Genomic DNA, 112,536 nt, shown 5'->3' on the forward strand with positions numbered 1-112,536 from the left:
GCTGGCTGTCCCCTCTGGGGTAACCTGCTGTGTGTCTGGGTCGCCTACACCCATCTCTGATTGTCCGGTGGTGAGCTGAGTCCTGCACCAACCTAAACACACTTCTCCACTCTGCAGCTTGTAAAATCCAAGACGCCCTAAATTAGTTGCTCCCATAATCCTTTTTAGTAAAATGGAATCGCAAAATGGAACAATTTTGTAAAATGGTGTTCTGAGCTCAGACAGGCCCACAGTTGAGCTTGGCCCTCAAGGCCTGGCCGGCACTCTCTCGCTGTCACTTTAGCTGTTGCAGACAGCAGTGGCCGAAGTGACACTGGGCTGTCCCAGTGAAGAGGGGAGGCCCCTGCGCTCGCCAGCTGGGTTTCTGGCTTTGCACAGGAAGGAATTCAGGAGGAGCCAACTGGCTGCAGGAAGGTTTACTGAGACAGAGACAGGCAAGGGATCCTGCCCCACAGAGTAGGGTCCTCTCCCTGGCAGGAGGGAACCCCCTCATGCAGCAATGGCAACGTTTGTGTGTGTTCAAGAGCCCGTCTGGGAAACAGCCGTGTGTGACCAGCATTGTCTTGAGGTCACGCCCTGAAGGTTGATCCTCAGTTGCTGTCAAAGAAAGAGGAGCGCAGAGGGTTTGTAAGGCCTGCGGCTTAGTAATTCATCCATCTCCAGGTGGTCCCGGGGCCGGCACTGTGCTGGCAGCTTCCTTATTCAGGGTGGTCACCGTCTGGTATCAGCCAAAACAGCTGCCGTTGGGCTCCTGACCGTCCTTTCTGCTTCATCCCTGCGTTACAGGGATTAACTACTCCCTCCTTGTTGGTTTGCGTTTCCTTAGGCATCCAGTGAGCCGGCCTCCCAAGTGTCAGACCCACCCTAAATTCTGCCGGTGACTCCATGGTTCGGAGCTGAGCTCAGCACAGCCCAGGGGTCAGTGGCTCAGGAGTCAGAGGTTCCCCATTCTGTAGCCTTTTATCCTCCTTCTATCCAATTAGTTTTATCCGTATCATTTTATCCTTCATTTTGAAACAACCTTTAAGTGCCCTAAACTAGACAAAATTACTTTTCCTTCAGCGAAATCCATATCCTCATGTTTTCGTAACCACCTTTGCCTCCCTCACACATCTTCACACCCGTGTGTGGAGCCGGTTCTTTTATCCGGTAGTTCTGATTATGGATGTGAATTACAGTGTCAACTCTAAAGGACCCTAATTTCCAGTCGATAAGGAAAACCGCATCTGTTACTTGGCGCATCAGTCACCTGAGACCCCACCCCTCACGGGAGACACGCATCGGCTTAATACTAACCTATGACCTGGCCCATCAACTAACCCCACCCCTCGGGCCACCCCAACTTAATAAATGTGGGAAAAATTGGGTAGACGGGGCTCAGAATTTGGTGGTGAGATCTCTCTGAGCCCGCCGGCAAATAAACCTTGATTCTCCGACTCTCCGTGTGCCACTCGGTTTGTCCCCAGGACCACCCGCTGTATGTAACACAGTGAAAAAGCTAGGAAGTAAAAGTAATTTTGAATTGTTTTATATCCATCCCCAATTTTTTTATTAACAGCTCTAAATATATTTAGCTTTTTATACCATATAAAAATAATATGACAAAGTATATAAACTTAAGCTTAATGTCTAATAATTATTTCAGTATTTTAACTTACCTTAGAAATGACTCCAACATTTTATACTTATCTATTCCTTAATTTAACATAACATGGCTCTAAGATTTTAAATCACTGAAAAGGGTTTTGAAACTGTGACACAGGTAACCTCCCTGTCTTCCCGGGTACCCAAGTGGCACCCAAGGACAGCTCAGAAGGACCGGCCTGTCCAGGTCCTGACGTCTCGTACCACGTGGGGGGCTCAGGCCTGAGGACAGAGCTGGGAGGTAACCCTGGCCCTCCCCGCGCAGCCAGGGAGGACGTTTGTTTAGACCCTAGAATCCAGTGGCTCTGGGACATTAGCTCACAGACAAGTCAAACAATTACCAAAAATACCACAGAAGAAACTGTTTCATGACCTTAAAACACCTACCGGAGGCAGTGTAAGCCTGATGGACCAATAGACCCAGGCAAATAATGGCTGAATTATATTTAATTCTGAAGACACCAGTTTACCTTTTTTTTTTTTTTTTGGAGACAGTCTCATTCTGTTGTCCAGGCTAGCGTGCCCTGGTGTCAGCCTAGCTCACAGCAACCTCCAACTCCTGGGCTCAAGTGATCCTCCTGCCTCAGCCTCCTGGGTAGCTGGGACTACAGGCGTGCGCCACCATGCCCGGCTAATTTTTCTATTTTTAGTGGAGACAGGATCTTGCTCTTGCTCAGGCTGGTCTTGAATTCCTGAGCTCAAGTGATCCTTCCGCCTCAGCCTCCCAGAGTCCTGGGATTACAGGCGTGAGCCACCCCACCCGGCCCGGTTTCTAGTTTTCTGATAAAATATTTGATCGAAGTGCTTACTTTTTCTTTAAGCCAATTAATTAGAGCTATTTAATATCTTTTTGTAGGGAAATATCACATACACGTGACACATAAACACATAGACATACAGACACACAGACAGAAGCAGATCTTCTTTTATGTTTTTAGTGACAGGGTCTGTCTCTGTCACCCAGGCTGGAACACAGTGGCCAGATCATAGTTCACTGCAGCCTCCCACTCCTGGGCCTCCCAAAGTGTCGCACCCAGCCTCATTTGCCAGTTTTCAAATAGTTTCTCTCTCCTGTTTTACACTATGGATCATTTCCCTAGGACGAGACTCTTAAGTGAAAAATGGTAGAAAATTTATATCTCCAAGACACTGAACTGAGGTCTAAACACCATCTTCTGCTGAGCCCCTGGGCATGGGTAAAAGCCTAGTTAAGACAAGATTGGCAGAAAAGCATCTTAAATAAAGGTGAGGCTTGTCAAGTGAGCTCTAAGCCATTGTTTCCCACAACATGGAAGTGACCTAAATGCAGGGGGGGCGAGGGAGATGCACTCACAAATGGAGATTTCCTTTATAGATGCAGATGTCTTCCTTTTCTGTTTTCAAGAACCTTCCTATAGATATAAGTTTCTTTGACAAACAGCATAGGTGTTCTTTTTACCGTAGCTTATTTCTTAATTAGTTTACTGGCTTCCTGGCGGAGCCCTTTAATAAATATGGCAAAGAAAGTCTGCAGTCTTTAGAGCCTAATATTTAAACCTGTGAAAAGCAGGTGCCGCTGGAAGGCAGGACACCCAGACCCCCCCAAATCAAGGATCCCACATTTACACAGAATCCTGGGTCCCCAGGAGAGGCCAACTCCAGGGAGCCAGGCGGTGCGAGTCCCAGTGCCCGAGGCTGGCCGGCACCCTAACGCCGATCACCCCGCCCACCCGCGTGTGCTGAGCTCGTCCCGGGAGAGTAGCCCCCGTAGTGACAGCCAGTCACTGTGAACAACTGCCCTCAGCACCTCTAACACGCAGCTCTCACGGCGACCCACCAGCCAGTGCGCACACCACGGTCACGTCCTCACAGGACAAAGTGACTTCTGCTACCCCCCAAAGCCTGACAGATCAGGTAGCACACAATACAGGAGAGAGCCGTGCTTTAGACGGCTGAGGAATCTTTTCACAACTCCTGGGGTTCCTCCCAGAAAGAGGAGTCTGTGGCACCTTTTCTGGTTTCCTTAAGGGATCCCAGGCTGTTAGACATTTTCTTAGGTCCCCTCATGTGGCATCCAGGGTGGCAAGAGGAAGGAAGGACAGGCAGAAGCAAATGGAGAAAGAGACAGAATTTAGTCTACAGAGAAGGTTTCACCGAGAGAGGACAGAGGCCTTAGAGCAACACGGATGTCCACGCGCGTAGCCTGAGCAACCGTCCAGACTAAATCAGCTTTGGACTGCAGAGCTCTTTGCGATGATGACAGCAGCAGCAGTAACAGCAAGAGCAGCGCTTTCCTAACTGCAGTTCCTGTGCAAGCCCTGTCCCTTCTCCAGAAGTGGCCTTGCATGCAGCTGCCGGAGTGTGACAGATGGCCCTCGGTTAGCCGTCGCTCTGGGCTGGCCGGCCCTTTGGGGTGTCCTAGAAACACACGAGTCTGCAGGCTGAGCCACACCACTCCACGTAAGCGGCTGCCACCCTGGGACCCCCCACGGATGCCTCATTCCCTTTGTCCTTTTCTCACGTCTCAGCGCTTGGCTGACTCACCCAGTGTTCTGTGGTGGGCAGGGCGACGCAAACCCACCCCAAGGTCAGAGGAGGCTGAGAGCCTGAAGAAAGAGGCCGACAAATCCAGTTTCTCAGAAAGAAACATTTAATAGGGGCCAGGCGTGGTGGTGACTCAGGCCTGTGATCCCAGCACTTTGGGAGGCCGAGGTGGGAGGATTGCTTGAGGCTGGGAGTTCCAGACCAGCCTGGGCAACATAGCAAGACCCCATCTCTACAAAAATTAGAAAAATCAGCCCATGTGGTGGTGGCGCCTGTACTCCCAGCCACTCAGGAGGCTGAGGCAGGAGGATCGCTTGAGCTCAGGTGTTTGAGGTTGCAGTGAGCTGTGGTGACACCACGGCACTCCAGCCAGGACAACAGAGTGAGACCCCTGAGCTCTATCTCTAAAACAAAAGAGGTTCTGACGTGTACTACCGCACAGATGAACCCTGAGAACATTATGCTCCGTGAATCAAAGGACAGACACCGTGTGCTTCCACTGACAGGAGGAGCCTGGAGTCCTCAGACTCCTACGGACACACAGTGGGTGGCAGGTGCTGGGGGCTGGAGGAGGGAGAGGGGAACTGGTTTAATGGGGGCAGAGTTTCAGTTCGGGAAGATGAGAAATGTCTGGAGATGGACAGTGGTGATGGCTGCACGACATGAATGTCCTTAATGCCCCAGAACTGTGCACTTGGGAGCGGGTGAGACAGCGGCTTTAGTGTTATGTTCACCGCAGGGAAGCAAACAAGGTGTGGGTGCTGCACCCCCACATCCAGAAGCGACTTTCCAAGCATTTTCATTCCCGATTTGTTTAAAGTTGCAAACATTGTGGAACAATCTAAATGACCCTTAACGGATAAATAAAATGAGGTGGCCTTGTCGGTGGCACACCACAGCGTCAAAAGGCCACGTCCTTGTGGTTCGAGACAGCAGACCCCTCTTCAGTCAGCTCTGCTCCCTCCCACGTCCAGGAAAATGCCATGAAGGGAGTGTTTGTTTATTTCCTTTTAAGGTACAAGCCGCAGAGTGGAAAGAAGGGGAGAGGGCCTGGAGGGCAGCAGAGGGGTGGCCCTGGCACCTGTGGGGCAGGTGTGCGGAGCCGCAGGTGTGGGCAGGTCCCCGCAGCACTTCCCCTATGTGCAGCCGGGAGGGCGGTCTCGCCGGGCGCAGCAGGGGCCATCCCGGACGTCTACACCGCATGGGGCTGTCCATACTGGTCCAGGCCTGAGGGGTGTGTCTGACCCCGAACTGCAGCTCTGGGGTGGGGGTGGACGCGGGAGGGCTGTATCCCCCTGCCAGCTGGAAGGCTGGGGCTGAGGTCGGCGTGGAGCTCCTGCCTGCCAAGCTCAGCGGCCCCTGGGGTGGGCGGTCCAGGGCCCAGGATGACAGAGCCCGGAGGAGCACTTCTGGGACCCCCAGGCCTTGTCCCTCCCAGCCCCTCTCAACAACCTCACCCACGGCTCAGGGAGCGGCGGAAGAGAGGTGACCAGACAGCCTCTTCTGCACCCCTCCAAGAATGGGGGACTCAGTTCAGAGGGGACTGAGAAGGGCCCCTCCGCACTGGGGGGTCACGGAGGGAGCATCTTCTTTCAGCCCAGTCTGGGCTGCCCCTGCCTCCTGCACGGTGGCCAACAGCCCCGGCCTGGTGCTGGTCCTGCAGCCCCTGGGTGTCCATGCAGGGTCAGGGTGCCCAGGAAGGCCAGGGAGGGGCATCTGGGATGGGGCAGGCCCAGGGGGGCTGTGAGCAGAGACCACCAGGATCCAGGGCATGGAGGTGGCAGGGGGGCTGGCCAGGGGGACCTGGGCCCCTACCCCTCCCTCAAAAGCCTGGGGGTACAGATCTTGGACCCCCCATGCCCAGATGGGAAGCCCCTTCCTCTCCCCACCACGTGCCGGTGAGGACGCAAACCCAGCCTTTAGACAACAGAGTTTATTTCAGACTCAGCCTCCACTCAGGCCCAGGGGTCCTGCGGCCACTGGCCAGGTGAGGGCAGGTCCTGCTCCCACGGTGCCCACCACCACCAAGGGCCTGCCTGCTGCCCCCATGCCCAGGGCCAAGCTGGGACCAGATGCACTAAGGGGGGCTGGGCAGGGTCTCCCTACAGGCGCTATGGGGCAGTGGGCGGGTGAGGTGGTCACCCCCAAGCGGTTCTACTCTACCTGTTATTGCATTTATACGCTTGTTGGACTCAGAGGATGCTGGGGACAGGCAGGAGGGGACAATCTGGCGGCGCCGGGCAGGTACAGCCATGGGGTGGGGCCCTCAACTCCGCCCCCCCCCCCCGCCGCCTCCTCGCCAGGCCCTTAGACGCCCGCAGAATGGTTGTGGCTCTGGGAATGTGGTGGTCCCAGCCTCAGCTGCTGTCCTGGGGCACAAGTGGGAAAAGGAGAACTCTGGGGAGGCCCCAAGACCAGCCAGGGCAGGGCGGTGGGTGGAGGGGCACCAGGGCCCAGCCAAGGTGACCGCCCGCCTCCAGCCGGCCCCACTGCATTGGCCAGCAGACCCCCAGGGCCACAGAAAGAGCAGAAATGGGGAGAGTGGAGTGACCACGCCCTTTAATGTCCCACGGGGGTGGGGCTGAGGCAGAACGCATTTCCGCACCCTGTACCACACTTCAGAGACCAGTGGGAGGGGGGGCTCCTCTGGATGTTGCCACCAGGGAGCCCCCCAGGATCACTGGGGCCTCTCAGGACTGGCACACATGGGCACATCCACGTGGACACACACCCAACTGGGTGGGGGCCACACACAGGCCCTGCCCAATCCTGGAGCTCATCCCTGTCCTGCCCTGGAGCCCCGGGGTTTGGGAGGCAGAGGGGGGCTCAGTGTCCTGCTTGGTGGGCTGTGCGTCCCTCTCCGAGGTATGGGGGGCATATGTGTCTATATACGGGGTGTGCGTGTAGGTAGGTAGGTGTGAGCTCTGCATGCACTAGCTTCCCCAGGTCTGTACAGAAGTGGCTCCGTGCCCCCACCTGGCCACCTGGCATTATTTTTTCCGGGTCAGGAAGGCCACACCAAGAATCAGGGCCACGGCTGCCACAGCCACCCCCCCAGCCACCAGTAGGACGTTCAAGTTCTCACAGGGCCAGGGGCCTCGGCCCCCAGGCCCCCCAGGGCCCCTGTTGGCGGTCTCGTCCTGCTCCGCCCCGTCACCAGGGCCCTTGGGCTCTGCGGTGGCATCCGGACTGCGGGGGACCGCCGTGGGGGCCGTGGGGGCCGGCTTCAGGTTGCTGTGGTTGTTGAGAAGGGCAGGGTCTGCCTTGGCAGGGGTCTTCTTGGCAGGTGCCGGGTTCGGGGCTGCCGTCTGCTCCTGTTTCTCTGCTGGGGGCTCCTTTTTCCCAGGCTTGCTCGAGGGGGCTTTCCCATCAGCAGCCGGGGGGACCTTGGCCTCCGCGGTGGCCTGGGGCACCTTGGTGTCAGGCTTGGGGCTGCTGGCCGACTTCCCTCTGGACTCCATGGTGGGTGGTGCTGGCGGGCTGGGTGGGGTCGTGCAGGACGGGCTGGTGGCTGGACCACAGTGGTTCAGGACGACTCACCCCTGGGCATTATATGCACCTAGAGGGAGACGCAAGTGAGACTGTGGAACAGGCCGAGGTCCCCTACTGTCCAGCCCCAACCACCTTGTCCCCACAGAGACCCTCCCTGCCTAGTTCTCTGGACTCCCATGGGCCTCCTGTGGGCCTCAGAGCCTTCAGTCCCTGCATCAGGTAACCACTGCCTGGGACGCCCCTGCAGCCACAGAGGGGGGCTGTGGGCCGTGGGCATGCACGGGAGGGGGAGGGGAGGGGGAGGGGGCCGGAGGAGACCGGCCGGAAGCCTCCTTTCCTCCTCTGTGAGCCAGTCTTCCCCAGCGTGTGCTTGTCCAGGGCAGGGAGCCCTCATGGCCCTGAGGACTGGAGGGAGAGTGTTAGGTCACAGGGAGGTGACCAGAGCCATGATGGGCAGAACTGACCATGCACCCTTCTCAGGAGAGTTCCTGCTTCACAGAGGTGACACAGACTCCTGGGGCTGTGACCTGGCCAGGGTCCAAGTGGAGGACGAGCAGGGCAGGGCAGGGCAGGGTGGGAAGCCAGGGTAGGGGCTGTCAGGTGGCTTGTGGGGGTGAGCGTGGGTCCAAGGCCACCAGGACCACGAGGACCCAGATGTGATCAAATGGGTGTCTCCCAGGAGGCTGCAGCAGCCAGGCAGGTCTGGGCCACCTGGTGGGCTGTGTGCCCCTCCCCAGCCTCTGGCGCCCACCAGTCCCCAGCACGGGCCGCTGCTGTGTCCGGCACAAGGGCAGGCAGTCCTTGCAGAGCCCGGGCTGCGCTCGCCTCTGTGGGCCCAGACTGGGCACACACCGTGCCTGGCTGGGCCACATGCAGGAGAGGGTGTGCCTGACTCAGGACCTCCTGGGTGGGGGTGGGGAGATGCTGAGGAACGAACCCTGACCCTGAGTCCGTGGTGACCGAAGACCAGGACACCACCGGCTGCCTCTCCCAGGGAAGGATGAGAAATCCCCTCACCTCCCCCCAACAGGGAGAGGAAGCCAGTTTGGGAAGCTGCAGCCTAGGTCCCCCACCCCTGGCCAGGTGCACTGACCACCCTGAAGGTCACCTGAAGGTCACAGCAAGAGGAGGGTGTCCAGTGGGAGGCCCCGCTGCTGCCCCCATTCCTAGGGAACCGGAGGCCTCTTCACCCCTGCAGTTCTGGAGGGGTCTCAGCTGCGGGCCACGTTTGCAAAGCGCAGGTGGCCTGCTCCCCTCCTCTATTTCTGGCTGGCACTAGATCGACCTCCCCGCTCCCCGCGCCCCGCTCCTCCTCCATCTTCCCGGAGCCGGAGCCGCTGTGCACGGAGGGAGAGCCCGGCGGGCATCCCGGTGACCTTCAGGGCTGGGACCCTCCCTCTTCGCCCCCGCCCCCTGCCCCCCGCCGACAGGGCCTGCCGCCTTACACCGCCTTCGTCTGGGCCTCCCGCTCGGCGCTGCGCGCTCCCTCCGCCGGACGACAGCAGGCGGTGGCTGCGGACCGACGCGGAGCCTGGAGTTTCCCACAATGCACCGCCCTGGCGCAGGGAGCATCACGCCCCGCCCGGCCCCGCCCACCCGAGCTCTGGGCCCAGGGGAGCCGGGCGGGAGGAGAGGGCCGGTCCGCAGGGGGAGGGGAGCCGCTGATGGGAAGATGGGCTTGCCCCCCCACCCCCACACAGAGTCCCAGAGAGGAAGCATCTACTTAGAATATTTATTAATCCTCTTACATGACAAGACACAAAAAATTACAACTCTTAAAACTCTTCAAAAGAAAAAAATATAATTCTGTAAGCAGAGCAGCAGCTTCCAAGGTTCAGATGTGATGGGAGGGGCAGCTCCCAGGAACAACCGTGAACGGGGGGCCCAGCCTGAGCCCCAGGTAGTGTCACTGGGAAGGGGCCTCCGTGGGCGCCCAGTTTTGGAGACACAGCACCAGCACGTCAGGATCAGTCACCAACACAATCACATGGCCGGGGTGGGGCAGGGAGAGCCTGTCACTGACACGGATGGGGCCGGGCACTGGGGGCGCTGGTAGGACGGAGCTTTGGACTGTGGTCAGGGGCCTCGTGCAGAGGCTCAGAGAGTAGGGTGGGCCGTAGGGGGGCTGGGGAAAGTTCCTGCCCCCCCACAGCAGGGCAGGTACCCCCAGACTCCATATTGGTCCCTATGCCTGCTCTTCACCCCGGCCAACCCCAGACAAGGGGAAGGTGCAGCAAGAGGGGCCAGGCTGGAGAAATAAGTTCCTGGACGGGGTCAGCAGAGAGCCTGGGGGGACTCAGCACATGGGCACAGCACAGTGCCCCCTACGTGGGGAGGAGCAGAGCCCCCACAGCCCCCTTCCAGGGGGATAGGCCAGCGGAGGGCTGGGGGGCACACCCTGCTCCCTGTGACAAGCACACACACACAGACTCACACATCTGTGTGAGCCTTGGTCAACATGGGGGCAGGAGACCTCAGGTCTCCTGCAAGGCTGGCCAGGGATGCGGTCGTGTCCTGCATGGGAACAGTGGCTGTGAGGACGGACGGAAGGACTGGAGAGCCACTTGGGCTCACAGAATCAATAAATAGGTTTGTGCGGGGTCCCCTTTGTGGACCAGGACAGCCTCGGGGGACAGGAGCTGGTGGACTTGGGGGTAGGATCCAGCCTGCCCAGCCCAGGCCCTGGGGCCCCCAGCCCAGAGACCAGCTCTGTCCCTGGGGGTGTTCAGGCCCAGGCAGGAATGGGGCAAGGGCTGGCTTGAGGAATGTAAAGGTTTCTGCATTTTCTACATAAATAAGACATTGATCCCAATGGTGCAGGCAGGACCCCGCGGGGCCTGTGTGCACAACACCCACGTGGACCCTGCGGCCCCTCCCCTGCCGAGTGGGGAGGGCTGGGGAGGTCTCCCCTCACTAAGGCCTGGGCTGGCCGCCCTGCCGGGCCCCACGCTGGCCCTGCCCGGCTGGCCCTGCCTGGCTGGCCGGGGCGAGGCTGGAGCAGGCTCAGGCTCAGGCCCGGGGGCCCTGCAGCAGCCCCAGCAGGGACTCGGCGATGCCCAGGAAGTAGACCACCTGCGCGATGCCGAAGAGCGGCGCGATGACCAGGGCACGGCAGTAGGCGCCCTTGAGGAAGGCCGAGGGGCCCTCGTGCCGCAGGATCTTCCTGTGGAGGAGGGAGGGTCAGAACTGGGGCCCGGCCCGCCCCCACTCCCCACAGGGGACCTCGCCCACCTGGCGCAGTCCAGAACCCCCGAGTAGGTGTCCTCGTGGACGCCGCGCTGCAGTGACTGGAGCCGAGTCTTCACCACTGCGGGGCGCACAGGCCAACGTGTGAGCCCCACTCGCCGCCCGCCCCTCCGCCCCAGCCCCAACCCCAACCCGGGCCCGGGCCACGCACTGACCGTCACAGGGGTTCACGGCCACGGCAGCTGCACTCCCAGCCGCGCAGCCGGCCAGGAAGGACACGTAGAAGGGCGACTTCTCCTCGGACGCCGGGCGGCCCAGCTGGTTCAGGTTGGCGAAGAGCGGGAAGTAGACGATGGAGAAGGGCACATCCCTGCGGGAAGGAGGTGGCGGCGGTGACCCGGGGGCACCGGGGCGGGCAGGCAGGCCTCCTCCCACCCTCGCTGTCCCTCCCACCTGAGCAGCGTGGCCCCGAGTCCCTTGTAGAGGCCGGCAATGCCCCGGCTGCGCAGCAGCTCCCTGGTCAGCTGGGTGGCCGTGGGCCGGGGAGCAGCCGGAGCCTCCACGGAGGCCTGGGTGCCCCCCTGGGCAGCAAGGATCTTCCGCTGGGCAGCTACGGAGAAATGGGCGCTGTCTCTTCCTGCGGGCGGGGCAGGGCAGGGGGCAGGGTCCCGCCCCAGCCCCCTCTGGCCCGCACACGCCCTCACCAATGCGGCCTGCGTCCTGCAGCTGGATCTTCAGCATCTCCATGGGGGTGGTCACGATCACTTGGCAGGTGCCAGCCCCGCAGCCAGCCAGCATCTCCTTCAGCAGGGTCAGCTTCTGCCTGCGGTGGGGCGGGGGCCGCGGTGAGGACGGGGGAGAGACAGGAACTGCCTGCCGCACGGGGGCGCCGGCGCGGCTGGGTGCAGAGCGGGATGGGAAGGTGGAGGTAGACGCAGCCCTGCGGGGTGCAGCGGCCCCGGCTCAGGCCGGCCAGCATCAGGCAGCGACCGGCCCGACGGACAGATGGCCTGACGGGCAGGGGCCTGAGAAGGGCAGTGAGGCCATCTTCCCTCTAAGAAAAACGGGGAATTGTGGGGTCTTGAGTGCCCCACTCTCGAGTGATGAGGGAGCTGGAGGTGCCCCCCAAATCCTGGCCTACGAAGGCCGGCAGGAAGTGGATGGGGGCCGAGGACTGCTGGGACCAGAGCCCCCCCTCAGCACTGCCCTGCTCCTCTCTAGGAGAAGGGAGAAGGAAGCCCCTGCCAGGGGTCTGAAGGTGGGCAGAGCCCCTGGGAGCCCCGGGGTGGGGTCCACCTGGCCGGGCTCACCTCTGTCCTTGGTCTGGGGCCAAAGGCCCCCCCCCCCCGCCATGACCTGGGCCCCAGCCACTGGGCAGACCCAGGCCCTCACCCGTCCTTAGAGAGCTGATGGCGGAAGAAGTCATTGGCTGCCAGCTTGATGGCCTTCTCAGGGGTGACGAGGGTCAGGTTCACAGCGGCTCCTGTGGGGCACACGGGGGTCAGGGGGCGCCTGGGGGAACACAGGCAGGTCAGGTGGGGGCGCACGCACTCCGCGGCCTGGGCTGGGGAGGCTCCCAGCCAGGGCTTGCTTCTCGGCTGGCAAAGCCTCCCTGTCACTCTCTGGCCGCCGCCTCCTGCCCTCTCACCCACATTTGGGCCCTGGCTTGTGCCAGGCAGGCAGGGAGGGGGCAGAGATAGGGGACACGCCTCTGCCTCCTCCAGGCCCCCCCCCCCACAGTCCTCCCACTCTGCCTCCATCTGTTTCTGCTTCCAGGGACACAGGCCTTATGCTGCTGCCGCCGGGCAGGGGGGTCAGACCCCGGGGCCCATGGTGTCCTCCCTGGGGGATGGAAGGCACTTGCACGGGCAGGGGGCTGGGGGAGGGGACACAGGAGTGTGTGGCCCTGTGTGAGTCAGACTCGGGAGGCAGTGGAGAGCCCCCATCTCGGTCCTGAGGGCTCAGGGCTTCTGGCCAGATCCAGGCTGCGGATTGTTTCCTAAGCTGCTTTGCAGGGACACCCCCCCCACACCCTCCCATCTCCAGGCACAGATGGGTCCGCCTGTCCCAGAAGGCAGGGAAGGAGGCTGCAGCCACCAGCAGAGACACGGATGCTCTGCGGCGTCCTGCCACACCAAGCAGTGGCATCACATGGGGACTGGGGGAGGTGCCCAAGGAGGGCTGAGTACTGCCACCCACTGGAGAGCCAACCCCACCCCAGCACAAGTTCCGCCAGCCCCCGCAGACTGGCTGCCCTGCCCGCTGCACCCCCCATGTGCCGCCCCACCGAGGCTTCCGGAGGGTGCTACCCAGGCCTGCCTCGCCCCGAGCTCACCCCGGTACATGCCGAAGTAGCCCTCGGAGCGGATGGTCTTGATGAGACAGTCGGACCTGCAGCCAAGGGGATGGGGTGAGCTGGGGGCCAGCGTGGACGGTCCTACTCCTGAGTGCAGATGGAGGTCAGCTCCTTCCCTGCCCAGGGATTGGGGTCTCTGGGCTGCCCGGGGCTGACAGGAGAGGCCACGTCCTAAGCCCAGTAATGACCCCAGCTGTGACCAGGATGGGACCTCCCCCAGGCCTGCCCCACCTTCACCTTCTCCTTTTGCCACATGGTGGGGGGCACAGGAGTACAGCTCAGAGGTGTAAACTGCACCCTGCCCCCGGGGCACACTCACATGCTGGTGTACATGCGCTGGCCATTCTGCTGGTTCTGCAGCCTCGTCTTAGCCAGGTCGATGGGGAACACGCAGGTGACCCCGATCAACCCAGCGATGCCACCATTGATGAGCTTGGCTGGCAGGCTGTGTGGGCAGGTGGGGGAGTGGTCAAGATCTGCTTCCTGGACCACAGGCCAGGGGTGGGGGTGGGGCACGTGGCCAAGACTGAAGTCTGACCTGATCTGCTTATCAGCCATTTAACTTGATCGGATGAGCCAGGTAGGAGCCAGACAGAGGAGGACTTGGTGTTGGGGGAGGAGGCCACGCGGAGGGAGGCTGGGACTGAGGGGGAGGGGCGGTCCTCCACCTTTGGAGGAATTTCAAGGCTCAGCCCCCACTCTGTCCTGGAAGGAAGTGGGGACAGCGATCAGTGGAGGGTGGGACAAACCAGAGGAATAAGCCTCCCACCCTGGCTGGGATGGAGCCAGCACCAAGTCCTGGGGGTGCACAGGGGAGGCGCCCGCCACCCAGCCCTGTCCCTGGGACCACCCGGTTTCCCCTCAAGCGCCCCCCCCCTCCGGCTCCTCCCAGCTCACACTTGCTCATGCTCACATGCACCCAGCGAGCTCAGGCTTTTAAAGGGCCAGGCACCGCTGGGGGACAGCGGCAGGGGCCCCGCTTGCCTGCTGGAGCACTTGGACCCGGACTGGGCTGACCATGCCCCTTCCTTGGGCAGAGGCAGGACACTTGCCCTCTCCGGATGGGAGCTGGGGTCTCCTCACTGGCTCCTCCCTGGTGCTCCAAGTCCATACCCCCCCACCCCGTCCTGGGCTCCGCTCTCCGCTGCCCAGATGGACTCAGCCACCCCAGGTCCAGCCCCACTCTGGGCCCGCAGAGCCCCCTCCCCGAGAGAAGCACCCCCAGCGGCCCTCTGCCCACCTTCACCCTCTCCATCTCCCCGGAGCCTCACTCACAGAGACTCAGAGACCCAGCGGGAGCCTCAGGCATGTGTGGCGGAGGGGACAGCTGGGGAGCACGGCTGACCTTCTGAGGCCCCTGTGGTTGACACCCCCCCACTACAGGCTGAGAGGGGAGAAGGGGCCTCTCCCACCAGGGACAGCGCTGAGCAGCCAGAGGCAGCCCCCCCCCGGGGGCCTCCCATGGGCGCAGCCATACAAGCTGAGCTGTGGGGGGCCTCCCAGAGTCCCGGCGCCCACGTCCCCTGGGGCCCCCTCAGAGGCCAGCTGTCCCAGGCTCGCACCCGCAGCGCTGCTGCCCAGGGTCACACGGCTGGCTGACACCTGTGGTCTCTCAAAGGACCCGTGACCTTCACCTTGGTTTTTCAGGCCCCGACCCTCCCACTGCCCGCGCTGCTCCGCTCACTGGTCCTGCTCACCCCGCGGTTCTGAGGACCGGGCTCCCCCGCGACTCCAGCCGCCGGCTCACCGAGGAGGGGAAGCTGTCTCCCGAGGAGGCCAGGGCCGCCGGGGATTGGCCGCGGGGCGGGGCGAGGCGGGCGGGGCGGCCTGAGGGGCGGCCACTTTCTCTTTCTCTTTGGGCAAGCTGGGCTTCCTGCAGCTCTGCGAGAAGGGGTGAGACAACTTCAGGGGGGCAGCGGGGCACGGCCCAGGGAGGGGGCTGGGGGATGGGTCTGACCCAGCCACCCGGTGGATTCCCGTCTGCAGCCTGTGGGCCAGTCCAGCAGCCCGACGTCAGGGCGCTGGTGCCCAGCAGATGGGACTCTTTCCGTGCCCAGGCACCCTGTGTGCACCTGCACGGGGAATCCGGTGCTGTGGGGCAGGGATGGGCTGAGACTCACTGGTGTCTGCGGGACCTGTGTGTGCGTTATGGGCAGGTACTTATCAAAGGGACTTCAACCTGGGACGCAGAAAGGCACGGGACCTGTGTGTGCGTTATGGGCAGGTACTTATCAAAGGGACTTCAACCTGGGATGCAGAAAGGCACCTGTGTCCACTGGAAAGGGCTGGGACCCACAGGCCGCTGGTTACCACCCCCAGGCCCTGCTCACCTGGCAGGTCCAGAGGGCCCAGGAACTGCCAGAGCCCTATGCCCCCCACCCGCCACACACAGGGCTTTGCCTCTCTGTGCCCCAGGGGTGAAGGACTGACCTCTGAACTTCAACCTGACCTGTCCCTCACCACCCCCACAGCCCCACTCTCCAGCTCTCGCCAGCTCTCTCTGCTGCCCTGGGGTCTACCCCTGCCCTCCGGGAACCCCCTTCCTCCCTGTACAGGGTCAGAAACACATGGGTGATGGGGGGCGGCCCTGGCCTACCAGTCACACAGACCATCCAGAGTGGGGAGGGGTTGCTGGTCTCAGGGAGAGATGCAGCCCAGGCTGTGTGCGGCCCCCCCCCCCCCCGGCACAGGCCAGGGCTGAGAACAGACGGTGAGGCTCCACCTGGGGAACGGGCAGGGCCCTCCAAACCCTGAACCCCCTTTCTCTGTCCTCACTTGGCAGCGCCCACTCCTTGCTTATGAGACAGCTGGCCAGGGCCCTCCCCTGCACTGTTGTCCTAGAAACCTGCAGGCTCAGCTTGGCGCTCAGGCCCCAAGGCCATCAGCCCTCAGGGAAACTGAGGCCACAGGCTGGGGAGAGAGCAGGAGAGCCGGAAGAGACCACCCCACTGGGCCATACTGCTGCTTCTTGACCTGCAGGGCTAAAATCTCCCCCAAATGAAGCTGCCCAGCTCCCCCTACCTGCAAGAAAGGCGCTAGAGATGAGGCTCAGAGTCTGGGACTGGCTATCCACGCCCCACCCAATCCCCCCAATCCCTTCCTCTTGGAGAGATGCTTTCAGTCCTCGGGGTGGAGGGTCCCGGGGTCTCCAACTGCGCAGTGCGGCGACCCGCGGACAAAGGGGAAGCGGGTTGGGAGCCGCTCCCTCCGCTCCGAGGCCGGCTCAGGCCCCTGCGCTGCTGTTAGGGCTCAGCCAGCCTCGCTGTCCCCGCCCGGAGACCGCCACTCCGGTCACGCACGTGCCCACACATGTCCGGTGAGGCCCCACGTGTGCGCCCCCCAAGGCCTCTTCTCCTTGGGCTCCGGCCCCCAGCCCCCACCCCCGGGACACGTGTGCGTGGGGAGCGCGCCCGGCACCGCCGGGGCCGAGCACGGCCTCCCTCCCACACCCGGGCGGCGGCGGGTCGGAGCATCTGCCGGTTCAGGCCCCGCCGAAGCCACCGTCTCCGGGCAGCTGTCACCTCCCCCGGCCGCCGTGGCACCCCTCGGCCCCGCAGCCCGGCCGCTCGGGTGGGCGCAGCGTAAGGGAGTCGCCAGGCGGGCACTCACCGCGCTCTGCCGCCGCCGCCGCGCTCGCCTCCCCGCCGTGCCCGCCTCCCCGCCGTGCCGCGCGCCCAGCCAGCACCTAGGCGGGGAGACGCGTCGCTCGGCGCCGAGCGCGCTCCGCCCCCGGCCCAGGCCGGGCTCCGGCTCCCCCTCCCGGCCGCCGCGGCTACTGCGCCGGCCAGGCCACCGCCCCGCGCCCACCCGCACGGGGCACTGGGCGCACCGGGCGCCGGGACGGCCGGGCGGGTAGGGCGGCAGGTGGGGGGCTCGGCGCGCGGAGGGTCGGGCCTGCGTCCCCAGGGCTCTTCTTTGGTCTCCGGACCTCAGGCCCCTGTAGAGACCGGGGCCGAAGGGGGCGGGCGGGTGGCAGGGAGCCGGTGGATGCGGGTCTCCAGGGCAGACCGTAGGTGCTTAGTGGAAACTGCTCGCGCTAAGCGCTGGTGAGCAAGGCGGGTGCACGCTCCTGCCACACAGGGGACTTTGTATCCACCTGCGCTGCTACTTTGTAGCACCAGCTCCTCCCCGTCCATGGAGGGCCAGGACCAGCAGGAGGCGCAGGCATGGAGGGAAGAGCGCAGAGGCAAGGGCTGCAGGCAGTCTGTGTGCACGGGCCCTCCCGGCAGGGCTGGGCTTCCATCACCCGCCTCCCTCCAGCCTCTCCATCAGCAAATAAACAAGCTCTGAGACCACAGACGAAACAGACCATGTTTGTTGCCTATGGGAGACACTTCGAGAGGCTTGAAGGTGGCACATTCTGGCCAAGGCCAGGGCAGGTCAGGGGCCAGCCCAAAGTCTGTGGGGCCTAGGCCTGGACAGGCCCTTGGGACTGTGGAGCCGGTGGGCCGGGAGGCACAGCAGGGTCCTCGGGAGCCAAGCCTGTGCGCCGGATGCCGTCCTGGTACTTGTGGCGGCCGAGCTCCAAGACTGCCCGAACCTCTTCAGCCACGTCCCGCCGGTCACTCTGCTCCAGGGCCTGCACCAGGAGCCCCACGGCCCCTGGCTGCCCAGCCTGGCGCTCAGCCCAGGAGAAGAGCATGTGGCGTATCTGCCCATCCAGGTCGTCCCTGGGAGAGGAAGTGCGGATGGAGTGGTCCTGCCCACCTGCCCAGGACCACTCACCACACTCAGGGTCCCACTCCGCCTGGACCTTGGGCCTGCTTTTCCAGCCTGGTGTTTGCCCTGCTCCCACCTGCCCTGGAAGAAAACTCCTACCAGCATCAAGTGGAGCCCTCTGGGTAGCCAAGGCCCAGCCCTCAGGCTGGCACCAGGCGGCAGTGGGAGGCTCACCGGAACTCATGCCGGATGCGCTGCAGCTCACGGTAGGGCATGCCCAGGTGCAGGGCCACGGCCGGCCAGTCAGGACCCAGGCGCCCAGCCACACTCAGCAGGTTGCTCTGGGTCAGGAAGCCGGTCTCAGCATCACCCAGGTTCAGAGGTGCCAGGGAGAGGCTGGCCCCCCGCCCTTGCCCCTCAGACCCCCGTAGCCTCTGTCAGGAGGAGGAATGTAGTGAGCCCACGTAGTGAGCCCCAGACCCTGCCCAAGTCACCCCTTCACACTGCCCCCAGCCCCACCGGCAACTTGATGGGCAGAGTGGCCATCCAGAGGGCATCGGTGCCCTTCCTCCGCCGGGCAGCCTCCGCCTCCTCGGGCACCTGCACGGGCACCGTGCCCCGGTAGAAGGACACCTGAGGGTGATCAGGTAGGGTTCAGAGCTCTGGCCCCTGCCCAGGCAACCTGGGGGGCGGGCCCTGCCCCACTGGCCCACCTGGCCCCGCACAGCCTGAGTCTCCCGGTCCAGAGTGGTGGTCACATAAACCTCCTTCACATTCTTCAGGTGTGAGTAGAAGACAAAGCAGACTCTGCCGTCCACGCAGTCGGGGCGATCTGGGGGCAGGAAGGGTTCAGCAGGGAGGCGGGGGCAGGCTGCGAGCCCCCGCTCCAGGGCCGAGGGGGCCTACCAGCGTCCACGTCGATGCCCCGCTCGAAGGCCGCAAAGAACTTCTCACCCTCAAACATCTCCACGGTGTCAGAGGGCTCGGGGCCTCGGTACCTCTCTAGCAGCCGCCGAAGGGTACCATCCACCTACAAGGCACCCCCGCGGCTGAGAGCCCGCAGCTCCGAACCCCACCCCTGCTCGCCGCTCACCACCCTGCTGCCCCCAGCCCCCCACCTTGTTTCGGGGCAGGCACTGCAGCAGGACTTGCTCAGGGTCCCGCCGCCGCTGCAGGGCAATGAGGTTCACACGGTGCAGCCGCAGCCGCTCCCAGGCCTTCCGCGCCAGGCCCCCCACGCAGGTCTTGGTGGTGTACCAGAGCCAGTACCTGGGGGGGCTGGGGTGAGGGGAACGTACAGACTGGCGGGGGAGGGGACTGGGGAAGCCGGGTGGACACTGACCAGGAGAAGTGTGTGACCTGGAAGCGAGCGTACAGCTGGGAGAGCTCCAGGGCCACTTGAGCTGTGATGTCATCCCAGGTGGCCGCGGGAGGGGCCCAGTACAACAGGTGCAGGCAGGAGCGGTCCAGACTGAGGCCTGGGGACAGCAGGGGCCAGTAGGCTAAGCCCCCCAGCTGAGGCTCCCCTCCAAGCACTGCCCCCTCCGCACTATGGCCGCAGTTCTAGGCACAGCACGTGGCCACCTCTCACCTGTGATGCCAGAGGGCAGAGGCAGCTGCACGGTGACTGGTCGGAGGAAGCCAGGGGGGCCGCTCTGTGACAGGCACAGCAGGGGGCTCACCGCGGCCTCTGGCTCCCCCAGGAGGGCGCGCAGCTCCCGGCCGGCCATGTGCACCACCTGGGGCAGACAGGCCGTCTGAGCACCCAGCTGTGGGCTGCGGCTCCACCTGCCACCCTCGGTGCTGCCCTGGCCCTACCTGCATGGAGACTCGACGAGGCTCCTCAGTGGCCCCAGGGGGGAAAGTCACCTTGACCCCAGGATGACCGGAGGAGCACAGCAGTGTCCCTTCTGGTGTCACCAGACAGGCATTGGACACGGGGCGCGAAACCACAAGGAACCAGGAGAAGTGGGGCACCTGGCAGTGAGCCCAGAGCCGCTGGAACGGGTGCTGGGGGTCAGAGGGCAGAGAGGTCAGGGCAGAGCTGGGGGGTCAGAGGGGAGAGGGGTCAGGGCAGAGCTGGGGGGTCAGAGGGGAGAGGGGTCAGGGCAGAGCTGGGGGGTCAGAGGGGAGAGGGGTCAGGGCAGAGCTGCCAGACGGAGGGAGCAGGACCAAGCTAGAGACAGAGGCGGGGTGGGCAGCGGGGCAGGCAGGAGGGGAGGCAGGGGTGGACGGGGCGGGCCCCCTGCAGGCCTGGGCAGCCCTCACCGTGGGTGCCTCTTCTTCCAGGTGGGTCTCCAGGTCACCCCAGCTGTTGTCAGTGCGGGTCCTGACCACCACCTCACGACAACGCCGGGCCCGCGGGGGTACAAACAGCAGCCACAGGCCCACATCCTGCCAAGCAAGGGTGGTGTGAGGCTGGGGCCAGACCAGGGGCCTCCACCCCTGCCCCCCACCCCACGCTGGCCATGCCTGCTGGAAGGCCACACCGTGGGGCTGCAGCTCCAGGACACCGCTGAGCAGGGCGTCATGAGGGCCCAGGGGGACGAGGCCTGGCTCCGGCGGCAACAGCCGATAACGGATGGTGATGGGGGGTACCGGTGGCCCCTGCCGGGAACTGCAGGCGGGCACCACAGGCCAGGGTCACAGAGCAGCCTCGGGGGGTCACAGGGAAGCTGAGGGAGGAAAAGGGGGCATCGGATCAGACTCAGAGGGGCCCGTGTGGCAGAGCCTGGTGCCTCGAGGGCTCCAAAAGACCCCTGAGGCACGGGCCAGGGGGCTGGTACACAGCCACTCCTGCTCTCCCTCATCTCCCTCAATACCTGTCCAAATCTGAGGTCAGGAACAGCCTGGGCATTTCCAGAACTGGGGCTATCCCTGTGGAAGGGACGGACCTGTCGTCAGGGCGGTGGGGGTGCCCACATCCTGTCACGGTCTGCCCCTCCCTAGCACCAAGCCTACCTGGGGGACTCGGAGGGTCTGACAAGGCCTCACCCAGGGGGTTCCCCTGCAGGCGCACAAAGGGGGCGTCTAGTAGCTCAGGGGGCACGTCCCGGAGCTGGTTGTCCCTCAGGTCGAGCCGGGGAGAGCAGCGGGAGGCGGGCCAGGCCGGCGGGGACTGAGGCCAGGAGGTTGCTGTGCAGGACAAGGAGCCGCAAGGACCGAAGCCCCGCTGGAGGCAGGAGCTGGATTAGGGTCGGCAGAGGACCGCGAGGACGCTCGTGCTGCAGCCTCCCAGAGAAGCTGTCTCAGACTCGACTCTGCGCGCCGGCTCAGAGAGCCCCACAAAGCTGCACAGGGAGCCCTGAAGGCCAGGGAGGTGCAAGGGCCACCAAGGAGGCAGCCGTGGGCCAAGCCTGAGGTACAGGGGCCCAGGTGAGGGCGGAGCCCGGCCAGTGGCGGAGGGGTGCTGCCCATCAGGCCCAGTAAGCACGGGGGCTGCAGCTGCTACTCACCAAGAGAGGCTGGGAGGCTCTGCAGCCGGTTGGAGGCCAGATTGAGCTCACTGAGGCTGCTCAGACCGCCAATCTCTGGGGGTAGAGTGTCCAGAAGGTTCTTAGAGAGATCGAGGCGCTGTAGGGTGGACAGGGCCCCCAGAGCTGTGGGCAGCGTTTGCAGGCAGTTGTGTGTCACGGTGAGGAAGGTGAGGGCAGGGAGGGCCCCCAGGGCCTCTGGCAGCTCAGAGAGGCGGTTGTGAGAGAGCAGGAGAGCGTCCAGGCCACGCATCTGCAGGATACACCCCGGCAGCGTCTCCAGGCTGTTGAAGCTCAGGTCCAGGTGGGCCAGTCGGGCCAGGCCACTCAGGCCAGCAGGCAGAGTGGTCAGGGCGCCCCGGAGGCAGGCTCCCAGTGAGTCCCGGCACTGCCCTCCTGGGAAGAGGGGGAGGCGGATGTGGCCCTCAGAACCAGGGTCCCAGGTCCCAGCTTGGCCCTGCCAGCCAGAGAAAGAGCTGCTCGAGAGGCACAGACCTCCCACTCCCCCCCAGCCAGACAGGGACAGATGGCCGCTAGAGACGGAGGGAGGCAGGGACAGAGACCACTGGTCCATCTCAGCTGACAGCCATCACCCATGACCTACCCCAGGAGCAATATCCACACTGGGGTCTGCTGAGAGACCCCACGGGGCAGCTTCAGGGTCTGGGAGCTGGGACCCAGCGAGCCTCACCTTGGGGGAGGAGGGTGAAGGGGCTGAGGACAGGGACCAGGAATAGGAGTAGGACAGGAGTTCACACCTGGGGAGCAGGAGGTGAGGCCTGGAGCTGGGGCCGGGACTAGGGTTTGCCTTTGGGGATCAAGCAGTGGCAGGGCAGAGCTAGATATGGGGACAGGGTCAGGAATGGGTGGGGCTCACCTTTGAGGACCAGGGAGCGGAGGCGGGGCAGGCACCAAGGCACCCGGGCCAGGGTGGCCTCCAGCAGCTGAGGGTCCTCGTGGGTACTCAGCCGCAAGAACTCCACCTGGAGCAGCTGAGGGAGCTGCTGGGCGCACAGGTGCAGCAGCCGGTGGCAGTCCCCAGGGTGCAGGTCGAAGCTCAGCCGGTTCCCCCCAACCAGGAGAGGCGGCGCCCCGGGCCCCGCATCCACCGCCTGCACAGCCTCTCTGGCAGCGTCTTCTGCAGCAGCTGCCTCGGGCTCCAGCCCCTCCACCACTGCAGCCATCACCCACCAACTGTCCTCGGGGGCCAGGCATGTCCTGGCACGCAGGCAGGCCTGATCAGGCAGGGCCCAGGGAGGCTGCAGAGGAAGGGGGAAGAGTGGGCAGGAGTGGGGGCTGGTTCCCTCCTCCTGTCAGGGGAACAGGGACTCCAGCTGCAGCGGGGGAGCCCTTGAGCCAGGCCATCTGGTCCGCAGCGTGGGGGAGACCCTGTGGTCACTCCGCAGCCCTGGAGCCTGGATCATTGCTGGAAAGGGGGTTAGGGAATAGGATCCCCCCTGGCTGGGAGGGGCACCAGGCAGGGAGACCCTGTACACCGCAGAGCCTGGGGAACCCTGCTCCAGGCAGGGGCCAGGAGTGAGGCTTCAAGTTCTGGAAATCGGGGCAAGTGACTCCCAGACCTGTCAGGCCATCAGGCTGCTGCCGTGCTCTGGGGATGAGTCGACCTTCGACCTTCACAGCTATCAGCTCTGAGGCCGCGGGGGTGACATGTCAAGAGAAGCCAGTGTAAGAGGAGGCACCTGAGGCGTGAGCCCCTGGGCGGCTTCGGGGTCTTGGGGACGGGATCCCAATTCGTGACCCCTGGAGGAGGACTCGCCTTCCCTTTCCAGTTCACACCTCCGTCCGCTAGGGAGGGCTCAGACGGCGTGGGGGCGGGACCCAACCCGGACCGCGCGCCCTCACCCCTCCCCGCCGTCCGCGGCGGAGGCAGGCTGGGGATGCCCGGGCGCCGGCCACGGGGCAGCCCTGCCCTCTCGCAGCGAACGTCCCCGCCGTCCCCTCCGCGCCCGTGGCCGGCGCGTACCTGCCTCCAGGCGGGGCGCAGACGCCGGCCGCGGTCCCCGCGCTCCGCGCCCGCCTTCCCGCCGGCGCGGTTCCGGGCGGGCGGCCCCAGGCCCCGCCCCAGGCCCCGCCCCGTCGGGAGTGCCCAGCGCCGGGCTGCGGCCCCGCCCCGCCCCGCCCCGCCCGCGGCCCCCGGGACCCGGACGCCGGCAGGTCCGTCTGCGCTCCGCTTCCCGTCAGCCCTCGTAACTCTGTGCCGTCCAGCACCCGCGCCGGGAGGGCCGGCGGCGCGCCCCGAGTCCCGCCCTTTCGGAGAATCCCGCCCGGCTGCTTCGAGGCTGTGCAGTCCCGGCCCAGGTTCGATCCCAGGCCGTGGGGGCGGACTTTTCTGGCTGGTCGCAGCCGCCGCCCCCCGCCCCGGAAGCCAGAACTCTGAGAGTGCCTTCCCCCAGTCAACGCCAACGGTCTCCTTCCCTGGGAAGCCTCCCGGGGCCTCCCGGAGCCTCGTAGAGCTACACAACCTGCGCACGGCTCCAACGACCCTCCTTTATTGGCCATCGCCCTGGGCCCGGTGCCCAGGCAGTGAGCTCCCTGGCGCGACCTCCTTGAATCCTCGTCTGAATTTCCCAAAGGAGGCTCTGGGAGATCAGATTTTGCCCAAGAACCTCACCCTATCTGTGTGCTTTCCCCACCAACCGTGACCGACCTGTGCTTCATTCACCGGCCTCCTCATGCGGCAGAGTCCTGTTTGTTCTACTCCAGATCATATTGTGTACTCCCTCTTCCCGCCACCTGGGCAGGCAGGTCCCTGCCAGGCCTCCCCACTTCCATTTCCTCCAGCCCCTTCCTCTCATTCAGTCTTCACATAGCTGCCAGAGGAATCTTTTTAAAAGCCCGATCACAGGAATACTATTCAGCCGTAAAAAGTAAGGAAGCCAGGCATGGTGGCAAGCACCTGTAGGCTGAGCTATTAGGGAGGCTGAGGCAGGAGGATCACTTAAGTCCAGGAATTTGAGGCTGTAATACGTTATGATTGTGCCTGTAAGTAGCCACTGCACTCCAACCTATGCAACACATCCAGACCCATCTCTTAAAAAGAAAGAAAAAAAAAAATAAATCCTGATACATGCTACAAAATGGATGAGCCTTGAAAACTGAAACATGCTGAATGAACGAAGCCAGGCACAAAAGAACATATACTGTATGATTTCACTCCTATTAGGTCCTCAGAGTAGTCAAAATCATAGAAACACAAAGTAGAATGGTGGTTACCAGGGGCTGGGAGAGGCAGAATGGGAAATTTTATGGGTATAGTTTCACTTTGGGATGATGAAAAGGTTTCTGGGATGGCTTTGGTGATGGTTGCACAATGTGAATGCACTTAGTGCTATTGTACCTGTAAAAGTAGTTAAAATGGTAAATGCTGTTATGTGTTATTTTACCATTAAAGAAAATCACAACCTGGCACATCCCTGCTTAGCACATTGAGTGGCTTCACTCTGTGATTGCAATAAAGTCTCATCCTTGCCACTTTACCCCAGATGGGTGGCCTCGGGCAAAAAACCTGTCTGTACCCAACTGTTGCCTCATCTATAAACTGGGGGTAATGACGGGAGGTCACTGAGGGCGATTATAAAGTTTGAGTGCACACACCAGTGCTTGATGCACTAAACACAAGGGTTTGCAGTGTAGTTCAAGCCCCACGTGGGCTGGCGCTGGCCCTAGACTTTGCCACTCCTCAGCTTTCGGCTCAATGTCACTGCCTGAAAGAACTTTTCCCAGGCTGCCCAGACCAAGGCCTCCTCCTCGCTCTCTCTCGGATTGCCTCCTTTCTTTACTTTGTGTGTCCTTGCACAAGAGCGTAAGTCCTCCGAAGGCAGGGCTGAACCTGTGCCCTCTGGGGACCCAGAGTGCAGCAAGGTCCCTGACACGAAGCGGTAATTAGTGATATGCGATGTCCACGTGGGCACTGAGGTCAGTTGTGCGCCGACCCGGCCAGATCCTAAGCGGATCACTCGGGTCTCATCCCTCCCAAGGCTGCGGGGGTGAGCCGCTCCTCTGGGCGTGAGTGACGCTGCCGCACCACTTTGTCCCGGCCTCCTAGGCTGGGGCTCCTCTTCTGACTCACAGGCCACGGCACAACAAAGTCAGCCTCCCAGGTAGGGCCGCAGTCACTAAGCCTGAGGAGGCTCGCCCACCTAAGAGCCCGGCCGGACACGTGGGCCTCCCGACGTAGGCCCAGAAGCCACCAGCCCCGGGCAGAGGGCGGCCCAGCTGCCCGCAGTTTCCCCCAGGCCCACGTGCAGCCCAGCGCACGCCGCGGCGCACATGCACTTCCGGCAGCGGTGCACCATGGGACTTGCAGTACGCAGACAAAGGATGCGTCCCGGGCGTGGCGGCCGCGCTGCATGTTGGGAGCTATAGGCGCCGCGTGGCATGCTGGGGGCGCTAGGCGCTGAAGAGAGACGCAGTCCCCCGGGGTTCGCTTCGTCCGCCGCCCTACAGGTTCCCGGGGACATTCGCCCCGTGCTGTACGAGAAGCCGGGTCTCGGAACCGCCCTTCGCCTTTACTGGGCGACCTCTTGACTTAGACGGAAAAATGGTTTCCCCCCGTCGTCATTGGCTGAGCGCCCTGTTGCGTCACTCGGAGGCGCCCCCGTGCGTCGCCGCGTCCGAGGCCCAGAGGCTTCTGGGTAGCGGTTTACCCCCGCCCCCTGCGGCGGTGCTTTCCTTTCCCTCCCAGACGCCGCCGAGGTTGCACGCGTGAGGCCTCTCCGCCGCCGAGTGAGTGGGCCGGCCGGGCCGCGGGTGCCGGGGCCGTGGAGGTGGGAACGGTTCGCGGGGGTTGGGCCTCGCTGGGGCAGGGGCCTCCGGGGTGAGCCTCGTGCGGCCTCGCTTGGCCGGCGCGGCGGCCCCGGGGTCGGGAGGCGGGAGGCCGCCGGAGTAACGCCGTCGCCGCGCGCTCTCCGCCCGCCTCAGGATGCGCTACGTCGCTTCCTACCTGCTGGCTGCCCTCGGGGGCAACCCCTCCCCCAGCGCCAAGGACATCAAGAAGATCCTGGACAGCGTCGGCATCGAGGCGGACGACGACCGGCTCAACAAGGTAGCTGTCCCCGCGGGCCCGGGGTCTCACGCGGGCGGCCTCGCTGCTGCCTGATCCAGTTTTCCGCCGGGGCATCGCAGTTAACGTGCTGCAGAGTTTGGGAAGCGGTCTGTGCCCGTCCGGTTGGTGCTTTCGTGGGTGGAAGGGAGCAGAAGGGACTGGGAGGCAAAGCCCTGACCAGCGTAATTGAGAAGTTTAACGCAAGCGGGTTGTAGAACACAAAACAAGAAAGAGAAGGCAAAGTCTATTTCAGTTCTTCTGTATTTCATGCAACTTGTTTGAAACACCTTTTTGGTTTTTTTGATACAAGAGGTGGCTGGGTCTGCCAGGGTAGAGTGCAGTGGCGTCATCACATCTCACTGCAGCCTCAAACTCCTGGGATAGGGTGATCCTCCTGCCTCAGCTTCCCGAGTAGCTGGGACTACAAGGCCTATGCCACCATGCCCGGCTAATTTTTTGTTGTTGTTAGATATAGGGTCCAGCTATGTTGTCCATGCTGGTCACTAAAATGTTGTTTCAGTGCCTAGTCAACGTAAGCAAAAAAACATTCTGTATTTTTTTACTCAGTAGTGTGTCTTAGAATTTTAGTGTCTAGTTTGCACTTGGAGTGTATATCAGCTGAAAAGAGTCACATGTGGCTAATGGTTGCCTGTTGGTTTAAAAGCTCAGAGCATTTTTCCATGTACTACGCCTACCCTAATTCTAGAAGACAGGGTCAAGGCCAGAGATCAATTGCATATCTCCGGTAACTGCTGGTTCTGGTTGTGTATTCCAGGTCATCAGTGAGCTGAATGGAAAAAACATTGAAGATGTCATTGCCCAGGGTGAGTTTATGTGGAGAGGATGTTCATTTTCATGGTCCATCCTAATCCCTGCTGGCCTCCTGTGGCCTGCCAGGTTTCGCTTGTGGACTAGAGCACCCTAGAAGCCTCACCCAAAGAGTGAGCAGGGCTTCAGCTAGCTCATATCAAGGATGCTTCTAGACATTAGTAGGAGTAGGGCAGCAGGGGGTGCCCTGCACTTTCACTGGACCTGCTGGTGGCCCTGCCTCTTAGCCCTGACTGCTCCTAGCCCTGAGTCCTTCCCCCAGGATTTCTCTGAAACTTGGCGTCTGGACAACTGAGCTTTCGTCAAAACAATTCTCACCACGTTCTTTCCGTGAAGGGGTGGGACTAAGAGTGCCAGGGATGGCCACAGGCTTCTGACCCCTTCGCTGGGCAGATGGTTTTCTGTTGACATCAGGCTGGAGCTGATGGGACTTGTTTGGAAGTTGAGCTTTTGGGACAGCCACTCCTGTCCTGTGCATGTGACCTGACAAGGCCAGCTCAGCAAACAGCCCATTCCATGAGCTCATCACTGTGGCCAAAGCTCTCGGTGCTGGGGCAGCAGACTGGTTCCCTGCCCAGTTAGAGACATGTTTGTGTCAACTTACCTCCAGGGTGAGGGGGGCAGAATTCCTAGAGGGCAAATTCTAGGCAGAAAAATTGCCTTGGTTGGACAGGGTAGGGCAACAGGGAAGCGCCAGGTGGTGAACATCGAGTCTCTGGGTGTGGCGGGGGGGGGGGGGGGGGGGAGTGACATCCTGAGTTCTGGAAGAAGAGGGGAGCTTTGACACTGGCACTGTATGATGGGGCCCTGATGTGTTCGGTTCACTGTGCCGTGCCTGGTGCAGTCTGGTTTCCCCAGGTCTCTAAAGCCTTGTGGAACAACCTTCCAGACTGGGCACCTGCTCTGCTCTCACTCTCCGTCTCCTTATGTAGGTATTGGCAAGCTTGCCAGCGTACCTGCTGGTGGGGCTGTGGCTGTCTCTGCTGCCCCAGGTGCTGCAGCTCCTGCTGCTGGTTCTGCTCCCGCTGCAGGTGAGTGGAGGCCTGGGAACAGTCAGGCCGCTGAAGGGGCCTGAGGCTCAGACCAGATCCACTGGGAGTCTGGCCCTGGCAGTTGGGCTGTGCTCTGTGCTCACTACGCTGTCTGCTTTTCCACAGCAGAGGAAAAGAAGGAGGAGAAGAAGGAGGAGTCCGAAGAATCAGATGATGACATGGGATTTGGCCTATTTGATTAAATTCCTGCTCCCCTGCAAATAAAGCCTTTTTATGTATCCCTTGAGTGTCAGAGTCTGGCCTTTGCTGCTGCCACAGCCCAGGCTCCATCACAGGGACAGGTGTGGGGCTGCAAGGTGGGTGGGGAAGAGGTTATCTGCAAAATGAGAATGAATCAGGGAGTCTCGTCATCACAGCTGCTTGAGGCCACTTCCTTGGACCTTGAGCGGTTTCCTGGGTTTGGGGGACACTCAGGAAAACTTTAAAAGTGTGGACAGCAGAAAAGCTGATACGAAGTGGAGTGTCAGGATGATATCCAGGGCTCTGCTGTGGGGGTCTTGGTACCTGGCCAATGCCAGGGCTGGTGGGCTCTGGGTTTTGCAGATGGAGGGAGGCCGAGCCTAGCTTGGGGATTGGGGTGTGTCCCTGGGTTTCTCTGCCGTGGTCACAGCTCCATCTTAACACCCTGAGCTATGTGGGCAGTCACTTCTGGGCCTGTTTTCCTGCTATCTATGAGCCAGCCATTCCCTGTTGGGCAGATATGGATGGGGCTGGTGGGCCACGTGCTCAGCGTACTAAGTCCTGGGTGGACAGGCTCTGGCCTGGAATGTGGAACTGAGGGCCGAGGCTGCCTCCACCTGTGCTCCCCCATGCAGGCCTCCCCCATGCTCTGCCCCTCCCTCCCTCTGCTCAGCATCCTGCCAGCTGGCTGTGTGAGGTCTGTCTACGGTGTGCCCGGCCCTCTGGGAGGTGGGGTGCTGTGGTGCCTGCCTTAGTTGGGGGGGTGGTAAGGTGATGAGACAGCGCTGAAGACAGCTGAGGTGACTCCAGGCAGACCTCAGGCGGGAGCCAAGGCCTGGAGGGGGCAGAGGCCTTGGAGCAAAGTCCTCATGGGGTATGGGGAGAGGTGGGAAGGCAGTCCTGAGATGAGGGGCCTCTGGACTGTTTTAAGTCTTGGCTGGGCATAGTGGCTCATGCCTATAATCCTAGCTCTTTTGGAGGTTGAGGCAGGAGGATCGCTTGAGGCCAGGAGTTCCAGAGCAGCCTTAGTGAGAGCAAGATTAGCCCTTAGCCAGAGATGAGCCCGGTGTGGTGGCACCTGTAGTTAGGGGGATCACTTGAGCCCAGGAAGCCCAGAAATTTGAGATTGCAGTGAGCTATGACGCCACTGCACTCCAGCCCAGGTGACAGAGGGATACTCTGTCTCAATAAAAGTCCCCTCTGGTTGTCCAAAGGAGCAGAGACCAGGGTGGGAGGAAAGCCAGGTGAGGTGTGGAAGAGGCTGGAGCCAGGGTGTGTGTGTTGGGGGAAGGGTACTGGGGATGGGGGGTGAGAGAAAGAAAAGACCAAAGCAGGGGCCCCAGCTCTGCGTGCAGTGAGCAGTGTGCACCATGGGGCTGGGGTGAGGGTGGGGCTGTGGATACCCCAGGCTTGGGGAGGGGCCCTCAGAGGAGTGGACCCAGGCTTCAGGGTGCAGAGCTCACAATTCCAGGCTGAGACCCTAAAGGGAGGGGCCTGACACCACAGAGGAGGGGAGGACTTCTCACTGGGCTGCAGTGGCCTTCATGCTTCTGGGGGACGCCCAGCCCCAGCCAGGATTCTAGGAAGGACAGCTTTGTTCCTGGAACCCTAGCCTCCCAGGGGCCTGGAGGGAGGAATATGTACCGAAAACAGCTGTGGAAACGGGGGCAGAGGTTTCTTTGCACTGGGGGTCACCAGCCAAGGCACAACAGTCCCTCAGATGGGGGAAGGGCCTGCAACCTGGCCCTTGCTGGACCTCTCCTGGGAGCAGGTCGCGCAAGGACCTTCTTGAATCGCTTGCTTCCCCCTCCGTGGTCACTCTGATGAGCCCCTGGACTTCCCAGGGTGGCCTGGGGGGTCTGCCCCATCCCCGCTCTACAGCACCCAGGAGGCTAGTCACCAGGGCTCTCCTGGCACCCCGATCATGCCAGTCCAGCTGTACCCTCCACGCCCCTCCAGCCCTCCTTCCCTGCTCTCCAGTGAGTTTGCTGCACTGTACCTGCATCCAAAGCATTTGGGGGACGTCCCCCGGGCACAGAGAAGGCGTCTGAGTCAAATTCAGTCATATCGCCGAGCTCCACCCTCCCACTGACCTGGCCCCAGCTCCCCTCCCCTCGGTCCCCCACCCTGGGGACTTGCATGTGCTATTGGCTGCCTGGGCAGCCCTGTGACCTTGTCAGAGCTTGGTTCAGCGGCACTTCCCCAGGGAAGCCCCCCAGAATCTCTGGGGTGCCCACACACCCGGTTACCTCTTCTCACTCCTCATTTTGAGCTTGTGTAGACAATGCCCACTGGCCCCCAGTAGGGCAGGGCTGGGTCGACCTTCCTCCACTGTGGGATGGCTGGGAGCACGCGGGGAGGACTGGACAGCATGACCCCAGGAGGCCCTGTCCTGGGGAGGGCCTGCCCTGACTTCGTGGACTGAGCCTGGGTGGGGGAGAGCCCCAAGCCCCCGACCCTTCGCAGCCCTCACACCAGCTGGGGCCAGAGCTGAGCTCCCACCTGGGGAGCGAGTGTTCCTGGGGAGACAGGGGCACGCCGCCTCCCACCACCCCAACCTGGGCAGGCCCCTTATTTGGGGGGTGCAGTGAGGTGCTGGGCTAGATCCTGGATCCAAGCCAAGCCTGGCCTGCTTGGCCAGGCGAAAAATGAAGAAAAGGGGAGGAGGGTGACATCACCGAGCGCGCTCCACCTCCAGGGGCAATTAGCTGGGGCGGGGCGGCCCCAGTCGACCCAGATAGACCCCGCAGCGCGAGGGGCCAGGGTCCGACCCAGCGACAGACTCAGGTGACAGGCGGAGGTACCCAAGGGCTGCGGGGGGTGGGGGAGCGGGCCGACGCCTGGGACGTCAGGGCGTGGGTCGGTGGAGCTGGCGTCTCTCTGGGAAGGGTTTGTGTGACTCGCGTCGGCCTTGGGTGTTTACAGAGTCCGCAGGTGAACCAGTGGGTCCTGGTGGCCCCGAGACCAAGTGGCTGTTGTCGGGTCCTGAGCGGCGCTGTCGCTGGGTACCTGCCCCGGGCCAGCTCCTCCGTACCCCGGTGGGTGCGGGTGCGGCGGGCAGACCCCGGAGGGAGGGGCGGCGGCTGCCCCTCGCGGGCGCCCCTATCCGTACGAGGCGCCCCAGGCTCCGGGCCCGGCTCGGCCCTCCGCACCCCAGGCCCACGGTCGCGGGGAGGCCGGGAGGGGGAGCGCGCTTGGCCCGCGGTGGCTGCGGCTGCGGGGCGGCAGGTGTCGCGGCCCCGGGGCCAGAAGGGCGGGCGGGTGGGGGCGGGGCGGGGCCCAAAGGGCGCGGCCGTTCCCCGCGCGCTCCGATTGGTCCTCGCGGGCCGGCCCGGCCCCGCCCCGCCTCTCGCCCCACACTAAAGGCGCCACCTCCGCCGCCGCCCGCACAGCGTCTGCTCCCGGCCGGCGGCGACTCGGAGCTAGACTCGCAGCAGGACCGGCCGCTCGCGGAGCCGGAGCCCGGCGCCGCCGCGATGTTCCCCCGAGAGACGACGTGGAACATCTCGTTCGCGGGCTGCGGCTTCCTCGGCGTGTACCACATCGGCGTGGCCTCCTGCCTCCGCGAGCACGCGCCCTTCCTGGTGGCCAACGCCACGCACATCTACGGCGCCTCGGCCGGGGCGCTCACGGCCACGGCGCTGATCGCCGGGGCCTGCCTGGGTGAGCGGGCCGGGGGGCCGGGCAGGCGGGGCGGGGCTCCAGGCGAGTGCGGGGCGCCCACTGCCCGTCCCCGCGCACGGGAGCCGGGCCGAGGGTCCGGTCCGGCGCGCTGGCCCGGGGGCGGGACCAGTTTTGTTTTGCTTCGAGGGTGCCCAGGGATTGGGGTCGGGCCCGGCGCGCTGCAGAGGCCGCGGCTGCCGCCCAGGACCCGCCTCTTGAGCGCAAAGCTCGGGGGCGGGCAGGTGCGGCAGAAGCTGTTTCCTTGGAAAGCGAAAGTCGCTCATCGGCGGGACCATGAGAGTCGGAGGAGGGACCTGAGCTGCCCTTGTCGTCCTGGACATCCGACCCGGTGCCAGCGGTCACTGTGTCCTAGGGCTCCGCTTCCCAGGCGGCCATCCCAGGGGCCCTGGCATGGGGGTGGCCTCCGAGGGGCGCTTGGGCACTGTGGCCTAGTCCCTCCCGAGGGCCCCTGGAGAAGGGCCTGGCTCCCCAACTGTGGGCCACCATTTTGCCCACGTCATGGGGAAGGGAGCTGGGCTCTGCAGCTGGAGCGCCTGGGTCTGCGTGTGCTGGGCTGGGCTTCTCCCCTCACACTCCTCCGGCCGCCACCTGGGAGAGATGTTTACGGCACACAGTGAAGGCAGCCAGGGTGACAGAGGTGCCCTGCTCAGCAGGAGCCTGTCCAGGGTTCACCCCTGCCCTCTTCCCACAACCTTTGTTCTGGGTGGGGGTGGAATGAGCACAGCTCTAATTGTCAGGACCTGGGGGGCTCACGTCTGTGGCCCGGCCCCCTTCCCTCACAGACACCCTGGCCAGTGCCTCTCGCCCACCTGCTGGCCTTAGGACATACCTAGGTCCCTGGGACCTGAGTGGAAGGCACTATTCCCACGATGCCTCCCCCCCCCCAGCAAGGCTCCTTCTCACAAGTGGTCTCGGGCAGCTGGAGCGCCCAAGTTGGCAGGTGTTGGCTGAGGAGAGGCCCTGGCCCCACACTGCCCCACTCTGGACCAGGGTGGTGGTCCCAGAGGAGGGCATGGTCCTTAGCTCCTCTCCTGGGTGCCCTGACCACTCCTGGGGAATGGCTCTGCTCTGGTGTTGTCCTGGGGGCGCCCATGGGTCCCCAAGAGGAGTGCTGGGGGAGCTTGCTCTTGGCTGCAGTGGCACCCAGGTGTGCCATTGTGCCTTCCCAGGTGGGGGGGCCCCCACTACTTCCAGCTCAGTGCTCCCAACTCTGCTACCCCTGGGCTAGGCTGGGCTTTGTGGCTGTGGCCCCCCAGATCTCGCCAAGTGGGTGAAGGCTGAGGCCAGTCAGGACTGAGCCTCTGCCTCCCCCCTCCTCGGCTGGATGCCACGCCAGGCCCGATGACTCATGGGGACAGACAGTTGGGAAATACAGGGCAGAGGACAGGTCCTGGTCCCAGTTGGCCAGCCCCTGCTGTCTGCTACTCCAGAGGTGGTGGCCTGCCTCTCTTTCCCCAGGGACAGGTGGCAAGTCTCAACTGTGGGCCAGGCCCCATCGTGGGGACTGGGAGCCCTCTGGGTTCAAGGGACGTGTGCCATGGGACCCTGGGCGTGGAGCCACAGAAGGAAGGTGGGTCGAGAGCCAGGAGTGCTGCCCTCTGAGCTTGACCCTGCTATTCCAGGTGAGGCTGGTGCCAACATCATTGAGGTCTCTAAGGAGGCCCGGAAGCGGTTCCTGGGCCCCCTGCACCCCTCCTTCAACCTGGTGAAGACCATCCGTAGCTGCCTGCTGAAGACCCTGCCTGCTGACAGCCATGAGCACGCCAGTGGGCGCCTGGGCATCTCCCTGACCCGCGTCTCGGATGGTGAGAATGTCATTATATCCCACTTCAACTCCAAGGACGAGCTCATCCAGGTGAGGCCTGGTGGGGCCAGTGGGGGTGCAGCGTGTACGCCAAGGCCCCTGCTCACCACCTCCCTCTCTGTCCCTGTCCTGAAGGCCAACGTCTGCAGCACCTTCATCCCTGTGTACTGCGGCCTCATCCCTCCCTCCCTCCAGGGGGTGGTGAGTATTCCTGCCTGGCCCGGCCTTGGGCAGCTTTTGTGGGATGATGAGAGTCAGCTACTGTCTGGGCTGTGGGATCAGGGAGTAAAAGGAGGAAGCCATCAGAACTCTGTCCCCCACCCCTCACCTGCCACCGCCTGTTACCTCACTTCCCTGTGTTACCCAAGAGGCCAGCCCCGTGGAGACGTACACTTCCTGTGGCTGTCCGCCCCCTGCCCCCACCATCCGGCCATCTGCTCAGTGTCCAGGCTGGCCTGTGGCCAGTGCCCAGTGGGGAAAGGGCTCAAATGAAATAGCCACCGGGCAGGGCCCCTGTGGGCTCAGTGGGGTGGCCCGCATGCCCTGCAGGCCCCTCACTGTGTGACCCTGTGTCTGTGTCCTGCTGAAGCGCTATGTGGACGGTGGCATTTCAGACAACTTGCCACTCTATGAGCTGAAGAACACCATCACAGTGTCCCCCTTCTCGGGCGAGAGTGACATTTGCCCGCAGGACAGCTCTACCAATATCCACGAGCTCCGGGTCACCAATACCAGCATCCAGTTCAACCTACGCAACCTCTACCGCCTCTCCAAGGCCCTCTTCCCACCCGAGCCCATGGTGAGCCCGCCCTGGTGTGCCTGTGGCCTGCACAGCGTCTCACTGAGCTCCAGGGGAGAAAGCTGCCCCTTCGACTTCTCCCGAGTGCCTGGGGGTGGGGTGGGGTGGGGCTACGTGCAGCCCCTTCCACTGTGCTGTGGCCCGCACAGCCTCTCTAGGGGCAGTCTGTCCCGCCTCTGTTCAGCTTGGATCTTGTTCTGGGTCCAACATAGGTTGGTGGGGGGTGGAGGTGGCTGTTGCAGGGAGGCCAGGGACTCTAAGGGGCAGAACAGGGCATGTCTGACCCCCTCTGCTCCAAATCATCCACCCCCCGCCACAGGTGCTGCGAGAGATGTGCAAGCAGGGCTACAGGGACGGCCTGCGCTTCCTGCGGCGGAACGGTGCGTGGGCTCCCCGTGCAGGCCGGGCACGCCCGCTGTGGGCTGGCTGGGTGGGTGGGCCAGGCCCGCTCTGCAGTCCTGCCCTGTTCAGGCAGTAGAGGCTATGGCCACACCGATCGCCTCTCCCTTTGCCCTCCTACCCCCACCCAGGCCTCCTGAACCAGCCCAACCCCTTACTGGCACTGCCCCCTGCCCACCCCCATGCCCCTGAGGACAAGGCCGAGGAAGAGGCGGCAGAGGGGGCCCAAGTGGAGGATCACCTGCAGCCTCCTGGGGAAGATCACATCCTGGAGCACCTGCCCGCCCGGCTCAATGAGGGTGCGCACCAGGGGAGGGGGCAGAGTGGGGAGGGGGAGACTGTGGGAGAAGCCGAGGCCAGAGTGGTCCTGGGGCCCTCAACCAGCCGCCAACCTCCCATCCGTGTCCCACCTGCAGCCCTGCTGGAGGCCTGCATGGAGCCCAAGGACCTGCTGTCCACGCTCTCCAACATGCTGCCCGTGCGTCTGGCCACAGCCATGATGGTGCCCTACACTTTGCCTCTGGAGAGCGCCGTGTCCTTCACCATCCGGTGTGCGCCATGGTGGTCAGGAGAGGGGTGTTGGGGACTGAGCTTCGGGATTGTGCACTAGTGGTGGCCACTCGGGGAAGGTGGGGGCGCAGATGCCGCCTGAGGACGGCGGGTGGGCGCGAGGGCCTGGCCGTAGCCCTGAGGCTGTGCCCTTCACCCCGTCGGCAGCTTGCTGGAGTGGCTGCCCGACGTTCCTGAGGACATCCGGTGGGTGAAGGAGCAGACCGGCAGCATCTGCCAGTACCTGGTCATGCGCGCCAAGAGGAAGCTGCGCAGCAGCCGCCTGTCCGCCAGGTGAGCCCGCCCGCCCGCCTGCCCTGCCCACCCGCGGCTCTCGCGGGGGTGGGGGGGCGGCACTGAAGCCCTCCCTCCCGCGGTCCCGCCCCTCCCGCAGGCTGTCGGAGCAGGTGGAGCTGCGCCGTGCCCAGTCGCTGCCCTCGGTGCCGCTGTCCTGCGCCGCCTACAGCGAGGTGCTGCCCAGCTGGATGCGCTACAACCTCTCGCTGGGGGACGCGCTGACCAAGTGGGAGGAGTGCCAGCGCCAGCTGCTGCTGGGTCTCTTCTGCACCAACGTGGCCTTCCCGCCGGATGCCCTGCGCATGCGCGCGCCCGCCGGCCCCACCCCCGCGGACCCCGCACCCGGGCCGGGCCTGCCCCCTTGCTGAGCGGCTCTGCGGAGTCCCCCGGCCCCCTGGGATCCGCGGGCTGAGCACCTGGCCCCGCAACATTTCTGCCCTGTGAGTCGGGCGGGGGCTGGCCGAGACCCGATCCCAGCCCTCCCCCCCACCCTCTGCGGAGTGAGGAGATGGCCCCTCGCAGCTGCAAAGAGGGGGCTTTGCCTTGAGCCACTCACTCGCAGCGGGGGTTGGGAGGCTCGGAGTACCTTCGCCTCGGCCACGGAGGCCTCACCTGTGCCTTAACCAGTGCAGTGCTACTCCTGAGAACTTTGCACCTGCTCCTCCCTCCCCATTTTTCACGTTTTGCTGAAGACTGTGTGTTAAGATTTATTTATTTTCGCCAAAGCATATGTAATAAATGCCACAGCTCAGCCTCTGCCTACTTCACTTGCGTGTGACTCCCCTCCCCCACCAGCAGGCGTGGCAAAGAGGCTGCCCCCAACCCCCAGCTGACCAGGGTCTGCACGCACAGCCACATGGCAGGTCTTCTAGGTCAAACTCTCTGCTGGCATTGGGGGCCTGGGCCAGGCCCCTCTCCTACAGGCTTGGGAGACTGTGGGGTTCCCACCCGCCCCTCTGGCTAGGACCACATGCCCCAACACTCTGCCCTGAGGCCCACTGGCTGAGCTTTGGGCACAGCTTTGTGAGAACCAATAGAAATATTTGGGACCAAGATCCTTGCTAAATAAAAAGTAAAATGTTTGCAAAAAGTGGGGTCTGCACGTCCACTCCATGCAGTGATATGGCTGGGGTGTGCGGCTGCTTTTGGGGTTGGATGGCTGTGGAGGGTGAGCTTCCTGGAGCTGAATGCCAAGGTCCTGGGAATGTTGGGCCCCTGCTCCACCTTGGGAGTTTGGCCCAAAGCTGTGTTCCTCTGCCATCGTTGCAAGCCTCCCCGGCCAGGTGCACATGCCTTCTTGTTTCCCTGGCCCCACACACCGTCTCCTGCCAGTATATGGGAGGGATCTACAGTATCGAGGCAGGTCCTAGCTGAAGGGCGCTCAACCTTGCTCTGGAAGACACATGGTTCCCTGAAAGCATCCTCTGTGGGGAGTAGGGCAGAGGCCAAGAGAATAAGGCCAGCCCCCCACCCCCCAGGTAACCAAAAAGGACCCATGGTGAGGGGTGCTGGCGCAGGCTTGGCTGGCTACCCAGATCTCTTAGCACTGCCAGGCCCAGCCCCCACCTGCCCCTCCCAGAAGGCGTGGGGCAGCTGTGGCCACAGCCCCCAGCCAACAATAACGGTTGGTTGTGGGACCTGGGATCTGGGACCGGGCGAGCCGGCCAGGCAGGTCCCTGGTGAGCCTGTGCCAGGGGCCACCCCCCTCAGTCTCAAGGTCCTGTCCTATAGGCCCAACCTGCGGTGGTTCAGCTGTATGTAGGCCCCTTCCCTTGAGAAGCAGAGGCCTCACCGCTCGCCCAGCACTGCCGGGCAGGACAGCGAGGCAGGCCCTCCAGGTGGGTGCAGGTGCCAGGCTGGGGCTGGGAGGGGACCCTTGGGAAGTGGATGGGGCTTCCTCCCCCAGCAGGAGGGCGGCACTCAGGCTTCACCCAGCTCCCCTTCCAGTCCTCCCCCAAGGGGAACTCCAGTCAGGGCTGTGCCCCAAAAGAGTGCTGTGGGGCCTGGGGAGGTGGAACCTTCCTCTGCCCCCACACTCACCCTCATATGCACTCAGTGCTGGCAAGTTACATACCGTTTTCTAGCATATATGTATATTGTTTAAAAATAGGAGAAACCAAAATTGAGAAAGTATTGAGAAAAAGTAAAGCCTCCCCACCCCTAGAGATAACCCTTGAAAGCATTTGGTCCATTTCCTGCCCGGGTTTTCCTACAAACTTTTTTGGCGCCTTAGTTGGGCTCCTCTGGACAGGGCGGCCCCTGGCCGGACTCTGGTGTCAGCCCCCCGTCCCTGGCAGCCTTGACCCTGCTCCAGGAGGGTTCCCAGGTCTCCAGGGGACATTGCTGCCCCACTGCTCTGCTGGAACAGACGCTCTGGCCCGCTGGGGGTCGGGACTTAGTCCTTCCGAGAGGAGGGGACGCGGCGACAGCAGCACACGGCGGCTCCGCCCGGACCCAGCCCACGCAGGGGTCTCGGCGCCTGCAGGTGCCCCAGGCGCGCAGTCAGGGTCCCAGCGGGGCGGGGCGCGCCGCGCGTTTCCGGGAGGAGAGGTCGGGGCGCTCGGCAGGTGCGGCGGCGCAGCTCGCAGGTAGGAGCTCGCGGGTCCGGCCGCTGAGGTCCCATCGCCGCGCCTGCCCGGCACCCGGCCGCCCGCACCGCCCCTCTGGGCCGCCGTGGGGGGCGCGGACCCTGCGCGTGGCGGTCGGGGACTCTGGTTCCCTCTCGGGGCGCGCGGTGGCAGGGGCAGGGGCGGGCTTGGACCCCAGAGGTGCGGGGAGCGCGAGCTGCTCGTGGGCCCCACCCGGCCAGCCCTTCCTTCCCGCTCCCTGGGGCCCAGCTGCAGTGCAGCTTCCGGCTGGAGGGACCGCCGGTGCAGCCCTCGAGCCGCCGGCGGGGTGGCGACCATGTCCCGGTGAGGCGACTACGCGGCCTGGGGGGCAATGACCCTGATCCCTCGTGTCCCCTCCTCTCGCCCGCCACTTCCTCAGACCTGCCATCTTTGGAGATCTCCCCGCTCCAAGGAATATCGGTGCGGGAGGGTCCCAAGGTCCAGGTCTGGGGGGGCGGGAAGTGTCGCTGTGCTGGGGAGTAACTTTGGGAAATCCGGGGTCAGGACGTTATGGGAACAACAGGTGGCTGTGATTAGGGGGCGGAACATCCTTGCGAGGGGTTGGGGAGGGAAGCCCCAGGAGGTTCTGGGATGGGGAGGGGTGGGCCCTAGTGGGAGGGAAAAGGGGTGCTAGGCCCAGAATCTGGGGTGTTTCAGACAAGGGCTGCCAGGCACGGGAAACCCAACGTTGGGACCTTGAGTCTGCACCCACCTGGGCCGAGTGCGGGAGAAGGGAGGAGTTTCCTCTGCCTGCCAGCTGTCGGAGGACAGGGTACACAGGCCCGGGCCAGGCACTGAGGACACGGCTAGGGCTGGTGGAGTCCTCCTGCCCGGTCCCAGCTGGAGTTGTGGCAGGCTCCTCCCTCGCAGACCACTCCCCCCCATCACAGGGTCTCCTGCAGGCAGCGCCGGATGGAGACTGTCCCACTCTCCTGGGGCTCCAGCCCCCTGTGATGCCACAGCCCTGAGCCTGCATCTCCCCACCAGTGACCCCCCAGCTCTGCCTGGCCTTCCACCCACCTGGCTGAGCCTTCTGCCCCCTCCCCCCACTTAACAGCACAAGGTGGAGACCCTCTGCTCCCATGGCCAGCGCTGGGAACCCTGGGGCCCGAGAGGCCCAGGAGGAGGACGGGGAGAAGGCAGGGGGCTCTGCTGGGCCTCGAGGGCCGGTGCTCGAGCAGGCCCAGGAGCTGTTTTTGCTGTGTGACAAGGAGGCCAAGGGCTTCATCACCCGGCACGACCTGCAGGTGAGTCTCCAGCCCCAAGGGACTGGCCAGGCCCAGAGAGAGCTCACCTCGGCTGCTCACCTCTGCCATTCTCACCTGACCAGGGCCTGCAGAGCGACCTGCCCCTCACACCCGAGCAGCTGGAGGCCGTATTTGAGAGTCTAGACCAGGCCCACACCGGCTTCCTCACTGCCCGCGAGTTCTGCCTCGGCCTGGGTGAGTCCCAAGCCCTGCCCACCCCAGCTGCCCAGGAATCTGCCCTGGGATCCTGAGGCCCTAGGCCAGCGCCTATGGCCCTCTGTGAGGCAGCCTGTCCCTCTCCTGCACCTCCCTGCAGGGCACATGCAAGTGTCTGTACACACAGGTGCCACGGGAGCCCCCACTGCGGTGCAGCCTGCGGTGTGGTCTGTCCCGTCACTCCCTCTCCGGTGCCAATCCCTGTTGGGACTGGGAGCATGGCTGTCACCTCTCATTCCCAGGCCAGTAGGACTAGAGTAAGGAAGAAAAACAGGAAACTGGGCCCTGAGACAGGGCAGGATATGTGTTGGGGGAGAGTGGCACCGAGCCAGGGTGGTAACCGCATGGCTCCTTCCCGCCCGCAGGGAAGTTTGTGGGGGTGGAGTCGGCCCAGGGCGCTATGCCCTCCCGGACTCCTGAAGAAACCTTTGAGTCGGGCTGGTCGGCTGTGCAGGGCACCGGGGGCGCTCTGGAGGAGGAGGAGGAGGAGGAGGAGGAGCGATTCTACGCTGCGCTGGAGCAGCTGGGGGTGGCCCCGGTCCTGGGCGAGTGAGTCGGTGCTGGCCGCGCTGCCCGGCTCCCTCTGGCGCGCTCTCTCGGTCTGCACGCTCTGTCCCCGTCGCCCGCGTGTCTGTTCCTGCCCAGGTCCTGGGCCCGGTCCGGCCCAGCAGTTCTGTCAGCTGTGCCTGCCTGGGAGGGGCCTGGCGTGATTTCCCGCAGAATTTGCATTTCGGGAGGCGGCAGCTGCGGCTGCGGAGAGGAGGGGAGGCTCGGGGCACTGGGCAACGCACACGCTGGCACGGCCCGTGAACACACACCCTGCGCGGGCCACGCACAGATGCCGGGCAGGGGCGACGGCATTCGCGAGAGGGATGCCCTGCACGCGGCACGCACGTCGGGCTGTGCGGGGACGTAGGCGTCTCCTGGGGGATTGCCCTTGGCGGAGGGGACCCCGCCAGCTCCAGCTCAGTCCCCGCGACAGGCAGCGGGTTGTGAGGACGCTCTGGCTCCGGCTGCAGCGCGAGCGACCCGAGTTGCTGGGCTCTTTCGAGGACGTTCTGATGCGCGCGTCGGCCTGCCTGGAGGAGGCGGCCCGGGAGCGGGACGGCCTGGAGCAGGCGCTGCGGAGGTGAGGGCTGAGGGCCGGGCGGGGCTTGGGGGGCACTAGAGGCGGCGCTGGGCTGCAGTGCTAGCGAGTCTTCACCCACTGTCTGCCCTGTCCCTCGGAGGCGCGAGAGCGAGCACGAGAGGGAGGTGCGCTGCCTGTACGAGGACATGGAGCAGCAGCTCCGCGAGCAGCGGCAGCGCCTGCGGAGTCAGGTGGGCCCCAAGCCCCGCCCCCCGCCGGGCACCGCCCCCTTCGGGCCGGCCCTGGGTGACCGCCCCCAGCCCGGGGGGACAATGCCCGGCCTCTCGCGTCGCCCCCGTCCCGCCCCACCCCACCCCCGCCCCGCCGGGAGCCTCCTCTGCACGGTCGGCGGCCGGAGGAGGCTCAGGGGCCCGGTGCGTCCCAGAACCTCCCCCGGGAGGAGCGGAGAGGCCGCCTGGAGCTGGAGCTGCAAAGCCGCGAGCAGGAGCTGGAGCGCGCGGGCCTGCGGCAGCGGGAGGTGAGCGGCGGCGCCCGGCCCGCGCCCCATCCCTGGAGACACTCTCGCGCTCCTGGTGTCCTTGAAGCCCTCCGCGCCTCAGTGTCCCCGCCCTGGGATCGTCGGGAGCCGGGGAGAGGGGCGTTCCTCGCCAGCCTCCCCCGCCCCGCAGTTGGAACAGCAGCTGCAGGCCCGGGCCGCGGAGCAGCTGGAGGCGCAGGCTCAGCACGCCCAGCTGTGGCGGGCCCACGAGGCGCTGCGGGCGCAGCTGGAGGGGGCGCAGGAGCAGCTCCGCAGGCTGGAGGGCGACGCGCGGGGCCGCCAGGAGCAGACTCAACGGTGTGGGGGCGTGTCCCGGGGGGCGGGGCCGGGCCCTCCCTTGCTCGGACCCGGGACACTTCCAACTCCACCCAAGTCCCAGGCCCGCCCCCTGAAGCCTGCCTGCGTCTAGGTCACCACCCTCTCCCCGCAGGGACGTGGTCGCTGTCTCCCGGAACATGCAAAAGGAGAAACTGAGCCTCCTGAGGCAGCTGGAGCTGCTTAGGTGCGTTCCGGCCCAGGCCGCGCCGAGGGAAGGGGCTCAGCGGAGCTTAACACTCTTGGCCGCTGCCCTGTCCCACGGTGGAGGTCCCTTCCTGTGTCTGCCGTCTATCCCTCATGCTGAGGCCCCAACCGGACACCTCTCTTCTGGCCCGAGGGGAGCCAAGGCCCGCCTTCCGCACCCCAGATTGCTGCCTCCTCTAGACCTCGGCCTCTCAGGGCCCAAACTCCCTCCCTAGGGAGTTGAACACTCGGCTGCGAGACGACAGGGACGCCTGCGAGGCCAAGAGGCTGGGCGGCAGCCGCAGGAAGAGTCTAGCCACCGCTCGCCTGCCTGGGCCCACCTGCTGCTGCTGCTGCTGCTGCTGGGCCCGCCCCGCCAGACGCGGCTCCGGCCACCTTCCCAGTGCCCGGTGACCTGGCGACCACGAGTGTCACCTGGAAGCGCCCCTCGAAGGCGACCTGTCGTGGCGCGGGGTTGCCCATTCTGGGTGTGGGCTGCACTCGGTTGTCCCCGGGTCTTCCGACCGAAGACGGGAAGGACACAACCTCGATGGCCGGTGGCCCGCTCTCGTGGCCCCGCTGACCTCCACCCTGCCCCAATCCATCAACTCCCTTTCCGTTCAGCGGAAGAACTCCCCCCCCCAATAAAGTCCCCTGGCTGCACGGCGTCGTGCCTGCTTCTTCGAGTCTGGGACACGACCTGTGGCACATGGGGGACATGTGGCAGGCACTCGCCTGGCGCGGGCCCTGCGGGGCCGGGCGAGTCTCAGGTTAGGCCCAGTGCAGCCCGTGGACCGAACCCACACTTCACAGAACTGGGGGATCTGGAGCCACCAGTGGCCTCCGGGCTGCGGGTCCCCGAAGCCCCGCCCCTGTTCGTCCCTCGGCCCGCACTGCCGTCGGCGCCCGCGCAGGGGCTGCAGGCCACGCCAGAGAAGCTCAGTCCTCATCCGCCGCGCCGCCGACCCCCGCCCTGGCGGGCCCATGGGAGGGGCGGTGCGGTGGGGGCGGGCCCTGCGGCGAGGGAGGGCGGAGGGGCGGCCCTGGGATGTGGCGCGCTGGGACCGCGGTCCCAGGTCTACGCCCGCCTGTGCCGGCGAGGGCGGGGCGATGCAAGGGGCGGTACGGCACGGGCGGGGCCGTGGAAGGGAGGGGGCGCCCTGTGGGCGGGGCCTGCGGGGCGGGGCCATGGAACGGCGGGGGCGCCCTGTGGGCGGGGCCTGCGGGCCGGGGCGGGGCCGCGCGTCCCCTCGCAGGTCCCGGCGGCGCGTTCTCGGCGCGCCGAGCTGCCGCCCCCGCAGCTGCAGCTGCCCCCGCCCGGACTCCGACGCGTGGTGGGTGAGTTCGCCGCCAGGTCCGGCCGGCCGAGGGGACCTAGCGTCCCGAAGGCCCTGCGCGCCCCGGTCCCGGGGCTCGGTCGCAGGCGCCCGGAGGGCCGGAGAGGCCGCTCCAGCCGACCCGGCCCTTCCGGGAGGGAGACGGGCGCCCGGCCGGCGCCGGGTGGGGGGGCGCGAGGGAGAGGCGCCTCCCGGGTCCTCGGACAGGCCTGGCTGCCCCCTTCGGCCTGGGGCCCCACTGCGCAGCCTGAACGCCGCACTCGTTGTCCCCGGACACCAGCCGCCGCCCGCAGGCCGCCCGGGGCCCGGGTGCAAGTGGGCGGGGAACGGCGGCGGCGGGGATGCCATCGCGGGGACCCGGGATTCCTCACCGGGGCTGGCAAAAGCAGAGTCCCGGGTTTGGGGCGCGGGCCACCCAGGGGCCTGGGGGTGGGGCCGCGGGAGCTATTTTTGGCCGGCCCAGGCTCCCACGCCGGCCCTTTCCCAGGGGGTTCGCATCCACCAGGCATTCCTGGGAAGCGGGGCCACGCAGCGCGTCGCCTGCTTCCCGGCTGTGGGGGCTGGGCCCGTGCTCAGAACCGGCACCCCCGGAAGGCCTGGGATCTCAGAGCCAGGCCCGGACACATCCCTCCGGCTCAGTGGCGGGGGTCTGCCCGCGTTCCCCTCCGTGATGGACATGTTCAGGCCCCAGCTGAGTCATGGAGGGCGTGTGTCCCGCCCAGCTCAGGGGCTGAGGTCTGTGTCTTCTTTCACAGGCTGCAGCAGCTGCTGTTGGGAGCGGGGGGGGGGGGGGGGGGGGGGGGCTAGTGACAGGGCTGGAGCTAAGGCCAAGGGTGGGACACCTGGGGAAGGAGTGAGGTCCCTCCCAGGATCAGACTGTCCAGAATGTCCTCTGCCCTGCCCCGCCCCAAGCCAGACCAAAATACGGGGCCTGGCCGCTCCTCTTGCTGCCTCTGGAGTAAACCCTGCCTGCTCTGGAAGTGGCTGGGGCCCACAGGCCAGACTGGTGACCCGTGACCTGTCCTTGCTCCTCTAGCCAAGTGTCCTGGGAACGTCTGTCTGTCTACCTGTCCTACAGGAGTCGGGCCCAGCCAGCCTGGTGAGTGCTGGGTGGGGCAGCACCTCTGCGGTGAAAGTCCAGCCCCGTGGCAGCGGTGTCTGGAAACGTGGCCTGGGGCGCTCAGCTGCTGTCTGTGCTCCTCCTGCCCCGCCCAGAGGAGCTGCCTCTGACTGAGAGCAGCAGGGTGCACCTGGGGGCCTCTGGCTGGCATGGCTCCTGCCTTTCCAGGAAGAAGCTCTCCCCTGGGTCTGGAGGAGCGCGGGTCTGCCAGGCTCCACCTGCCAGGCCTTCCATTCTTCTCGGGCTGGGAGGAGGGGCTGCCCTTTAACAGACAGGACGCAGGCAGGCCCGGAGAGCCTCAGCAAGGGCTGGGCTGGGGCCTGGCCGAGCTCCCCGCCCCTCTGCTGCCTCTGGGGACATGTCTCTGAGTGGCCTCCTCCCCCTACCCCGTCTGCAGGCCTGTAGGGTCCTGCCTGTCTAATGTGGGGCCCAGGGAATGCTGCAGGGCGGGCGGGGCCCAGTGAGCTCACCCCGGGGTGTCCACTGCAGCTTCCTCCCCTGGCTGCCAGCAGGCTGAGTCAGCCGGTGACGGCTGGGGGTCCTCCATGACGCTTTCCTGTCTGTGGACACCAGGGGTCCGCCCTGGCTGCTGGAGGTCGGGGCTCCTGAGCAGGCCACTCCGGGAAGTGACTCATGTCCTGCTTCTGCCAGGACAGGTGGTCGGCTCAGCCCCCAGCCCCGGGCCGGCCTGGGCATCTGTGTCCCCCACTGTGTCCCCACTGGTGTCTAGGTCTAGCTGTCCTCCCGGTCAGGGCCCTGGTGCTGTGGGCTGTCTGACTCCCCAGCCCCCGGCCCCAGGATGGGTGAGTTCAGCGAGAAGAAGGAAACATGCGGCACCGTCTGCCTCAAGTACCTGCTCTTCACCTACAACTGCTGCTTCTGGGTGAGGAGGGGGCGCCCTGCCCACCCCCCACCCCCCGCCCGGGCCGTGCTGCAGGCCAGGCCAGCAGTGGTGACTGGCGTGCTCTGCTCGCAGCTGGCCGGCCTGGCCGTCATGGCCGTGGGCATCTGGACGGTGGCGCTCAAGAGTGACTACATCAGCCTGCTGGCCTCAGGCACCTACACGGCCACAGCCTACATCCTGGTGGTCGCTGGCGTTGTCGTCATGGTGACCGGTGTCCTGGGTTGCTGCGCCACCTTCAAGGAGCGGCGGAACCTGCTGCGCCTGGTCAGAGGCTGGGGTGGGGGGGGACGGGCTGGGCGCCCGGGCAGGGGTCCTCACTAGCTGCTGGGCGCCGATCTGGGCCCCGGCGGGGTCGAGTGTGCCCCTGCAGGCTGTGGACACGGGCCTCGCTGTGCGCACTTGGGGCAAGGTCCTTCCTGCCCAGTCCTGTGGGTCCCCACACCCCAGCGGCACCCGCCGACGGAAGACACCCGCTTTGTGAGAAAGGGTCAGGGAGTGTGGCAGCTCCCAGCCCCCCATGCTGCTTGGAGCCCTCAGGGGCGACTACTTGGGAGCTGGGGTCGGGGACTGTGCTCTGAAGTGCCGGGACACGGGGACTCCTCAAACAGACTGTCTCTGCCCCCCAGTACTTCATGCTGCTCCTGCTCATCTTCCTCCTGGAGGTCATTGCTGGGGTCTTGGCCTACGTGTACTACCAGCAGGTGAGGGGCCACCCACGTGCACACACCACCCCCCACCCCCACTGCTCTAGGGCCAGATGACCTGCCCACAGCCACCAAGCTGCCTTAGGACCCACGGAGGGTACAGGTGTCTGGAGACCCTGCCTGCCTCTCCCCATGGTCACCCTGGTGACACTCCTGGTCCCACTCTGCCTCCTCAAGCTGCTCCCTGACCCCAGCCCTTCCCCTCTGAGCCCTCCTTGGGCTGCTCTCCCACAATCCCGGGGCTCCCCCGCCCCACCGTGGAGGGCCTTGGCCTTTGAGGCTGAAGTTCCCTGCACCACCCCCAGCTGAACACGGAGCTCAAGGAGAGCCTGAAGGACATCATGACCAAGCGGTACCACCAGCCAGGCCACGGGGGTGTGACGAGTGCCGTAGACAAGCTGCAGCAAGAGGTGAGTGGGTGGCGTTGGGGGGCGCGTGCTGCCAAGGCCTCCCCACCGCTCGGCGGGGACACCGTGTGTGCGGGGGCACGGTGTGTGCGGGGGCACTGTGTGTGTGCGGGGGCACTGTGTGTGTGTGTGGGAGCACCGTGTGTGTGTGGGAGCACCGTGTGTGTGGGAGCACGTGTGTGTGTGGGGGAGCACTGTGTGTGGGAGCACTCTGTGTGGGAGCACTGTGTGTGTGGGAGCACTCTGTGTCGGAGCACGTGTGTGTGTGTGTGAGCACTCTGTGTGAGCACTGTGTGGGAGCACTCTGGGAGCACGGTGTGTGGGAACACTCTGGGAGCACTGTGTGTGCGGGAGCATTCTGTGTGGGAGCACTCTGTGTGGGAGCACGCTGTGTGTGGGAGCACGCTGTGTGTGGGAGCACTCTGTGTGGGAGCACGCTGTGTGTGGGAGCACGCTGTGTGTAGGGGCCTCTGGCCTCGGGGCTCACCCGCCGCTCCTGCTGCAGTTCCGTTGCTGTGGCAGCAACAACTCACAGGACTGGCGGGACAGCGAGTGGATCCGCTCTGGGGAGGCAGGTGGCCGAGTGGTCCCTGACAGCTGCTGCAAGACCGTGGTGGCTGGCTGTGGGCAGCGGGACCACGCCTCCAACATCTACAAGGTGGAGGTAGGTGGGCACCCCAGGGAGGGGCTGAGCTGGCTGGGGCCTGTGCCTGGTGCTAGGCGTGGGCATGGCCACACCCCAGATAGCTGAGACCAGGGGGGCCAGGTGCTGCCGTGTGGGAGGAGCCACCTGGGCCCCCTTTAGCATCCTACCTCCCACCCCCCCAGGGCGGCTGCATCACCAAGCTGGAGACCTTCATCCAGGAGCACCTGAGGGTCATCGGCGCCGTGGGCATCGGCGTGGCCTGCGTGCAGGTGCGGGCTCGTGGGGGACTCGGAGGGGCCGGGGGCCCCACAGTGCCCGCTCACCCTGTGCCCGGCTCCTCACGCAGGTCTTTGGCATGATCTTCACGTGCTGCCTGTACAGGAGCCTGAAGCTGGAGCACTACTGACTGCCTGGGGCTTGGCCCCGAGGCTCCCCACGTCCTGCCACGGCTTTGTACCCAACTACTGAGTTCCAGGTGGCTGGGGTCCTGGGATCCCACCTACCCACCCCTGTGCCATCACTCTGACCTCTGGTGACCCCAACCCCAGAGGTGGCTTCAAGTGCCTTTCTCTGCACTCCAACGTCCTGAGGCCTGAGGAAGGGGGAAGGGGTGGCCGTCCTGTCTGTTGGGGCCCAGGTGGGGTGGGTTTTGACAATAAAGCACCCTGTCCCACAGGCCACCTCTTTTGGGGTGGCCTCATGGGGTCTTAGGGGCACTGCATGCCTGTGTTCAGCCCAGGGGAGTGGTTTGAGCTGGGCTCCCTGGACACACTTCCTGCCCGGTGGTCACAGGCAGCCGGGAAAGGCCTTGCCAGGTGGGTGCTGGGCAGGGCCAGGCTCTTGGTGCCAGTGGCCACACTTGCCCAGGCCCTTCAGGTGCTGGCGCCTCTTCCTGGAGCCCCGTGGCCCCAGGGCACTCGGAGGAAGCAGAGTGCTCCCCGACCCTTGGGCCTGTGCCTCCCTCCTCCGCACAGGGCTCAGCCGCACCCCTAACAGCCAGAGCCCCCGCATCTTCCCGTTGCTGTCACTACCCTGTAAAGTGCCACGTGTCCACTTGTGCATTGCCGTGTCCCCGTGTGGGGGCAGGTGTTTACTGGTTTGTTCACTGCTGTATCCCAGGTGCCTAGAACTGCCTCTGCCACACGGCAGTGCTCAATAAAGCTGCTGCGGAGTGGATGGTGGCTTGCAGTGTTGCTGACAGACGTTTGTCCTCGGGGCAGGCATGGCAGTCAGGGAGGAAGCCAGGAGGGCCTATCCCAGGGTCCAGGTTGGCTAGTGTGCGCTGCAGGGAGGGGAGGTCCCATGGCAGGGACAGCACAAAGGTGGTGGTGTGGTCATAGCCCCTTGGGACAGGAAGTGGCCTTGGATCTGGCAAGGGACAGCAGAGTTGGGGGTGCATGGAGGAGGCCCCGGGCCTGGTGTCTGGCAGGATGTGGGGTGGAGGTGCCCTGGAGATGGGACCCAGGGCTCAGCCATGGTGCCCATCAGCCCTGGTTCCTGTCCCTCAGGCTGGCTTGGATTGTACACCCCCGGGCAGCCCCCATCCTCCCCCCAGAGAACCTCACATCTGGGCAGCCGACGGCCAGCACTGACGGTGCCCATGGAGGGGCTGCTGCCCCCACTCCCGACTGGCACCCTCCTGCCTCTGCCAGCGGGAGGGCAGTAGCGCCCATCGGTCCCCGAGCCTTGGGTCACAACTCCCACCTGTGGCTAAGCCCGAGTTGGAACAGGACAGCAGGGCCCTGGGGACATCGAGTGTTAGACCTGGCACACTGGGAGCCCAGCTATGGGGGTCTTGGGGCTGGCTGTGGAGGCTGGACACTGCCCGCGGCCCTCAGCAGGAATCTGGCCAGGGGTGGGGCCTGGAAGTGTTCTGGGAGTAGGACCTCAGGAGTGGCAGCAGCTGGGCAGGAAGCCAGCAGGCCGGGGCAGCCATGACTGCAGCAGACACTGTTCAGGCCCCAGATCTTAGATTCTGAGAGAAGACATGGGAGCCTCTGCTCGGCCTGAAGAGCACCCAGAGTGTGGGGGGGGGAGGCGGTGCAAGGGATGCCCCAAATAACCCTAACCCTCAAATGCGCCCGGCTGTCTGTGCCTTGGTTGGGCCACAGCGAGCTCGCTGCAAAGGGAGACTCCCCGCGGGCTTGGGGGTGGCTGGCAGGGATGGTGCTACCTCCTCCGGGGAGCAGCCATCCCCGGGTGCCCACCCGACGGCAGGCATGAGGAGCGGGTGTGGAGAGGCCTCAGAGAGCCGCAGGCGCAAGGCTCTCTGCGACGCCGCCCACAGGGCACCTGTGGGACAGACTAGCCCCAGAGCCTGGAGGTGCCAGGACCAGCCAGCTGACGTTCTGCCTACTGCCGCAGGCTCTGTGACAGTGCCAGGGCTGGGACCAGGGAAGCAGAAACGAAGTCCCCAAGACAGGCCAGGCAGGACCAGCCTTGGGGGAGGAGAAGCCAGGCGGCAGAGGAACGTGGACACAGGGAGCACCCCAAAGCCAGGCCAACCCGGGGGACCTTGTGGTGGTTCTGAAAGACTTTACTGGGTGTTCCTTCCAGAGTGGGGGGTACACGCCCCCGTGCTGTGGTGAGGCATCGCTCCCAGCTCCTGACACCTGGGTTTAATGAGCTCTGGGCAGGACGCTGGCTGCCCAGGGTCAGCACCGCAGGCGGGGTGGGGCTCCAGCGCAGTCACTTCTCCAGGGGCGCGTAGTTGAGCAGCTTCTCGATCAGGTCCACGTGGGCCAGCAGCATGCGGCGGCAGCAGTAGCGCTTCAGGCCCAGGGCGTCCAGGGCGTCCCTGCATCAAGGGGTGACACAGGCCAGCTGCGGTGTCAGGTCTGCGCAGGCCTGGAGCTCACGTCCAGGCCACCTCGGGGCACTACTGCCTGCTCACGGCAGCCCCTTTGCTCGGGCAGGGTGGACACATCCACGGGGACCTGGGACTGAGGCCCAGCAGCACAGTCCCAGCTGGAGTAACCTGGAAACACCCGAGAAGTGCACCCAGACACCTGGGGTGGGGCCTGGTGACCCCCACTCTGGCCATACTTGTGTGTGTGTACACACATAGACACATAAACATATATAATGAATCCATGTAAAATAAAAACAAAAAGTCATCCGAGGGAACTTAGAAGACCAGGGCCACCAAGCTGCCAATTCCCTGAGCCCCTCATTCAACGCAGGCCACCCACGGGTGGCTCTCCAACGGCTGTACCTCAGTTTCCCCTGGCAGTCACCACCAGATGCAGGCACCGTGCCCTGGCCGGAGCCAGCCCCGCTCAGCTGCTATCGGCTCTCCCCTTACCTCTGCTCCCCAAACCATGGCAAGCGACTGTCTCTCCAGGGAGCCATTGCTCCCACGTCCCAAGCCCATCGGAAGCCTCCATTTCCCTGGGACCCGGTCCCTGTCACCCTGAAGGCCTTCAGAACATTCCCACACCGATGCTTTCACTGTGGAGACGGCAGCTTGGGAAAGGGAAGGCCAGATGGGGGCCCCCTGCCCATGTGTCCCTGGGAGAAGGGCTGGGACTGGCTGCCAGCCACTCACTCCTAACCTGGTCACTCCTGCAGCCTGCCCGCCCACCCATTTGCTTCCCTTGCTCATGTGACACACTCACAGTGAAAGCCTACGGTGCCCTGGCACACATGAGCCTCAGGGCTTCAAATGTGATCAAGACACACAGCCATTCACAGGGGGCAGAGGCTCAGACAGGCATGATGGTTAACTGCAGTACTCAGGGACAAGAACAGGAAAAGCCCGATGATGATAGCCAGGTGGTCAGGAAGTTTGTCCTGCATCTTAAAGGACTAGCAAGGTTTGCAGGACATGGGGATAGGCCCTGTAGCAGGGACAAAAAGTTAGGGAGGGCTGGGCGAGGTGGCTCACGCCTATAATCCTAGCACTCTGAGAGGCCGAGGTGGGAGGATCGCTCAAGGTCAGGAGTTTGAGACCAGCCTGAGCAAGAGCCAGACCCCCGTCTCTAATAAAAATAGAAAGAAATTAGCTAGACAACTAAAAATATGGAGAAAAACTTAGCCGGGCATGGTGGCGCATTCCTGTAGTCCCAGCTACTCGGGAGGCTGAGGCAGGAGGATCGCTTAAGCCCAGGAGTTTGAGGTTGCTGTGAGCTAGGCTGACGCCACGGCACTCTAGCCCGGGCAACAGAATGACACTCTGTCTCAAAAAAAAAAAAAGTTAGGGAGCAAGTGGAGGAGGCTGAGGGCTATACTGTCGGTCAAGTGGTGCCTGTAACCCGATAGGACACCTGTCTTGGGTGACACCAGTGGTTTCATGCCCACTCCCCTCATCTCTCTAGACTTTGGGGAACAATGCTCTCCTGAACAGGTTGGAGCTTGGATGGAGGAGACCTCGGGCCTGAAAATCCTGACATGAGCGCCCCAGCCCGAGTCGGGACCCTCCCCACAACCCCGGCCCACCCCGCAGGCTGGGACACCCACCCCAGGACCCGGGCCCACCCCACAGACCGGGTCTCCCCCTCCCCACAACCCCAGCCTGCCCCGTGGACGGGACCTCCCCCTCCCCACGACCCCAGCTCACCCAGCAGGCCAGGACCCCCACCCCACGACCCCAGCCCACCCCGCAGGCTGGGACCCCCCACCCCACGACCCCAGCCCACCCCGCAGGCCGGGACCCCCCACCCCACGACCCCGGTCCGCCCCGCAGGCCGGGTCTCCCCGCCGCGCTCAGAGCCTCACCCCTCGGTGTACTCGGCCTGCAGCAGCCCCAGGTAGGCTTCCCACTTGTTGCCGACGATCTTGCCGCAGGTGAAACAGCGCACGGGGATGATCATGGCGGCAGCTGGGCGACCCGTCTCCGCACTGCGACCCCGGCGCGACGGCGCGGCAGGCCCCGCCCGGGCGCGTCCACCGGCGCGGGGGTCCTACTCTGCCCGGCCCGCCAGGCTCGCCCCGAGCCCCGGCCTCGGCGCCGCGGACGTTCGGGCCCCGCCGGGACCGGCCTGCTTCGCGCGGACGGGCTCCCGGGGCCCGCGCGCCGCGGGGGGAGCAGACGGCGCCCCCCGCCCGCCGCTTTGGTACGTCCCGGCGCGACGGCGTCCGAGCGGGGCCGTAAGAGTGCGGCGCCGGCGGTTCGCGATTCTCGTGTCCGCTTGACTGACAGCTGCGCGGCGGGAGCGCACTGGGGAGCGGACGGCGCGGGCGGCGGGCAGCGCCCAGGTAGGTGCCGCGCTGGGGTGCGGCCCGGGTCCCTCCGCCCGCCGCCCGCGCCCCGCCCGGCCGCGCCAGGACGCGAGGTGGGGCGCGCGAGTTCGAGCCCCGAGACAGACGCAGCAACAAGTGGGGGGCCGGGCGGGGGGCGCGGCGATGCGCGCGGGGCCGGGACGGAGGGGCTGTCGGAGGTCCGGCGGCCGCGGCCGGGCTTCCCGCCGCCCCTGCTGGCCCTGCCGGGAACGCGCTGTCTCCGCCTGGAGCCCCCGATCGCGGGGTGCCGGGGGCTCTGCCGCCGAGTTTGGGGCGTTTCATGCTCGCCGCGGGCCCGGACCCTCGGGGCGCCGCCCCGGCCCCCGCCGCGCTCGGGCCGCGCAGGAACGGCCCCCGCCGGGTACTTACCTGTAGCCCCGACGGCAGGGGACGGATGGGGGCGGCGGCTGCTCGCCCTGTACCGCCTCTCTGCGCCCCTGTCCGCGATCTTCCGGCTCCTTCCAGGAAGGGGAAGGGGGTCCGCGCCATCCCGGCCCGCGATCGGGGCATCGGCGCTCAAATGCACCTCCGGGCACGGGCACAAGGGCCCGGGAGGGAGGTCCCGGAGGACGTGGTTTGTGATCTTGGCAAAGGGCACCCTTGGGGAGAGTCCTGAAGGCTGTGCCTGCAGGACCAGATGACCCCTGGAGGTGATGGGACCTCCGGGGACTTCAGGGACGGGGTGCTTGTGTCTCTGGGATGGGGTGTGGGGCGGCTGGCACCGGCGCCCTTCTTACTGTGCTGGTGGGTGACCCTGGAGATGGGAGGGGTGGGGTCAGTGCACGGAGAGGCAGGGAAGGCTCCTTGGAGGAGGTGAGCTGTGGGCTGTGAGGGCTGGGGTGTTGCAAAGTGGCATCTGTGAGGGCTCAGGGCAGGTTGGGGCTGTGGGCCATCTGGTAGGAGCCGGCCTGTGTTGGGTCCTGGGCATCAGCTAACTGCTCTCTCTGGGAAAATGCTGGAATTTTGCCCTAGTTGCAGGGGAGGAGGATGAAGGGTCTCGTGGGGCTGGCCAGAGCCACTGTCCATCTGGGGTTTTTGGTCCCACCCTGGCCCGGGCCCTGGACAGCTTCCTCGTGGGCATTAGCCGTCCCCCACCCAGCCACGTGCAGAGCCACGAGACACCAGGCCACTTCCCTTCCCTGCCCCCTCCCCTCAGGCTGAGTGGACACACAGCCTGCCCTGGCCTGGCCAGGGGCCTGGGGTCAGACCTGGCTTGGCTGCCCAGGCTGCTGGTGGCTGTGGAGGTGAGGGGGCGGGGGCGTGGGATCCAGGATGTCAGGAGGGTGGGCCCTTGGGAGCGGGTGGGGGCTGAAGGCTTCCTGGAGGAGGGACCCTGGGCCTGTCCCCCCCTGTTCCTGCCAGGAGGAGTTGTTTACTCTGGGAGACTTGGGGCAGTGAGCCTCCCTCCCAAAACCTGGCCGAGCCAAGTTGACATTCCTGGAATTCCGAGCGTGTGTGCTCCCTGATTTCCCGGGAGGGCCCTGGGAACTCAAGCCTACCCCTGTGGACTTCCACCCCCCTGGCATGTCCACAGAGCCCCCCACATGTGCACGGAGGCCCCTGGGCTCCTCCCTGGCTCTGCTGTGGCTCAGGCCTGTCCTTTGCCCTGAGCAGGCTAGACCTGAGGACTTTGGGCAGCCTCAGAGGTCAGCCCTGCCTCAGCCCTGGGTGGCCTGTCCCCCCTGCACGCGTGTTTGCTGAGCAGGGGTAGGTGGGTGTGCAGTGACTGTGGGGCCTGGCTTGGGGCTCTGGGAGCGTCGGGTGGGGTTTCACAAGAATGGGACGTCCAGTCCCCTATGGTTGGGGTCGAGGAGCACAAAGAGAGGGATAGTTTTCTTACATGTGGTTTGGAACCCGCTTGAAGGGGTCACTTCAGGGAAGGGGACAGGGGAAACTCGTGACTGGAGTTTCAGTTGCCCAGCCCCTCCCACCCTGGGTGTTGCCATGGAAATAGGCCAGCCACGGGGGAGGGGAGGGCGCTGGGCAGCTGGGTGGAGCACTGGGCTGGGGTTGAGCAGACCTTGCACCCTGGTCTTGGATCACAGCCTCAGTTTCCCCATCTGTAAAACTCTGGTGGGACCAGAAGCTGCCCACCAGGAGGGTCTGCATCCCCAGGGGGTGTGGTGACGGCCCCTCTCCCCAGCCTCCCCCCACTCCTGTGCCTCTGGCTGGGCAGGCGCAGATGTGTGTTCACCCGGAGGGCATGCCGTGGAGGGCTGCGGACACGTGTGCCGGACACCTCCCTGGTGCACACACACCCCCAGCGCCTGCCGCGCCCCGGACAACACGCGTTCAGCACTGTCCGAGTGGCCCTCGAGACCTGGCAGTGTGGGCAGTGGTGTTTGCCCGAAACTAGTGACCCACACCTCTGGTGGCATTTGGGAAGGCCACCACCTGCCTGCCATCCCACTGCCTGGGCTGACGTGCCCCTGAGACTGTTCTGTAGGGTCCAGGTGACAGGGGTTAGGGCCAGGGCTGCGGTGGGGTGGACACCTGAGGCTGGGCTGCTCCTGGAGCCTGGGCGGGTGGAAGGGCCCCTCCGCCCCCACAGCCCCCGCAGAGAAAGGCCTGAGGGTGCTGCCGAGGGACAGGGGAGGACACCAGCCTGGCCTTCATTGGCCCAGGAGAGGTGGGGGGGGCCCTTGGTTGCCTCCCCTGGAGTGGGAGGGAGGCTCAGGCTTGGGAGGGAGGGGGCCAACCCGCCCAGGCTGTGTGTTGGGGCTGGGGGTGCCGGCTGCCGGGGGCCTGGGTGTCTGCGGTGCCCCTCCCCCATGGTGAACGGGCGGGGCCTGTTTGTGTTGGCCGGCCTCCCTGCCTCAGATCCCCGCCCAGCCTCGGCCTGGGGGACCATGGTGGGCCGTCTCCAAGCTGCTCGCCACCCCGGCTGCCCCTGCCTGGCGGTGCACACAGGCTGCGATGGCAGCCGCAAGTGGCCGTGGGCAAGCTGCTGCAGCGTCTGGGGAGGTCCCTTTTTGAGTGGGACCTTGGCCCGGCCAGGTGGGTGTCCGTGGCCTCCTTGTGGCTCACATTTCCCCAGCAGCCCACGTGTCTTGGAGCCCTCAGTCAGCCAGGGTGGGGTGTGCAGCCTCCAGGTCCCCTCCTGCCCTGGGGCTGCCAGAGGGCCACTTGCCCCACCCCCAGGCTTGGTCTCAGAGGCCAGGCAGTTGGGCGGCGTTGGGGGTTGAGCTGGTGGGGCGAGAGGGTGGTGCCCCCTTCGGCCCCCAGTTCAGCTCCCCCCCAGGTGAGCTTCCCCCGCCCCCCGCTACAATTCCCGGGTGGTGAGACAGGACAGATGGGTGGGCCTTGTGGGTCAGCACCTATGGCCCCCTGCGGAGGGCATGAGGCCACTTTCTGAGCTTGGGCCGAAGGGAGGGGTGAGGTGGGGCTGCAGGGCACCCTGTGGGAAGTGGACACCCAGGCTGGTCTCAGGGTCGGGGGCCCCTGCGGGAGACACGACTGGGTGTCTCTGTGTGTGCCACATGTCTGCATGTCTGTGTGTCTCTGTGTGTCCCTGTGCTGTGAGTATATATCTCTGAACATACGTGTTCTCCACCCCCGCTGCCCCTTCTGCCCTGTAGGGACCTGGCCCCGTGGGAGTTCCCTGTCCCCTGGACGCCAGCCCCCACACCTCTCCCTGAGCAGCTGTGTGGCTGAGGGTGGAAACCAGGGCTCTGTCTTTCCCACCGCAGAGCTCAGCCCTGCCTTGGACACGTCGACCACTCGCCCAGTCCCTGCCAGCCTGCAGGGGCACCGAGCACCACGTGGCCTCCTTCCCGTGGCAAGCGCAGGTATGTCATGGCCTGGTTGGGCAGTGCGGTGGGGATGGCACTGGGCCTGCCTCTGGGTCTCACCTGTGCCCGGCCCAGGGGCCGTGCCAACTGGACGCTGAGCATGTCTCGTTGGGGCCCCACCTGGGGGGGCACTGGGACTCCTGTGGGTGAGGAGCTGGACTTTGGGGCCACGGTGTTGGGGAAAGACCCTCCCCATGCCAAGCTCTGCCAGCCCGGCCTTGCCTGGCCCCTCTTTGGGTCTGGACAGCCTGGTGTGAATTCTGGACTTGCGAAGTCCAGACTCAGAGTGAGCCCAGTCCTCACCCTGACCGGCCCTGTTCCCTTGGACGAGTTTTCTGATTCATCCCAGTAGGCTCATCTGCTCATGGGGTGATGTGTGCAGGCTTTTGTAGACAGGAGAGGTGCAGGGGTTTTGGGGACACAGACTGCATCTGGGCGCTGGGCTCAGCGCAGGATCCCAGACCTGCCTTGAGACCCATGAGCAACTCCAGGGGAGCCCTGGGCTGCCCCTGCCCCTCCCAGCCTCATCCGCCTGGGCTGCAGGAGAGATGGGGCTCCGGATGCATCCCTGCCCCGGGCAGCGTGACCCCACTGCCGCCCTGGGAGCCCCCACCTAGGGGAGCCTCCTCTAGCCACGGCCCAGCAAATCTGCTCCCGGCAGGAGCACCCCCAGCCCAGCATGTCTTCAGGGAGGGCAAGGACGAGCAGTGGGCAGCAGGCTTATTTAGGCACCCCTGGAGGCCCACCTCCCCCGGTGGAGTCTGCCTGACGCTGACCTCTGACCCCACCAATGGCGTGAGGTGGCAGGGTGCTGTTTTCGGTTCCAGGTCTGGCCTCTCTGAGGGAAGGCAGGGTGGGACTTCTGCCATCAGCCCTGGTCCTCCCTGGGCCCCTGTGGCTCCTGCCCTGCCCGTGTCCGGAGTGCCTGCTCCCCGCTCTCGCCCTCTCGTGAGCACGCCCCGAAGGAAGGGGCGCCTGAGGGTCTGCCGTCGGCTTGGGCACGCCAGGTGGCTCAGTCAGCCCAGGGGCTTTTGGGGGGGTGCCAGAAGTTTCCGGGGGCCGCCGGTGCCACAGGCTCTCTTGGCAGAGCTGTGGGGTGGTCTCTGCTGGGCCCCTGGTGCGCAGTCACTGTTTTGACTCTTCCCTGGGGCCCAGACCCGCCAAAGAGCCCTCAGGGGAAGCACAAGGTGGGGGACCACGGGAAGCCCCAGGCTGGTCTCGAGTGGCAGGGGGCCTCCAAGCAGGCTTGCTGCACTGGGGGGCTCAGGCAAGCTGCACCCCACCCAGAGAAGGCCGTGGCTGCAGTTCTCCTCGGCGCCACCAGGGACAGCAGAGGGCTGCCGCCCTGAGCCCGGGTCTCAGGCCCGGGACCTGCCACCTCCGGGCTCCCAGCCTGGCCCTAGGGAGGGCCCGGACCCGCAGCGCGGGGCAGCCTGCCGGTGGCACCCCTACCCCTCCTGCCCTCCTCTGGCCCTTCCCCATCCGTCTTCCTCCCCCCTTCCTCTCCCTTCCTCTTCCTCCCCCTTCCTCTCCCCTCCATTACCCCACCTCCTCTTCCTTTGGACTTCAGTTCCTGGGACTATCCCATGGGACGTCCACTTGATGGCTCTGGTGACCAGGGAGGTTTTGGCACAGCCCCGAGCCCAGGGTGCAGGGCATGTGTGTGCCTGCCAAGGCCCTTCACCCCAGGCCTGGGGCTCCCCTCCGCCTCTGGGCTGCAGATCAGGTGGGGGGATCTGGACCACCTGCCGCTGCCCCCCACTCTGGGGGCCCTTCTACCCCTAGCCCTTTGGGAGGGATGGTGCTTCAGAGAATCGGGGTGGGCTGTGGGGGTACTGGCGGGGCATCTGTCCCTCGGCTTTGATTGTGGGCGTCTTGTGCACACCCAGGGTGATGGGCTAGTGTGTGTCTGCTAGTGTCTGTGTGCACAGCCCTGAGTGCAAGGTGCATTGGTGCGTTTGGATGTGTTTGGGAGGGAGGTGAGGTCTCTCAAAGGTTGACTTCCAGTGTGGGCTGGACCACAATGAAATTCTAGGCCTCTTGTTGAAGAATTGCCAAAAATTTGGCTGGGCGTGTTGGCTCACACTTATAATCCCAGCACTCTGGGAGGCTGAGACAGGAGGATCACTTGAGCTCAGGAGTTTGAGACCAGCCTGAGCAAGAGTGAGACCCCGTCTTTACTTAAAATAGAAAAATTAGCCTGACGTGGTGTGCACCTGTAGTCCCATCTACTCTGGAGGCTGAGGCAGGGGGATCGATTGAGCCCAGGAGATGGAGGCTGCAGTGAGCTATGATCACGCCACTATACTCTAGCCTGGGTGACAGAACAAGACTCTGTCTCAAGAAAAAAAAAAAAATTACTGAGAAGTTCAAGAGGGTGACAGTAGAGCATCTAACCAGCGGGGTGCATGTGACTGCCCTTGGCCTGCTCCAGGGAGGCCACACAGGGGCAGGAGGCCAACTTGGGCCCTGGGAGCCCTGTGTGCCCCAGTGGGGCTGCCAGCCTCCCACCGGGCTCTGGGGGTCGCTTGGGACCACTCTCGCACTCCTGTGTCTGTTCTGGATCCTCCTGTAAAGTCAGGAAACCTTGCGGACACCCCCTCCATGTCCTGCAGAGTGACCCAACATCCCGGGGACCTAGGGTTCCCCAAAGCGCCCCAAGCCAGAACCTCCCCAAGTTGCCACCAGACAGCAACTGGGTCACCCCTTCCTTTGCATAGTGCTTTGCATATCGTTTGCGTGGTCGGAGGTCCAGGCTCCCCGGATGGCTGGGTCCAGGCCAGGCACCGTGGGCGCAGGTCCCCTGGCTGGGAGCTGCCCGGGCCTCAGCCCCGGCGCTGGCCCCAGCCCCTGCCCTCCGCCAGCGTCTTCCCTCGCAGCCGGCGACAGTGGAGGGGGGCGGGCCAGCGCCGGCGGAGGGGCCGGGGCGGGGCGGGGGCGTCGCTGCGGGGCTGCGATTGGTCGGCCGGGGCAGAGCGGAGCCATTGGCGGGGGTCCGCGCGGGGGCGGGGCCTCCTCGCATTGGTCGGGCAGCGGTGGGCGGGGCGGGGGCAGCCGCGGGTCCGCGGGCAGGTGTCCGGGGCCCGCGGCCGGGTCCGAGCGGAGCCGCGCCCGCTGCCACTGCGGGGCGGGAACGGGCGGGCGCGGGGCCGGAGGGAACCGGCGGGATGGCGCGGGCCGGGGCGGCGGGCGCGGGGCGCTGAGCGGCGGGCGCGATGCGGCGCTCGAGCACCGACGAGTCCACGTACCGGCGCAGCCCGTCGCCGGAGGGCAGGGGCTCGGGCTTCGCGCGCGGCGGCCCGTTCCGCCGCTGCAGCAGCCTGTGCGGGCGCGCGGGCGCGGGCGACGGCGGGGGTCCCTCCTGCGGCCTGCACGCGACCCCCGGCCCCAAGGCGGCCCAGGCACGCTACACGTCGCCCAAGGGCAACAAGTACGTGGTCTTCTACCTGGACCTCTCCTTCATCTTCCTCCTAGAGCTGAAGCGCTGCAGCATGGCGCGCGGCTGCCTCCAGGGCGTCAAGTACCTCATGTTCGCCTTCAACCTGCTCTTCTGGGTGAGTCGCGGCGGGGCCGGCAGCGGGGTCTGGGGGCGCCGGTGTCGCCGCTCTGGCTGGGCGTTGGGTCGACGGGGCCGCGGAGAACCCAGGGTCGCTGCTCGGGCCCGGGCTGGCGGCGGAGGTTTCCGCTACTGCGGGTGCCCGCCCGGGCCTCTGCCCCGGGGCTGCCCGGCCCGCACGCTCCCCTCTCTTGCGCATGTGCGCTCGGGACAGGGCCGCCCAGGACAGGGCCACCCCCGGCGCTGCGCCTGTCCCGCGCTTGGGGTCGAGCCGCGGGGGTGGCCCCCGCCCCCCGCCGCGCCCCTGCGAGCGCTGACCCAGGGACCCACCTCCGGGGCTCGGCGGGGAGCCGGCTGCAGGGCCCCTGTGGGAATGGGGTGGGGCCCCGACACTCGGGGCATGAGTGCCTGCAGGGAGGCGCCTGGCTTCCCGCCTCCTGGTCCTACCAGAGCTCCCCTAACTTCTGCGGAGGTGGGCGGGGTGGCTCGGGTTTGCTCGGCCTTGGGGCGGGGGTGTCCGGTGCGGCTTGTGTGCTGGGCGGAGCAGAGCTGAGGGGCGGCGAGGACAGTGTCCACCCCACCGCCCCCACCCCGCCCCGTAACAGGTCTCACACCTGGCCAAGGTGGAGCAAGCCTGGTGCGACCTGGACCCTGTCCGTCCCTGGACCCTCAGGGGGGCCGGGCTGGAGTTGGGGGCGACCTCTGATTACCTGGGCCGGGCTGGGCTTCACTGGCTGGGCCAGGGGAGGCTTGGTGGAGAAATGATGCCAAGGTCATTCTGTCTCTGGTCTTGATTCCCGAGCCAACTCTCCTGCAACTGGGCGCACAGGGGCGCGGCTTCAGCTCCTGCCTGGGCAGTGGACTTCAGAGGGATGCTCACTTGCCTGTGACCTAGTCAAGGCCAAAAGCCCAGAAACCCTGGGCCACCTTCCTGCTCTTTCCTTCGCTGCTGGTCCCTGGCTTTTCTCTCTGCACCTTGGGTAGGGCTGGAGGTCCCTGGGAGGGACAGACAGCCTGGGCTGCCTGTGGGGGATGACCCAAGGAGGTTCCTGCCCCAGGTGTCCGCCTCCAGAAGAGGCCGCCCCAAGGGTCTGTTCTCTGCTAGAGGTTCCGGGGAGGGCCGAGGCCCAGGACCAGGCCTCGAGGGTGCCCTGGAGGCTGGGGGCGGGCAGCGGAGGTGGATGCGGGCTGGAGCCATGGCCGGGGCATGGGAAGAGGTGAATGTCCGCTTGGGTGGCTGGCCAGCGGCAGCAGGCACCAGGGCAGTTAGTGCTAAGCATTGGCAGTGTGTGGGTGGATGTCGCTGTGATGGTGGGGGTGTGGTAGGTGACAGAATGACGGGGGGGGGACACTGCACATAGGGGCAGTTCCTGGGAGGTGGGCAGGTCCTGCTTCTCTGTCCACCTGCTCTCTTCTATGACCTGGACACCTGCCTTCAGGGAAGAGGAGGCGGGGCCTCCAGGGGGCCTGTCTGCCCTGAGAGCAGCCCAGCCTCACGGGTCCCCAGGCAGAACTCGCTCTGCCCCAAGGGCCCTGAAGAAGCTGCCCTGCCCACTGCGGGGCAGACACACTCCATGACCCCTGTGGCGGATGGCGGCGGATGGTGGCGGCTGACCCCCTCAACCGGAAAAGAACAATTCAGGAAGCCTTGGGACCCCCTCCTAGGCTGGAAAATTCACGTGCTTTTTATTATCTAATTACACTCCCAGCCCAGCAAACTGCAGCCCCCGCTGCCAGCACCCCCCAACCCCAGCCTGGTGTCTGATGGGGGTCTGAGACCGGAGGGCTAGAGCAGGGGGCCCAGCCCTGCCCAGGTGCCTGCTGGGGCTTGAAGCCACCATGCAGAGCACATGGCAGGGGTGTGGATGGGTGGGGGCTTTGTGGAGGTGACAGGTACCCTCACCTTGTCCCTGAGTCCCTGCTGGTGACAAGGCTGGGGCTAGAAGGGCAGGGCCAGTGTACCCCTCCCCCAGCCCCAGCTGCTTTGCTGAGGGGGTGTCTGCCCCACCGTAGGAGGGATTTTTTTCTGTCCATTTCCGGGTTACATTGGGGGACCAGAGGACAGAACTTTCCGTGGTGCCTCAGTCTCCCCACTGGAGCCAACCGTGGGGGCTGAGGCTGTGGGAGAGGGTCCCCACTGGCTGGACCTCAAGACCCCCGTGTGTCTGTCCTGACCTCACCCTACAGGGCCAGGTGCTGGACCTCCAGGGGTGCCCTGGCCAGTGGGGAGGGCAGTGGTGGGAGCTGGGCGGGGGGCTGTGCCCGTCCTGGTGTGGCTCCCGGAGACGGGTTGGGTATGGTTGGCCCAGGGAGTAGGTGGGCAGGACGTGAGCCTGCAGGCAGGTGGAGAAGTTGGGGGTGTGGGAATCGGGGGCCCATGCTGTGCACCTGCTCAGAGGTGGGTGCAGTGGTCTTTCTGTAGCTCCCTTCTGCCCACTTGCCTGATCAGGCTGCCCCTCGGTTTCACTCTCCTGTCCCCCAGCTCACCCTGGCACCCCTCCTGCCTGTGCCTCAGGACTCCCCTCAGAGCCCCCTTTCTCTGAAAGGCAGACCCTCCCCAAGGCCTCCCCTGACACCTGGCTTCCTGAGACCTCTTTCTGGGCCGAGACCAGAGCCCCCCAGCACCCCTCACTGTAGGGTTGGGCCCCTGGTGGAGACCACGGTCCCTGACCGGGCCTAGGGTGGCCTCAGGGTCCTACTTGGGGGAAGGGGGAGGGAGGGGTGGGGAGCTCCAGAGGTCAGCTGACTCTTGTTTATGTGCTGAATTTGCGGGCCCCTGGACGGGGGCACTGCCAGTGAGGGTCTGCACGGAGCCTCCAGCCTGGGGTCGAGTGGGAGGGGTCCTGAGGCAGCCAGGACGGGTAGGTGGCACGTGCCCTGGTCCCGGTGGTGGGGAACCCAGACGGACGTGCAGACCTGGCGGGGCCGCAATCCCAAGACCCCGATACCCCTGCCCTCCTTCGGCAAGCGGCGTCCTTGCTAGGTGGCCACAGCTCCCCTGGGCAGCTGCTGATGCCCAGGTGGGGTGGCCAGGTTAGGGCCAGGGTCCCTGTGGTGGGGCTGGGTGTCCCTTGGGAGCCCTGTCCTCGTGGCAGAGGGCCGCGTAGGGCCCGTGAGAGGACCGCCAGAGGTGGGGAGGGGTAAGGGGTCCCCACCCCCTTGCTCTCAGCCTCTGCCAGCAAAGCTCTTCCCATAATGGAATCGAGGTCCCGGGGGTGGATGGAGAGGACAGGCCTGCTCTTCCTGCCCTCCTGTCCCCTGCCGGACGGGCATCTGGGTGGAGGCTGTTTCTGCGGCTCCCTCGTGGCCACTGTCCCACCTGGGCCCCAGCCAGCAGCCTGTCTCCTCCCAGGCCGGGCCCTGGCCCGGCGAGCCCTCCACGCTGCCCCGTCTCCTTCCCACCCCACACCAGGCGCTCAGTGCTTGGGGCCTGTCCGGGCAGCGGGGGTGGGACCCAGGGCAAGTCCTGCCCTCCCCAGGCCTCAGTTTCCTTGTCTGCACCACAAGGCACTGTGCTGGGTCAGGGTCCCCTGACATTGGGCTGGCACAGGAGGTGAGCAGTCCCCCTCAGCTCCCACCCAGCCTGCTGACCCCAGCTGGGCAGAGGCCTGGCTGGAGGAGGTGTGGGGTCAGAGTCAGGTGTCCAGGGCCCAAACCCTGCCTCCCCCTGCCCTGCCAGGAGGGGACTGAGGGGCTGTCCTGGCCCTGCCCAGCGGGTGTGGGGGTGCTGCAGCCTCAGCGCCCCCTCCCTCACCCCCAGGGCAGGTCCTGGCAGTGCTCCGGCCTCTGCTCCGGCATTGCTGGCGACTTGCTGGGAGAGGTGCAGGTTAGGCCCTTGGCTTTCTTTCCCTTTGATGAGCTACGACGACGTCCGACGGCCATGCCCAGGCTGCCTGCCACTGGTCTCCGGGCAGGGCGCTCTGATATGGCAGAGGAGGAGGGGACCCCGAGGGTGGCCAAGGGCCATGCATCCAGCTCCCGGGGCCTCCTTTGGTGACTTTAGCATCCTGGGTGTTCTTGGTGGGGACGGCAGCAAACACACAAGTCCATTTCTGCATAAGCCACCGTGCGTCTGCTCCTTGGGGAATTCATGGCTCCTCTGATGGGTTGGGGGTGGCAGCGGTTGGTCCGGGGACCCTGCCTGCCCAGCTGTGGGCCCCAGGCGGCTCTGTCCACCTGGTGACCCAGACGGGGCTCCATGGGGCCTCTGTGCATTCCCAGAGTCCAGTGTGGTGGCAGGGCAGGCGAGCCTCTGTGTGGAGAGAACTTTCTAGATACAGAACAAAAGTAGAGGGCTCTGTCTGGGACAGAGACATGGCCTCAGCTGCTAAGGGCTGCAGGGGACAGGCGGAGAGGCCAGGAGGCCTGTGCTCGGGAAGGGGGAGTGAGTGCATGTGGTAGGTGTGGGGTCCCAGCTGCACCTGCCCAAAGTGAGGCCCTGGCCCTGGCCCTCCGCCTCCTCCACTGTCTCTCCTCTGGATGCCCCTCGCCCCTCCCACAAACTCCTACTCACCCTGCAAGACCCAGCTCTCCTGCCCTGGGAGGGGTGAACTGCTGGTGAGGGCCACTCTGCTCTCCCTGCCGTGGACTCTGGCTTCAGTGGGTCCTTGGTCAGTGGGCGTGGCCAGTCTCCTCATCTGTGAGCCTGGGGGCACCTGGAGAGCCCCAGGGTCGGGGCGAGTGGACAAGGAGGGTGATGTAAGGATCTGGTGTCTTGACCACTTCCCGCAAGTGCAGTTGCTCAGGGCTGGCTAAGAAAACAAGTCAGGGCCGGCACGGTGGCGCATGCCTGTAATCCTAGCACTTGGGGAGGCTGAGGCGGGAGGGTCACTTAAGGCCAGGAGTGTAAGACCAGCCTGAGCAACACAGTGAGACCCAATTCTACAAAAAGTAAGAAGAAAATTAGCCAGGTGTGGTGGCGTGCACCTGTAGTCCCTGCTACTCGGGAAGCTGAGGCAGGAGGATCGCTTGAGCCCAGGAGTCGAGGCTGCAGTGAGCTGATTGTGCCACTGCAGTCCAGCCTAGACGACAGAGTGAGACCCTGTCTCTTAAAAAAAGAAAAAAAAAAGAAAAAGAAAAAGAAAAATGACAGCCAATTACACAGATTTTAAGTGACAGGCTCTTCATACCTGGTAACCAACATCCCAGCCAAGATGGGGACATTTCCTCCACGCACAGCCTTGGCCTGAGCGGGAACCCAGCCCTCCACCCTGTTCCAAGGACTGGGCCAGCTGCCTGGCCATCTGCCACTAGCCTGTGACTGGAGGGGCAGTGGGCAGAGGGCCAGCCAGCACTGCCCCCCTGGCCGGGAGGGGAGCACACGCCACAGTCAACCCCAAAACCCACAGACAAGAACAGCAAGGGCAGAGGAGGGGGAGGTAAAAGGGCGTCAGCAGCACCTGCCACATGGCAGGGCTGGGTGCCAGGGGTGACTGAGCCTCTTGGCCATCGTTGGCTCAGTCTTGGGTAGAGCCCACAGTCGCTGCTGAAGGTCAAGGTGGGCGGGTGCCGAGTAGGGCTGGGCTGACACCAGCCAGAAGACGGTCCCACACGGTGCTGGGCTGGGGCCCACCCCAGCCCCCCAGGTGTTGCCGCCTGGGCTGAGTTTGACTGGGGAGGGACCTGGTGCTCCTGCCCTCCCGGGGCCTCAGCCCTGCTTACCCTGCCTTTGGATGTTTTGGCTAATGGGGCCCATTTTCTCTTGCACTTTGAGGCTGTAATTTTCCTGCCAAAATGTTTCAAAAGCTGCATACATAGAAACATTTTCAAAATTACGGGTCATTTTATTAACAACGTGCATGCGTTCTTTAGTGCTGGTGTGTCTGAGCGTGTGCAGGGACGGGCCCATGGGGTCTGCAGGCACGGGGCAGCCTTAGGGCTGGAGGGGAGTGCCGGGTCTCGAGGCGAGCCCGTGACCGTGGGCTTGCCTGTGACGGTGCAGGGCGTCTGTGATGGCGTGGGCTGGTGGAGTCTGTCTCAGTGCTTGTGATGGTGCCCGCCTGGTGGCAGTGAGCAGGTGGGGGAGGAGGTGAGGATGTTTCCTGGAGTGTTCTTTAGGGAAGTAAGTTCCCACCAGGCTGGGGCAGTTGTGGAAGGGGATGGGGCTTGGGGTTGGGGTGCAGGGCTCCTTCCCCCAGGGTGTTCGTCCCCTAGCCCAGGCCTGGCGCCAGCCACTTCGCGTGGCATCCTCCCCGAGTCCTTCACGGGTCCCTGTGGGGCGAGGGGAACTCAGAACGGCTCATTTTCCTGCTGACTTGAGCAGTCCGCTGTCCTTGGAAGGCAGAGGTGGACAGCTCGGGCAGTCTGGCTTTTAAATGATAATTTTCCCTGTTGAACCGGCACCTCCTCTCTGCTGAGGGACCTGCCATCACCTGGCCTGGTCGCTCAGCCCCGAGGTATGACCCGCAAGGGGCTGCTTGGTTCCTCAAGGGCAGGACATGCTGTTAGCGGGGCATTGTGCCTGGGGTCACTCCGGCAGGCGGCCATTTCCTGGGGCCTCTTATGTGGGGCAGACACAGAGCTGGGAGGGAGCCCCCCCTCGGTGATTGTGACCCAGGGCCCCACGTCCCCAGTCCTAGGGGCAGCAACAGGGCAGGGCCATGTGTGTGTCCTGTCTGCTCCTCCACTTCCCCCGAGCCACCCCCCGGGTTCTGGAAGGTTCCCTGAGACCTGGGAACTGCCAGAGGCCATGGGGAGCCCCTCAGCTCCTCCTAGCGGCCCTGGCTGGGGTCAGCACTGTGTACGTCCCATGGCAGGGGCCCTGGTCCCACAGGAAGGCGTCTCTAGCGCTGGCAGACCCCTGCCCTGCCCTGCCCTGCAGCTGTGCTCCAAGCCCAGCTCTCCCAGGGGGACAGACCCTGGTTCTGCACACTCAGGCACACCACGCTCCAGCTCGCCATACCCCGGGTGCACCCCTGCCCTGGCGAGTCCCAGGCCGCCCTCCTCGGGCTGTGCCCACTCCCACCTCCACGCCCTTGCCAGGTCTCCTGGGTGTGCCCCTTGCCTCTGGGCCGGGGTTGCTCAGAAGCCACCCCAGGCTGGGCGCTGTGCTGAGGCCCCTGTCAGCTCCAGGGCAGCCCCTCGGGGAGCCACAGGGCCGTGCGGTCAGAGTGGGGGCAAGTCAGCCCTGCATCAGGGTGCCCCCCATCCTGGTGCCCAGAGCACAGGGGCTGACCCCTCTGTGCCCAATCTGTCCATTTCTCCCCAGCCCCCATTCCCTGTGCCCTGGGAGAGGCCCTGGGCTCTGGGTGTCTCGGCTCGGCAAAGCTTCCCAGGGCGGGCCGTGAGCCCCAAGCTCCAGAAATGTCTTGTTTCTAGCTGTTAAGCAGAGATGCTGGCCTTCCGTGGGAAGCCCCGGCAGGACAGAGCCTGCATTCACCCCAGGAGGGACTGGGCAGGTGGGGGCTCTCAGGTGTGCTGGGTGGGGGGATTTTCCTGCTCTGCAGGGCTTGGCCCTGAGGGGCCTTGAAGGACCCCCAACACCAGCAGAGGCCCGAGCCTGCACCCCTGGGCGCCTGTGGCTGCTCCTGGCCTTGGGCTGGGCGCCTGCCATGGCAGTCCTGCTGGCTGGCTCTCCCCGGCCAGTGCCCTGGGCTGGGGAGGGGTGTGCGCGCGTGCACCTGGGAGTGTCACCAGGCCTCCTGGGGCAGGCTCTTGGGCCTGCCTGAGTCTGGGGGGGTCCCTGTGTGGGCTGAGGCCTTGGGCCTGGTCTAGCCAGGCCCGGGGTGGTGGGATGGGGGCTACCGGCGGCCCATCTCCCAGCCCTAGTTTCTCTGGAAAATGGGTGTGAGTTTGGCCACTGGGGCTCAGGAAGCTTTTGTGGGGTGATGTGGGCGGACGCCATTTCCTCAAGTCCGGGAGCTCCACAGAGTAGAGGGGCCACTTTACCAGTCCACACTCATGTCCTGTCCACTCCTCCTGAGTGGGGCAGAGGCCCCCAGGGGCTGCCTGTCCCCCACCCCGGGGCAGGAACACACCCTCCCATGTCATCCCGGAGTGACCTGGAGCTCACAGCCTCGGAGTCTGAGGAATGAGGGGCCAGAGCCACAACCCCCACCAGCCAGCTGGGCTGAGCCCTGCTCCCCGAGACTAGATAGACGTCCACCACGAGAGGCCGTGAGCCCTCAGATCCACTGCCCCTTCCCTTCCCCCCCACTCCCGTTCCCACTGATTTTCACTACGATGAGCAGCTGTGAAATGCAGCGAAGGCCACGTCCTGGAAGGCCCCGTGGGGAGGGGGCTCTGAGCAGGTGCTCCCTCGAGACCCTCCTGTCCCACCAGTGCCAACGTGGTTGAGATGAACCCTGATTAATTACGAGCACAGGTGTGAGGGCATCAGGGCTCCCTTGCCTGGGGCGACGGGGGTGCAGGCAGGGATGCCGCAGCGTGGAAGGCAGACACCTGGGGTCTGGTGTTTGGGATCCCCAGGACCACCTGCCAAGAAGCCCGGCTTGGGAATGAGGGGGCAGGGGCAGCAGACGGCACGGTCCGGGGCATCTGTCCAGTGGGCAGACCTGGGGGGCAGTGTCGGGGGGGTACAGGCTGCGCCCTGGGGGCTAGAGGAGACCCAGGCCCTCTGCTCCAGGCAAGGGGGTGGGCGGACACTTCCTGGGGGGGGTGGCATTCTGGGGAGGCACTGGCCCCCCGTGGGCTGCCTCAACATCAGGGTCATCTCAGGCAGGGGCCGGCACCCCAGCACTGTGGGTCGGGGGTACCTGCCCAGGGTGGGGCGCCCAGCCCTGGTGACCCCATAGGATTCCTGTCCTGGGAGGCTGGCAGGGCAGGTGAGGATGGGCCGGGGGCCCGCCCTGGACAGCCGCGCGCTGCTGCGGGCATTTAGTGGGGCTCTGGGTGGCTGGGGCTCGGCTGAGGACGGCACAGCCTTGGGGTGGGCTGGGCTGTGCCAGGGGCGGAGCCTGTGACCCTGCCTCACGCGGCCTCTCTCCTGCTGTGCTTCCAGCTGGGAGGCTGCGGTGTGCTGGGCGTTGGCATCTGGCTGGCCGCCACGCAGGGGAACTTCGCCACCCTGTCCTCCTCCTTCCCCTCCCTGTCGGCCGCCAACCTGCTCATTGTCACCGGCGCCTTCGTCATGGCCATAGGCTTTGTGGGCTGCATTGGGGCCATCAAGGAGAACAAGTGCCTCCTGCTCACGGTGAGTGCCGGCGGGGCCTGTGCGGGCATCGCGGGGCAGCGCCAGGTGGGGGCTCCAGTGGCTCCCCAGGCCTTGGCCGCTGAGGTCCCCCTGACACGGGGGGCCCCACCTCGGGGGCCTGGCCTGGAGGGACAGGAGGACCACGCTGGGGCAGAGGGTCCGAGGGCCTGGAGCAGCCCTGGGGGGCCTTGCTGGGTCCTTCAGGCCAGGTTGGGCTCGGGGGCTACTCACCCAAGAGAACATGCTGCAGCTTGATGGGGGCCTCCCTTGACAGGCCGTGGCCGCACGTGAACAGAGGCACACCCCATACATGTGTGCACACACGTGTGCAGCCACTACTGGGCTTGTTCTCTCCAAGCCTCATCCCTGACCACCTCCAGCCCCGCCATGGGCCTGACCTCTCAGCCCCCCAGGACCCTCTGCTGAGAGCCTGGCAGCCCAGCCACGCCTCAGGGATGGATCTGTGGGCAGGGAAGTTTCCCCTCCTGAGAAACGCTAATCACGTGTAATTAAAAAGGGGAAGGATTCCTGAGTGAGCCCAGCTGAGGCCTGGGGTGGGCTGGACACCTGCTCACATCCTAAGTCCTGAGGCTGTAAGGGGTCCCCTTGTCTGAGGGGCCTTCCTCAGGTCCCGGCCCTGGTGGAGCCAACCCACGCCCCTCCACGCCCCCATCTGTCAGCCTTCGTGGAGTCCAGCACGTTCAGGAAGATGTTCCCGGCTGGGGCTGGGCACCCCGTGGAGGCAGTGGGGGGAACGCAGGGCACAGTGGGGTCTGTAGAAGCCCTGCTGGGCTCAGGGCTCCTGGGACAGTGGAGGAGGCTGCAGTGTGGCCCCCACAGGAGCCCAGCACCCTCTGCCCAAGGGCTGGCTCAGCATCCGGAGCCCAGTCTCAACAGAGACGAGGTCGGGGCGAGGGATGATGCCTGCCCCTGGGCCCGCCCCACTCATGCCCACCCTGTCCACGCCTCCCTGCCTCTTTGGGGGTGTCAGTGACCACGTGGAAGGACAGGCTAGGAAGGCTGCCTCTCCCCCTCAGCTGGCCAGGGGCACCCAGGGTGGGTTTGGGGCTGTGCCTTGGTGCTCGGTATCGGGGTGCTGCCTGGAGGGTGAGGTCTGTGGGGTCAGAGGTGGAGGCTTCCTGCAGCTGTCTCAGGCACCTTGGTCTCGCCTGAGGGGGCACTGGCACCCCAGCTGCCCTGCGGGGTGTGACTTGGGAGTTGGGGGGGCACTGTGGTCCAGTCCCGCCCCACCACACAAGTGGGCAGGCACTGGAGTGACGCACACTCGGGTGTGCTCTGCCTCCCGTGGCCATGTGACGTTTGGGACCCATCTCAAACGTCCCAGCCAAGGCATCCTCAGTGCAGCTGACGGGCTGGGGGCTTCAGGAATGGGGACTGGTCCTTACTTGGGGGTGCCTGGGTCACTCTGATGGGACAGAGGGAGTCCAGGCCAGCCCAAGGCCACAAAGCTGAGAGGCTGAGCAAGATACGATGTCCACTGTCCCAAAACCTGGGACCGAGGGTTCCTGGCAGGGTGGGGTGGCACTGGGGGGGGGTGTTTCCAGGTGCCAGGATCTGGCTGGGGTTTCTGGCAGCACCACGTGGCCCCTGACATGCTGTCAGGCTTGGGGGTGGTGGGGCCTGGAGTGGCCAGGGTCCGGGTCACCGAGGCTCGTCCCCCCGGCAGTTCTTCGTGATGCTGCTGCTCGTGTTCCTGCTGGAGACCACCATCGCCGTCCTCTTCTTCGCCTACACTGACAAGGTACAGCGACCTGTCCCCTGCCCAGTGAGCACCGGGGCTGTGTAGATGGGAGGGGGCCTAGGCACGGTGGGCGCACACTTACCCACAGCCTCGAGGGGTTGCCGGCAGCGCTGGGGGTGTGTTTGTGGCTCCCCACACCCAGGGGTGCTCAGCCAGGCCGACCCCCAGCCCTCCGGTGAGCACCTTACGGAGCCCGCGGCGTCCCAGCCGCTGCTCCCGCTCACGCTGCCCTTCCCACGTGTTGTCTGGAATTCAATCGGGACGTTCATCTCCCGTCCTGCCTTGCGTACATCAGGATGGGCCTGTTTGTGTTGTGCACCCTGGTCACGATCTGGTAGTTAGTTTTGCTCACGTTGTTCCGTCTGTGGCCACGGGGAGCTCCTCCGCTCGGCTCCTGCGTCCCTCTGACGTGCCTGTCAGTGGACCTTCCCTGTGGCAGCACTTCCGACTCTCTGGCGCGTGGGGTGCTCCAGGCTCCTTGTGGGACCCCCGCCCGGGCCCCAGGTCAGCCACTTCTCTAAGGAGCCCTGGTCCTCGCTGGAGGGGGAGGCAGAGACCAAGGCCTGGCTGGGGACGCTCACCGCTCCTGGGTGCCGCGGCTGCTGGCCCTCAGCTCACGGCGGGGACGCGTGTTTGTGCTAACAAGTGGATGCACACATATCTGCTCTCCCCGTCCCTGTACCCCAGGACCCCACGGTCCTCCCCCAGCCTGAGGAGGAAGCCAGGGAAGGGCCTCTTGAGCAGACACCAGGCCTGGACTGTGCCCTCAGCTTGATGGGTGGCGCCAGGCAGTGACTTCATGGGGCGGATGGGGGCTGGAGAGAGGCGGCACAGTGGGGGCCCTGCTGACCCCGCCGCACCCCCAGATTGACAGGTATGCCCAGCGAGACCTGAAGAAGGGCCTGCACCTGTACGGCACGCAGGGCAACGTGGGCCTGACCAACGCCTGGAGCATCATCCAGACCGACGTGAGGCGGGTGGCCTGGCGGGGTGGGCGGGGCCACAGGTGCACCCCCGCCGCGGGCTGGCCTGCCTGCCCCCTCGAGCCCCAGCGCCAGACCTGTGCTTGCCCCCCCCCCCCAGTTCCGCTGCTGCGGCGTCTCCAACTACACTGACTGGTTCGAGGTGTACAACGCCACGCGCGTGCCCGACTCCTGCTGCCTGGAGTTCAGCAAGAGCTGCGGGCTGCACGCGCCCGGCACCTGGTGGAAAGCGGTGAGCGAGACCCCGCCCCCTGGGGGTTTGCAGGGACCTGGAGGGTGGGTGCTGTGAGCCAGGAAGGCTCCAGCCTGGGTGACGCGGCTCTCCCCCAGCCCTGTTACGAGACCGTGAAGATGTGGCTCCAGGAGAACCTGCTGGCTGTGGGCGTCTTCGGGCTGTGCACGGCGCTGGTGCAGGTACAACACCTGAGCTGCGAGGGCTGTGCCCTGGGGGGCAGCAGAGCAGCAAAGGCCTCGCCCCTGGGGGGCCGTGATCGGGTGGGCCTGGTAGTGAACGCTCCCCTGCAAGGAGCCAGTGTCCTGGACAGAGGCAGGGCCGCAGGGGATGGGCAGGGGTGGGCAGGTTGCCCCGAGGGCCGAGTGTGGCTGTCTCCCAGCAGACGGTCGGGGGGAGTGGGGGGGGGTCAGCCAGGTTCCTGCAGGTCTAGGCCTGGGAGGGTCTGAAGCCCACAGGGCAGGGCCTGCTCACCCAGGCATTGGGGGGGGGGGTCCTGGAGGTTTTAGGGCTCAGCCCTTAGGGACCTCTTTCCTGCAGAATTTGGCCACCCTGGGCTCCACTGGCAGTTCCGGGGGTGTGTTCTAGGCCCTGGCGTCTCTGTGATGACCAAAACTGAGGAGCTGGGGGTGGGGTGTGCAGAACTCTGCCCGCTGTGTCCTGTGCCCAGGTGCATCAGGGCCAGGGCACCTGCTGGGCGTGGGGCCCCTTGGCAGTGGCCTGTGGCTCCCTGAACAGCCCCACCCTCCTGTCCCCACAGATTTTGGGCCTGACCTTTGCCATGACCATGTACTGCCAGGTGGTCAAGGCGGACACGTCCTGTGCCTAGGCTGCCTGCCACCTCGCCGCTTCTCTACCAAAGGCCACCACCCCCCGGGAGATGGCCACACGCCCACCTTTCCCACCACAGGACTCGGTGCTGCGCTCTGGCTGGGCTCTCGGTGCACCTGCTCTGAGCAGGTGCCTGCAGCCCCCAGGAATCCTGTCCCTGGAAGGCCCTGGGGTCTCTGCACCAGGCAGGAGGGGCGGCCAAGCGCTGGCTGCGGTACCCAAGGCTGGGGGTGGGAGGGGCCACCAGCACTTTTTATATCCATGTGTCCTCCAGAGCAGTGTTCACACGGGCTGGGGCGGCCAGGCTGTGGTCCCCAGCCTCCCACAGACACTGGGTGGGGCGCAGGGGCTGGATCTCAGCTGCCCTGAGGCGCCCACTGGTCCTGGTGCTCCAGGCGGGGCGCAGGCCCCGTCATCCACATTCCGGCGGTGCCCGGGCTCCAGGTGCATCTCAATAAAGAGTGGGAGCAGCAGTCTCGTGTGTGTCGCTGGTCTGTCCCCAGCCGGCTCTCCCTGCTGGCGCCAGGCAGACTCCGTAGGTGCCACACGGCGTGGATGCTCCCACCAGTGCAGCCTGGTGCCTGCCGGGCTGGCCAGGAAAGCGCAGGCCTGGGTCAGCTGCCGCAGGGGACAGAGCCACGGGACCCCTGGTTAAGGAAGTCCATTACAGGAGCCACAGAAAGCGCCACAGAGGCCCCTGGGAGATTCCTGAGCCCCTCACTGCGGACTCTCCGTCTCAGCCCCTCCCCTGGGGTGTGCCAGAGGTGGGGCTCTGCTCTCCCTCCGTCCCCACACCCGTTCTGTTCCTAGGCACCCTGCCTGTCCAAGTGGGTCGGCAGAAGCAAAGCAGTTGTCAGGTGTAGAATTAGAGAAATGGTCAAAATGTATCAAACTACCTCAAAGACAGGATTCTTACAACCAGAGAGTGAGGAGGGTTGTGGGGGGACGGCCAGTACAGGGATGACGGTTGGGGGGTCCAGCTTGGGGCAACGGGCACCTCCCAGGAGCCGCACTAGCTCTGGGGCATCTGATCCCCCAAACCACACCTCACAATCTCCAGTTCCAGCTCACTCCTGCCACCTCCAGGGACCTACCCATTCCCTATCACCCTGGGGGCACACTCGGTCCCCCTGGCTGTCACCATCCTGTGTGGCATATACACCTCTCTGCACCAAGCGCTGACTTCGGGGGGACATGGGCAGGGTGCCAAGTGCTGGGCCCACAGCTGGGGCCGCCCCTCCCTCTGCCCCTCCCTGGCCCATGTCCCGGCTGTCAGCTCTGAGCTCAACTCCTGTCACAAACCCTTGTGGCTAAACTGGCCCGGGCCCCACCCAAGGTGCGTGGCCCCACTATTGTCCCTATGGCATACTCAGTTGCCAGAGGGACACTGGCGGCCTGGCCCTGCCCACTCCCACTTGGTGCCTCTCCCCACCCAAGACCCCTGCCTGGGGCACTCATCCACCTGTGCCCTGGGGTCGGAGGGAACACCGGACATGGCTGGCTGTCCCGGCACTGCCATCAGCCCACGCGTGGGCGGTGACGTGGTGCCGCAGGCAGTGGGCCCAGCGCTCCCAGACCCCTGCCCTCCCTACTTGCCCGGGTCTGTGACACTGGAGAGGAGCTGGAGGGGCTCCGGTCCCAGCCTCACGCCCTGGCGGGCAGGGCACACTGTGCATGCCCACCCCCCACGAGCGCCACACATGCAGCCACAGCACCTGAGCACAGTGACTTCCCGGCAAGCTAGGTGGCACGAGGCTGCCCACTGCTCCTGCTGCCTGCTCAGGCCAGCCCCACCCCGAGGGCCCCTTGGGGGTTGGGATAGGGTGGCTGGCTGAGTCTGTCCACCCCACAGCTCCCCTGACCATCCTGAGCCCCTGGCCTGTGGTCCACACTGGTGGCACTGAGTGGCCGGGGGCTGCCCCAGCCAGAGCTGGGCGGGATGCAGCCAGGGGGTGTCCTGAGGCTGGTTTCCGCCACGGCTCACCCGGTGGCCAGGCTGGACCTCCCACCCACACTAAGCAGCTCCCTCGGCCGAGCAGCTCCGACTAGGGGCCCAGCCAGGCCTGACTGTGAGTTGGGTCAGGCCCTGACCCCAGGGACAAACATCTGCCCCCTTAGAACCCTCCCCCATTCCCAAACCCATGGCAGGGGCATGACTCCTGTGCCCCAGACCCCAAGGGCTTCACGGAAGCTACAAAGCTCAGGGCTAGTCCTAGTTAGAGGGTCTGGCCAGCGTGACCAGGTGGGCTCCAGGCCCTTGGTCAGTGATCACAGAGGATCCACCTGTGTGGAGCCAGCGGGAGGAGAAAACCCCACCGACACTGACGCCCAGGAAGGGCTGAGGAGCATCACAGCCATGGGAGTGACGGCAGCCACACGGGGGCACACGGTGCCTCCAAATGCCCAGACGCCTCCCTGACATCTGGGCTGGGCCGGGCCACAGCTGCCCTGCAGGGCAGGTGGAGCCGCCAGCCTCAAGCCTCATTTTACCAGTCATGCTGTCTTCCCCGACTCAGCCACGGTCCCCTCACTATGTTCCAGGCCAGCACGGGGCTCATGCCATCGCAGGTGGCAGAGCTGGCCTGGGGTCCAGGGCCAGAGTTTCAAGGGGGTGGGGCTGGCTCCTCTGAGCCCCCATTTCCAATGTGGCCCCCACACCTTAGTCATGCTGGGCGTGGTGGGGACGCTGGCGTGACTGCTGCAGGTACGAGGCGCCTGTGCACACGTGTGCCCATGGCAGGCCAGGTGTGACTGCAGTGGGTGGGGCCGGGCCCTCAGCTCTGCTGTTGCCAGGCTCTGGGGTCCAGGTGTGGGTGGGTCTGGGATTGTTCCGGAGCTTCCAAACCCACATCCAACCCCAGGACTCAGGGAGCAGCTGGGAAAGGCCCGTGGGGTGGGGGCTGTAGGTCCTGCCCCCTCAGCCAGGACTCCTCCCAAAACTTGTACCCAGGACAGGGCCCCCTCCGTGTGAGGGTGGGGCGTCACGCGGTACCTGGCCTCCCACTGAGGACGGCAGCAGACGCGTCTCGGCAACAGAGCAGAGCCTGTATTTCACAGTCAGTCCCCGCGTGGCTTGGCCAGCTGTGCTGCCCAGCTAGAGCAGGTCGTAGAAGTAGTCCAGGCCCTGGCCCAGCTCCCAGATGGAGACCCCGACGCCCAGCTCCCTGGCCAGCTCCAGCCTCACCTGCAGGGACTGTGGGCAGACACAGATGTGGGCGCCGGCCAGGGCCCCGGCCCCACAACGCCCCCAGGGACTGTCCCGAGGCCCAGGGGCAGCATGGCCAGACTTGGCTGACTGCCACTGCCCACCGCAGGGGGAAGGGCTGCTGTGTCGCTCAGCCTGCCCAGAACCGCTGGCAGCCATGGCACGTGAGGGCAGGGGCAGGGCACGTACCTTCAGAGTTGGGTAGAAGACGACGTGCTTCCAGCCACGGCTCCTGCAGGACAAGTGGGACTGCCTGTCATCTCTGGGTGTCCTGGCCCCCCCCCCGTGTCCCCCCCCCCGCTCCCAGCTGAGTTAGGGCCCTGGGCTCCTCCCACTGCCCTCCTGTGCCACCTGCTGCCTAGCTGTGCTCAGGGGCAACTACTGAGCTCGTGGATCTGGGGACCCCAGCCCCTGGTCCCCAGGCTCACGGCTGCTCCCCTGCCTCCACCCTCACCCCAGGGCCGCATCCCTACAGACGGGCTGGGTCACCCGCATCCCAACACTCACTTCTTATACTCGAAGAAGTGCTCCGAGGCCTGGCTGTCCCACACAATCCGGGGCCTGTGGTCCTTCAGGACCTGGATGTACCTGGGGAGAGCAGGCGTGGGTGTGATCACAAGATCGCCACGGGCACCGAGCCACCCTGCGTCATTAGGAAATGATCCCACGTCTCGAAGGCAGTGGGGGGAAGAGGCAGCCACCAGGGTGTGGCTTTCCTGGGGGAGAACTTTCCGTCACCCCAGAAGGAAGCCCTATACCCTTTTAGCAGCCACACGCCAGCCCCTGGGCTGGCTCTCACTGGGGTCCCCAGCAGGTTCCCCCAGGACAGGGTGGGGGGTGCCTGTGGAGCAGCAGGCCCCAAAGATGTAGGAGAAAGGTGCTCACCTGGCCCCGGCCCTGCAGGCTTTCATGGCCAGCCCTGCCTGTGGCCTTTGCTCTCTGCCTGGGTGCGTGCCGAGGCCAGGGCAGAGCCTCTGAGTAGGAGGGAGCATCCAGCCCACCAGGGTCTTGGGCAGACTTTCTGCGTGGGGGCTTGGCAGTCACATGGACCCTCGGGTGGGTGCCCAGACCTGCACGCATCCTGGGGGAGGAGGGAATGGGCCACTGTGTGGGCTGGGCCTGGGCCTCTCCTGGGATGTTCCACACTGCACAAGCCCCTTGGAAGATGGGGGAGCAACCCAGGCCACGCCCTCCAGAGTGCCTACCATGGTCACAACTACCGGGTTCTGCAGACCAGGCCCGCACTGAGGTCCCTGGGGCAGGTACAGACGGCCAGCCCGGCTGACAGAAGCGGAACACAACACGCTGCTGGCCTGAGTCGCTGGCTAACTGCCTGTGCCCCGGGGTCCTGGCTCTGCCTACCACCAAGCAGATGGCGAGGTGGCTGCCCCCGCATCGCCCTCGCAGGGTCTGGGCCCCGTATTGGAAGCTGAGGCGGGGGTGTCAGGTATTCCTGGCAGAGGCTGCGTGGGCTCTGTCACCAAGAGAGCAACATCATTCTCAAGGAGCTGGAGGGAGCCCAGGGTGGCCCCAGGGCTCCCTGGGCCTGACACCTGGCTAGGCCCCTGCTGGAAGCGAGGCGCCGACAGTGGTAGTCGAGGCAGCTAGCCAGGGAGAGCTGCACTTCTGAGTTCTGGGCTCTGAACGTGTTCTTGCTGCCCCCTCTGCCCCCCCGAGAGGCAGACCACCCCTCTGCTGCCTTCCCTGGTCTGGGGGCTGCCCGCCACAGCTGGCCCCATGGCAGAGAGCATGGTCCGCTCATCCCCTTGCTAACTTCTCTCCTGGACCCTGGACCCACCTCCTGCAGGGGGATCCACTTCAGGGAGGGGCTGCTGCAACTATGTTAAAACATTGCAGTCCTTTAGACAAAGCTTCATGTCTTTAACCAATTACAAGCCAAAGAATCTTTAAACCCACCTATAATCTGTAAGCTGCCCCCTTGGAGATGGCCCACCTTTTTGGGCCAAACCAATGTACATTTCCACGTATTGATTTATGACTTTACCTGTAACCCCTGTCTTCCTGAAATGTATAAAACCAACCTGTAACCCAGCCACAGTGAGTCCACTTGCTCAAGGCCTCTTGGGCATGGCTCTGGGTCATGGTCCTCAAATTTGGCTCAGAGTAAATCTCTTTAAAATTAGTTTACAGAGTTTGGTTTTTTTCCCCCTGTTGACAAGGGCTATGCGCTCTAGATTCAACCCCTTCTGCCACCCGTCTGTCACTCAGTGCTGGGAGGTGACAGACCCAGGACAAAGGGATGGGGGCCCTCCACTCAGGGGAGGACACAACGTAGGCTGGAAGGCACCCAGTGTGGGTGGCAGATATCCTGTGGGGAGAGGACCTGGCTGAGAGTGTCGACGGGCGGTGCATGCGGTGGGGTGTGCGTGGGGGTGGGAGCCGTCTAGCTGCTCCCCCGGGGCTGCAGGGTGGCCGCAACTAATGAGTGAGATTTCAGCTAGAAAAACTTGGTGCCAGCAGCAGAAGGCGAGAGCAGAGGGTGAGGAGAGGTGTGTACGCTGACACTGACACTTCGGTCACTGGAGCTTGGGAGGATGGCACAGGGATGAGGACGATGAACCCCAGCTTCCAGGCTGGATGGGGAGGACCCCACAAGACACCCGCAAACCGGTAGCCTGTCCAACCCTGTGCACACTGGGTGCAGTGAGCCCGTGGGCTGAACTGTGTGTCCAGCGTGGTCGCTACCTGGCTGGGGCGTGGCCACTACCTGGCTGGGGCGTGGCCATGGGGGACTGTATGGATGGGAGGGGCTGAGGGGAAGGTCCTCGGGTGGGCAGGGGTGGCTGGGCCCACAAAGGCGGCAGGTCCATGGGGCAGGGCCAGACTCACCAGGGCAGAGGCGGGCCAGGAAGGATGTTCTAAGGAGCTGTGGCCTTGGCCCTGGCTGGCAGCACCCTCTCCACCTCAGACACTCAGGTGGAGGCAGGACTGCTGTCCACTCTCGGAGGGGACTCTGGCATAGTCTGGGCCAGGAACCTACCCAAAAGGCACTGGCAGTCATCAGACATACAACTTCCAGTGGCAGGGGAGGGAGCCTGAGTCTGTGATCCCTGCCCGTCTCCCTCAGTCCCTCTCCCTTCAGGGCTCACCGGCCAGGATGAAAGTGGGGGTGCCCTCCCTGCCACATGCCCTTGAGGTGGGAGCCACGGCCGTGCTGCGCCAGTGCTCTCTGGCTGGCTGGGCTGCTGCAAGGACGCACATGAGAGTGAGTCCAGACAGCTGGTTATTTATTCCAGCCTCGTGAGAGGTGCCCTGCTGAGCTGGCATCTGTGCTGCCACGCCGACTGACTGAGGTGAGGCAGGGCTAGGCCGGGCAGGAGCTCTCAGCCATCCAGGCTGGGACCTGGGCGGGGGCACCCCAAGGGTCCTGCAGGACCCAGCTCTCTCCGTACAGCTGCTCCCCTTGTGTGGGCCCGAGTCCAGGCTGGAGCCTGCGGGGGGCCCACACCCCTCCTCTGTGCCACCCAGGCCCGGGGGCATTAGCAAGGGCACTGTGGGCGGGCGAGGAGGGCGGGTTAGCAGGGACACTGCTCAGCCAGGGTGAGGACCTGGAGGCAGCACCTTTCTTCCCTGGTTGAGGTGCTCCCAGACCCCAACACATGCAGAGCCAGGAAGCCTGAGGGCAGACTCTGCATGTGCCCTCGCGTGCGCACGTGCACACACACACACACATGCACACTCATGTACGTGCCTTTGCAATCCGAATTCCTTGCCCCCCAAAGCCCCCAGCCCTTTCTCAGAACTATCAAGGGTGGGTGCTGACTGCCTTTTGCGATCGGACCTGGGCTGGGTGTGCACTGAGAGAACAACAGCTCTTCACCTCTCAGACGGTGTTACGGGCCGAGCTGCACCCCCCGAATTCTGCTATGGTTTGAAGGTCCCCTCCAAAACTCATGTTGAAACTCAAGCCCCAACGTGGCAGTGCTGGGGGGCCTTTGGGATGTGACTGGGTCACGAGGGCTCTGCCTCAGGAAGGGATGAGCCTGTCCGCGGGTCAGCGGGCCTCACGGAGTGGAGCCGAGGGCGCAGGACGGGGCTGGCAGTGAGCACTTGTGGCCCAAGCCGCCAGGGACTGCTCCGAGTCCCACCAGCGAGACGCCTCCCACCAGGTGTGGCCTCTGGGCCTCGGATTCCTTAGCCCCTGTAACTATAAGGAATGAATGTCTTTTCTTTCTATTAATAAATTACCCGGTTTCAGGCACTCTGCCAAAGCAACCGAAAACAGATTAACACAAAGACCAAACCCCCAGTAACTCAGAGTATGGCTGTTATTTGGGGAAAAATGTCTTTAAAGAGGTGATTATGTTAAAATGAGGTCATGAGGGTGGGCCGTAATGCAATAGGACTGGTGTCCATATACGAAGAGGTGACTGGGACAGACACACACAGAAAGACGACCATGTGGCGACACAAGCAGAAGGCGGCCGTCCGCAAGCCATGGAGAGAGGCCATGGAGAAACCAGCACTGCCAACTCCTGACCTCAGACTTCCAGCCTCCAGGACCCTCCTGTCCCGGCCCGGCTGCTCTGTGCCCTGTGCGTGCCGCAGCCCCGCCCACCACAGCCATCGCAGACTGACACGGATGGTGACTCAAGGCCAATACCTTGTCTCCCTTTCAAAGGCCTGGCTGAGGCGAGGCCACCCTGCAGGCCTGGGTGGGCAGAGCCCACGGCCGGAGTGGAGTTAGGGCCGGGCACACGGGGAGGCCTGTTTCCTGCTGGGCACAGGGGCCCTGGGCTGACTCCTCTGCAGCTGGAGAAGGTGTCCTCCAGCTCCCGGCTGACCAGCTAGCAGGTGCCTTGGCCTCATTCCTGAAGATGCCAGGGCCTAGTCTGGGAGCCCAAGCTCCGGCTGTGCTTCCACGTAGCACTATGTCAGGGATGTGGGAAGTGGGGCACAGACGGGCGCCAGCCACGCTTCCAGATTTCTGGGACTCTCAGTTTCAGAGGATGGCTGTGGTGGGGTGGGGGTGCAGCACAGAGCAGCCTTGACCAGGACAGACGGGCGGGGGTGGGCAGGGTGGCCAGGCGCTGGTTACCTCACTCTGCACTGCCCCAGGGCTAATACCCCAGGGGCTGATCTGCACTCAGCACGGGACTGCCCCCAAGGAGCAGGGCACCTGAAGGAGCCAGGGCCTGGGGCGGAGCCCTCACCTGTGCATGGTCACACAGCCCCGTGGCTGCCTTCTCACTAACCCAGCGGGAAATGGCAGGTGCTGGCCACCGAGGCCTGGGTGCTCCCTGGCCTGCCTGCTGCCCAAGCCATACCCAGGTCCTCCTCAGCCAGTGTCTCACTGCACCCCCGTGGCAGAGTCACGCCTAGTTCAGTGACACAGCGCACCTAGTGCCAGGGACCAGGAAAACAGCCGGCATGCCAGGCCTGTGCTGGGCCCGAGGACCAGCTGTGTGGACACAGAGGTGTGGACATGGAGTCGGGAGGAAAGTCCAGCAGGACCACCACTCCCTACCCTCGGCCTGGAGCACGGCCCCCCTGACATCCCACCACGAGGGGCCCAGCGGAGGGTAGCCAAGAGAGGGGTCTCAGGCCTTCTGAGCCCTCAGAGCAGGAGGAGCCAGGGGCCACGGGGACAGCTGGCCCAATACACTCTTTTACTGACCGCCATGGCCCCAGACCCGCGGGTCCAGCCAAGGGCAAACCAAGTCATCGCTGCCCCTCCCCCAGGGCCAACCCAGGGGAAGCTCCGCCGTGGGGCCTGGTCTTTGCTCACACACACTGGGGTGACGCGCACTGCGCCCCTCACAGAGGGCAGCCAGCGGGGGACCCGCAGAGGTTTGTGAGGACACCAGCCTCCCCGCAAAGGACCAGGTTCTCCAGAAAAGTGAGGTATTAAACTGTTTCCAGGCCGGGCGTGGTGGCTCACGCCTGTGATCCCAGCACTCTGGGAGGCCGAGGCGGGAGGATCGCTCGAGGTCAGGAGTTCGAGACCAGCCTGAGCAAGAGTGAGACCCCGTCTCCACTAAAAGTAGAAATAAATTATCTGGCCAACTAAAAATATATATACAAAAAATTAGCCAGGCATGGTGGCGCATGCCTATAGTCCCAGCTACTCGGGAGGCTGAGGCAGGAGGATCACTTAAGCCCAGGAGTTTGAGGTTGCTGTGAGCTAGGCTGATGGCACGGCACTCACTCTAGCCCCGGCAACAGAGCGAGACTCTGTCTCAAAAAAAAAAAAAAAAAAAAAAAAAACTGTTTCCAAGTACCTGATCTGCACCCAGAACAGAGGTCAAGACAGTCTAGAGGAATGCCAAAATGCCCCATACCCAACGAGGCAAGATGTGCAACGCAGCGTCCAGCCCGAGGGTACCAGCCTCACAGAGGCAGCAGGACAGGAGCCCACGGAGGAGGAAAATCAGCCTGTTGACACTGACCCAGAACAGGCCCAGATGTTAGAACCAGCAACAAGGACATTAATCAGTTATCATAACCGGATCCCCTACGTGTGAAAGTAGGGTAGAGACATGGAAGATATAAAACAAATCCCGAGATGCGAGAATTGTGACATGTGGAATGAATCCGTTTTCCCTCCCTCTCTCCCAGTTCCTTAAAAAACAAAAAGGAAAAAGAATCCAAAAAGGTAAAATGTGTACCAGTGAACTGCCAGACAATTCAGCTAACCTCATACACACATGTGTAGCCCACAAGACAGAGGACAGAGGAGAAACAGAAAAAATATTTGAAGAAACTGGCCAAAATTTTTCCAAATTTGATAAAAAGCATTAATATAAACGCAGATTGAAGAAGCTCAATGAATACCAAGCACAAGAAACATAAAGACGCATCATGATCAAATTGCTCAAAACCAACAATAAATAAACTCTTCAGAGCTGGGGTGGGGTACAACACACAGGAGGAACAAAGGCAACAATAACAACAAACCTCTTGGAAAAAACCCAAGTGAGAAGTCAGTGAGGCAGCATCTTTAACATACTGATGAAGGCCGGGCGCGGCGGCTCACACCTGTGATCCCAGCACTCTGGGAGGCCGAGGCGTGAGGATCACCTGAGCTCAGGAGTTTGAGACCAGCCTGAGCGAGAGCAAGGCCCTGTCTCTACTAAAAATAGAAAAATTAGTGGGCGTGGTGGTGTGCACCTGCATCCCAGCACTCTGGGAGGCTGAAGAAGGAGGATCACTCGAGGTTAGCAGTGGAAGACCAGCCTGAGCAAGAATGAGACTCTGTCTATACTAAAAATAGAAAAACTAGCCACATTTGGTGGCGCATGCCTGTAGTCCCAGCCACTTGGGAGGCTGAGGCAGGAGCATCGCTTAAGCCCCCCGGAGTTGGAGGCTGCATTGAGCTAGGCTGACGCCATGGCACTCTAGCCTGGGTGACAGAGTGATATCCTGTCATAAAAAAAAACAAAACAAACCCAGAATTCTATAGCTCCCAAAATATCTTCCAGAAACAAAGTAAACTAAGGCTGAAAAGAAATAATACCAGCAGAACCACACAGCAAGAAATGGTACAGGATGTCCTCTGGCAGACGAAAGGACACCACAAGGCAGGAGCACCGTCCCAGATGGCAGCTGTGAGCAGGTCCCCGGCCCAGGCCCACGTGCTGCAGGTGGGGCTGACAGGTGGGGGAAATGCAAGCCCCACCCCCGCACAGAGGTGGGGATGGGTCTCCCCAAACCCAGCAGCTGCGTCCAGCTCTCACGCACACACTGCCAAGACCGATGCTCCCAGGACCAGAGACACAGCACCATAGCTGTGCCCTCTGCTAAAGCATTGGTGCTACAGGGAGGGTGGTGACCCCAAGTGGGGGCACTGACATAGGACCCACGGCTTCCCAAGCAGCCCACACCTCTGACCCTGTGGTCCAGGAGGCTGAGGGGGCTGGACCCTGCACTCCCCTGACCCTGGCCTCAACTCTTCTCCCCACGCCCACACCCAACCTCCATCCCAAGCAGGGAAGCAGGTACCCTGGGCTCACCTGGCCCCAACGACGGGCTCTCGGGCGCCCTTTGAGGACGAGTAGTCCACACCGTAGAAATTGAGCCCCAGGAGGATTTTGCTCCGCCACTTGGACTTGGGGTCCAGGACCTGGACGCAGGCTCGGACCCAGGACAGTGGTGCGTTAGGGCCAGGCCTGCAGGGGAGAGAGTGGGTCTCAGCAGCAGGCAGGACACCTGGCACCTGACCATCGTCCTTGGGAACGTCCGCCACGGGCGCATCCTCTGTGCTGCAGGCGACATCTCTCAAGAGTTGGGAAGGACAAGGAACAACTGGCTATAACCGGCCGTCAGCAAGGTGGGCCAGGCCCCGGCACCTCCCACCGGGACCCGCAGGGCGCCCCACACTCGGGGCAAGGCACTCATGTCCCCAGAGTGGCAGACAGGAGTCTGTGACACGCAGCCTTCTGGGGCCTTCTGCTGCACACCTGCCTGTCTGCTTCGCACAGCCCTCCGGAAGCAGCGTGGCTCAGGCCCAGGCCCGAGGAGGAGCAGCAGGCAGCAGTGTGACTTCGCCTGTCCCCCACCCCGGCCCCCCAGCCATGGCTCCACCCCAGGCAGGGGCCCTCCCCAGAGGACCACCTACAGGGCACAGGGCGGGCAGATGCTGCCAGCTCCCACCTGGCAGATGCTGGGCCCAGGGGAGGTAATTGTCGGCCTGAGCCACAGGGCCCACAGGAGCAGGGCGTCTGCCCGGGAAGCCAGGTACAGGCGTGCAGCTGCTCGGAGCCCCCGGCCAACCCTGCGGCGCCCACACTCACTGCTGTGCTGTGGAGTAGTCGTAGGTCATGAGGCTGAAGCCGTCTAGCACGGGGGCCAGCTGCTCAAACTCCCTGTGTGTGAACATGCCAGTCTGGTCGGTCCTGCAAGGACATGAGTGTGGCCACCCTGGGCTATCACGCGTGGCCCTGCCATGCCCCTCCCCAGCTGCTCCAATCCAGCCACCTGCTAAGCCCGGCAGGGGTCAGAGCAAGCTGGCTGTGGGGGCTCCCGGCCCACACTCCTCCCTCCCTCCCCTCTGGAAGGGCCTTGGGTCACCGTCCCCTGGGATGGGGACAGGCTGCAGCTTGGTCGGGGCCACGTTCCAGGAGCAGGTGCTGCCTGATGCCCTGCGTGCGCCACAGGGGCCGGTGCTGGGGGGACAGAAGGCGGAGCTTGTCCTCCCATCAGCCCTGTGGCCTGGGCGCCCTGCTGCCTGGAGCAGGCCCACCCTCCAGGGAGGGCAGCAGCAGCTGTGTCCCTTCTCTGGGACACAGCACCTTAGAGGATGTCACTGCCTGCTCTACCTGAACTTGTCTGGCTCATGGTTGTGCCTGGCTGGCCAACGTCCCCTTGGGGACCAACGTCAGTCCCAAGCTAGCCGGTGACTGCTCTTCCTCCTGCCCGCTTGGCACCCACACCCGAGTTCACGCAGACACGATGCTGACGTGTCACGTGGAGAGGACACATGGGGCAGGCACGCAGCCGCAGGGAGACACTGGATGGGGGAGTGAGGGGTGTCTCAGGATGCTGTGACGAAATGCCACAGACTGGGTAGCTTATGAACAGCATTCACTTCTCACGGTCCAGTGTCCAGTGAGGCTGGCTTCCTGGCTCAGCTTCCACTGTCTGCACAGGGTGGGAGGGGCAAGGGAGCCCTGTGGGGCTAACCACGTTGGTGAGGTCCCACCCTCACGACCTCATCACCTCCCAAAGGCCCCATCTCCCAACACCATCACCTTAGGGGTGAGGGTTCAACATATGAGTTTTGGGGGACACAAGCATTCAGACCATAGCAAGGGGTGACGGGGACACGGTCACGGGGCCTGGAGGCCTCTGAGAGTGAGAGGCACAAAGGAGGAAGGGAGGGGAGACCTGGACGGAGAGCCTCCCCCCCAGTGGCAAGAGCAGCATGAAGTGGCTGAGGATGGGCCACTGCAGAGCCGGGACCACCCAGACAGAGGCAACAGATCCAGACCCCAGGAACGCCCCCTTCCAGAGGTCTGCACCAAAGCCCCCCCGGAAAGCAGAGCCAGACCCTGGGCCCCAGCCCCAAGGCCCACCCCAGCCCAGGCCTGCATGGGCCTCAGCAGAGCCAGGAAGGACGAGCACTTGGCCCCAGGGATGGTGCAGGGCTGGGAGGAGACCCCCCACCCCAGCAAGCGGAGGGGCACCTACTGCACGAACACCACAAGGACGGATGCTTGTGTCCCCCAAAATTCTTATGCTGAAGCCCTAACCCCCAGTGTGATGGTGTCTGGGTGTGGGGGTCTCGGGGGTGATTGGGGTTAGAGGAGGTCATGACCATGGGCCCCTGTGATGGGGTTAGTGCCCTTACGAGGAGACACACCAGAGAGATCTCTGCCACGTGGGGGAGGACACAGCAGAAAGGCGCTGTCTGCACCCAGGAAGGGCCTCACCAGCCCTGCTGGCACCCTGACCGCAGACTTCCCGCCTCCAGACCGTGAGAAAATAAACTTCTGGTGTCGAAGCCGCTCAGTCCATGGGGCTTTGCACGCAGCCCAAGCTGAGATAAAAGGGGGTGGTGTCGGAGAACGTTTATCAAGTCCTGCGCGGGTTAGCAGGGCCCACCAGATCCTATGCACGGGTGACGACGTGCCCACAAGTTCCTCTCTGAGCAGACGGTCCACGTCACGCCACGCGTGTCTGCGAGCACGAGGCAGCAGGTCCTCTGACAGCCAGCTGCTGAAGCCACTGCCACGTGTGCTGGGCTCGGCCCTGCTCTGTCTCAGATGCTGGCTCCAGGCACACGCAGCCTTCGCCAGGGGTCTCTCTGGCACGGAGCTCTCGTCCACACCCCCATGGCATGTGGCATCCGGATAGTCGGCCCGTGATAGCCCTGCGTCGATTCTGGCCCAGCCTAGGCGCACACGAGTGGCACACGCTCCCCCGTGGCTTAACCTTGCGTTTCCCTCGGTACTGACGGGGTCAGGCCTCTCCCCGCTGCCCCTTGGCTGTGTGCGCGTGTCCCCCACGTCTCGCCCTTCAGCTCCCAGGCCTTCTGCCCAGCTCTCTCCAGGGTCACCGCTGTCTCACGGCTGCGCTTCTCTCCCTCCCTCTCCTGCCTCAGCCAGACGCTCACTCGCTCTTGCTCAGGGACGTGGGTTCAGCATTTCTCCCAGCAGGAGGCTCATCTTTCCCCTCCTTCGTGGTGACTTCTGAGGCATCGACATTCGGGTCACAGTCCTGCCTGTGGGAGCCACCCGTCCCCATGTGCACTGAGGCTCTGCGTTCTGACTCGGGTCCTCGCTGCACCGAGGAACGCAGCGCTGACTCCCCGACTCTGCGCCCCCCTCTTCAGTCTCAGTGGCAGCCCTGGCAGGAGAAGTTTCCACCCTCTGGGGGCCTGTCCCCTGACCCATCCCCTCCCCTGCGCCCACAGCGCGCTTCCCAGGGTGTCTGGCTCCCTGAGCCCGCGCTTCCCACGCTGTTGTCAGACACACAGCTGTCTCCATAGCCAGCGTCCACGGCGCTACCATGCCCCGGCCCCTCTCCTGGGCACACAGCACCGCTCACCCGTTTCCCACGGCTTCATGGCCTCATCCACACCAGGCACTCCTGGCAGAGCCGGCTTCACCCGCGAGGCTCGGGCAGGTGTGGTCACATGTCCAGAATCTGACTCCCACCAGCCACAGAATGTGGCACAGAAACCGTGGCACGTCCCCCACACCTCCACCAAGTCCCCAGGCAGGAAGCGGTTGTCCTGCTGGCGTCTGTGGCTCCACACGGTGCCCTCAATGCAGCGTGTCCACATGGGACAAGCACAGCCTACACTGTTCCTCTCAGGTCTCACGGAGCTGCTCACTGACCCAAAAACTACTGCTATAGGCCAGGAGCACCAACTGTGGCCCAAAGACTGGGAACAGTCAAGTTTTTATTTATTTATTTATATTTTATTTTTTTGAGACAGAATCTCACTCTGTCAGCCAGGCTGGAGCGCAGTGGTGCCATCAAGCTCACAGCAACCTCCAACTCCTGGGCTCAGCCATCCTCCCACCTCAGCCTCCCGAGTAGCCGGGACTGCAGGCACCACCACAACGCCCGCTAATTTTTCTGTTTTTAGTAGAGATGGGGTCTCACTCTTGCTCAGACTGGTCTCAAACTTCTAAGCTCAAGTGATCCTCCCATCTTGGCCTCCGAGTGTGCTGGGATGACAGGCGTGAGGCTGGGAAAGGTGCCAGGCTGGCCTTCATGTTTTTAAAGGATTGTAACAAAACAGCAACATGGCAGACGCTGCCCAGAGACAGGAGGCGCCTCCCAGTGTGTTGCCCACCAGCGGGAGGGAGGGATGCTACCAGGCCTGTCCCCACGGCTCTACCTACCCCTGTCCACCTGGCTCTGGCCCTGCGGACCCCCTGGGAATGTGGTGCCCCTTCTCTGACCCGTGGCATCTGGACAAGAGGGAGATCTACACAGTCGAGAGACACAAGAACAGCTTGTCACGGATTAGGCCCAGTGTGACTTCTGATGAACAAGCTTCACTGCTCACGCTGAAAACCTCACGCTCAGAATTCAGGTCTGAGGAAGGAGGAAAGGAAAACAAACATGGCACAGGCAGCCCCCTCATGTCTCAATGGGCCGGCCCCAGGCAGGTGGCTGCAAGGAAAGAAAGTGTCCACTCAGCCTCTGACCCCTGGCTCCGACTCTGCTTCTGTGTTGCTAAGTGCTGTGGCAGCGTGCTCTTTGCTCTTGGGCCTGGGGGTGGCTGCCCAACCAGCTGCCACACACCCTCCGCCCCGAGCCACCTCTTCCTTCCAGAAAGTGGGACTGGAACGACACCCTGGGCAAGGGCCTGGCCAGGTCTCTCCAGCCACGTGGGCCCCTTCACCCTAAGACCCTGTAGCTGCCACAGGCTGGGAGAGGTGCCCCGGCAGCCTCCAGAACAGTCTCCTGTCAGACACCACAGGGCCCCCCGCCCTCCTCCCACCTTACTGCTCCCGTGGCAGCACCACCTTCTCCTACGTTCTACTTCGGACCTCTCCCAGTCCCCCAACCCTGGGTGCCCTCTGCCCCCCGGCCCCACATGGGGACGCCTCCCTCTCCCATCGCTTGACTGGCCACCATCTCTGGGCAGCGTCTGCATTGTTGAAGGGTCAACACCAGGCAGAAGGACACAGGCTTGATGTCAGCCTGCCCCACCTCCTGGCCGAGACCTCACATCCTTCCTACCCTGTAATCCCTGGGGTCGTGTCACTGGTGTCTCAGTCTCCATCTGCCTCAGACTCATCTCCCTGCTGCTGACCAGGGGGTGAGCCCAAGCCCATTTCTGACCAGCCAGCCTCCAGGCAGACTCTGTAGGGATGGCCCAGGTGCGGCCCACAGTGACCACTCCCTGCCAGCCACACCACCAGGCCCCGCACGCACATCAGTCCCCATGCCTAACACAGACGTGGCGTCACTGTCCACACGATGTGCCCACTCCAGGGTGCCCACACCTGCCCCCCTGCCCTGTAGCCTCAGGAGTGGCCCTTCCAAGGATGGCCCCACCATCCGGGGGCATCTAGGCAGCTCCCCTCCCGCTCTGCGCGGACCTATCAGAGGCTTCTGAACCTGCTCCCCACGGCCCCAGGTCACCTGGGCCCCGCCTGCTACTGCTGCCCCTCGCCTGCTCAGCCCTGGCGACCTGCTCCCCCACTGCCCGCGACAGTTGGCTGCTCCGCACGGCAGCTGCAGGGTCTCCAAAACACCAGCCTCATGTCCCACAGCGCTCCACTCTGCCCACTGGCCTGCACCCTTCAGCCCTCCAGGGCCTGACACTGGCCCGCCCACCTGCACCAGGCCTACCATCCCCCACGGAGGCCTCAGCACACACTGCTGGCACGCTGCCCGGCCAGCCCCAGGCTGCAGGCAAGACAGACGGGCAGAGGCCTCTGAGCGGAGGTGCTGCAGTCTGCTGGCGCCCTCCTGCTCATCACTGTTGGGCCTGCCCCAAACCACGGAGGTTGGAGATGGTCAGAGACGCAGCCAGCCCACCTCAGGGTGGACCACTGCCCATGACAATGCCAGCAACGAGGGATCAGCAGGGCCCGGGAAGGAAACCAGCCCTTCTTTGGTCCCTGTGATCACATCCCTGATCCCGAGGGGGACCCAGTAGCTGAGGATGCCCAGCAAACACCAGCGGCTGACTGGAGACTGACTCCAGAGCTCTGCTCGCAGGAGCTGGGGTACAGCACCACCACACACCTTGGGGACAGCCCAGGGCACAGCCTACTGGCCCCGCAGGCCTCGGAGGTTTACGCGGTGGCAATGCCCTGGGTCCACTGCTGAGGCTGCGACCTCGTGAGCAGGGCTTAAGGTCAGCATAGCACCTCAACTACCAGCCACCCAGCCCCAGGACCAGGCCTCGGGGTGTGCAGTGCCGTGGCAGAGCAGTGGGGGTGGGCCCCCTCCCCAGCAGCTGAGTTAGGGCTGCCCCTGTTTGCTGACAAAGGACACAGTGAATTTGCATTTGGTGACTGAGATGCCCTCCCTGCTGCACCTGCACGCGGACCTCCCTCCAGAGGCTACTGTTCCATTGCCAGCGCCCCCCTGGAAGAGGCAGCCTTCACGAGGTGGAGAGAGATGTCCCACTGCACAAAACGCCAGCAAGCGGCGAGTACCAGGCTCTTTGCAGCTGCTGCTCGTCAGCCAAGGCGGGAGGAGGAAAAATACAGATGATGAAACCACGTGCCCTTTCCCCAGGCCACAGGGCCTCCTCGCCGGCAGGGCTGAAGGCCCAGGGTGGGTAGCCAGTCAGCTGAGTGCTGCCCTTCTGTGCAAGTCTGTCTGTCTGTGCCCTCGGGCCCTGAGGTGTGGCCACCCACATGCGGCTCATGCCCACAGTCTCCACCTGCCACTACCACTGGACACAGCCTGAAGGCTGCAGACATGAGGGAGGGGCTGGCTGCTCCCCTTCTGAGTGGGAGGCCGGGAACCCAGCATCCACCTGGGGGGTGAGAACTGCCCCTCGGAAGCTGGTGGACACTGGGCAGAGCCCTGGGACTCCCACCCCAATGCCTGGGATGCTCCCAGCCAGGCCCTCCGCCTGGCCTGCTCCTGTCCACTCGGCCCCCAGGTCTGCTCTGGGTTCTCATGTCCTGACTTGGAGCCCTCTCTGTGCCCAGCACAGCTGAGACCCTCCTGGCTCCTTGTGCCTAGTCACTGTGCCTCCCTGCTGTGGGGCCCAGAAGAGCCGCCCTGCAGGGCTGGGAGGGCTGAACGAGCCCACTCACAGGAGAGGCCCAGCCAGCCAGTGGCCCCTGGACTGTGGCAGCCAGGCCCCACCTGGCCTAATCTCCCGCAGGCGCAGGGGGTGTAAATTTGTCCTGAAGCACCAAACGCCTTTGAGCTCCAGGGCCTCTACTGAGTCATGCTGACCGTGAGTTTAAGACTCCAATTCTCAAAAACAAGATGTCTCAGCACAGTCTTCAATGTGTTTGGGCTGAGGGACAGTCTTCAACCACTAACAGGCGAGAACGGGCGAGGCTGGTTGCAAAGAGACCTCCAACCTCTGGGTCACACACTGTGTGTGCAGCGGCCACAGCTTCTACACAGACAGGGGTGCGGTACAGTTTGTGCTGGCCAGATGAGCAGAGAGGGCCTGGGCCCTGAGCCAACACCCTGTGCTGGCTGCCCCGCAACCCCAAAGCCCTTGACACACTGAGAAAGACAGATGGGGTGGGGGAGAGAGAGAACACAACCATGTGGCACTTACTCAGGCGTGACAGCAGGCGGGATGGCCAGGATGACGAGCAGCCGGGCCTGGTGCAGCGCTTCGGCCAGGTGGGTGAGCATGTGTATGAGGCCCCTGAAAGAACCGAGACACAGGGTCAGCCAGCGCCAAGCGCCAAGCGCCAAGCACCACCCAGAGCCCTGTGGGGCTCGACACCCACGGCCTCACGGACGGGGTGAGGCTGGTCCTCAGCCGGACACCCTGCTGCAGGGAAGGCGACAGCCCCTCTAGGAAACTCCCACCCCACCTCTGGGTGTGGTCCCAAAAGACACAGCAGCCCTGCGGACCCTCTGCCCCACGGGGCCCACCCACAACCTGGCTAAGCCTGCCCTTCCCATGCCCCAGGGTCCCCCTAGAGTAGGAGTCTGTGCAGTACCCCCTGGGACCCCAGAAAGAGAGCCCCAAACGACCAGAGACAGAGCCTAACGTGCCATGTCATGCTCCAGACCCCTAAGCACAGCAGGAAAGGAAGGACCCCAGTGATCCAGGGCACTTGAGGCCCCCTGTCCTCCCTAGGCCCAGCATCGGCTCTGCAGGTGGCAATATGGGCACAGCCCTTGGCAGGTGGCAGAGTCTTGGGGCAGCCTGTCCTCATGCCTTGGCAGCTGGCCCTGCATCCAGAACTTTCTGGGTACCAGAGGCTGTCATATACCCAAACGCCACTTAGAGGTGGTGGTCAGGAAGGGTGCTGCCCGTGTGCTGAAACACCAGAGCAGAACGAGGCTCGCCCAGGTGCTGAGGAGCTCGGAAAGCGGACCCCACCTGGGGGACCCTCCCATCTAGCCCGTGTGCTCCCATGTGGTCTGCAGGTATCCGCGACTGTCCCGAGGACCACATCAGACCTGAGGGCCAAAGGGGCCCACGGCCACTCTGTGAGGGGCCCAGGAGGGAGCCTGCTTCCACCTGCAAGCAGGGCCCCGGGGTGGATGTGGAGCCGGGCAAGGGCTGCAGGCCTCTGGGCTGCACCACCTCCCCCTGCCTGGATGCTGAGGACGGCATCAGACCCCACCCTGGGCAAGGGAATGGCCCCTCTGCCACCTTCTGCAGGGCAGACACTGCACTTTGGCAGAGCTGGAGGAGGTGAATCGGCCGGGCTGCTTGAGCAGGACGCAGGAGAGGCCGCCTCTCAGGGCCGAGGCTGTCCTAAGCTGGACAGGAGGAGCTGCCGGCACCCCCCTCACCCGCTCCTTTCCTGGTCACTCTGGCCAAGCGGAGTGGGAACCCACGAGTGTCGTGGTGGGCTGGGCGCCCACGTAGCAGTGAGGAGGGCTGAGGGAGCACAGGGCCACCTCCCTGTGGGCCGCGACAGCCTTGCCCAGAGGATGCCACAGCGGTCCACACCACAGGGCCCGGCCGTGCCAGGCTGACACCTTCTTGACATCCCCAGAAGGCTCCTTCATGCTTGCTGAGGAGGTTTCTGCCTACGCCCAAGCCCGGGCTCTGCTGCCAGCGTCTAGGCAGCCCTCTCTTGCCAAGTCCTCGTGGCAAGGCTCCTCGCCTCCCTTTACCACCCACAGGGAGCGTCAGGGCCAGCCGCCTGCCCACAGCCACACTAGCTCCTCTGAGCAGGTCTCCATCCCCATGCTGGGTGCAGGACTGTGGGAGGAAGGGGCTCCCAAACGGGGCTCCCTGTCCCATCCCCCGGTCCTTTCTCCAGCCTCCTCCAAACACGGGGGCCAGGGGCCAGGGAAGCAGTGAGCAGCCCCGCCCGCCCCCCCACTCACACATGCTTCTGGCTCAGCAGCTGGCTCCAGACCTCCACCACAAAGCCGTCAAAATGCTGGTTCTGAAAGAAACAGGAGCAGGTGAAGAGGACCTGGAGGCACAGGAGGACGGTGGAAAGACAGACACGGAGCATAGCACCTCTGCCCACCTGGCCAGGTCACGGACCAGTCCACCCAGTCACTCACGAGGCAAGACCTAAGCCCGTGTTGCACGGCCAGAAGTCCCTGCCTGGAGGAGGCAGCATGGGGGGGGGTCCCCACAGGAGCCGGGAGCAGAGAGGCCAGGGCTCCCATACTTTCCCCACCCCACCCCGAGGGGCCTGAGGGCTCTCCCCTCCTGTGGCCTAGATGTCCCAGCAGCCTGCAGGGATGGGCCCCTCTCAGGAGGGCAGCAGGCAGCTGGGCTTTGCCCCAGGAAACGCCCAGCAGAGCAGTCTGCCACCCCTGGGACCTGTGGGGGCCAAAGGGAGTGAACAGTGGCCTGAGCGGGGCTGACGCTGTCCTCCCAGGAAGAGTGGGCCGCACCAGAAAGGCCCAAGGAGGAAGCCAGGCAAGAGGAGCCAAGTGCTGGCCCTGCAGGAGCCCCTGCCGGGGGCCGGCGGAGCCCACCTGTGCTCAGAGGCCCGGGGCAGTGCACAGGTCTCACCTTTGCCACCTGCACCATGGCCCTGCTGAGCTCCTCGATCTCATCCTCGCTGTCCAGGACGCTCCGGAAGTCCTCGTAAGTCCAGTCCTCAAACAGAAGCCGGGGCACTGGGTGGGGAACAAAATGCACAGAAGCTGTGGCTGGGAACACCCAGTGACCCTCCCCAGAGGGCATCCCCTCGGCCTCCTGAGTGGAGCAAGACTACCCAGTGACAGGCAGGTGGCCGAGGGGAGCCCTGCGGCCCGGCGGCTGGCGAAGGAGGGGTTGGGGATGGAGTGAGGAGGTGCTGGCCACACTTCTGCCCCACACCCGCCATCCCCAGGCCCCACTCAGGCCTGCCACCTGCCACCAGGCGGCCCTGCAGCCTCTCCCTCAGCCTGCTCCCCACTTCCCAACCCCCTGCCCAAGGCTGCTCCTGGACATGGGGACTCATGTTCCTACCTCGCCAGCCAGCCACGAGCTACGGGGGCACAGATGGGGCAGGGTCAGCGCCACCCTCAGGTTAAGCTCAGAGCCTGGCCCCAGCTGCTTGGATAACACTTGTCGGGTGAAGGGAGGGAAAAACGGGAGGCAGAGCAGTGTGGCAGAGCCGCTGGCCAAGGCGGTGCTGGCCTTGGTGGGCCATGGCCTGGGTGGGAGGGAGAGCCCGCGAGTGCAGGCCGGGGCCAGCCTCGCCTCGGAGCAGCTGTGCTTCAGCAGCACAGTCTGGACGACCAGGAACACAAGAAGACCCTGGCCCACTTGCCCAGCCACAGGGAGGTCAGAGGTCATGCCATCCGGGCCTCCATCCCCTGTGGCTGGGGTCGCTCCCAGCTTCCAGGCCTATCGGACCTACCTATGCGCAGCCCCTTGGTGTGCTTCCTGACAGCTCGCATCCACCCTGTGGGACATGGAGGGGACAGTCAGCACAGGGGCACGTGTCCTGCCAGAAGACCCGGCCCATCTGAGGAGGAACATGCGGCAGTAGGAAAGGGGAGGGGAGGCTGGCTGTGAGAACCCAGCTCCTCCTTGGCCCTGGGGCAGCCCTAAACGCCACCTCCCGGCCCTGCAGCCTCCTCCTCCTGGCCTGCAAAGCAGCTCCGAGCTTGCCCTCCCTGGGCTAGGATGCCTCAGAGCCCATGGCTGGCCTGGGGGACGGGTTGCCCCAGGGGCCTGGGGAATGTCAGGGTGTTTCTCTGAGCTGAGGGGCAGTCGGAACCCACCAGGTCCTGACATTTGTCAACACACTCATCTTCCCACAGTTCTTTCAACATCAGCACCAGGGAAAATCGCTCCTGGTCCTGAAACTCGAAGACTGGCTAATACTTCTCCCGCTACTCTCTCTGTCGGAGACCCAGCGTGAGGCTCAGCCGTGTGAACTCAGGCACGTTCCTTGGGGATATGCCATCAGAAAGCAGCCCCCCACCCTGAGCCCCACCCTCCTGAGCATCACTAGGGGAGGAACAGAGGGGAGCCAGCAGTCTGTGCGCTTCATAGCCTAGAAGCTGCCGGAGTGACCTTGGGGCCCGCCGGGCACACATCTGTGGACAGTCTGGCTGGGTAAGGGAAGGCCCATCTCATGACCACCGGACCACTGGGGCAGAGCTTTCCCCACCACATAACAGAAAAACTGTGCCAGCCTGGAGTGCTCAGCAAAACTGCTACAAAGTAGATTAAGCGAATACCAAGATAACTACTGGGGGTGGGGAGCCCAGCGCTTTCTTGCCTTGAAGCAGCTGGCTCTGACCAGTCCTGACTGCTTTAGCTGTCCTCCGGTGCAGCGGCCCCCAAGCTTTTTGGCACCAGGGACCAGTTTCATGGAAGAAAATTTTTCCATGGATGGGGTGGCAGGGTAGGGTTGGTTTTGGGGATGATTCAAGTACCTTACGTTTATTGCGCCCTTTATTTCTACCATTATTACATTGTCACTTGTCACTGATAGAGTTTTGATATGAGTCTGCAAGCAATTGATTTGTTACGGTCTCTGTGCAGTCAAACCTCTCTGTTAACGATGATCTGTATTTGCAGCCGCTCCCCAGCACTCGATCACCACCGCAGCTCCACCGCAGAGCATCAGGCATGAGATTCACACAAGGAGCCACAACCTAGATCCCTCACACGCACAGTTTACAGGAGGGTCACAGTTTACAGGAGGGTTCCTGCTCCTGGGACAATCTAATGCCACCGCTGATCTGACAGCAGGTGGAGCTCAGGCGGTGATGTGAGTGATGCGGAGTGACTGTAAATACAGATGAAGCTCGGCTTGCTCACCCACCACTCACCTCCTGCTGTGCGGCCCAGTTCCTAACAGGCCACTGCACAGGACGGGTCCACACCCCGGGGGCTGGGATCTGCAGCTATCATGCCCTTTAGCTAACGGTAATGCTGAAATCGCCACCTAGTGGAGAACTGTGATATTACTAACATGACAGGTAACATGATGGCACACAGCGATGGTTCTGTGCACGTACGTGATTTGTTTCACTGTGAACAGATGATGACACGTCGCTCACTGGGAAAGGACTGAAGGCAACACCACACCTGACTTCTCAAGCTGGACTTGTCTGAGTCATTCTACGGCCTCTCAGCTCCTCAGCTTGATGAGCGGTTTTTCTATGCCATCCTGGGATTTTCCCAAACACTGGCTGGATCATTCTGAGGCATTGACCTTGCCCTGCAGAGGGTCCCACAGTGGGGACCACCTTTCCAGGCCCTACTTGCCCTCCCAACCTGCATACCAGCCTGCACCATGGGACACCTCTCTGCGCTCGGCCAGGCAGGGTGACAGCTCAGGCTTTGGTCATTACACTCACATCATACCCATACTCTCACACATACTCACAGAGTCACGTTCAACACCCCACTCTCACTCACAGTCACACACACCCCCACTGTCACACTCACACTCTTCTCAGCCCTTAGGATAAGCACAGACAAGCAGGAAGGACAAGAACCTTGGTCCACATCGTGGAGGCCCGTGACCTCGAACATTTCACGGCCACGTCTCTTTAGCTGCAGCCAGACTGGTGAGATATGTGTGAACTTGCTCCCAAACACCTTGGTGACATCGTAGCCATGGCTGTTCCACTGGCAGAGAAAGGAGATGTCAGATAGAGAACAGGTGAGCATGCATCTACCTCACCATGCTGCTGCCACTCGGCCTGCTCTGGACGTACCCAGGACCAGCCGGCCTGTATACACAGCCTCTCAGCCTGGGGTGCCCCTCTCCTACTCTGGACCAGCACCCACACAGCCTGGGATCCAGGCCACAAAGTCCCCTTCACCAGAAGGGATGGCAGCTCCTCTTGATGAGCCCCACTCTGAGCCAGTGCACATGCTGCTGCCGCTGGCCACTGAGGCCAGATGGCCCGACGGTCCAGCAACAGGGTCACCTGCAGCAGTCACCTGCTGCCATGAGCAGTGAGCCCCTGGAGAAACCCACAGTACCCTTCACTCTGACATCTCTAGGACAGCATCCCTTACTGTGGCTTCACAGTTGTGGCAGCCGGGGAGATCAGCACCCAGGCCCCATCACCGCCTGGCCAGCCTGTCACGGAGGCTGGGGCGGCGTCCGAGCCTCAGGACCTCCCTGTGCACCTACTGGAGTGACGTAGCCCAGCACGTCTCCAGTGAAGTGTCTGTCTCGGGCCCTCGCTGAGCAGTAGCTGCGATGCTCCAGAACCACGTCCTCGGCTTTGAGGTCCGTCACCACCAGACCCCGATCTTGGACAGGCTTATCTGAAAACTGACTCTGAAATTAGAGGGATGGGGAAAGCCATCAGTCATCTGTCCTCGGCGCAGAACACGGCACCCTAAGCAGCAGCAAGAAGTCCCTTCCATTTGGCCAGCAGCTGTGTCTCTGCATCGACAGGGCCGCTGACCTGGGACACGGCAGGCACTGACGTTCAGAAGGCTCTGGCCATCAAAGAGCAGACGGTGGCCGACTGTGAGGGGCCGTTCCCACCCTTGCTCTGGGCTGGAAGGCAGGTGTGGCCTACGGTGGCTCTGTCCACTCATGTGAGGATGGACAGTCAGCACCAGCTCTGGCCATGTGGGTGCCCCAGGGCCACACACAGTGCTGGCCAGATAAGAACATGCCAGGTACACGCCACCTCACTGGCCAGCTGCCACCTGCCACCTCTTTCCCAGTGTGAGTCTTTCCACGCCCTGTGAACACAGCTCCCCTACCCTGCCTCCGCTCCTTGAAGCCCTCCACCCGGTTCCCTGTTCTGTCTACACCCAGGGCCTGGCTGATCTTCCCCTTGACACCACCCACTCCCTGGCCTGGCCCCAAAGGGGCTCATGAAGGACAGAAATGCCACTGCAGGTGTTCTCTGCAGAGCGGCAGGACAGGGGGAGTGTCTGCCAGTCTAGGACCAGGTTCCGGTGACAACTCTGGCCAGTGGCATGGTGACTGCTGGGGCTGAGGGGTAGGTTTAATGGGGACCCACCCTTGAGTTTACAATCCCCAGGACCACCCCAGAACAGCTGGAAGACCACAATGCAAATATAGCTCATGGCCACGAATATTAAAGATGCAATGATGATGATGGGATGAGGGTGCAGGTGTTGAAAGCAGGTGGAAGGTGGATGTCAGCACAGAGATGGGCCCTGAGTGGGGCAGATGGAGATGCCAAAGAACAAGCCACCAATCCTCAGAACCGGGCTCCAGAAGTTGCTCACTCAGAGACACACCAGCCACCCGCCCGCCTGCCCACTGCTGGCTCAGCAGCCCTGTGTGAGGAGCCAAGCCCCCCAGCCTCCCAGCTCACAGGTCCCAGCAGGCAGGAGGGAGAAGAGTGTGATGGGTCAGCCCTTGGCTAGTGTGGTCACCTCAAGTCCCCAGGCTACCCCTACCTTTTCCAGCAGTGTCTTTGAGGCAGCTTTTTTGGCATCTGACTTTGACAGGGTAGCGTCCACAGAGCTGCAGGCCAGAACAAGCCACAGGAGGTTGAGCGGTTTCTGCATGGTGCATGTATCACAGCAGGGTCCAACCTCCGGGTCCAGGGGGCTGCAGGGAGAGCAGAGCACATGGAGACACCCAGCAGGGAAGTGCAGCGTGGGCAACCCCCCTGCTGATGGGAGCACTTTCTCCTAACAGGGCCTGGGTCCCCACGGCTCCAGGATGGGCCTCAGCCATCAGGACAGAGCCCTGCAGCTGGAGTGCACTCTCCAGAACTTCTGCCCTCCCCCCCCACAGCTGGACCAGCAGCTCCTCAGATACCAAGAAAGGAGCTTCCTCACCGCCGGCCACAGAGCCCTGTCCCCACTGCCCAAGGCTGCCCTGATCACTGCTGGCCATCTGGGAAAACATTGGTTCCCATCTCGCCTCAAACCCAAAGAAATCCTGGCCATGTGTAAACAATGGAGCCACAGAAAATACTAGAAGAAAATGTGGATATCTATTTATGCAATGTCAGGATGGAGAAGGCTTTTCCAACTATATCAGCAATACGAGAGATTATGAAACAAAATATCCCTAGAGTTTACTACGTAAAAATGTAAAACTTTCATTTAGGAAACAAAAAAGTAAACTTAAAGAAAATAAACCCCCCAAAATATTTGGAACATACTTGACAATGGATTTTTACCTATAATCTATCCATAATATGCAAAGACATCTTACAAATCAAGCATAAAAGACAGAGCTGAGGTGAGTGGATCTCTCGAGGCTGGGAGTTTGAAACCAGACTGAGTAACACAGCGAGATGCTGTCTCTACAAAAAATTAACAAATTACCTGGGTGTGATGGCTCGTGCCTGTAATTCTAGCTTGGGAGGCTGAGGCAGGAGGATCACTTGAAGCCAGCAGTTTGAGGCTGCAGTGAGCTATGACTGCACCACGGCACTCTAGCCTGGGCAACAGAGCAGGACCCTGTTTCAAAAAACAAAAAAAACCCAACAAATGAAAAAATAAAAGACATGTATTCCAATAAAAAAATGTCCCACTATAAAAATAAGAAGGGGATGAGGCCAGGCGTGGTGGAGGGAGGCAGAGGTAGGAGGATTACTTGAGGCCAGGAGTTTGAGACCAGCCTAGGCAACATAGCAAGATGGCATCTCTACAAAAAATTTAAAAATTAGCAGGGTGTGGTAGTGCATGCTTGTAGTCCTAGCTACTTGGGAGGCTGAAGCAGGAGGATCACTTGAGCCCAGGACTTCGAGGTTACAGTGAGCAGTGATCACTGTACTCCAGCCTGGGTGACAGAGTGAGACCCCAACTCTAAAAAAAAAAGAGAAAAAAAGAAAAGGATGAGAAGAGGTATCTGAGCCCCAGAAATGAGCAGCTAACCCAACTTCACCAGCGATCAAAGATGTTAAAGCTGGAACAAGACAATGTCCCCACCCGAGTGTTAGGATTCAAGAGAATGAGGACATCGTGAGGACCAGGGTAAAGCACTTCTCCACAGCTGTTAGTGGGGATTCAAGTTGGGAAAACCTTTTTGGATAAAAACCTGGCCATAAATATTTTCCTTCACTTCAGCTTGGGGGACTTGGGTGGATGCAAAGACATTACAAAACGGTATTTTCGCAGCCCAGTCCCGCAGAAGAAAGCATGTAACAAGACATGCTAAAAAGTAAAGGAGCAGCCTACCTGCAATTACATAATCATTTTGTTTCTTCTCTTTTGCTTTCTGTATTTTTGATTTTCCTGCACTGAACTTTCATCACACAATTCATTTTTAGGCTCTAGAGACCTCCCCACGCTCCCCACCCCCGGCAATTCTGTCCTCTGGTCTTTCACGCAGGGGGGCAGCTGAGCAACAAGCACAACCCAGCAAAGCTGTTGGTCCTTCATGAGGCTTCAAGGTCAGGTGTGAAGAAGGATGTCCACCTACAGTCTCACGCCCTGGCAGCATGCACCCCTCCAGACCAGCGGAGGGCCCACACTGCCCAGGCAGAGGCAGAGGAGCTCAGGCTCAAGAGGCTCTAGAAACCCCAGCCAGGCAGCCGTGCCCTGTGAGAAGGGGCTGTCAGAGCCAGGCCCACCACGGTGCCCACCCTCCCATCCCAATGACCTCCTGGCCAGGAGCCCGCTTTCCCCTCCTCTCAACCTGCCTCCCTTTGCCCTGTCACTTCCCTGGGTGAGACAGGTACTCCCAGTGCAGACTTCCCTGGGCAGCGAGTTTCCACACTTTGGCCACAACACACCTTCCTGGAGCAGCAGAGAGAACACAGCCCTGGGGCGGGGAGAGGTGGCTCAGGCCTGTAATCCTAGCACTCTGGGAGGCCAAGGCGGGAGGATAACTTGAGGTCAGGAGTTCAAGACCAGCCTTAGCAAGAGTGAGACCCTGTCTCTACTAAAAAATAGAAAGAAATTACCTGGGCAATTAAAACAACAACAAAAATAATCAGCCGGGCATGGTGATGCACTCTTGTAGCCCCAGCTACTTGGAAGGCTGAGGCAGGAGGATCACTTGAGCCCAGGAGTTCGAGTTTGCTGTGAGCTAGGCTGATGTCACAGCACTCTAGCCTGGGCAACAGAGTGAAACTGTCTCAAAAAAAAAAAAAAAAATACAGCCCTGGAGTGAGGTTGACCAGGAAGCTCCCCCACCCTCCCCCCACCTAGGAGGCAGGGAGCCACAGGACAGCAGGGTGGGTACAACAGCACCCAGTACACGGAGCCACAGGTCACGGCAGCAAATGCTGGAACTCTGAGGGGCTGGGACGGGGTGGGCATCAAATTCAAGGGAAGCCGCCTCCTGCCACCTCACCCAGCCCCACCATCTCTCTGCTGCAACTGTGAAGCTTGGTCGGCAACAGCCCAGGGGAAGTCGGGGGAATTCTGGCCATGGCACAGGGTGGGCGGCCCAGAATCTCCCAGATCTCGCCTGGCCAGGCTAAGGCTGCAGCTGCCTCAGCTCCCAGGAACCCCACCTTTGACTCCAGCCCCTTCCCCTTCCATGACCACAAGCTCCTTCTCTCTCTTCTGGGTGGAGAGCTAGGGCACAGAGGAATGAGGATGAGAAACCAGACAGGAGGGTGGTCCTCCAGGGAAGTGGGCTAGGAGTACCCTGAGGGGCACCCAGGTGTGCAACCACCAACCGCAGAGTTGGGCCTCCACCACCACCTGCCATCCTGCATACTTGAAACAAGGCCACCATCCATCCACAGGCCCATCTGCCTGTGACCTCCGTGACCCCTGACTTCACACCTCAGGGAAGGAAGGAGGCACGGGTGGAGGGATGGGGCTGATCTGGACGTGTGGAAGAGGAAGATGGTCCTGCCGGCTTCTGCTTCTGGCGGAAAGGGCACTGAAGCAGAACCAGACCGAGCACAAAGCCAGGGCTGGTACTGCCACCGACCGCCTGCACCTGGCAGGCCGGCCCTGGGATGAGGCGCTCGGATATGGGGCTGGGCCTCACTTGCCCAGGAACTGCCAGACAACTGCCCCGGGGAGATGATGCGCGTGTGACGCATGCGGGGCGCTCGTGCTGCCAGACCCTCATCTGCGCTTCGGCACCCCCACGGCTTCCCACTGCCCGCTCTGCTCCAAGGCCCTTGAGGGCAGACCCTGTGCCATGCTCTTCACCCAGTACAGACGCCCAGGCTCACACACCACGTCCTTGCATCAAAGCAGGTTTCTTCCCCAAACACCAATGAACAGCCTGAACAGACGGGTGTGGTGTGTGACGACAGGGCACAACCCCGACCCTGGTCACCCAGAAGGGTCTCAGAACCTACTCGTAACAAGCCACTGGCGGAGAGCCTAGTGTCCCCGCTACTCCAGGTTCCCAGTCCCACAGCTCCCGAGGACTGTCTCTGCGGTGTAGACGGGGAGTCAGGGCAGATGTCCTTCACGGTGACCCACGGAAAGAAATGCACTTTGCATCCAGCCCAGCACCCGTGTGCACGCGTGGAGTGGACGCACCCAGACCACGGTCATCCTGTGTGCACGAGCTGGGCTGCAGCCCAGACTGATCTCGCGCTTTGGGAACTCACAATTCGAATGCTGGTTGACGAGCCGAGTGTCTGTCACTGAGGACACTGCGGGCCCCCTTAGCTCACTTTCTCATTAACGCTGCTGTCCTTACAGAAGCACAGTGGTCACTGCGAGCTTTCACCTCTGAGCACAAGCTTTGGGGCCAACCGTGTTCCTATGGTGAGGAGAGCGTGAGCTCAGAAATGAAGAAGGGGTAAGAGGCAGGACACTCACAACCCCGGCTGACCTTTATTGACCACATGCCGCACACACCAAGCCCTGTGTGTCACCCGCAAGTTCTGTGCATCACCCTAGGGGACACAGGCACTGTGACCCCCTCCACAGATGAGGACACCGCGGGGGGCAGCCTGGCCTTCACGCTACTGCCCTTCCGCTGTGCTGCAGATACAGGACTGCGCGAGACGGCTCAAGGCCGGGTTTGTCACCGACCCTGTTTCTTGACCTCTGTGGGCTCAGGTCTAGTGACCTGGGTAGCAAGGGGCAGGCGAGTCACCCCCAGTTTGGAAAGTTCCAGGCTTGGGGTGGAGCTGAGGGTGGGCTCCAGCCGGGCGCATCCACCGAGCACCTGGACACCTGCCCGTCACCTGGAGGACACGCCGCCCACCGGCCTGGCGCCCTCCTGCCCCTGACCAGGGCTGGGGATCCTGGGGAACTGACGGCCACCACGCCGCCACACCCACCGCCACCTCAGCCACGCCGGCTTGTCTGCACACTCACTCGAGCTCTCGCGCACGCTCACCTGCCTCCGCGCCCTCGCGCCCTCACGGTCTGCCCACGCTCGCCTTCACACACTCACTGGCTCTCACACTCGCTCTCCACACGCTCCCTCGGACACGCTCGCCCGCTCACCTCACCCTCCAGCACACCCGCCCTCACGCTCACCCTCACCCCTGCTCACACGCTCACCCTCACCCCTGCTCACACGCTCACCCTCACCCCTGCTCACACGCTCACCCTCACCCTCACACCTGCTCACACGCTCACCCTCACACCTGCCCACACCTGCCCACACGCTCACCCTCACACCTGCCCTCACACCTGCCCTCACTCACCCTCACCCTCACACCTGCTCACACCTGCCCTTGCTCACCCTCACCCTCACACCTGCTCACACCTGCTCACACGCTCACCCTCACTCACCCTCACACCTGCTCACACCTGCCCTTGCTCACCCTCACACCCTCACCCTCACACTCTCGCCCTCACACCCTCATCGTCACACAGTCACCCTCTCCCTCTCGCTCCCGCGCATCCTCCTGCTCCCACACGCGCCCGCCCGGCGCCGCCCGCGCCCCCCACGCCCCGTTCTGTCCAGGGCGGAGCCTCGGCGCCCGGCGCGCCCACTTCGCGGAGGAGAAACTGAGGCCTTGCGAGGAGGAGGAGTAGGCGCCAGCCACCACCGGGCTCACCTTCATGTCAGGGAGGCCGGTCGCACCACCTTCGCGCGGCCGGAAGCCGCTCCAGTGCGCCGGAAGTCCCGCCCACAGGCCGCCCGTGCTCCGCCCGCCGCGCCACGCCAGCTTCCGCGCCGCCGCCGCGCACGGCACGCTGGGCCAGGGCAGGGGGCGGGGCAAGGCGGCTCGGGGCGGGGCAAGGCGGCCTCGGGGCGGGGCAAGGCGGCTCGGGGCGGGGCAAGGCGGCTCGGGGCGGGGCAAGGCGGCCTGGGACCCGGTCCGGCGCCGGCCCGGTGGACTTAGAGGCCGGACTCTGCGGACTGTGGGCCCCGCTCACGCCCGCGGCGAGCGCCCGGTGCCGCTCGGGGCCCGGGGCCAGGGTGCCGGGGCGTCGCCGCGTGCCCCAGCACAGGGCTCCTGGAGGGCTCGCGCCCGCGGGGACGTCGGGGCAACTGCGCCGCTGGCGTCCGCTCCCTGCCTTCTCTCCCGCACACGGGCGACGCGTCCAGGCTGCCCTCCTGCGCTCCCACTCTGGTCCGGCTGTGCGCACGGCGCACAGGCCAGTGTGCCGCCACGCCGTCTGCGCTCCCGGCCGTGGCCGCCGGGCCGTGGGTGGCCCTGCCCCGGGAAAAGCCCGCTGTCCACAGCCCCATCTTGCAGATTTCACCGCTGGAGCCCCAGAGGCAGACGGAACCCCATCCCAGCCCAGCGGGAGACGACTGGATACGCTCAGTCACGAGGCATCTTCTGCTCTGCCCAAGCCGACAGGTCCCCACGCCCATCTCTAGCTGGTCCCAGCAGTTTCCTGCCCAAAGCCGCAGGGCGTCCCCACCCCGCCCTGACCTGCTGTCCCCCAACGGGCGCTGGTCGGCTTCAGGGCGCACTGGGCGGCTGTTTCCGCTTTTCTGCTGCTTGAGAGGCTCCTCCCTGGACTGAACTTTGTTCTCTTTCTTTCCAGCCACGTTGCCTTCTTTCTCCTGCCCGTATTTCCTGCCGGCTGCCCCTAAGCCTTTCCAGAGGGGCTGAGGCCCAGGCACCTCACACCAGCTCGGCACTGGGTCTCAGTACGTGGCCTGGGTGGCGGTCTGCGGCCTGGCCTTTGGGATGACGGCCCTAGGTCAGGCCGGCTCTGGAGAGGGCTCCAGTGAGCTAGCTGTGCCGGCGTCCTGAGAGTTGCGCGGCCTGAGCAAAGTCAAGGAGGTCAGGGCAAGATCAAAAGTCATTGAAGTAGGAAAGGCACTTGGCCACCGTAGGATGCCATTGAGGTCAGAGGTCTTTAAAGCTAAAAAATTGCAAAATCCACTCAGAGTTCACTCTGGGCGAGCACTGCAGACCCCAGGAGAGGGTGGGGAGGAGGACAGGAGCCCAGAGCCAGCCGCCTCTGCAGAGCTCCCGCTGGGGGGCTCCTGGCAGGGGGTCCCGCTGAGTTGGCAGCCTCCCAGCTGGTGTAGCTTGTCCCCATGGGCCCCGGTGCCTGGATTGAAAACTGACTTCTTTAAGGGGGTACCCATCCTTTACCTGCGGGAAGATGTAGAATGAGGCTTAGAAAGGTTTAGGAGAATCAGAACCAAAGCGTTAGCACTTCTGTATTAAGGGAAACCTGAACACAGGCTGGGCACAGTGGTCACACCTGTGATCCAAGCACCCTGGGAGGCTGAGGCGGGAGGATCACTTGAGGTCAGGAGTTCCAGACCAGCCTGGGCAACATAGTGAGACCCCCTCATCTCTACAAAAAAATAAAAGAAAATAAAGAAATTCGAGTTTGAATTTATAACTTCAATAAATCGAATCCTAATTATTGAAATTTAATGTAAATCTAAGTAAAACCCCCTTGCCCAGGCACTAAGCCAGCTCCCAGCCCCCATTCCCAGGTCCCCCTACCACGGCAGGGTGTGGGGTGCCCTGGCCAAGGTCCAGGCTCTGAGCTGTGAGCTTGGGTCTGCCACCCTGAGACTGACCTCCTCCTGCCCGCGCCTGTCTGCACTGGGCACTGGGACTCAGGGAAGGGTGGGGCAGCCCCCAAGGAGTGAGGGCCTTACAGAAATGAGCCTTTCTGCTGCCAACTGCACCCCTGTTCCTGCTCTGGGGACACCCACAGGGCACACCCTTTGGGGACAGCCTTGAGGGCATCCCTGAGTTACCTTGGGGAGCCCAGCATGCGGCCTACACCCCGAAAGCACTGACACCGAGTTGTCAGAGGTGCCTGGGGCTGGGAGGCCTCTGGGGCTGGACAGTGTCTTCCCTAGGCTGGCCTGTGCTCCTGGGTGGGGTGAAGGTGGGGTCCCAGCCTCACAGTGGCCCTGGCTGCCCCCATTTGCTGAATCAGGGGCACAGCCTTTCCCGACAGCGGCAGCCCTGTGACTCCATCCTGTTTTAAACAGGAGGCCTTGGCCTGGGTCACCCGGAGGGCAGGACACAGGCCACTATTGCTGACCATGTCCTGTCACTCCTGGGCCTTGAAGCATTCTAGTTTAGAGGCCGGAAGCTCAGGAAGAGGGACACACACCAGGATCCCCTGCTGCCACACCCTCCCCCACTCACAGACAGACATCCTCTCCGGGTGCTGGGATAAGCAAATCCAGGGTGAGAAGCAGGGGAAGCAGCATGCTCACACACAGCGGAAGCTTCCAGATACAGCACTAGAGCCAGCACAGCACAGTCTCTGTCTGTGTCCCACATGTGGGCCCTGCCGGCCAGGCTGGCTGTGGCCAGCTCGATGGGTTTGAGTAGGTGTCTGGTCAGCTGCTAGGCAGGCGCTGAGCCCTGAGGTGGGCGTCTGCAATGGCGGGTGGCCCTAGTTTGTGCGTTTGTCCTTTGCAAAGGGCATCGTCCATGGGTTCCCCACTTCTCAGTCACCCACAACCAACTTAAATACCCAAAACAAAAGACAGCCGCCCGCCAGGCGCTGTGGCTCACGCCTGTAATCCTAGCCCTCTGGGAGGCTGAGGCGGGTGGATCGCTCGAGGTCAGGAGTTCGAGACCAGCCTGAGCAAGAGTGAGACCCAGTCTCTACTAAAAATAGAAACAAATTATCTGGCCAACTAAAATATATATATATAGAAAAAAATTAGCCGGGCATGGTGGCTCATGCCTGTAGTCCCAGCTACTCGGGAGGCTGAGGCAGGAGGATTGCTTCAGCCCAGGAGTCTGAGGTTGCTGTGAGCCAGGCTGACGCCACGGCACTCACTCTAGCCCGGGCAACAAAGTGAGACTCTGTCTCAAAAAAAAAAAAAAAAGAAAGAAAGAAGAGGGAGCGTGAGACATAGACCCAGGGAAGAAGGCCACGTGAGGATGGTGGCAGAGGTTGGGGTCACGTGGCTCGAAGCCCAAACTGCAAGGACGCCAGTGGCCCCCAGGAGCCTCCCTCAGAGCTCCAGAGGGAACCGGCCCTGCTGACACCTGGAGTTTAGACTTGTGGCCTCAGAGCCATGAGAATAAACCTCCACTGTTTTGAAGCCTCTGGTTTGTGGTCATCTGTTCTGGCAGCCCCAGGACACTCGTGCTGCGGCGTGGAACGGCCCGAGGGACGCTTTCTTACCTAGAGCTCTTCTGCTCAGGCCAATCTTAAAATTGACATGTATGGCATCAGTTCACCCTGGCTGGGCCCGCAGGGAAGGAGCCTGGGCTGGATGCCGGGCGGGTGGACGCTGGCCAACATGGAGCCCACCGGTGATGGACAGCCGACTGTCAGCAGGGCTGGTCTGCCCCTGGGGCCCCGGGGGCACTGCCCGACAGGGGGCTCAGTGAGCCCAGAGGTCCTGGGTCCCTGCCTGGGGGTGAATAGGACAGGATGTTCGCAGCCCCCTCCCCTGGCTGGTGCCCCCAGCTGGGCTGTTTCTGTGGCTTTGCGCATTCGGGAGGGGCGGGGTGGACATTTGCTGATGATTGACAGGCTAAACCCCTTCAAGACCTGAGGGAGTGGATGTGGGTGGCGTTGATGGTGTAGATGACATAGGACAGGATGGGGGATACCCTGATGTGCCCAGGCCCTGAGAGTCCCAGAAACTTCAATGACAACCCCCTCATACTGTTTTGGGGGTTCATCTTACACCCCCAGGTATAGTAATGCTTAGGTATTGATCAGGATCTAGGTTCGGCTGGGTATTAGAGCCCCAACAACAGCACAGAAACCTGGGCTGTTTCAGGCTGGCGTGGCCGTGCACAGCGTGGGGTGCAGCCTCGTGGTCCAAGACGGAGCGCCGGCTGTCAGAACCATTCCAAGTCGGTGGGAGGGGGAAGAGGGGGCAGGGTTTCAAAAACCTGTCCTCAAATGTGCACACACCACCTCTGTCATGGGCTGAATCATGTTTCCTAAAAACACATATGTGGAAGTCTCAACCCCGGTACGTCAGTACCCAATTTGGGGTTAAGGTCATGGCAGATGGGGTCACTAGGGTGGGCCCTAATCCCATAGGATTGGTGTCCTTGTAGAAGGAGGAGGTGAGACACAGGCAGAAGACGCCATCTACAAGCCAAGGAGAGGGGCCTCGGAAGGAAGCAGCCCTGCTGCACCTTGATCTTGGACTTTAGCCTCCAGAGCTGGGAGAAAATAACTTTGCTGTTTAAGCCGCCCAGTCGGTGGCACTTTGTTAGGGCAGCCCCAGAAACTAGTACAAGCGCCCTTCACGCTCTGCTGTCACCAGGCGACACCGAGCACCAGTGAGGCTGGGAAGCATAGTCTTTATTCTGGGTGCACCGGGTGGACGTGTGCCCCCTAAGTCAGGAGCTCAGTGTCAGGGCCCAGCCAGCAGTCCCTCCCCACACGCAGAGGTCTCCCCAGGGCCCCGAGGGTCCGTGCTGCTTCCTGCTCTGGGGGTACCAGTAAATGAGTAGCACGACTATGAGATGATGCAATGACCAAGTCCCTGGGGACAAAGCCATGGCAGAAGCCCCTCTGAGTGGTGAACTGCCCCAGCAACCTGTGTTCCCAGGAATCAGCGATGTCCCCACCTAGTACCCAATAACCCCTAACCATGTGGGTGTCTCTTCCGCTAGATTTGCTGATAAGTCATTGAGGAGGACGACTCACAGGACATGGTTGTGATGTTCCCGAAAGGTCTCTTCTCCCCCTGGGGCTGCCTGGTTCCCTTCAGCAAGGTGCCTGGGTCTGCGGCCTGAGCTGCCTCTGAAGTCAGGTGAGGGAGCGGGTGGTGCAAATCTGGTCTTTGTGGATCTTCTTGACGGCACACCTTGAGCAGGAGCCCCACCGGCTGCCCCTCTGTTGGCCCAAGGGTCCCCTGAGCAGGTAGCCCCCACCAGGGGCTGCTGCCAGACAGGCCTCCTTGGGGACATCATCGGCCCTGTGACCTAGTAGGGTGTCCTGCTTCCGTGGCCTGTGTCACCTCAGACCACCCTTCTGCTCTGAAAGCAGGGACCCCACTTCTGCCACTGTGCCCCTGCCTGTGGGCATGCGGGTCCTCTGTAATCTACACGTTTCCATGGCCTTGGTGGGAAGCGGCCTCCCTGAAGTGGCAGGTTCAGTGCTGAGTCCTCCGAATTCCCTTCTCTGCATGATATCCAGGAATTGCTGGCTTCTTAACTGTGTTTTAACAATGGCCACCCTGAGTCCGGCGTCCTGGAAGTCACCAGCAGCAGCAAGAGGGACCATAGCCACCCGAATTGGCTAGCTGACCCAGACGGCGGCAGGCTGCTCTCTCGGAACCCGTCCGGCGCACTGTCTCGGAACCCGTCCGGCGCACTGTCCACAGGGCTTTGCTGGCGTACAGTCAACCTCCCATGGTCCTCAAGGCTCAGCCTTCCCCCTTGGGGGTGACCTTGCGTGTGGATGTGTTGGGGCCTGACTCTCCCAGGTCTCAGGGCTGGGCTGGGCAGGGGCTCTGGGGAAGTGGGGTTGGGGTCCCGGCTTGCCCCACGTACCCATTCCTGTTCTCTGGCCCCGCACCATGCTCCAGCTTTCCCGTAAGACGCGTGGAGAGGCTGCGCGTTCATCTGCCGTGGCTGTTTCACAGCTGTCTGAGTCCAGCTGTGCATGGCTTTGGGCTCCCTGTTCCTCAGCTGTGAGAAACGAGATTTGCACCGTCACAGAGAGCCTCCCCTGCCCTGTAACGAGTGCCAAGGAGTCTGAGCTCGCCACTTGTCTTCTTCAGGTGGTCCAGCTGCATCCCCAGCACCCCCTGCCCCAGGATTCTTGCATTCCTCACACCCCATGCCCCATCCATGGCAGGGGACACTCGGTTCCCAGAGCCTGGCCTTCCCTGAGCATGTCACACCTGGGGATCACAGGGGATCACATGAACACAGGGTAGCTACCAGGTCTGAGGGCCCCTGCGTCCCTGTCCCTGAACACACACAGGTCCAACCACAGCCGGACCAGGCCACCAACCCCAATTTTCTGGAAGGGTCATTGTCTGCAACTCACTGCAGAGATCACATGAACACAGGGTAGCTACCAGGTCTGAGGGCCCCTGCGTCCCTGTCCCTGAACACACACAGGTCCAACCACAGCCGAACCAGGCCACCAACCCCAATTTTCTGGAAGGGTCATTGTCTGCAACTCACTGCAGAGATTATGAAAAGGAAACTGGTCCCTTGTAACCCTGACAGGAGGCCTGAGCAGGCTCAGGTCTGGGCAGGAGCTGTCAGTGTGGGACGTCCCCGCTCCACCAGGACACCACGGCCACACTGCAGGCTCCGGGCTCCGGCCTTTGCTTTTTCCTTCAAGATGCAAGCGCTGGGCTTGTGTCTGTGCCCGCCCAGTGGCCATGGATCGAGGAAAGAGACTGCCAGCTCCACCCCCCCTTGGGAACAGCACTGTGACCATGAGTGGCTAAAATGTGACAAATGGCCAAACAACTTAAGAAATAAAAGTTTTTCCAAGCACTCTACTGTCCTGAAGGTGGCCTCTCCCTCGCAGAGGAGTGGCCGTGGTCAGGGAGGCCCACGTGGACTCAGACTTGAGTCTGGGACAGGAACAAGCGTCCTAAACGGCTCGAGCACCTGGCAAGGAGAAGGCGCTGAAACGAAGTGGGGAGTCCTTGGCATGGCTGCCTGTCAGGACCTCTGGGACCCCTCAACACACTGTGGACAGGAGGACATCTGCGGAGGGGGAGGAGGCAGGACCTGCCCAGCTCCAGGCCCCTCCTCCGAGAAGTCCCTGTACCTCCCATCCACCTGCACTGCCCTGTTCTACGAGTGGCTCCTGCTTGTCCCAGTGGGTTAGGCAGGGCTGTGACTGTGGCGCTGGCCAGTGGCGGGGGCTGGTCCTTGTGGATTCTTGGACTGTCCGCCAGCGCAGCCCAGGGTGCCTCTTAGAGCACAGAAGTATGCTCGTGTCCAGAATTGACACCACATGTCTTCAGGGTCAGGGGAGGGCAGGCTCCAGATGGAGGGACAGGCTGAAGGAGAAATGTCCCCTGGCCCACTTCCTCTGCCAGGAGTGGCAGTGGGAGGGTCGCCTCACTGGTGTGGGCGTGGGGACCCTGGCAGTGTCCCCTCCTCCGGGAAGCCCTCTGCTGGCCTGGCTCCCGGCCTCTGTCTCCGAAGATGATGGACTTGCTTTCTGCAAGGATCTGGCCTGTCACACGGCTGGGTTTTCCCCAGGGGTTCAGGGGGGCCAGAGCCTCAGTGGGGTGCCTGGCTCACGGAGCGTGGGGCGCATCCTGCCTCTTCCTCCTCCTGGCCGGGCTCCACCCAGGCCTATGCTCTCAGCTGGGGCTGCGGAAGCGAGCCAGGGTGGGTACAGGGCCCGGACAACCCCTGATGAGGAAGGAGCTTCCTCTTCACAGCCATCTGGCTTCCCGACGTAGAGCTCAGCGGGGCCATCTGCTCTCTGGACTCCCTGGGGTCTGTTCCTGGCCAAGGCCCGGCCAGGTCCTCTCTCCTGGAGGGTCCACAGGGGTGGTCCTGTGCCTACACCCCACTGGGGAGCAGAGGGGGGCAGTGGCAACAATGGCAAACAGTCCTAGCTGGGCACTGAGGCATTGCAGCCACCTGCTGCTGTCACAGGGAGGGGCACGACAGACCTTTCTCTTCAGGCCTCGGTCTCCCATTTGCAGAGGAAGGGGCTGGCTCTGCGCAGCCCAGCGAGGTGGGCAGGAGCCTGGGCTCCCTCCGCAGACCCTGGGCTTGGGCAGGGGAATGTGGCCCC

The 112,536-nt window shown here is 63.7% G+C and overlaps 11 protein-coding genes and 1 non-coding gene across 30 annotated transcripts; 7 read left to right on the top strand and 5 right to left on the bottom strand.

Moving 5' to 3' along the window:
• Positions 1-7,157: 7,157 nt before the first annotated feature.
• On the bottom strand, positions 7,158-7,628 carry CEND1 (cell cycle exit and neuronal differentiation 1). Its single transcript, XM_045558528.1, has one exon. The coding sequence runs from the start codon at positions 7,626-7,628 to the stop codon at positions 7,158-7,160; it is 471 nt and encodes a 156-aa protein (XP_045414484.1).
• Positions 7,629-9,377: 1,749 nt separating this feature from the next.
• SLC25A22 (solute carrier family 25 member 22) lies at positions 9,378-16,846 on the bottom strand. 2 transcript variants are annotated; one of them, XM_045558531.1, is made up of 11 exons: positions 16,811-16,846; positions 14,949-15,082; positions 13,740-13,906; positions 13,521-13,646; positions 13,181-13,236; positions 12,238-12,328; positions 11,550-11,668; positions 11,299-11,455; positions 11,061-11,215; positions 10,891-10,966; positions 9,378-10,822 (listed from the first exon to the last, which is right to left on the bottom strand). In XM_045558531.1, the coding sequence occupies exons 3-11, from the start codon at positions 13,757-13,759 to the stop codon at positions 10,669-10,671; spliced, it is 954 nt and encodes a 317-aa protein (XP_045414487.1). In that variant the 5' UTR covers positions 13,760-13,906; positions 14,949-15,082; positions 16,811-16,846; the 3' UTR covers positions 9,378-10,668. The 2 variants fall into 2 exon arrangements, with proteins under 2 accessions (XP_045414487.1, XP_045414486.1); XM_045558530.1 differs by having other exon boundaries at positions 14,899-15,082.
• Positions 16,206-17,251, top strand: PANO1 (proapoptotic nucleolar protein 1; the record flags this gene model as incomplete). Its single annotated transcript, XM_045557084.1, is given in 5 exon segments — positions 16,206-16,467; positions 16,470-16,636; positions 16,638-16,688; positions 16,690-16,766; positions 16,768-17,251. Coding segments are annotated over 5 exon segments (1,041 nt in total), but the record flags the coding sequence as incomplete, so codon positions are not given.
• Positions 17,252-17,491: 240 nt separating this feature from the next.
• PIDD1 (p53-induced death domain protein 1) lies at positions 17,492-23,381 on the bottom strand. Its single transcript, XM_045558529.1, is given in 19 exon segments — positions 17,492-17,871; positions 18,095-18,294; positions 18,380-18,493; positions 18,574-18,692; positions 18,767-18,890; positions 18,979-19,129; positions 19,203-19,338; positions 19,452-19,599; positions 19,679-19,870; positions 20,129-20,254; positions 20,333-20,452; positions 20,454-20,535; positions 20,683-20,737; positions 20,822-20,942; positions 20,944-21,032; positions 21,316-21,729; positions 22,211-22,592; positions 22,914-22,982; positions 23,318-23,381. Coding segments are annotated over 17 exon segments (2,760 nt in total). The 5' UTR covers positions 22,518-22,592; positions 22,914-22,982; positions 23,318-23,381; the 3' UTR covers positions 17,492-17,609.
• A 2,589-nt stretch (positions 23,382-25,970) lies between these two features.
• On the top strand, positions 25,971-28,496 carry RPLP2 (ribosomal protein lateral stalk subunit P2). 2 transcript variants are annotated; one of them, XM_045558532.1, is made up of 5 exons: positions 25,971-26,079; positions 26,275-26,398; positions 27,174-27,222; positions 28,159-28,257; positions 28,384-28,496. In XM_045558532.1, exons 2-5 carry the CDS (start codon positions 26,276-26,278, stop codon positions 28,458-28,460), a joined length of 348 nt encoding a protein of 115 aa, XP_045414488.1. In that variant the 5' UTR covers positions 25,971-26,079; position 26,275; the 3' UTR covers positions 28,461-28,496. The 2 variants fall into 2 exon arrangements, with proteins under 2 accessions (XP_045414488.1, XP_045414490.1); XM_045558534.1 differs by having other exon boundaries at positions 26,021-26,120.
• On the top strand, positions 27,255-27,387 carry LOC123643134. Its single transcript, XR_006736693.1, has one exon. It is a non-coding gene; the product is annotated as a small nucleolar RNA SNORA52 (small nucleolar RNA).
• A 3,354-nt stretch (positions 28,497-31,850) lies between the features above and the next one.
• On the top strand, positions 31,851-36,741 carry PNPLA2 (patatin like phospholipase domain containing 2). Its single transcript, XM_045558535.1, has 9 exons — positions 31,851-32,121; positions 33,765-33,997; positions 34,082-34,147; positions 34,536-34,745; positions 35,065-35,125; positions 35,276-35,443; positions 35,561-35,693; positions 35,862-35,987; positions 36,088-36,741. Exons 1-9 carry the CDS (start codon positions 31,935-31,937, stop codon positions 36,356-36,358), a joined length of 1,455 nt encoding a protein of 484 aa, XP_045414491.1. The 5' UTR covers positions 31,851-31,934; the 3' UTR covers positions 36,359-36,741.
• A 2,170-nt stretch (positions 36,742-38,911) lies between these two features.
• On the top strand, positions 38,912-42,843 carry CRACR2B (calcium release activated channel regulator 2B). 7 transcript variants are annotated; one of them, XM_045558539.1, is made up of 10 exons: positions 38,916-39,019; positions 39,657-39,846; positions 39,930-40,041; positions 40,428-40,611; positions 41,045-41,191; positions 41,292-41,382; positions 41,577-41,669; positions 41,821-41,987; positions 42,121-42,192; positions 42,428-42,843. In XM_045558539.1, exons 1-10 carry the CDS (start codon positions 38,931-38,933, stop codon positions 42,603-42,605), a joined length of 1,323 nt encoding a protein of 440 aa, XP_045414495.1. In that variant the 5' UTR covers positions 38,916-38,930; the 3' UTR covers positions 42,606-42,843. The 7 variants fall into 7 exon arrangements, with proteins under 7 accessions (XP_045414492.1, XP_045414493.1, XP_045414494.1 ...); XM_045558537.1 differs by having other exon boundaries at positions 38,914-39,019; positions 42,121-42,522; XM_045558542.1 differs by lacking the exon at positions 41,821-41,987 and having other exon boundaries at positions 38,915-39,019; positions 42,428-42,519.
• A 580-nt stretch (positions 42,844-43,423) lies between these two features.
• Positions 43,424-48,485, top strand: CD151 (CD151 molecule (Raph blood group)). Of its 3 annotated transcripts, none has more exons than XM_045558553.1 (9): positions 43,424-43,529; positions 44,565-44,627; positions 45,379-45,531; positions 45,625-45,816; positions 46,179-46,253; positions 46,562-46,666; positions 47,169-47,327; positions 47,492-47,578; positions 47,656-48,485. In XM_045558553.1, exons 3-9 carry the CDS (start codon positions 45,448-45,450, stop codon positions 47,713-47,715), a joined length of 762 nt encoding a protein of 253 aa, XP_045414509.1. In that variant the 5' UTR covers positions 43,424-43,529; positions 44,565-44,627; positions 45,379-45,447; the 3' UTR covers positions 47,716-48,485. The 3 variants fall into 3 exon arrangements, with proteins under 3 accessions (XP_045414509.1, XP_045414510.1, XP_045414511.1); XM_045558554.1 differs by having other exon boundaries at positions 43,427-43,525; XM_045558555.1 differs by lacking the exon at positions 43,424-43,529 and having other exon boundaries at positions 44,349-44,627.
• Positions 48,486-49,827: 1,342 nt separating this feature from the next.
• On the bottom strand, positions 49,828-52,212 carry POLR2L (RNA polymerase II, I and III subunit L). The gene is made up of 2 exons (XM_045558556.1): positions 52,026-52,212; positions 49,828-50,106 (listed from the first exon to the last, which is right to left on the bottom strand). Exons 1-2 carry the CDS (start codon positions 52,118-52,120, stop codon positions 49,998-50,000), a joined length of 204 nt encoding a protein of 67 aa, XP_045414512.1. The 5' UTR covers positions 52,121-52,212; the 3' UTR covers positions 49,828-49,997.
• A 188-nt stretch (positions 52,213-52,400) lies between these two features.
• Positions 52,401-73,308, top strand: TSPAN4 (tetraspanin 4). 7 transcript variants are annotated; one of them, XM_045558551.1, is made up of 9 exons: positions 52,401-52,505; positions 56,219-56,317; positions 59,795-59,874; positions 68,836-69,027; positions 70,715-70,789; positions 71,656-71,757; positions 71,873-72,004; positions 72,103-72,186; positions 72,765-73,308. In XM_045558551.1, the coding sequence occupies exons 3-9, from the start codon at positions 59,812-59,814 to the stop codon at positions 72,831-72,833; spliced, it is 717 nt and encodes a 238-aa protein (XP_045414507.1). In that variant the 5' UTR covers positions 52,401-52,505; positions 56,219-56,317; positions 59,795-59,811; the 3' UTR covers positions 72,834-73,308. The 7 variants fall into 7 exon arrangements, with proteins under 7 accessions (XP_045414507.1, XP_045414505.1, XP_045414508.1 ...); XM_045558549.1 differs by having other exon boundaries at positions 52,433-52,505; positions 56,108-56,317; XM_045558552.1 differs by lacking the exon at positions 52,401-52,505 and adding an exon at positions 53,708-53,773.
• A 2,553-nt stretch (positions 73,309-75,861) lies between these two features.
• Positions 75,862-104,497, bottom strand: CHID1 (chitinase domain containing 1). Of its 3 annotated transcripts, none has more exons than XM_045558545.1 (13): positions 99,832-99,870; positions 98,950-99,103; positions 97,694-97,843; positions 97,047-97,179; positions 94,949-94,993; positions 94,114-94,220; positions 93,468-93,529; positions 91,726-91,818; positions 84,794-84,895; positions 84,014-84,169; positions 76,548-76,628; positions 76,230-76,272; positions 75,862-76,028 (listed from the first exon to the last, which is right to left on the bottom strand). In XM_045558545.1, the coding sequence occupies exons 2-13, from the start codon at positions 99,058-99,060 to the stop codon at positions 75,930-75,932; spliced, it is 1,182 nt and encodes a 393-aa protein (XP_045414501.1). In that variant the 5' UTR covers positions 99,061-99,103; positions 99,832-99,870; the 3' UTR covers positions 75,862-75,929. The 3 variants fall into 3 exon arrangements, with proteins under 3 accessions (XP_045414501.1, XP_045414500.1, XP_045414499.1); XM_045558544.1 differs by lacking the exons at positions 75,862-76,028; positions 99,832-99,870 and adding exons at positions 76,926-77,121; positions 104,445-104,497 and having other exon boundaries at positions 76,229-76,272; XM_045558543.1 differs by lacking the exon at positions 75,862-76,028 and adding an exon at positions 76,926-77,121 and having other exon boundaries at positions 76,229-76,272.
• Positions 104,498-112,536: the final 8,039 nt, after the last annotated feature.

This window comes from Lemur catta, chromosome 7, assembly GCF_020740605.2.
Source record: "Lemur catta isolate mLemCat1 chromosome 7, mLemCat1.pri, whole genome shotgun sequence".
NCBI lineage: Eukaryota > Metazoa > Chordata > Mammalia > Primates > Lemuridae > Lemur > Lemur catta.

Excerpts from the sequence above, each read along its gene's own strand:
- CEND1 (XM_045558528.1), bottom strand. The coding sequence starts at position 7,628 with ATGGAGTCCAGAGGGAAGTCGGCCAGCAGCCCCAAGCCTGACACCAAG.
- SLC25A22 (XM_045558531.1), bottom strand. The coding sequence starts at position 13,759 with ATGGCTGATAAGCAGATCAG. Across the intron at positions 11,456-11,549 it reads GCAGGACGCAGGCCGCATTG|CTGCCCAGCGGAAGATCCTT; the intron begins GTGAGGGCGTGT and ends ATTTCTCCGTAG. Across the intron at positions 10,823-10,890 it reads GGGGTTCTGGACTGCGCCAG|GAAGATCCTGCGGCACGAGG; the intron begins GTGGGCGAGGTC and ends CCTCCTCCACAG.
- RPLP2 (XM_045558532.1), top strand. The coding sequence starts at position 26,276 with ATGCGCTACGTCGCTTCCTACCTGCTGGCTGCCCTCGGGGGCAACCCC. Across the intron at positions 26,399-27,173 it reads ACGACGACCGGCTCAACAAG|GTCATCAGTGAGCTGAATGG; the intron begins GTAGCTGTCCCC and ends TGTGTATTCCAG. Across the intron at positions 27,223-28,158 it reads TGAAGATGTCATTGCCCAGG|GTATTGGCAAGCTTGCCAGC; the intron begins GTGAGTTTATGT and ends CTCCTTATGTAG.
- PNPLA2 (XM_045558535.1), top strand. The coding sequence starts at position 31,935 with ATGTTCCCCCGAGAGACGACGTGGAACATCTCGTTCGCGGGCTGCGGC. Across the intron at positions 34,148-34,535 it reads CTCCCTCCCTCCAGGGGGTG|CGCTATGTGGACGGTGGCAT; the intron begins GTGAGTATTCCT and ends GTCCTGCTGAAG. Across the intron at positions 35,126-35,275 it reads GCGCTTCCTGCGGCGGAACG|GCCTCCTGAACCAGCCCAAC; the intron begins GTGCGTGGGCTC and ends ACCCCCACCCAG.
- CRACR2B (XM_045558536.1), top strand. The coding sequence starts at position 38,931 with ATGACCCTGATCCCTCGTGTCCCCTCCTCTCGCCCGCCACTTCCTCAG. Across the intron at positions 40,042-40,427 it reads CGAGTTCTGCCTCGGCCTGG|GGAAGTTTGTGGGGGTGGAG; the intron begins GTGAGTCCCAAG and ends TCCCGCCCGCAG. Across the intron at positions 40,612-41,044 it reads GTGGCCCCGGTCCTGGGCGA|GCAGCGGGTTGTGAGGACGC; the intron begins GTGAGTCGGTGC and ends TCCCCGCGACAG.
- CD151 (XM_045558553.1), top strand. The coding sequence starts at position 45,448 with ATGGGTGAGTTCAGCGAGAAGAAGGAAACATGCGGCACCGTCTGCCTC. Across the intron at positions 45,817-46,178 it reads GGCGGAACCTGCTGCGCCTG|TACTTCATGCTGCTCCTGCT; the intron begins GTCAGAGGCTGG and ends TCTGCCCCCCAG. Across the intron at positions 46,254-46,561 it reads CCTACGTGTACTACCAGCAG|CTGAACACGGAGCTCAAGGA; the intron begins GTGAGGGGCCAC and ends CACCACCCCCAG.
- POLR2L (XM_045558556.1), bottom strand. The coding sequence starts at position 52,120 with ATGATCATCCCCGTGCGCTGTTTCACCTGCGGCAAGATCGTCGGCAAC. Across the intron at positions 50,107-52,025 it reads CAGGCCGAGTACACCGAGGG|GGACGCCCTGGACGCCCTGG; the intron begins GTGAGGCTCTGA and ends CCCTTGATGCAG.
- TSPAN4 (XM_045558547.1), top strand. The coding sequence starts at position 55,379 with ATGGTGGGCCGTCTCCAAGCTGCTCGCCACCCCGGCTGCCCCTGCCTG. Across the intron at positions 56,318-59,794 it reads CCTTCCCGTGGCAAGCGCAG|AGCTGAAGCGCTGCAGCATG; the intron begins GTATGTCATGGC and ends TCTTCCTCCTAG. Across the intron at positions 69,028-70,714 it reads ACAAGTGCCTCCTGCTCACG|TTCTTCGTGATGCTGCTGCT; the intron begins GTGAGTGCCGGC and ends TCCCCCCGGCAG.
- CHID1 (XM_045558544.1), bottom strand. The coding sequence starts at position 99,060 with ATGCAGAAACCGCTCAACCTCCTGTGGCTTGTTCTGGCCTGCAGCTCT. Across the intron at positions 93,530-94,113 it reads CCATGGTGCAGGTGGCAAAG|AACCAGCATTTTGACGGCTT; the intron begins GTGAGACCTGTG and ends TGTTTCTTTCAG. Across the intron at positions 84,170-84,793 it reads GACTACTCCACAGCACAGCA|GCCTGGCCCTAACGCACCAC; the intron begins GTGAGTGTGGGC and ends TCTCCCCTGCAG.